This window comes from Barbus barbus, assembly GCF_936440315.1.
Source record: "Barbus barbus genome assembly, chromosome: 6".
Taxonomy (NCBI): domain Eukaryota; kingdom Metazoa; phylum Chordata; class Actinopteri; order Cypriniformes; family Cyprinidae; genus Barbus; species Barbus barbus.
In genome coordinates, this window is record NC_136734.1 from 22,486,971 (window position 1) to 22,619,203 (window position 132,233).

Genomic DNA, 132,233 nt, shown 5'->3' on the forward strand with positions numbered 1-132,233 from the left:
TGTGGGTCAGTGTATTATGAGGCCTGACACATTGAAACTGTCATTCAAACTGTAATTGAAATCTGGAAATAAATAACATTTATGGATTTAAAAAAAAAGTAAAGTTAAAATAAAATAAATATATTTGAATAGGCCTATGCTCTATTTCTAAGTCACTAATCCAATGTGATGTTTCTATTATTATTATTATTATTATTATTATTTGTAGCTACAAACCGTCTACTAAATAATGGCCTCAGGAGCGTATGTGCTTTGGGTGTCCCGAGTTCGAATCCTTCCTCATGGACCTTTCCCATACCCGTCCCCCTCTCTCTCTCTAAATATAAGGGGGGGGGGCATCGATGTTAACATTTGTTTGTTAAGTCTTGACTCCATCGGGTATTTTTGCAGTTTTGCCATTGTAGGTGCATGTCAAAAGAACAATACAACAAACGCTTCCGCGTCCCTGTTACCACGGAAACATTCTACCAATCACAGAAGCGAAGAAAACGTGGAAATTTTTAAACCAATCAAAACTGCTTTTACTGCAGCGTCTAGGCAGTTTGAAACAGTGCTTTTTAACAGTAGAGTGGGTAACTTAGTTGCAGATTGAAGGATTACGTTGTGTAATAGAGGAACAAAAATACCTTTAAAACACTCTCTGAGAAGGTAACGATCGTACTGTTTTATCTCTCTGCCGCACCTCACATGATGCTTTGCTTTAGCTTAGCAGATTTAGCCTAGGAACTCAGTAAGAGGCTAACACGGCGCTGTGAAGCTACATCAGGAACTTATTAAGTTTGCACTTTCGCTTCGGTTCTGGGACTGTTTATGTCTACCTGCATGACAACTGAGTATTTGACTTTATTATATGAACATTAGCAAACAAAAACTTTGCTAAGTTTCCTTACTTCGAGAAAATCACTGTGGAGAGAAATCACTGCTTCTGCTGCTCAAATGAACAAAAACGTTGTACTCTTCGTTAGATTTTCAACTAATGGTTCTATAAATACATTATTGGTAGTTTAGTAGTAGCATTTTGTATGTAAAAATTTTAGCTGATAAATAGAGTTGTCTTAATCAGTTTCTTTTTAAGTGTGTGTTTTAACAATGATAGCTTGGAGTTATATAAGATTAAACTGGGTTTGAAGTAGACTGGAAATAGCTGTCAAGCAATACAATTCTTGCAAGAATTGGTTCTTTTGGTCTATTTGAAATTAAATGAGTCATTGAAACATTGTTATATGTAACACATCCTGATTCATTCAGTATTTCAGATGTCATCAGATGAAGGGGAGCAAAACAGTCCAGTTTTACCAAGAGATTCAGACAGAGGCAGCTCAGTTTCCTCTGCGCTTCAGGTGAGCGGTCATATCCACCAGCACAAAAATCACTAAGGTATATGACTCTGATTTTCTGTCATTTCTGTCCTTTTCTTTCAAATTTTCAGGATGAGTATGAAGAACTTCTTCGATATGCTGTCGTGACTCCTAAATATGAACCGAGTTTCCCATCATCACAGCCGTTGAGCACAACTCAACTCTCCAAGAGTTTACAACGTACGACTAATAGAGAAACACCTGCGCAACGCACTGCAGGTAGACCCCTTGCTAACATTTAATGTAAATTTAGGAGATAATAATGCTATATAATTGCAAATTGCAAACACTAATGTTATAAGCAATTATATGGTTGAGAGGTCTGTAGAGGTAAAGCAGTGATTCTTGACTTGAGCAGTGATCTCAGCACACATCCAAAGGGGCTGTAAGAACAGCTAAAAATCAAGATTGAAGCTGTAAAAATTGCAGAAGTAATTTCTTAATTTCTTCCAATAAACAATTGCCATTTTTATTTAGTGACCAGAGCTCTATACTGAATTAGGGAATTGCAATTTGTAGACATGGAGAAGTTGTGGAAATGAATATAATCTTAAGTAAATTAAATGTTTTATAAAGCTCTAAAATGTTTTATCAGGTGGGAACTGATATTTGTGAGTTAAAAAAAACCTTGTTAATCGCATGTAAATGAGTCATGTAAATTTTCTGGTAATAAGTGTAAACCTTTTTTTGGAATTTAATTATTTTGATTACAAAACATAGTTATTTTACTACACTGCCACATAAAAATAAGCAGCTTTTTCATAATAGCAGAAGTATCAGAAATATTTTGTGAGGCTTTCAAATTTGCCTTTGACAATGGAAAGGGCCTTGTAGTCAAAAAGACTGAGAACCACTCTGTTTTATTTCAGATAATGAAGGACACTCAAACAATGGAGCTACGCCAACTCCGTCATTAGAAGAATCCAGACCACAAAGTCGCGCATCTGAGGGTAACGTCATGAAGCCATTTAAATTAGAATCTCTCAACCCTCTTGCTTTCAAATGCGTCGCATCCAATCTGAATCTAGAATTATGTGTTTTATAATATTGTTCTACTTCAGCTGAGAGCATGGCAGACAGGTCTGTGTCATCTGAGGAAAGATCAGCGAGGTCGCAGACTGGATCAGACAGATCAGGACAAAGCAGCCCTGATGCTCTGACCACCGTCACGACTGAGATGTTCATCTCAGAGGAGAACCTGAACAAGATGGAGAACATTTTGGACACCTGGAGCACAAACCTTAAGGTTTGCTTTGCAGTTATGTATTGTAAGTAGCAGAGTTATAATTAACTAAAACTAAAACCATAAAAAACAAACGGTAATTGAAATACAAAAAAATCATCCATTTGTAAAGGCAGCATTTTCATTTAGTTTAACTTGATGTACTAAAATGACTAAACTAAACTAAAATTAAAAGAAATATATAGGCATATTTAAAAAAGAAATTCTAAAAACAACAATATTACTAAAAATTAAAATAAAAAACTTCAAATATTAATAAACATTGTGTGATATTAAAATCACACTGATAAATAATGTTTTTCTTCATACTGTAATGCATTATAGGAACTGTTTCTTGGTCTGTGTACAGAGTAATGTGATGATGGAGCTGAGGAAATGGAAACTGGCCTTTGTGGAGCAGCACAGACTGGAGCTTAAGAAGGAGAGGGAGAAACATGCAGCCCATATGGCTGCTGTAAATGCTGAGATGGATAGTTTCAAAGACCTGCTCAACACATACAAGATCTCTAACCAGAGAAAAGATGAGGTGCACACAGATATTGATCCTGTAGTATGATGCTAGTAAACATTTGCTAAATTTACAGCGATATTAGTATTGAATATAAAGCTTTGAAATTCGGTGTATGGGGTGCAAAATGCGGCTCTGTGTCAGTTTTTAACAGGCTGCAAGTCTCTGTTTTCCAGTCTGTCATCACCTCCTTGGTCTTTGCCATCTGCAGGTGATCGTGAATCTGATCAGGGCGGTTGACAGGCAGAGGGAGAAGCTGGAGCTGATGAGGAGCTTCACCCAGTGGAGAATACAGCAGTGTGCTGCCAGAGAGGAGGTGAGACGGGGCAGCTCAGACTGACAGCACACACACACGGCAGATGTTTTTCAGACAGTGTTGTTTACTCATGTCAGATTGATACTTCAGACAGCCTTGTGTTTTGTATTCATTTTCTTTCCTTGGAGAAAATGCAGTTTCACAGGCTATCTGCGTTTAAAAGGATAGTTCTGAAATGTTACTAACAATATATTTCTGCCTCATCATTTGACCAAAATCCACATTGGATCGCAGTCAGAAGTTACTACAAACACTCAGTGGTGATTGATAGTGACTTTTAAGTGTAGTATTAACCTCATTAATTGTCATGTGTGAAGCTATAATTTTTCTGTTACCCATATATTTCATGATGTATTTTATCAAAAGAAATGGCATAAGTTCATAAGAATATGTTTTGTTTTCTAAAAAGATTTGTAATTATAGCAATACAATTTATAGAGGGATGTGGGTGAGTAAGCCAGAGTAAAATGCCACAACTTCCATAATGTCACAATGCGACACATTGGTGTTGTGATAAACTTTTCTTCTCACAAAATCAATGTAATGACAATATTTCCATTTGTTGAATGGAAGCTTTTCCATATTCCAAGCTTACCCGCTGCTCTGGTGACTACAAAATTATAGAAATAAATCTAGGAATTATTGGATTGTTGGACTTCAGTAGAGGTTGAGGCATCAAAATTAACCAGGTAACTAGCTGTTTATGGATGGTAACTGAAATATTATTACTGAAATCGTATTAGTAATTAGTTGCACTACTAGTTACTGCACAAAAAATCTATTTGTGTTTTGGTTTATCTTCAAAGTTGAAAGTTTTGTGTTTTTCTTTTTATACATGCACACTACATTTTAAAATATATAAAATAGAAAACATATTTCACAATATTACTGTTTTATTGCATTTTTATCAAATAATTAAGCCTAAGACTTCTTTTAAAACATTTACTTTTTTAATAAAATCTAAATAATGGATTTGTGTGTTTCAGGCTCAGGGGGGCAGACTGGCGGAGCAGCACTATCATTTGCAGCTCAAGAGGAAGGTGTGGGTAGGCTGGCACTCGCTCATCCAGAACAGGTGGCGGGAGCGTGTGGAGAGAGCATGTTGTGCCAGAGCAGAGGATGTCTGCATGCAGCTCTCTACAGACTACGAGGCCAAGATGGCACAGGTGATTGGAGCCCATACCGCAATTTTACTGAAAGTGTGAGTGATTCCATGTTTAATAAGTTACTGGGTTTAGACATAACATGAACGTTTTGTGATTGCGTTTGTCAGCATGTAGAGGATCTGCAGAAAGCTCAAGCTGAAATCCACAGACTGTACACAGAGCGAGATCGGTATGAGGACTCTATGAAGAAAGCTTTCATGCGTGGGGTCTGTGCGCTCAACATCGAGGCCCTTAGCATGTTCAACACTGGAGAAGTTGGTAGACTGGACTGTGGTAAGATGATAGATGGGTTCAGCTCAATTACAGTGGAAAACAAATGTTAAAGGTTGAAGTGTCAATTTATATTTTTCTGTGTTAAAATACTTACTCCAGGGTGTGCAGACAATAAGCCAGCCATTCATAGGTTTTGGCTAAACAAACAGCAGAAGGACAGAGTTTAGGAAACTTGTTTGTTTAAAAAAAATGCCGTGACTTCTGTGTGAGCTGTGCCTTTTTGCTCATTGCTGCACTGTTGATATCAGATAATGGACCTTTTTTGCCTGTGAAAATTGTGACTATTCTTTTATTTATTTTTGAGGCAATGAGAATCAGAGAGAGAGTGTGAGAGAATTTGATATTAGTAGAATGAAATCGTATCTGAAACAATCATTCAAATTAAGGCAGGGCTGTTAATATCTTCATGTACATGGTACCATATTCTTTTTTTATTTTGCTAAATAATTTCCAAAGATCAAATCTTATGCAGTATCATGACTCTAGCCTTCATTTATTATTATTATTTTTTCTTTGTAAATGCTCCACCTTCAGGGGATGAGCCAAGCACCAGCTCAATGGCCAATCACCCTCCATGGACTGTCTCATCATCACGCCTCAGTCCAATTGTGATGGAGAGTCCAGTACATCTGGGCCCCTCCCACAGCATTACAGAGGATGTAGAGGCGGTAAGACATGCTAGACACAATGCTTTGAACCCAGCAGTCATATTTAGATCTATTGTTTTCATATTGATATACACTGTGTATGCAATGCTCTTCATTTCAGTATCAAGCTTTATGGAACATCATTACGAGATTGTATTGTTTTCTTTTTAGTGTATTTACTGATGCCCTTTAGTTGTCAAGTTAACCTCAATTACTTCATTTAGGATAAATGCTTGTTTAGCATTTTTTGTTTTTATTTCCTAGAAAATGTTACATGACAGTCTAATCAGTCAGAAGAAATGTTTTTAAATTCTTGTTTTTATTTATCTCTCTCTTCAGGAACATTTTGTCTCTCAGCCTGGCACAAGTACAGGCCCAAGAGCAGAAACTTTTTTCTCAACCACGGTGGTGAATTCTTCTGGACCACCAGGGGGCAGTACGAGCTCTTTCAGACAGGTACCCAGTTCACTGCAAGTATATTTATAACATCAACCCTCTGAATCGGTTTCTAACCTGCCTTTTCAAAATGTTTGTGATTACATTTATATATTTGCGTAACGAATGTTCTGAAAACTGCATGCTTTTAATGGCACTACTGTTCTCTTCTTTAGGCGAGCACACGGATAGTAACAGCTGGCAAGCAAAAAGCCTCCAAGACAGTGACCGCTCGTTTGACGGGACGGCCAGAGCATAACCGGACGGGCCGCCCCCCTGCAGCTCTGCATGTCATGGGTGTGGCTCCTCCCATGAGTTCAGTTGTTGTAGAAAGACACCACCCTGTCACTCAGGTATCAAGAAACATCCCTACAAATGTCGAAGTACATGAGATGATATCAAAACACACAAATTGCTCATTCAATTTCCTTTTTTTTCACCATTTACAGCTGACTGTTGGTCAGGCAACAGCAGCTAAATTCCCTCGCTCTGCTCTTCAGAGTCAGACTGTCTCCAGTAGCAAGAGCTCCTCCAGCCAACCCAGAGGCCCCTCCTCCTCCACCTTTCACATCCACTCCATCAAAGTTGTGGACTAACGCACACACGCACGCACTCACTCACTCGTTCATTTATCTGTCAGGTCTTAGAGTCTGGATATTGTAACTCAATAGTATTTGATTTGTTAAGAGTCTTTGAATTAGATTAATACATTTTTAGTACTAAATGTAATTTATTTTTTCATAACAATAAATGAAGGTAAGTTGTTTTATACTGAAATTGCCAAGATTTTAATTCAAGAATCATTATTTATTACATGATGTGGTTTCTTTAATTTATTAAAGTTGTTTGTCACCATTTACTTTATAATGTTTTACAAAGTCAATCAAAATCTGCAACACTTTTCTGATTCACTGTTTCAGATCAGTTAGCTACTGTATTAGTTTGTACTGTACCTTAATCCACAGGTGGTACTAAAGTTAATTGTTGGATCAATTAGAAATTAAAGTGCTATTTTTAGTTCATAGCAGTCTTTGTAGCATCTTGAATTCATGAAACTGTTCATTTCCGTGTATCAGTGTTTGTTCTTTCCATTCTTATTTTTTCTGGGAATGAGAAAAACTGTATAGAATGAGATTATTTTGTTCCTTGCTAATTTTATTGTGAGGGACATTATAAAAGACTGTGAAAGCATAAATGTATAGTTCATAAGAAGTTGCAAAGCCATATTGCTTTTTGTATTAGCAACCCAATAGTTCGCCCAAAAATTAAAATTCTGCCATTAATTACCCTCATGTCGTTCCAAACCAGTAAGACCTTTCATCTTTAGAACACAAATTAAGATATTTTTGATGAAATCCGAGAGCTCTCTGACCCTCCATAGAGAGCAATGCAGCTGAAATGTTCCCAGAAAATGAATTTGTGTTCTGGAGATTAACAAAGATCTTACGGGGATGAGTAATTATGACAGAATTAATAAGGGCCTTAATCAGCGTCACTGATTCAAATTTATCTGTAACATATTTTATAGATTTGTGTGATTTTCTTATATGTAATTTTGAAATAATTTTACCATAATTTTAAGCAGTGAAGAAATAAATGTGCATGATAGTAAAACAGATTTTAGTCTGAATAAAAATAACATTTTTATTAATAAATACATTACTGTTCAAAAGTTTGGGGTTGGTATAATTTTTGAATGCTTTTAAAATAACTTTTCTATTTTAAAAGTACTATTTAAAAAAAATAATAATCTTATTGACCCAAACTTTTAACACGGCTATGTACATTTTAGAATGAAATTAGTCTTAACTTTTAGTTTTTGGTTTATTTTGAAGTCTTCCTAAATGCAAACATCTGATCCTAAAGCATCTTGTGTGACCTGTCCACTGCTCCTCGATGGCAGCCACCTGATCATCAGTGAACTCCCAGAACTCCGTCAACTTCTTCCAGTCACTTGAGGTGTTTGTATGCGAGGTCCCATATTATATCACACACCGGCTTCGTGTCAGGAGAGTGATCTAATTGAAACGTCAGCGGTGATTCGCTGTGAAGGCTCTCAATAGCATCTGTATTAGTCTGAAAGGTAAACAAATAACATCCAGCTCTGAGAAAGGCCAGATTTGCCAGAAGCCAGGTGCTGAAATTAGCACATGTATATTTACAGCACAATGAATATCATGTTCGCTGTTATTCAGAATGATCATTTTTGACATATGCAACCCTTGTGCAAATAAATGTGCTGTGGTGACCTTTCTGAATTGAATTATACATGTTTTAATACTGTATTACACCCCCTGCACCGGGTTTAATAGAAAATGACAGAGGTTATAGCAGGCCGTGATGTTTGGTGGGAGGAAAATGTGCTACCCACTCTTTTACAAAACATTTATTTCATGGTCTGCTTTGACCCACATCGGAAATCTGTATGCCTACCATTAGAAAATCGTGCTTCCATCTGAAATCTCTCTCAGCTTTGATGATCATGTCCACAATAATCACCATATTTCCCCTCACCGCCACTCCAAGAGCTGTTTTATTTTGCTGTGAAAGAAAATAAAAAGTACCAAAATAAATTCTTCCAAATGGCCTATTTCTCTACGGTCTTTTACAAGCGTTATCAGGCAGTGTAAAATGTCACACCCTGTCCTGAATCTCCAGATCCACCCCAGCTTTCAGAATCATCTCCACCACATCCACCTTCCCCATCTCACCCCTACAGAAAGGAAGTGTTATCAATTTCTGGAGAAGTTACAATCAGAAATATGACGTTCACAATCATATAAAATCACTGATAAATTCTTCTGTTAAAATGTATAAAATATTATTTTAAGTATTAACAGTAACTTTGAAAAAAGTTTGGCGTTTTTTTTTTTTTTTTACACTATCATACTAACATACTTCTTATGTATTGTTAAATGTGTCTTATGCTTATGCTTGTCTTATTGATATTAATGTATCATTTACAGATTGGCCTCATTCACTTCCATTGTAAGTACCTTCATGTAAGTGACATGGAAATCCTGGTACACATGCTGTTGATTGTGATTAACTTTTAGTGGACAGTCAATATACCTCTAAATTGGTTGAAAAATGAATGGTAGACGGGCATCAATCTTTACAAGTCTTATATGAACTCATTCAAAATATAGAGGCTATTTTACAGTAACTACAATTTGCTTGACAATTATTAACACATGAACAGTACTGAGGAATCATCATAACCATAAGATGTATGAAATATCATTAGCAGAATCAAGGATGAAAATCTATACTCACACATTTCCTTACTGTCATAACCACCATCTTCTGCAATGTCCTTTGGCAGTATAAATTCAGTGAAACCTTTGACATGGTCTGATTTTAACCATGTTTTGGGATGAAGGTTCTCCTTTTTCCAAACAGGCTGCTTCAGTATGCAGTCTTTTATAGCTTGAGCTTTCGTCTCCATAGTGTACTGGTCGCATAGCTCTTTGAGTTGGAGACTTGTATTCTGTAAAATGCACCAGGTGGATGGTTTTGTTTGCACTCAGAGCTCACACCCAGAGTACATACAATTAAAAGGCTTCAAGCTCGGATTGTGTTCTGTGCAGATATAAGGAACGAGTTTTAAGGTTATTATGCATGTATACACTACCATTCAAAAGTTTGGGTCAACATGATTTTTCTTCCCTAATTTGAATACATTTATTTAGCAAGGATTCAATTAATTGAATAAATTAATCTATATACATTTACAGATTATTTTTATTTCAAAATAAATGCTGCCATTTCAAGTTTCTGTTCATCAAAGAATCCTGGGGGGAAAAAATGTATGTCACAGCGCAACTGTTCTTAACATTGATAATAATAAATCCTTCTTGAGTACCAAATTAGCATATTAGAATGATTTCTGAAAGTTCATGCGATACTGAAGACTTAAAGTTAATTTTTCTAAACTAACTGTATTTTTAATGAAGTCTTGGTGAACATTAGAGACTTCTGTCAAAAACATTTAATAATTCCTACTGAACATTTGAATGGAAGTGTACTTTAATGATATAAATAACATCCTAGCATTTAAATAACAACAAGAGTAAAGATGTTTAAATTGTTTCCAAAAGATTAAGAACCTGATATATTTCCATACAGAAATGAGATTAATATAGCAATGTTTTTGTTCACATTTATTTTTGGTGAAAATGATATATATACTGTACATGCAGCATTATAAAAATGTATCAGTTATGATACTTGTATACATTTATTACTTGGATGGTAAGCCTTATGTCATGGTTTATAAAGTGCTTTACAATATCCATACAAAATTAAATGCTAATTTCTATTTATGCATAGAATAAAATAATTTAAAAATATTTTAGCTTCATCTTCACTTATATATAAATATACACGTCACATTAATCTGTAAATAGCGTCTATCGCTATTTACACTTAGTGTAAATAGCCGCTGCCTATATTTTATAGATATTATATAAAGATTTTATTTTTTAAAAGTTAATGTAACATTGACAAATAAACTTAACATTTATTTTGAAATGGCACATTAAATTGATTAAAAGTGACAGTAAAGACTTTTATAGGTCTAATGTTACAAAAAATAAATTATATTTCATATAAACGCAATTCATTTGAACTTTCTGTTCATCAAAAAATCCCTGAAAAAAATGTATCACAGTTTCCACAAAAGTATTAAGCAGTTTTGTTTTCAAGATTGATAAGAAAATTGGATGAGCAAATAAGCATATCAGATATTTCAAAATATGATCAAATAGAAAACAGTTATTTTAAATTTATTGTAACTACAGTTTTTGCTGTATTTTTTTAATTAATGCATCCTTGGTGATATACACATCTATATGTATACACACTAATATTTCAAAGAAATAATGGATAACAACTTCGAGAATAACATGGTGTAATATATACCCATGAGTCTCAGCTTTAGTGGCTGAGGGCTGACACTGTCAATCTCAACTTTGAGAAGATCCTTAGCAGCAGCAAAGATCTCCTCCTCAGTGCAGACAGTGTACTGCAGTGTAAACGCCCTGGCCTTTACTTCAAATTTGACATTCTTCAGCTTCAAAGTAACAGTTTTGCCCTATAGTACAAATGCATTCCATCTTATCAATGAGAGACCCAATTTTCTACATGTTTACATATATACTAATTGTGTATGGAGATCATTTGACATGTTTCTGCACATAATAAACTACGTGGAAATCATTCAGGGTGTTATACAGTTATGTTTAAATCATCCAATAAGTAGGGAAGCGAAACAATTGAGGAGATGTCCCTATACAACACAAATATATAATATACTTCATACATATAATATAACTCCCAAACAACATCTGCAAAAGCAACTCTAGTGCATGATAATGATGTTGATTTATCAATCAAAAGATACATAGTTCAGAGTGATATGCAAGTTTCTAACACTCGATTTAAAAATGAGAGAAGCTACTTTTGCTCTGAAGCCCAGGTACCTTGAGGCCCTCCCGCTGAAGGTCCTGTGCTAAGTCATGACAGAGATCCCTGCACAGGGAATACTGCTCCTCTGCATCACTCATCTCCCCAAACGTCCTAAAAGAAAGAGTGAATAGAAATAGCACAAATAAATTGAGAGAATGAGGAAACAGAATGTTGATTTCAAGCTTGCAGGAATGTTTGGATCTGAAACAATTGGTGAAGACTGGAGAAAACTTTGAGCAGATTGCCTCTCAGTGCTCATGCTTTTTCTTTCTGAGTCCCTGAAACAAATTATAATTTTTTTCCTGTGAATTTCTTACTCTGAATCCAAAAAACTACTACGCAAAAATGTGATACTGTAACACTGAAAAAAACCCCACACCTCTCCATACATGTAGAGCCCAAACCCAAAGATATATGAAGGAAATTATGCCAGGAAGTTCCCGAAAAATATAGATAGTAGCGCCATCTGCTGGCCCAGTTGGTCACAGTTGACAATACCCAAAGCAGCCAGCATCTTCTCAGTAACCTTTCCAACACCTGGAAGAAATATACTACAATAATATCAGGCCACATTAATGAGCTATAAGACTGTTATAGATAAACAGTTAAGACGGACCTTTCTGACAGGAAGGTCTTTTATAAACTCCATCACAACTTGTCTCTCAGGAGGAATTCGGTATTGTCCATTAGGCTTGTTCTTATCACTGCATACTTTTGCTAGCATCATGTTTGGGGCAATGCCTATAAGAGAGATAAAACAAGGAAAAACATACTCTATATTTCTTACATAATGAGTAAAGACTGTATGTGCTTATATTTGCAATTTAAGTGTAAATAACTAAACCATCCAGTCTCTCACCTGCACTGGCAGTGAGAGATGTTTTCTGCTGAATACGGAAGCGCATCTCCCTCACAGCCTACTCTGCACTCGTCCCAAACACCTCTGCTTTCCTATCAGCCCAGTGAGAGAGGGTGAGGAGCTGGGACTGTCCTCGAACAGCACAGGAGACAGTTCATCTCTCTCTGATTCAGCTGCAGATCTGTCTGCATCATTTCCTTTAAAAGAACAGAACAAAGAACATTAATCAAATTATTATAATCACTCATAAAACAAACAAACAAAAAAAAAACAGACTTTCATTCTTTCACAAAGGAGAAATAAGTCAAAATCTGACCTCTTTTTAAACCTAGCCCAGAGATTTTTAATCTTTTAGATGTTATGGACCCCCAAATATTATCATCCTTGTGCGAGGGACCTCGTTATAAAATTTAAAAGGCAGCTATATATTTATAGATAAATGTGAGTCAAATATTATTTGGAAAATAATTAGTTTATAAATCTCTACTTTCTATAGTACTGTAAAATATATTTTATTTATTTAAATACAATATTCGCATCTGACGTATGTACTGAAGATTAAAAACAACTTTGAGAAGATTATCTCTCAATGCTCAAGCTTTGTACGATTTATGTATTATTTTTTTATTAATTTAAATACATTTTCTATTTTTTTTCACCTTTTTTAATTGATTGTAGTATATTTATTCATATTAATATATTATTTTAATATTTATTTATATTACTACATATTTATATTTATTTATTTTTCTACACAGTTCATCTCTAAACTTTTCCTCAGCACAGACCCCTTTACCTTGATCCTGCCAAAGGCCAGGAGGCTGAAAAACACCTCACACTGGAGTGCGCTTCGCTGATGCGTTCAAACTCATCAACTCATGGTGAGCACTTTCAATCTTCATCTAATTTTATGGAGTTATATAATCTGTATAATTATGTAACTTCATATATGACATGAGTTTAGACTTTGTAACTAATTGCTATTTTCTCTTGTTCAATCAGAGTCACAATGGCCAGCATCAGGTCCATCATCATCATCAACAACACCACCAGCTGAAAGCCAGGACTGTTTATGGGAACTTTTTGATAATCGTGTACGTGAATCCCACACGACATGCAGTGCTACAGCTGATGCCACAGTGGAAGTAAAAAAGTACCTCACAGATGCATTTCTGCCCAGAATGGAAGATCCCCTAAAGTACTGGAAGGAGAGAGCAGTTATTTTTCCTACTCTGTACGTTCTAGCTAAAAAGTATCTGTGCATGCCAGCGACAAGTGTCCCTTGTGAGAGGATTTTTTCAAAGGCTGGACAAATTCTATGTAAAAAAAGAAGTAGGCTAAGTTCATCAACAGCAGAACAATTAATATTTTTAAATAAAAATCTCAATATTTAAAAAAAAGGAACACATTGTGGCTTGATGTATTTTATTGTCTATTTGTCATTACCAAAGTAACACTTATTCACAAAGTGTTCATTCAGATGTCAATCCGATGTTTCAAAACTTTACAAGATAAGAACAACAAAAACACACATTTTAATTGTTTATTATAATTTTGTAAAAATGACTGCTTCACCCAGAATTTGAACCCACAATGACATCATTACAATCGAGCACACTAACCACTCCCCCATATCTCCTAGTGGCTCTATAGACACAACATACATCATTACAATTCATCAATTCGCTCAATTGTTTCTTTATCGACGCTGTTTCAGAGCAATACTTGAAAATGCCCACTAGGTGTCACTGTAGAGACAGGTATCGAAACGATAAACGGTAAACTTAAGTTAAGTCAAGTCAAGTTAACTTAATACCAAAATCACAGACACCTCACTTGGTTTTTAAAGCACGGAGAAGTTGTCACAAGTCTATATCTTACTAGCCTGCTTTCTGACAAGAATCATGGTTGTCTTACATAATGATCGTTGTCATTATATTAAATGTTATAAATGTACAAAACCTATTAATTACAATGGTTTTATAGTTTTATCTGTTTCATGAGTTGTTGTAGCCTGTTTCAATAAAAATAAAAAAAGCCCCATAGACTCTAGTGCGACAAAACTGGGTCATGTAGGCCTATGCTATAATTATTCATTTATTTATTTTGTGGTCGACTTTATGATATGTTATGTCTATACAAAAATAAATAAAAAATAACACCTTTTTTAAAAAAATAACCCATATTCTTCAGTGACAAGTAGTTCCTATATAAATAAGGTTATTTTTAACGCTGTTACAGAGGTCAGAAAACTCAACTAAAATTTTTGTAACACGTGATCTTAGTTTCGTTTTTGGCTGGTGGCCAATGTCGAGAAATGACCTCAAGTTTGGTCTCGCGAGAGTTCATTATGACATTTTATTTATAGAGAGTAATTTACAAACTGTGTTTTGCGCCCTTGCCTTGAATGGCATGTCGGGAAGAGGACACAATTTGTTGTGTTTGTCTGAAGCGGTTTGAAGTCCAAAATTGTGATCTTAACTCCATCCGTAGGACTCTCGCGATATTTTGAGACGGCCATCACTTCCTTTTCAGTAAACGAGTGGGGTAAAGTGAGAGGCGAAAGAGGATCTGTATCGGCGACTGACTGTTATATAACTCTTACAAATGAGATTCATGCGTAAAAAAATAGTAAGAACAGTGCTGTGACATATTTATTGGGTTTAACAAATATGTTTGTGTTTTAATTTTATGGCGCGAGTCTCTTATAACGTTAACTGGATATATTACGCAACATTTAGGTTACTGTTTATCGTAAGAGGAACTGACGTGTTTCCTCAAGAAAGCCAGGTAATTTAGATGGTGAAAGATATGGATTAAAAATCGACGAAATGATCCGCCACATTTGCGTAGGGGTGGTTTTGACGCTGTTAATCAACACAGGTAAGAACACAAAAGGCATGAAGCGTGGAACTGCATTAACTGTACTATTTAAATCATTACTTTCATATCCATAACACAGAATACCGCCTGTCTGTTTATTTCAGAGGGGACGTTCTGCTTAAATCCGCCTCAGGATGTCAAAATAGTCCGATCAAATCTGCAGTGGAAGAAGCCTCCAGACAATGATGACAGTTTGCTGTATTCACTGCAGTATAAACCTGGCTCGTAAGCATGCTGTGTTAAAGGGATAGTTCCACTAAAATAATATTAATTCTGTCATTATTTACTCACCCTCATGTTTTTAGCATACCCTTATGATGTTCTTTCTGACACTATGGCACTTTTTTCACACAGTGCAAATGAATGGTGACTGAGGCCATCATAAAACATAATCTCATCATAACCTAACAAAACATCCTCTCTACTGTTACTTTGATTTTAGCAAAACAGACGATGAATGGTACAATGTGACGAGCCATAACAGAACCGAATTAAGATTTCAAATCACTCCTGCGTTTTATGGAGCAGTGTTTCGAGTGCGTTCAGAGAAAGGAAACAGTGTGTCGGAATGGCAGTATTCAAAACCAGTCCAGTGTGTAAATGGTAAGGAGTGCTTTATGTGGATATATATACCATCCATTTTAAGTTTAAAATGTTTGTTTATCAATTCTAATATGTAGCATAACTTATGTGCACGTTCACACATTCATATATTTCTTTGTTCATCCTATTTCACAGCTAACTCCTGTGCTCCTGTGTTGAAACTGTCTGTGAAACCCAACATGGTTTATGCGACTATGGCACATATGGACGAGAGCTTAGAGAAAGAAGATGGAGAAAATGTTGAATTTAATGTATCATTCTGGAAAGTGAATAATGGAGGATACTCAAAGGTCTTTTGCATCCTTCACACACAAAAAGTCATGTAAACTTATCAATTCACTATATTTCTGTTAGAGGACTATTGTAAAGCTGACTAAGAGTTTTCGATCCTTCAGGTAGATTTTATGATTACAAAAAACAAGTATGAAGCCATTTTTACTCTGGAATCAGGGCAAAACTACTGTTTCCAGGCTCAGTATTTGCTCTACGAAAAGCCTTATGGGAATGTTAGCAACCAAATTTGTGCAATCATCCCAGAAACATGTAAGTCATATTCACTTATTTATTTACAAACTTTAACAGTATGATACACTTTGTTTGTGATTAAACCCACCAGATAATAGTCAACTTTTAATCAGATGCTGAAATGAATTGCATGCTGCAATAAATTACAAATTTTGCTGACATGCTTTAATTGGTTTAACTAATAGTTAATAATGCCTTCTGTTCTTTCATTTTTTTCCTGTGTAGCTGAAACGATAAAGAGACGTGCTTTACTCTATAGTATAATAACTTCATTTCTTGTTACGGCCATGTGTGGAGTCTGCATTTTTCTGCTTTTTAAACACCGCAAAAAGGTCAAACAGTTGTTAGAACCATTTCATTGGAACATTCCTCACCATTATCTAGAGGTACACATCCATATTTTCGAATGATCATTTCACTGAGATGAAGTATAATAAGATAAAGTAATTAAAACAGTGTACTACTTTGATGTGCAAGTTGTCAGATTTGTTTGAGTACTTTAAAGTCCTGCTACCATGCATCATCTAGAGCCAGATGTGAAAGAAGATATTATTATTATTATTATTAAGAGTTATATTTTATCTCCCTGTATGTAGTTTTTTAGGTGTGGGGAGTTGCCTCTTCAAGGAATTCCAAGTCCCAGCAGTCAAAGTTTGCAGTCATATGACATGATCACAGTAATAGAGAACAGCCATGTGGAGCAGAAAGGCCAAGAAGAGGAACAAGAAAAAATCATTTTAACTTAACGATTGCGTGCATATTTATGCATATTCTTAGTTTATTTACTTTTTTTGGCAAATAATATACTTTGCACTTCACTAACAAACTGCTTACAAATTCAGATCTGTCCTGTGTAAACATAGATTTTTGTTTAATAGTGGTTCAGCATCATCATTCAGGAAGACATTGATATGAGCAATAGGGTTTATATATTGTTTGGGTATGTAAGGTATATTATTACTTGGTGTCGTTTTTTACACTTATTTCAGCCATTTGTGTTAGATTAGATAGCAGATTTCGACATTTCTAGCTCTATTAACACTAAATATGAAAATCATTGTTTTTTGCACCAGTTTTAGGACAATGTAATCACCATCTACATCTCATCTGCATAATTATGGGGAAAGCATTTCCAAACAGGGATTGGCCACTCCATTCTATCTTCTGATATTCCTTCCCTGTTAAACCTCAACTCTTGTTACAACACGAGCTCAGTTTTTGGTATTAAGTATTGAATTGCCTTAATATTTTTTAAAATTGCTTCTTATAGCAGTATACGGTTGGTCTTGTCTTCCCCACTTCTTGTATATTTATATATTTTCTATTTCCTTGTTTTGTGTGTGAAAATTATTTGGTTGCCATAATTTCAAAAATATAACAGCATAGCATTTCATGTAACAAATACAGTTTTCTTCGCTGTATGAATTCTTTATGGAGGAAAGGAAGATCTTTGAAAAGTGGCATTATCTTAAGAAGTAGAGTCTGTGTCAGAGCTTATTTTAATTACATGTTTTTGGGTTGCTTTTTGTAAAATGTTCAGCTTGTTTGTATGTTTATGTTCTTGTAGAAAAAATATGAAAGCCTTAAATTGTCATAGTGTCCAAAATTATTAGTTGTGGTCAATATTTGTTTACACTGTAAGATGCACTTGTCAAATAATTGTGGCGTTGAATGTAGGCCTATGTGGTTTGATCACTGAAATCAATGAAAAAAGTATTTGAGATTTGAAACTACTGCTAATTGAGAAAAAGTACTTGCTTTGTTTTTGTTTTAATCCAGAGATCAGGCATTTGTCTTTGCACAACTGTGAATGACTAAATGTTTGTTTGCTTTTCATGTTTTAATGAATACAGGTTTTGTATAAACTTGTATAAACGATGTGCAAGTTTCATAATTGTGAAAAACGGTGATGGAAATTAAAAAAAAAAGAAAAGAAGAAAAAACGGTTTTCTTTCCTTTGATTATTTAGATAAGGGTATACATTATCCTCATTACACGATTTGTATCGTGCAGATTTTACCTGGAATTAAACTTTTTTGGCCACAAGAGGGCACAATCCTACTTGACAAGTACAAAATGGTGTTGCTCTCATCCTCCCTTCATGAACCCTTCTGCTTTCTGAAAAAAACTAATCCTATATTGCAGCATTGCACACCTGGTGAAAAGACTCATCTGTTTATTCATAAAAGCTGGGAGCGAAAAGCCATTTTAGTCTGAACTGTGAACTTTTGCACCCTGTTTTCTTCACAGAACATCCTATCATTGCATGAAGCAAAGAATGTGCCAGCGGCATACAATGTGTTGGATGGCTTTAGAGATGATAAGGAGTAGTCTTAAACCCCTTAACTGTTCCTCCTGAAGCCTTTGTTTCAATATCTCCATCAAAGGAATGTTATTAAAAAGCCTCCATGCAGACCCACAGCGAGGAACGAAGGGCTTCATGGCAGACAGGTGTTTGCGTCCTGAGAAAGACAGACACATTTGTCTAAGAGGCTGTTATTTTCATGGACAAATATCCCTTCTAAAAAAGCTCCTTAAGCCTGCATGAGAAGTTTTGCTGGTCTTGGATGGTTTAGCTGGTTTGGTCCAACTTGGCTGCCATGATAGCCAAGCTGCTGGATGGTATTGTGTGAAAATTATTGGTTGAGACTAAAAGGAAGATATTGAGTCAACTTTCGTCTTTGTCTTTTATTGTTTGAAAAGTGAGTCAACAAACATACAGCACATATGCAGTATGCAGCTGTGACTGAGAGAGAAATACCCCGCTAGCTATTGTATTCTATGCTCAGACAGAAGATGTCTAGAAAAAGAGATGTGAGAGTGTCAGCAATAACCAGCTAAAACCAGTTCTTTCTACCTCAGAGGTTAAGAGGCCCAGGACGTCATCTTGTATGCAAGAAAAATAGATTCACTTCATAAACTCTCATTGTGGGCAGTCTAATGGTTAGAGAGTCGGACTCGTAACCCAAAGGTTGTGAGTTTGAGTCTCAGGTCCGGCAGGAGTTAGGTGGGGGGAGTGAATGTACATTGCTCTCTTCCACCTTCAATACCACGACTGAGGTGCCCTTGAGCGAGGCCTTGAACCCCCAACTGCTCCCCGGGCACCGCAGCATAAATGGCTGCCCACTGCCTTGGGTGTGTGTTCATGCTGTGTGTGATGTGTGCACTTAGGATGGGTTAAATGCAGAGCACAAATTCAGAGTATGGGTAACTACTTGGCCACATGTCACGTCACTTTCACTTTCTAAACATTTAATATGCAGTCAAGTAAGAAATGAAGAAAACAAAGTACATTTCTATCACAATGGCCAGTTGGTCTCCCAGACTGATCATCTTAGAACCAGTCAGGAAGACCAGCTAAGATGGGCAAACCAGTTCTAAGGTGTTTGTTTTTCTTTAGCGATGTTTGGAGTTCTTTTATGCAAATGGAATCAAAAGCTGTGCAGAACAACTCTGATATAGTTAGTTAACTTTGGACTATGTGTCTTATAAAACCATTCTAAAAAATCCCATGGCACTTCTCGTAAAGAGTAGGGGTGTAACCCCGGTGTCCTGGCCAAATTTCCCTCTACTGGCCTGGTGGATGCTGCACACTGGTGGTGGTTGAGGAGAGACCCCCCCCACATGATTGTAAAGCGCTTTGCGTGTACAGCAATACACAATAAAGCGCTATATAAATGCTTCATTCATTCATTCATTCATTCATTCATTCTTGTATGCAAAGGTCGATCTCTCAAGAAATTATTTAAAGCATGGAAAGAAGTTATTTTAAAAATGTTTGATTTAAAAGGATGGTTTAAAAGTTGAAGGTGATCATCGGCTTGGAGTCACAAAAAAAAAAATGAACCTGTAAGAATGAATCCTCTTGTTACATATTATGATAGATAGATAGATAGATAGATAGATAGATAGATAGATAGATAGATAGATAGATAGATAGATAGATAGATAGACAGACAGCAAAAACAATAATATTGTGAAATACTTTTACTATTTAAAATATTTGCTTTCTATTTGAATATATTTTAAAATGAAATTTATTCCTGTGGTCAAAGCTACATTTTTAGCATCATTACTCCAGTCTTCAGTATCACACGATCCTTCAGAAATCATTTTAATATGCTGATTTGCTCTTCAAGAAGCATTTATTATTATTATTATTATTATTATCATCATCATCATCAATATTTAAAGCATTTGAGTATATTTTTGTTTCAGGATTCTTTGATGAATAGAAAGATCCAAAGATCCGCATTTATCTGAAATAAAACGCTTTTATAACAACACTATACCATTCAAATGCTTGGAGTCAGTATATGGGTAGTTGACAAATCAAAATTGGACTGTGTCCTATGGCGTGACAGCAAAAATGTAGAAAAAAACATAACATAATTAACATGAGAAAAATGTATCTTCATTCTTAGTTACAAATAGCATGAGAGAGTTTTTCTTCTTCAATTTTCAATTTTGTTTAAACATTTTTCTGTCACACCATAGGACACATTAATATGTCAACTATCCATATATATATATATTAGGAAAGAAATGATAGAAATTAATATTTTTATTTAGGAAGGATGCTTTGAATCGATAAAAAGTGTTGTTAAAGACATTTATAATGTAACAAAAGATTTATATTTCAAATGTTCTTCTGAACTTTTCATCAAACAAACCTGAAAAATTCTACTCAGCTGTTTTCAACATAATAATAACAATAATAATAATTGTTTTTGAGCAGCAAATCAGAATATTAGAATGATTTCTGAAGGATCATGTGACTGGAGTAATGATGCTAAAAGTTTAGCTTTGAAATCACAGGAATAAATTACATTTTAAAATATATTCAAATAGAAAACAGTTATTTTAAACAGTAAAAAATATTTCAAAATTGTACTGTTTTTGCAGTACTTTGGATCAAATAAATGCAGGCTTAGTGAGCAGAAGATCATTCTTTAAAAAACTTTTAAAATCTTACTGTTAAAAATGTTTGACTGCTAGTGTAGATAGATAGCTAACACTTATTATATTTGAGCAAGGATGTCTTAATTTTTTTAAAAGTAAATGTAAAGGCATTTATTTTACAGATGTCTAAAACAAATGCTGCTGTTTTAAATTTTCTATTAATCAAACAATCATTTAAACGGGGGAAAAGCTTCCACAAAAATATTAAGCAGCAAAACTTTACGAATTAAGATTAAGAAATGTCAATTAAGAAATGTTTCTTGAGCAGCAAATGAGCATATCAGAGTATGATTTCTGAAGGATCATGTGACCCTGAAGGCTGGAGTAATGACTGCTGAAAATTCAGCTTGGCCATCACAGGAATAAATGACATCTTAAAACATGTTTAATAGAAGTTATTGAAATTGCTATAATATTTCATAATATTACTGTTTTTACTGTGTTTTTGATCAAAAAATCTTACACGTGCATGCATATCTTTAGCCAAAGTGGAACCCATGGTTAAATATTTGATAATCAAAACATATTCTTAAGCTGAAAAGCACATTATAACTTACTAAGTATAAATGCTTATCTATTTATGACAAGCTTAGATATATTTGTTATCGGAATGGACTTTCAAACTGACACGAACAAGATGATGGCAACCAGTAATTTATGTAGAGTAAATGAGCAGACTCAAACAGCTTTCAAATTTGAAGCCTTTAAACAAATCAAGTTGAGTGCTTTCATTATAGATTTTGTGATGAAGGTGATGGTTTTTGAGTTCATGATTTGTCATGAAGTGTTTGGTTAGTGGTATGCTGGTGGTCATAACAATTGGACGTAGTATTTTGAGAGCTCAGCGCTCGGGCAGTTATATAACTCTAAGGCAAAACACAGCAGTGTTTAGGTGACACAAGCTCCCTGGAGTCAAAGACAAGAGCCCTCTCACTCTGTCTGTGTATTTCTTTCTTGCCTCAAGGTAAGAAGATGAGTGCACTTGTCTTATATGTCTGGGTATCTATGAGAAGGAAAACATGAAAGAGAGACAGAAAATAGACACACTGCATAGATTCCACTCCACATGAAACATCACAATAAGATGGTCTGGATCAAAAATTCCTCACCAGATACTCCACGGTCAAAGAGCCAGTTGAAACTTCAAAACTCTATCACGCCATCATAAATGAAATACTTTAGCTAGCTCTTAGAGAGATTTTTTAAAGACAAGAATGGATTGGGAATTTGGTAAAAGATCTTGCCAAGAAAAAAAAAAAAAATGCCAGGACACCTGAGGCCTTCAAAATCACTTAGTTCAATGGTTTATTTTGCTGGCAGATAGACCTATTGAAGTTTTGACAGCATGATAATAAATAATAAATATACCAATAATAAATATATGAAGAGTTTATTTGCAAAAGCAGATAACTCCATTTTTTTTAAAATGTTCAAAAATCATGTTTTTTTTTTATTATGTTATCATGTTTTTATTGTGTTTTATTGTGTTAGCTGTTTTTTTTAACCTAGTCAGAAAAAAAAAAAAAAACAATAATCAAAAACAAAATAGAAATTTATCAAAACCATTATGCCTATTATATTATGGAGAGTCCCCATAAAGCATGCTAAATGTGATTCAGACACAGTCCATAAAAATTAAATGTGTGGAAAGAAAAAAAAAAAAACAAAAAAAAAAAACAAAGCATGTGCATAGAATAAAATATGAATATTGTAAATAAATAATTTCCACTATTATGTCTACATAATCTAGCATACGAACAGCTGATGTTACAGTAAAGTCCGCTCTCTTTACACATATGGCTTTTGTCCCTACAGGGAAGGGGAAAGGAATGGCTGACCTTCAGAAAGACCACGCTCTCCAACTGAGCATTTAATAATGTATCATTTACTACAGCGCGTGCGTGTCTGTGTAGCATAAACATGGTGTTCTATGGGTTCTTTTTAATCTATCTGAAATGCTTACGGATGAAACATAACATAATAACATGATGTTATTATCAGACATGATGAAAAGAGTAACAATTTGACAGAATCACATCTCTATTTTCCTTTTTAAAAAGGCGTATTCTGTTTTGTTTATTTTATATTCTATGAAATTTAACATAAAACATTTCACTTTATCTATTTACAATTTCTTCACTTATCTAACGTGTGTATTTCGACTTCCCTGAGTAAACATGCCGTCGATGTGAGATTTCTACGGAAGGTGAAGCAAGCACAAGGTGCGCGCAGAGGTGTTCTCATCCCACAGCCAAACTTTGGATCCGTTGATCACATGAGCGCATATTGAAGTAGTTACGTGGGTTACTTGTGTTTACACTTTGAGGCGTGTATTTCTAAGTTAATAAATTGCAGTTTCAAAGAGAAACCGGTGTCAGTGTCATCTTACTCAAGGTAAACGCGCAACTTTTTGACCTCCCACTCGTGCTGTGCCTTGCCTAGCAGCGGCTAGTAATAAATGAAAGGCACAATTTGAAGCGTCCAGTTGTTCTGCTGCTTCAGCAGACGCGCGATATCTCTGTCACATGCGGCGGAGCACATTCACACAGGACGGGAGGTATTTTAGATTTGCTTTCTGTCACTTTTTGATTTTTCTTATTAGAAAAAGTAACGTAGCTTACTTATTTTATTCATAAGGAGTTGTTAAAATCAGTGTTGTCTGTGTTTTGGGAGCGCGCTGTAACTGAACAGCTGAAGCGTTTGGCGTTGCAGTGCTTCCATTGATCGCTCTGGACTGAAGCAGCAAACCACTGGAATACATTATCAGCGATTCAACTTCACAAAATGAGCGGCGGTAAGAGGTAAGAGCCCAAAACCTGTTCCTGTATTTATCGGTTCTGTGGTCAGGATTATAGTCCAGTTAACAAGTCTCATCCAGTTCATAGTAGAATAGCATCTGAAACCCCCTACAACTACAGACACTGAAATGACATTAAATATAAACACTGAGTGCTGGGTCTTCAAACATGGGACAAAACACATTCCTTACAGTAGTTTACGTCTCTGCATTTTGGCAGCATTGCCAGATTTATGCAAACTTTTATAAAATGAGATAATATCGAAGCATGGTCCTCTTTCCATATTTCACCTGCTGTGAGTTCAACAACATCACAGGCTCTGGTGAATTATTATTATTTTTAAAATTTTAATTAATTGATGATTTCTACCATAGCAGGATATCTCCATCATATAAATTATAAAGACATACTGTTGGATATTTGGATAATCTCGTTATTAGTAACTAGAAACACCATATACAAAACTTTTTTTATCAACACCTAATTTATCAAGACCTTGAAGATTTTCAAACTGGTGACAGTTCTGAACAGAAGCTAAGAATCTATTTCATTCATGTCAATATTTATATTCACATGCAATATATTCTGCACCTAAACATAGGTAAATGCCTCTCATGGTTTTTAGGAGATTCACCCAAAACAATTTGATAATATGTGAACTTGTTTACATTTATATGTGACCCTGGACCACCAAACTAATTAAGTGTCAATTTTTTGAAATTGAGATTTATACATAATCTGAAACCTGAATAAATAAGATTTCCATTGATGTATAGTTTGTTAGGATAGGACAATATTTGGCCGAGATACAACTATCTGAGAATCTGGAATCTGAGGGTGCAAAAAAATCCTATAGTTGTAGAAAATAGCCTTTAAAGTAGTCAAAATGAAGTTCTTAGCAATGCATATTACTAATCAAAAATTAAGTTTTAATATATTTACGGTAGGACATTTACCAAATATCTTTATGGAACATTACTTAATATCCTAATGATTTTTGGCATAAAAGAAACATTTATCATTTTGACCCATACAATGTTTTTTTGGCTATTGCTACAAATATTTACAAGTGACTTGTTTTGTGGTCCAGGATCACATATGTTTTCTACTTTTTAGCCTGCTATATCCCAGTACTCAATAAATCAGTGGTACAAAATCTAAATTTTTTATTTTTAAAGAAGAATGATTCTCTTACACGTGAGAGATTCCATACAGTCAGGAGTTGAGGTCAGATATGCCATCCAAATTGTTATGCGTAAAACACTAAAGAAATCTGAAAAGAGGAGAGCTAATTCCTTAATGGGTATATTGCCACTTTAGATTTGTTTTTATTTTGCTGCAGGTAAATGGTTGAAAATGGTTGTTTTGCTTGTATGAGTAAGTCTGGGTGTAGTTTATTATGCTAGTTTGTCATATTTTATGTTTGCTTAAACAACAGTTCACTACTATTTACAAGAAAACGTGAAACCATCTGATGTGAAGGAGCACTGCTGGTGCCTGCTGTGTCAATGTCTGTTCTATAGGTGGCAATGAAGATTGGGGGAGGAAGAGGGATAGTTTAGGGAAGTAACAGTCAGAGTCCGATGTAAAAAAAAAAACTGTTTAAGTACAGATTTATTTTTTTAGTTTTGCCTTACTTTATTATGGTCGACAAAAGTATTTTCCAAGAGATTTTTTATCCTTTAACAAACCCTGTATAAGCTGAGAACTTTCCATTGCCTCCAAGATAATTGTTTTATTTACAATTTGTACGTTCTGTACACATGAGATTACTATAAACAGGATTGTTTTGTCTGTGGTTATCATACGGGTTATGAATTTTGACATTGCCCTTAAACTGGGTATTGTTGATGGTTGCTATTACCATCCTAAGCTATGTATAGGTGTTAGAAATATGGTCATGTCCAACCCCTCTGTTAAACCTATTCACTGACCAATTAACCAGTCATCTAGTATTATATCATGTCACAGATAACCAAACACCTCTGTCTGTGTCACAGTTAACCTGCCGTATGTAGTTATTGTTTAACAACATGTATAAGTGTAAAAACCCTGCAGGCCTCAGTAATATGGCTTTTTAAATGGTGGTTAGTGTAATACTAACTTAACTTTCAACTTTCATAAAAGTTGAATAGTCCGTTGAATGACATGCTGTAGACAGAGCATCACTTTGCTAGAATTGCAACATAGACTCAAAACTCACGCTGGAAAAGCGTGCCTACTAACAATTTTTGCAAAGATCCAAAATGTAGGCTATCTATACATGCACTTCACTGCAGATTCCAGTGGAAATGAACACTAGAGGCAGTAAAAAAAAAATCTATTTAGAAACTTACAATATTACGTTATGACCTCATAACACTTTTACCATAGTGCATGGTCTCTGAATTAATACATATTGCGTTTGTATCACATAACCAGCTCCAGGTGTATGGCTTTTCTGACATGGTAAACTTGATCAGTAGCTCACCCGGTGCAACATTGTATACTGAGTGCTCAGGCAAAAATCCCATGAAACACATGTCATGATAAAAGAGACTTGTTGAAGCAATATAGAATGGCATGGTTGATTCAGCATTTCAGCACCACTCACCAGACTTTTGGTTTCCGAACTTCTGCGATAAAATATAACAGCCGATGTTGACAGATTCATGTTCAAATTTCAGTTAAAACGGAACTTTTAGTGCCACTCACTGGACATTTCACTTTAAAAGTGTTACTTTCAACGTATTATGAAATGTGCAAGAAGCAATGTAATATAATTTTGTTGAAATGTCACCACAGGCACATTTGTTCAATGAGCCTGGGTTCCAGAATTGAGTGTTTAAACTTGGCATCTTTTCAGCATGCTTGATTGCATCTAGTTGAGATATACAGTAACACTGGGCACTCAGGGAGCTCTGCGCTCTTATCAGAGAAACAAGCTCTATCCTTCCTGTTTGTGTTTACATCTTGGTTTGCATTTATGGTTTTGTAAAAATGTAATGAGCCCATAGAGGAAATCATTATCTAAAGTGTGTTCTCTGGGCATTAAATGTTTTTAATGGGTTTTAGAAGTGGAAAGCACTCTATTATCAAACCTCTAAAGATGATTGTGATCTGAACAAATAACTTCATATCCATTTACTGTACACTTTTTATCACACCTCGGTTCCTGAAAGAGAATGTCAGTGACTGAATTGTTTCGGTCTGGTCTTTGGACTTCTTTCTAAAGTGACAAAGAGCAGTCACACCTTGCTTGGAGCAATAATCTTTATCCCTAGTGGGCAAATGGTTACATGCTCCCACAGATGAAAATGTAATGTATACAGTTTACAGCGTACCTTTTATATGAAGAGTGTGGTGAAGTCTCAATGAAGAATGTGAGATATTTAAACTTCCATGTATTAATAGACATGGAAACACTGTGTTCTAACAACATACTCAAGATTCAAGATTCAAGATTCAAGATTTTTATTCGTCACATACACAATTATACAGAGTATAACCAGCAGTGACATTTAAGTCAGGTCCGCTCCAAGGACAGTGCAATTGTATAGAATACAAATATTAAGAAAAAGAAAAGTAGAAAAAAAAATAAAAAGAATAAAATAAAAGATAAAAAATATAAATATAAATGTGCATTTTATATTTATAATACTCTTTGGAAACGTAAAGGCCAAAATCACTCTTAAATCATTGTGATACTCACAGTGCTGCTGTTGCTTAAGTTGAATAGGTAGTCTTAGTCAGGCATAGCATGTCAGATAAAGGTTTAACTGCTTCATGTCGTACATAAGTCCACTCAGAGTTGACTAACAATCATCTTATAGAAAATGCAAATGTTAGCTCTGGGTTTTGATGGTTCAAGTAAGAAATTGATTTGGCTCAAGGTATTGAAATTAACAATAATTTCTCCAGTAATATAACTGTCTTTAAAAAAATCTGAAAGGAATAACATATACCACCTCTACTCTTATTATTGAAAAATGCCAAACAGGAAATGAGTTCATTTCAGCCCTGCTATGGATCTTTATCCCCCTCATTCCAGACATCCAGTACATTGGAACAAATTTGTTTGTGTTTCTTGCTGTATGTTTTTGCTTCACTTAGAATTTTTTCCTATTTTTATTTTGTTTTATTTTATTTTATTTTTTCACAGCCTTTTACACAGTGCACTCTTTAAATGTATAAAACAATGATGTAAAGATATATAGATATTTATCTACTGGTAAAAAATACAGGCCTATTATATATAAGAATATTGAAATAAGTTTCAGGCTGGTTATACATTTTTGTCCTCCTCATTTCAAACATTCTAAATGTTGGACACATTTGCCTTAATTCCAGAATATTATTTTTATAACTACAGTATTTTCTGGAATGTATTTAATTAATTTATTTTTTTATCTGAAACATCGTTTACTGGGATTTTCTTAATGTATTAATATATTATTAAGATATTTCTTAATGTAATAATAAACCAGTGCAATATTACCTGTGTTTTTTATTCTCTCAACAATGCAATTTTGACCTGGTGTGACTACAGTTAGGTGCAAACTATTTTTAGTAAAATACAGTAAGCATTGTTTGTTTGTAAAGTTTCATATATCAGGACAGATTAGGTTATGTTTCATTATTGATCTAATCGCTTGAGTATAATAGACCAGCTGGAGAAATTCAATTGTCATAAATAGTGTTTGAGACCATGCTCGTGTTTATTCCACCCACATGTAACATGTTGTATTAGCATTAGTAACGCTCATTAGCTGATCTGAAATCTGTGTGTGGCAGCCTGGCTCTCACCTCCTGGACATCAGACTCAATTAGCATCTTACTAGGCTGCCCAGTCCATCCCATCCCCCAGAGACCGGATAAGCCTCCCAATGTCTACCTGACCACTCCTGCGTCCCCTCAAGGGCAGCACTCAGAACAGGACGTGTCCCATAAGTTACACCGCACATCTACTAACCAGGGCTGGATCCAGAACCAAAGACTCACCCCTTGTTAGCTTTAATTGCTAACCTGGGAACATGGCTAGTACTAGCAGAAACACACTGCAAGTGAATGAGCCTCGCCGCTATGGCTCCACGTTGTCTTTAGAAGAGAAATGTGAGCAGTCATTTTTCCTCTTTTACTACTACAGGATGGAGGATGAGGCCGTGCTGGACAGAGGGGCCTCGTTACTCAAACACTTATGTGATCAGGAAGAAGTTGAAGGTAAGTAGCTCATTTTTAGTCTAAAGTCAGTTTTTGATATACTATTTTAAAGTTTGAAGCCTAGGAAATGTTTCTTATTGTGAAGTCATTTGGGTTTTGCTTTGATAGTTAGATTTGAGTAGTACGTTTTGTATGTTTACTTCAGAGTGATGAAGATATAGGGCACAAATACCTGGTGACTTCACGTTTACCTTGCCAGCTTCCTTCCGGTCCAAAGATAGCTTTAAATGAGTGTTAGTGTGTTGTTAATGCCATTTAAGAGCATGTTTAGGAAAGTACTTTAAAGGGTTTTTTTAATACCTTTGTGAATCTAAGTTAGACAGCTATCAGAATAAGTTGTTTAAGCTTCTACAAAACTAAATAAAAAATTAAACAAGACAATCAATAAAATGAGTGAATCAATTATCAAATATATATTTAATTATTTATTGTGACATAATAGCTACCTCAGTATAATCTATGAATGTGAACTAATTCAAGGCTTAATAAAAAGCGCAGTGATCAATAGGTCCTCAACAGGTGTCTGAGCTACATACAGCAGATATCTTTAGCTTTTGAAGGATTGCAGGGAGGAGAGATGGACCTTTGTTTCATCTTCTTTCTTTCTTCAATTTGCATGACTTTAAATGTTCCTTATCCTTTCAGCCCTGATTGAACACCGTTCCTCCTCTTCCTGTTGTCAGAGTGTGGCAGAGGCAGTTTACAATGAATAATAGCTTAGCTTACTGAATACTACACAGTTTAAACTCTATACAGCCTGCTATTCTTTAAAACAGGAAGGAAATCAGTATTATGCAACGATAAACCTTTAAAAGAGTAGTAAGTTACTGTTGCATGTGCATTGCATGTGCAGTTATGATCCTGGGGAAAAAATGGCATGTTAATGTAAGTTTGTGCAAAAAAATGTGGGAAGAAAAAAAGAAACAAACAAACAAAAAACTTTGATTCATCACAGTGGTCAAGGTCAAGTTTTACACTATTAATTTTAAATTGTAGTCAGTCATCTGTGCATACTGAACATTTGCATAGTATACATACCATATATTGCAGAGATGGTAAGACTAGTATATCAGAATTATTTAAATGGGATTACTATTACTGCTATTTAAATGGAAATTGTAGAGCCATATGTAAATTGAATTTTGGTTTAGTTTTGCTGTTGGTGGTTTGCCTAATTAAGTAACTTCTGTTTAAATGTCCAAAGCGTCACAACCATTCAAAAGTTTGGTGCAGGTAAGATTTTTTTTAATTATTTTTGAAAAAAGTCTCGGTAACACTTTATTTTAGGGTCTCTTAACTAGTTGCTTATTAGCATGCATATTACTACAATATTAGCCATTTATTAGTACTAATTAAGCACATACTAATGCCTTATTCTACATGACCTTATTCTACATCCCTAATCCTACCCAATACCTAAACTTAACAACTACCTTACTAACTATTAATAAGCAACAAATTAGGAATTTATTTAGGGAAAAGTTGTAGTTAGTAGTGAATAAGTTTTCCCAATTCTAAAGTGTTACCGAAGTCTCTTATGTTCACAAGGGAGGATCAAAAATACAGTAAAACAGTAATATTGTAAAATATTATTAGATTGTAAACAAAGAGTTATATATATATATATATATATAATGTCTTCCTGTGACACAAAGCTGAATTGTCAGCAGCCTTTACTCCAGTCTTCAGTGTCACATGATCCTTCAGAAATCAGATCCACAGGTCCTAATATGCTTATTTGCTGCTTATATTATTATTATTATCAATGTTGAAAACAGTTTTTGGTGCTTAATATTCTTGTGGAAACCATGAAATATTTTGTTCAAGATTCTGTGATGAATAGAAAGTTCAAAAGAACAGCATTTATTTAAAATAGAAATCTTTTGTAACATTATATTATATGTCTTTAATGTTATTTTTTTTTATCAATTTAATGCATCTTTATTGAATGAAAGTATTAATTTCATAAAAAAAAAAATAAAAAATCTTGCTCACCCCATACATTTTGAATGGTAGTACAATGAAAAGAACATTAGTCTTAGAAATCCAAAAAATAGCATTGGCTTGCCCTCAAAGTAACTATAACAGAGCAACATGTGCCTGCTAGACAAAGAGCCCATATGTGGCAGTTCTTTTAGGTAGAGATTTATTAGCAGATATATTAGCATGCACAGTGGTGTGTTGCTATCTTCTGTACTTGTACCCTCCATCTCAACAGCTCTGTTACTGCGGTAACACAAGTTGTTCAGATGTTGAAGCCCATAGGGCCCAGCCAGATTCAGGGAATACGCTTTATCCAGTGACGAATTGTGTGCCACTCCAATTCAGTCCTCTTTCTATGGTCGCATATAAAAGGGTCCCTCCGAAAGAACAGGAAGCTTGGCACAAAGCTGGCTTGACAATCTGTGGTTCCTCCCTCCCTCTTACCTCTCCCTTTCCTTCTCTTAGTCTTTGCTCTTACTCCCTTTTCCTTATTTTGCTCTCGCCCATTCCAGCATAGGTAGGATCCCTATCCATAAGCGATTATTGATGATCTTTCTGCACCATTTGTTTGTTTGTTAAAAAGCAAAGAAAATGGCAAAATGTCAACAGTCTGCAAAAAATTTCTAAGACAAAATTTTTAAAACTAAGAATGTTTGCAGAAAACATACTGGATGTGCCCTGGAGCGGACCGATTTGACCGATTCTTGACTTTAGGCAAACAGGCAGATAACTGAGTCACTTCCTCAGCCTACATGATTTATATCCATAATGTCTTTTTTTTTCCAAATCAATTTGAGTCTAAGTAACATTTAGTATTTAAAGGCTTTTTTGTAACTAAGTTTTTGTTTTGGTCAAAATAAATATAACGTAATTCATATTATGACAAATTACACTGTAACAAAGTATGATCTGTTGTAGATGTTGAAATGTAAAGTACATAAAATAAAGTTATAATAAGATAAGATAAAGAGATGAAAAGATGAGATAACACTCAATGCAAACAAACATGTCATCTTTGTTAAGAAAATTTGGACAGCATTCAAATGCAATGATCTTTCGCTGGCAGTGAAAGCAAATCATAAGAAAAGAGACAGCAGGGCTGTGAATCCAGTTTAAACACACTCTGCATAATTTATAATAATAGATGATGTATCTTATGACTTTGCACAAAATAAATAGATTATTGTGTTAAGGTTCAGTGGATAATCATCTGGTCAGACTCTGGTCAGTTTTAAAAGGTTTTAGCAGGGTTAATGTAAGACTGTCTCTGTTTGAGAAGAAACACATTAAAACAATCATAAAAACAGGAGTACAGTCATACAGTATATTATCAATATAATAATATGAAACACATAGATCAACTTTTTTTTTTGAAGAGATCTCCACAAAAAAAAAAAAAAAAAAAAAATCCAGCCCTTGGTTTTCAATCCAGTACATCCTGAATCTGTTTTGCATAAAATATGTTAATTTGCACGTATTGGAAAGTAATTAATTTTAGACCAAATAGAAATTAGAATAGACCAAAATACCATAGAAAATAAAGATAGAACAAAAGCAATATAGAATGGTCTTGCATGAACTAATTTGTCTTATCTATAGTAATCTGGACTATCTTTCCATTTAAGACATGATGTTGCTACTGCTTCTAATGGCTTCATCTGTTGACTAATGGTGGGGATTGTCAGGCATTTAACCTTGTTACACTTGGTTATGTTGTGAGGCTCATGAATCACTGTGCAAAGATGGTGTTGTAAGTGAAAAACAAGATGCACCTGAATAAATCCAAATACAATTTATTTGTTTGTTTTGCTGTACTTTTTTTTTTTACATTTAACTGGTGTATAAAACCTTCATTTGAGATGCGCTCTTTAACCCTATCATTGCTTTTCATGAACATCTTATTAATTATTAAAATTCAGTGCATCAAATGAGAATAATGTATTGGCTCCATAATAAATGGCAGGTGTTGGTTGAAAACTGACTCTTTACATTAAATTTAGGCTTAACTGTATAAGCATAGCACACTGTGCTAATGTAAATTTATTATTTGACAATTTATGCCATGTTATAAATGTTAGATTATTGCCTGGTTAATTAAACATCTCAGTTCAGTTGTTGCATTAGCCTGGGGAAGCTTAGAATTCTCAAAATGAAACATGAAGTTCCAACAAAGTTTCACAGTAACTAAATTGCGTTGAGCAAATCACAAAGTTTATTTATGTCTTTACTCGGGTTACATTATAAGTTGTAACCAATAGGCCACAAGCAAACAGTCGACGTCCAGCTCCTGACCTTAGTGGCACTACACATTATTTATCTTACAGATGTTGAACTGCGTTGCTGCAGGATGGTCACATGGCTTGTTAGTAGGGAGCCGTTTATCTCATGACAACAATGTTAGGACTGACATTATTGTATTTACTTGGCTTGGATTGAGTCGGTTAGTTCTGTATATGTTTATCTACGTCATCAAGAGCCTTTTAGATATACTGAGGGGAATGCTACGGTGGCCGAGAGAGCTTATCGCGCTGCATCTTCTGAAAACACATGCAAATAGAAAAAGCACCAGCAAATCAAGAAAACATCCTCATCAATTTGACAGCAGGTGCTGCAAATGCTCACAACACAACCAAATAAAGAATTTTATTTGCAGCGTGTTTCTTTATTTGGTTTTGTTGTGAGTATTTGCGGTGCGTTCTTTATTTAGTTGTGAGCATTTGTAGCATGTGTTGTCAAATTGAAGAGGTTGTTTTCTTAGTTTGCAGATGTTTTTTCTGTTTGTCGTGCATTTCTTTATTTTGTTGTGTTGTGAGCATTTGTAGCATGTGTTGTCAAATTGATGAAGTTGTTTTCTTAATATGCGGTGTTTTTTTATTTGCAGTGCATTGAGCTCTCGGTGTAATGATGGGTCTGAGGCACGGGGATCCATTTGCAGCTTTATTAATAAGACAGGGTCAAACAGGCAGGGATCATTCAACAGCGACAGGGGTGTCAGAGATAGATCAAAGTCCATAAACGAAAACCAGGCTAGAGTCGAGGCAGGCGGCAGACAGTGGAAGTAAACAACAGTTCAGAGATCGGGTCACAAAGGCAGGTAGCAGAGACTCACAATATCAGGTAACAGTCCAAGGTCGAAAACGGGAGCTCAATAAACATGGAATAACCACTCAGCAGCATAAGCCAGGGCAATACAAGACTTCGCAAAGTGTTACTGGCGACTGCAGCTTATATGGGGTAATAGTGATGGGAAACACCTGTGCCGCAATCAGTCTCAGGTACAGGGCATTGTGGGAAATGCAGTTCATTTAATATTCCGGTGATGGTGCCCTCCAGTGGCGTTCAGGGAGGGCCACAGAGGCCGAGTTTGTGACACTCGGCCACCGTAGAATTCACTCAGAAATGAGTTGCTGTCACTGGTAGTGTTGCTATTGCACATGCTGCCTGTGATGTGTTCGCTCCTTCATTAAAGGAATAATGCAAATTCTACATCCTTCCACCATCCTGTCACCTGATTTGTCTCTAAAATTTTAAATGCCAAAAGTGCATTAAATTGCACTGTCTGGATAGGCCTATATCACAAGTTCCAACACCGCTCTTCATTGTTTAATTATTATTTGATAAATAACAATTGACTAAAATTTCAAATGTAAAGACTTGTTTTTAAAAATAGAATAGTAATTAATAAATAGATTTAAATGATTTCTTTTAACACAGTGATTTTTTTCTTGTTGACCATAATAATAATAATAATAATAATGTACAATTTTATAGTTGACGACATATCAATGTGTCATATGGTATGACGGAAAAATGTAAAAAAATAAAAATAAAATAAAAAGCAACCTCTAACATTGAACACTGAAACCTCTCTCATGCTATTTTTAACTCTAAGAATGAAGATAGATTTTTCTCATGTTATTTGAATGTTAAGTTTTTTTTTCCCCCTACATTTTTGCTATGTTACACCATAGGACAAAGACCAATTTTCATTTGTAAACTACCCATATATATGTATTTATATATTTTCTCTTTTCTCCTAAACTTTCTATTCCTCAAACTATCCTGGAAAAAAATATCATGGTTTCCACAAAGATACTGAGCAACACAACTTTTTTCGACATTGATAGTAATAGGACATGTTTGTTGAGCACCAAATCAGCATATCCGAATGATTTCTAAAGGATCATAATTAAAATAATAAAATAAATAAAATAATATTTTAAAATGAAAGGCAGTTATTTTCAATCTATAATAATAGTTCACAAGATTACTGTTTTTCCTGTAGTTTCAAATGAATGCATATGAAACGTCTTAAAATATATAAAAATATATTACCAACCCCAATCTTTTGAATAGTAGAGTATATTTTTTGAAAATAATTATAGTCAGGAAAACAAATCTTGTTATATGGCTATTTCAATATTAATACTGAAAAACTAGACAAGAATTTTTTTGTGTTACTTATGCTTTGTGTGGTGTCATGTGAACTTAATAGCATGACCTGTCTTCTCAATTTTACCTTCTCAGGTCACCACACCATATACATCGGTGTGCATGTGCCTAAGAGCTACCGGCGACGGAGACGTCATCGCCGACGTACCAGTCACAAGGACAGAAAGGAGAAAGTGACTGAGAACGCTTCGGACAGGTTGGATGCAGAGAACAATGAGGAGGCCAGCAACAGCATCCTCAAACCACTCAGTAAGCGTTTGCCAAAGAGCCGTCAGTTCACGTTAATGCTGAGGGCTCCTTCATAGAGCCAGTCACAAATACACACACACACATACACACACACACACACACACAAACACACACACACACACACACACACACACATACACATGTACACACAGCTACAAGCCAAGGCTGCTGCTGACTCTACTTAGTCAGAACAGATATCCAGAGCTGCCTAGCCAGCGGATGAGTGTGTTTGGACAGACAGGGACTAAGGCCCCTGCGTGTAAGTAATAACCATCCAAATGGGTCACGATTGCCTGATGTGAGCCGCTGGAGGAGGGAAGTATGTGTGTCTCTGAGATTTCTAATGGTGAAGGATTATATGCCCAAGGGAGGATCACTTAGGAGGCGTTTCTGTTGATTTGGATGCCAGGACTTTGAATGCTCTCTAATGATGTGATAGCTGAAAGGGAGAATGAGGAGGAAGAGAGGAGGTGAAAGGGATCGTATAAGCGAGGCAGAGGCAGACACGGAGAAAGAACATGATGATTCCAAGGTCATGTGAGGAAAATGTTGCCCTAAAATCGTACAGTGGTGATGTAGACTTATTTTTAGAAGTCAAAGTCCAAAAATTGTGGGTTTAAATGAATTATTTACCAAACAAAGAAAATATTCATTTACTCTCCATCATGACATTGCTGTTATTTTTTCTTTAAAACTGTCTTTACACAGAATTTTTCCATACTAACACGATTAACCGTGTCCTAACTACACACGATGCGACAAAATGATATTTAAACTGCTATTAGACACGTTTAACTTTGAATAAAGTACATAATCACCTGAGATTATCTACTGTAATATAGTTTGTATGTTGTTGTTCCAGCCGCGATATCGTGGAAATAGAAACCGTTTCTAAAATAGAAATTTTGTGCGTCATCGTCGCGGCTAATTTGGACCAAAACTTGAAAAAAAAGATACCTTTTATTGCATGTCATGGTGTTGCGTCGCCTGTAGTTAGGACCTGGTGTAAGACTTTTTATAGTATAGATTTATAGTCAAGTACAAATAAAAGTAGTACATATGATTTGTATGCTATATTTTAAGTTGAGCTAGTGTATCAGGTTTGATGCCATGATTTCCGTTTAGAAGACACTTGAGAACTAAAGACGTTTGGTGGCGTGTTAGATTTGTGAGACACTTTGTTTTAATTTTTTCCTGTGTGTTACTGCAGAAATAAGAGCATGGGGGTTTGGAACGACATGCGGGTGAGTAAATAATGACACAGTTCTGGCTGATTTATTCTTATAAATTCTTAAATCTGCTGGTTTTAGTACAGTTTTCTGCGCTGACTCTGCACAAACCCGGCTATTGACCTTTAACTTATTCAGCTCCTAATGGAAACTCAAGTGCAGCCAAGCAGAATGCAGAACTTGACAGTGATGTGGAGCCAAAGCTCAGCTGACCTACCATCTCTGGGATTTCAGTTCATCCTCTGAATGTCCTTCATCAAAAAACATGGTTTACAATAAACTTTACAGTAAGGTTCCATCAGCTAACATTAGTTAATTCATTATCTAACATTAAAAAATTAATAAGACCTTGTTGCAATATTTATTAATCTTTAACATTAGTCAAAAATACGTTAGCTCAGCATTAAATAATATTAGCAGATGCAATTTTTATTTTATTTTGATAATGTATTTCTTGATAAATGTTAAAATTAACATTATAACATTATTTATTAATGTTAACATTAATTAACATTAATAAATGCTTTTATTGTTAGTTTGTGTTATATATCATGTAATTGACTTGTCAAATGTAACCTTATCTTTAAGTGTTACCGTTTTATTAGGACCACATTAACACAATTAACCATTTTAAAAGAATTTGTTCTATGAATCAACATTATCCTTAAAGGATAATGAGAATTTAAGGATAATTCTTAAGAATAATTTATCCTTAAAGGATAAATTTGTCATTTTTTTAAAATACTTTCTCCGATCGTTAAGGCACACAACTATAAGTAAGCCATTTGTTGATCGATTTGTAGACTTTTCTGGCTCAATTAATGATGTGAGATTGGGGCGGGATTTCCTGTTTTTTTTGTTTTGTTGGCATTTAAGCAGAGGAGGTTTAAAACGGAGAGTGACCTTTCATACATTTCATTACACATAGTATAATCTGACCATTTTTTTAATGGGTGTATTACTTATATGTTTTGCCCATGGCAGAATTCTCCACATATATTGTTGTATAATGTGTCAGTGTCTGCTTTTCCCATGCAAGGGATTTTCTGATGGAAATTGATATAGTAATGCAGAAGATTAGGGCAGGCACACATGTAACAATGTCCTGGCTCCTTGCCTTTCGACCCTGCGCAGCGTGAGTGTTGACCTTTTGTCTGTAGATGATTACTTCCTGATTGTTATCCCTGATCTGGATGCATGTTTGTTAGTATCAATCTTCCTCTTTATAGGCTGCAGCAAATAACACAGTAAATCTCCTTAAATGTGAACAGTATGGGGTAAAAAATAAATTGCCAGCAGGAAATGTTCTAAATGTGTTTATATCCCTGCTTCTTAAAGGACTAGTTGGGGATTAGTTTTATTATTTATCATTCCTAACCTCTATGATTTTTTTCTGTGTAATACAAATTTTTTTTAATTTTCTATTCAGTATAATAAAAGTAAATGAACACTTGGGCTGTCAATCTCCAAAATTACAAAAAAGCAACATGAAACTTGTCCATATGACTTGAGAGTTCATGAGAGAAATAGCAACATGTGATTTCTATATATATATTTCTTTGGAATCACATCTTCTCAATGAATTGATGATTTACAAAACTGGTCCCGATGAGTTGTTTATGATTTGGACTGGTTTTTGAGTTTGACTCGCTGACTCTGATTAACTGTCAATAAAAATTAGCCTACATTTCAAGTCGTTCATCTCGCAAAGATTTTATATAACTTGAAAGTACCTAAAGGTAGCTGACCAGTCACGTGGACCTCTTTTGTGGTCATTTTTGAAGATGGAAGCTCCAGGCCTCCATTTATTGTAATTGCATGTAAAAGTCATACAGATATAAGATTACATATGAATGAGTGAGTAATGCTATAATTTTCTGTCCTTTTAAACTGGCCTTGTTTTTTTAGAAGAATTCTGCTAATTCCACTTCAGTGCTCTTGAGCTGCCTGTCACGCTCTAGTATATTTAATGCTGAAGAAACCTTGTCTTATTCCTTTCTGCCTCCATCAGAAACATGTGTCCAAATATAGGTGGGAAGCTCTCCTCTATGTTGTGTAAGATCATTGTTACTGATCTGATGTGAGCTTTACAGTTAGAGGCAACTGGTTGTTGTTTTCAGGGTTTTTATTCAAAGCCTTTCTCTTTTCGTCTGTTTAGTTTTTCTCACATGATGTGGAGATTCCTTTCCATTTGCCTTCCAGTGCAGTGGATTTTTAGAAGTCGCAACACATTAGAGGAACACATTATCTGTTGTGACTTCTAAAATTATTTTTAGTTTTTAGAATTGGTGTTCTGTCCCCTCTCTTGATGGTTCCTGCATATGTTTACATTTTATCAGTGGGAGCCAGTCAGACCCTCTGCTTAGTAGGACGTCCCACAGGAGATCTCTTAAACCCAGAAGCAGGAGGGCCGATGCACTGTAATCCTCTCAACTACAGTTATTCTCTCCCTCCACTGCAGGTTATAATTAGTTAATCTTACCTTCTTCCAAGTCCAACCTTCATATGTGATCACCAGCTATAATAAGTCTATATGTTCTTGACTAGTTAATTAATATCGAAGGTGAAAAAAATGGTCTCCATTCCTTTACAATGGTGTAATTGGATTATCCAGGTCTGCACGTGGATGTTGAAACATTTAGTCGATTGTTATTTTGGCAGGATTATCATGTCCTAGTCCATATGTTTGTCATCTTTTTTTTTTTAGTATATTGGGTATCATTTGACCATGTATTGAAGTGTAGAGAGTGTCTGGATATGCTGCTTCCTCAGACTGTGTTTTGGGGATGTTTGGGATTAAAGGTGCTTAAAGCTGACCACATGTCCACCCACACACTATTCCCAATGACCAGGAAGTGACCAGATCATGCTAGGATATGTGTGAATACAAATAGACTAACGCTATGCATCATTAGTACTTTGTTGAACAGTTTTGACAAGTGCAGCCAGTGAAGTAAGCCTGAAAAAAAAAATAGATGTGATTTATATTTCACTGAAAGTCTTAATTATCTTTTGTTAACTCTGCTATAGTTAGGCTTAGTGACCATATTCACAATATATACACTTGAGTGGTTATTAAGCATAGCATAATAAAAAAGGATAAACGTTTAAGAAAACGTTTTTCTTAAAAATGTTATGGATTTTATTGATTTTGTCAATCTCTAGAAGATGCAATTCTTTAAATGTACACTACTAGTTTAGGGTCAATAATCATTTTTGAGAGAAAGAAATGCTAAAAAGATTTCTATTTCATGTAAATTATGTTCTTTTGAACTTGTTATTTATCAAAGAACCCTAAAAAAGTGTCACCGTTTCTTCAAAAATATGAAGCAGCAACACTGAGAATAAAAATAAATATTTCTTGAGCACCAAATCAGCCTATTACAATGATTTCTGAAGGATCAAGCGAGACTGAAGACTGGAGTAATGGCTGCTGAAAATTCAGCTTTGCCATCTCAGGAATAAATTACATTTTTCAAAATGTAGATTGAAAACGGTTGTTTTAAATTGTAGTAATATTTTACAATATTACCTTTTTTTATTTTTGTCACATAAATGCAGGCTTGGTGAACATAAGATAATCTTTTAAAAACAACTGAATGGTAGTGTAATAATAATAAAAAAATTTGGGCAGTTATTTGGCATCGTATCTGTTGCTAGTGTAAATTTTAGCATGCGTAAAAATGAGAACATGTTGACCAATCAGCATACAACATTTTACTTTTAAAACAAGGAAAGAAACACGGGGCATGTTTTAGTGCTCTAGTGACTGACTTCTCAATTCTTATTAGTCTCTCAGGGCTACCATTATGATCAAAACATCAGTTGTTAGTCAGACCCAAATTAATTCCTGGCCCTTTGTTGACTCGGCTCTAATCCTGACATCTGAGGAGGATCGAGACTTGAAATTAATTTTGTGTTGAGTGATTTCACCAAATTTGAATTGTATCTATGGAATTCAACACAAATAGTTTTGTGAATTTTAAGTGTTTTTTTGTTTTGTTTTTGTGCTGAAATATTGAGGCAGACATTGAAAAAATATATGGTAAATTTCTCCAGAGGTATGTGGAGTGACAGGCACGTACAGGAGTCACAGAGTGCTAAGTGGCCCAATCGAATAGCTAATGAAAAAGGGAGAACAGACAAAAGGGTCCTGGTGATGCTGCTAATCTGACTGGGACTCAGGCACTGACAGCTGCATAATCACATACTTAATAACAAAAGGTTTCATTTAACATAACCTGCGACAGAAAATGAAAGTGATAAGGGTAAGAAAAATTAAATCTGAAGAGGAAGATGAAAACTCAAGCAGACAATTTGTCATTTGTGCTTTTATTAAGCTTACTTTTCTCCCCAACAGCTATTCTAAGAATCATTAGGATGTGGACGTTTTCCATGAAGTAGGAAAGTCGGTGTGATAACAGTGGTAGTTGTACTGTGGTGAAGTTGGGTATCAGTTACTGTCAGGAAGTCAGTAGGAGATGGCAGGGGAGGCAGTCAAGTGAAAGAACAATAGTTGTTCTGAATAAAACTCTTTTGTGCCTCAAACAAAAGACAAGAGCCACTCATCACAGGCATGTGATGCCTCAAATGTGTTTAATCACTGTCGTGCTCCTCACTGCTGGACAGATGTGAAACACACAGCATTGGTGACCTACATTTGACTTTGTTCTCACAGGCTAACGGTCTGAGGAAACATCACACCTGACACATCAAGTTGGTCTTAAATCTACTCCAAATTAAATATTTATTGAATGTACAGTAAAGCAGAGCGTTGAAACTATTATAAGAGTTTGTAGTATTAATTAACTTGATAATGAGTAAGAACTTTGATTATAGACCCTATTGCAGATACACCATGTAAACAGTAAAGAAATGTCCAAAATAATTTTGCATTAGATTCAAATTATTATTTAAACTATAATAAACTACATTAATGTTTTTATTTCTAGTTTCTGTTTTACCAAGTGTATCAGATATCTTTTTAACCTAGTTTTTAGTGAGTGTGCATCCCAGTCGGAAGCTGACTTGAAATCCTCTTTGTGTCTTGATATGTGGTGAGTGGTGTGTTTCTGCCAAGCATCTGTTGCTAGGAGTAAATACAAAAGACAGCCTTTGTAATAGACACTCTTATTATGCCTTTTTGTGCTAGTAAACTAGTGAGGTGTACATCCTCTCCTCTGAGGTTTACAGTTGAAATGCTAAATATTTTATAGATAATCATCAACATGTTGCATGCAATTATTCACATTCAGTGCACTCATTAGTCCAAAAACTCTGTGAAAATGTTACATGGTTGCTTGAAAGAATTTCTAAAATGTACAAACCCTTTACCCCAAGTCTTAAACTTTGGTGTGAAACTTGGAGAAATGCAGGAGAAAAACCACAGGCAAAAAGGTCTGTTTGCTATTTTTAATAGCGTAGCAATGTATGAAGCACAACTCATATAGAGTTCAAACCAAACAGCTTTCTATTGGACAATGCATCAAAATTGCATGGCCAACTTGAACCTGTTGTGAAATATGTGTAGGGTAATCGTTCACCCTCCTGTGAAATTCTGCAATTCTAAAAAGCCTTGATTTCGCCTGTGAAAACAGAACTGCACCTAAATTGTGGATTGTTGGTCACTTTTGGGAACTCATAGACTCACATTGTACTATGCAGGACGACTGACTGTATACTTCTTAAAGAAATGCAGCCCTTGATTTGATAATTTTTATTTCAATTAATTATGAAACCATTTATTTTACCATTTATTTTAATGTTACATTCAGTTTAATTCGTTATTAGCTTTTCATCAACTCATGAAACCCATTTAGAAAAGCCTGTACTGCTGCTGACTTTCATACTGGCCTTTCATACTTTGTAAAATTCCTGAAAAGCACAGTTGCCATCAACAAAAGACAAAGAGAGCAAGACTTCTGATGTAAATATTGTGTGTTCAGAAAGATTCTTTTTGAACTGCCAAGCCTGCCAGTTAATTTATGTCTGCAAGCATACAGGACTTATAATGCTGTGAAGGCCATTAATTGTACTACAGACAAGACGTGGGAAGCTTGTATTGCCTCAACACCACAATTCACAAACCCGTGAGCAGTGAGAATTATTGTTTTTCTGGTCTGTGACTGTGCATGGCGCAAGAATGTCATTGAATACTTGCTCTCAGATGCAGTGAGAAGAATGTGGTTTGGGATGCTGCTGTTTGCGTGTGGGATGTTGCACAGTGTTGCTAGTGAGACTGGGACTCTCCAGCATGAAGTGGCAGCTCAGCTAAGTCCCTTTTTGGGCGCTGGGCATACTTCCCACCCTCACTTTTCCCATAAGTCCTTGGTGCATGGACAAAGTCCCCTTTGTGTGGGTCGTAGTTCTTGGCGAGAGAGTGCCCACAGCTTTGAAACTAGTTTGAACGATGCGATTTTCATTTCTATCTGTCCTTTGCGCTCTCTCCCGTATTGAACTCACCCTCTCTCTCTCTCCCTCACTTGTTCCTTCTGTCCCAGCCCTGCTTAGCAACAGCATGAAGCGAGTGCCCACTGAGGTTTAGTTCTTGGTATCCGTAGCAGAGTTGTCTGTATGCATCGCAGGGTCACTTTGTATGTGGACTTTGTAGAACAGAGTTGGGACAACTAGGCACTTCCTGGTCATTTCTGGTCTGATTATTTCTTAAAAATAATCAACAAATTTGTACTTTGAACTTTGAGATTTAATTTTCTAAATATTACTTAAATAATCGTTTAGCATAAACAGTGGACATCATGTATTAAAAGTCTTGATATATCAGTATATTTTGAACACTACCATTCAAAAGTTCAGTGCGGTCTGTAAGATTTTAACTTTTTTCTTTTGGAAGAAGTCTTGTGCTCACAAAGGCTGCATTAATTTGATCAAAGAAAAAAAAAACACTGTGAAAACAGTAATATTATAAAATATTATTACAATTTAAAATGTTTTCTACTTTAATATATTTTAAAATATGCAATAATATAATTGCAATTTATTCCTGTATTGGCAAAGTGGAATTTTTAGCAGCCATTACTCCAGTATCATTCTAATATACTGATTTGGTGCTCAAACAGCTATTGTTATCAGCGTTGAAAAAATTATTTTTGTCGAAATCTTGATGCTTTTTTCAGGTTTATTTGATGGATAGAAAGTTCAAAAGAACAGCATTTTTTTATAGAAATATTTTTTAACATTATTAATGTTTTACTGTTTTAAAGAACTTAAAGGGAGAGTTCGCTCACACCCTCATGTTGTTCCAAACCTGAATGAGTTTCTTCAGAAAAGAAGATATTCTTCAGAAAAGAAGATATTTTGAAGAATGTGGTTAACAAAACAGTTGCTGGTCAGTTGCTGGCCATTGATTTCCATAGTATGGAAAAAATACTGTGGAAGCCAATGGGGACCAGCAACTGTTTGCATGAGTATACACCTTAATTGGTGAGGAAATGCTGAATTTTCATTATTGGGTAAATAATCCATGCATCCTTGCTGAATAAAAATATTAAAATCTTTAAAAACAAATCTTACTGATCCCAAACATTTTGGATGGTAGTGTATATTTGAAAAAAAAAAGAAAGTTATTAACATAAATACAAGAATGAGCATTACATCTTTTATTGTTAAATAAAAGTGTGTATTAAATTCTTTTGAAAGTCTTTTAAAAAGCATTTTTTGAGTTCTTAGAATTCATCAGTTAAGTTAAGGGCTCATGGCAGACTATCAAGGCAAAATCTCTGTATGCTATTTTCTAGATTTTTATAGTCTCAGTTACAATGTTTTGAATTGTAAACATAATGGTGTGCAATATGGTGTCATAGATGATGGTATTATGTATATGTTGGAGTTGCTGATGTTTTACGGCTAGTAGAGTTTCAATTTCTTCTCATTCTGTTATCACTTTTCCAGGTGCTGATAACATCTTTAACCTGACTTTTACCATATCAGCAGCAGTAGTAAAAGTTGAGGATAACACTGGCTTTGGATAGCAAGTGTTATGTGCAGCCCTTTCATCCAATCAGATACTGTAGTTAATTATCTTTTCAAAGAAACACAACTGCTTTATGGATAGTAATTCATTCTAGAGGTTTCGTCAGCAATCAGACTGATTCAGTGCAGAGCTGCACAATTAGATTACTGATTTACTCAAACAGCACTGTATCCATGATTTTAATTTTGATGTTATCAACAATAGAAAATGTCAACTCAAGCCAGTGACATAAGCAAGGGAGGTTGACTCAGAGGACAGCCTGTCTGTCTTTTTTATTACAATATATAAAATACCCATGCGGAAGTTCAATCAAACTGAGTGTCTTTGCTGAACATTTACTGAATAATAATGAACAGTACTGAAAAGTTGTCACCATGACCTTTCACCTTAAACAGTTCTTCTTTGAAAAATTCAAAAATGTTCCAATCTGTTCTGTTTTGGTTGATTTAAATTATGTTTGTTAGCCTGTAGCGAGCTGTTTTACATTGCAATTTTCCATTCCATTGTATGTGTATGTGTGTGTATATATATATATATATATATATACACTTATACTTATACTTATAAAATGAGTGATGTTAAAATGCATTTCATATGGTAACATCTGCTGTAAATTTGTAAACATCTAATTACTTAATGTTTTAAATGTTTTTAATTCAACAGTATTATTTGTTTTTACACAACAAAATTAAAATGACTTGATATAAAATTAAAATGACTTGACTTAATTTGATATAAAATAGCATTTAAATTTTTCCACGGAATTTCACTGCCAGATTTTGCAAGTTTTGATGATGAAACTTTAATGTGGGAGTTAAGTTAATAAGACGAGAGGGGCTTTATTTAGATTAAACATTACAGTTTACTTTGTTCCACAAGAACTAATAAATATTCAAATTTGAAAACAAGCGAGAAGGAAAGCGAGGCCCTCTTGTGAAGAATGAACAGTTTGTGAAACATTTCCTAATTGTTAATGAGGGGCTTGAGGCAGAGTGCCAAAGTTGGAGGGCCAATGGCGAGGGGGTGCAGCCGGAGCAGCCGATGGGCGGGCTGTTGCTCTGGGGTGACAAGTGGGGACCCCTTTTTTAACTACCTTGGTGTCACTGTGTTAGAGTGGGGTGTACAGGATAGCAGACAACACGAAGGGCTCTAATGATGGTCTGAGTGCAGCTGGTTGCGTGAGGTCTCGTGTCTTTGACCTCCCTCCCTCTCTCAGCCATCCTCACCAGCTTTGATCGTGTTCTGGGGAACAGAACGTTTTTTGGGCTTTAGGATGGATGCATCAGATAGCAACTTGGAGAACACAACCGAGAACAATAATGTGGAGAAGAGTGAGGCTGAAGAGGAGAAGAAGATGGAGTCTGACTCCAAGCAGGATCCGAACCCAGATTCAGACCTGTCTGTGGTCAAGATTCCTCCTCCGCCAGAGCTGGAGATCAGGCCTAATGGCATAAGTGATGATGGCAAGCCGGAAATGTGCAGGACTGTACCTTCTCCTCTGACCCGCAGTATTTTTCCTGTTGCAGTCTCACCTGCTGCTGAGCGCATTCGATTCATTCTGGGAGAGGACGATGACAGTCCAGCACCCCCTCAGCTCTTCACAGAGCTGGACGAGCTACTGTCTGTTGATGGCCAGGAGATGGAGTGGAAGGAAACTGCCAGGTAAGTGCGTCATGACTTGGTTGGAACTTTAAATGAGGCTCAAAAACAGACCAGAACTATTACAGTCTGTATTATTAGCAGGAACTAGGTTTTGTCAAAAAAAGCTTGATAACTTGTGTCTAATAGTATTATTTTATCTCTGGTTTTGCTCCAATTGTGTTTTTTTATTTTATTTTATTTGACAGTGTCTTTTTAAAATTGTTCTTTTCTACTTTATATTCATCGAAGAAAAAAACTGCAAAAAAGAATAAGTATTAGCAAATCAGCATATTAGAATGATTTCAGAAGGATCATGTGACATTGAAGACTGGAGTAAAAAATGGACTGGACTGCTAAAAAAATCAGCTTTGCCGTCACAAGAATAAATAGCATTTTAAAAGACATTAAAATAAAAAGCAGTTATATTAAATTGAGTTTCATTATTTAATTCCCTCAAACAGTTCTGTTTTCAATAAAGACCGTTTTAATTACTCTTTCAGACCTGTTACAAAGGCACCATATAATTAATCAAAAGAAGATTCAAGTGTACTGGCTCATTGCCAATGACTGCTTGGTGCCAGTATAAGAAGACATTTTAAACACTTGACAGTCTCTAAAGGGATGAATCCAACCCGATTAATCTTTAGGGAAAGGTGTGAAGAAAGTTGAAAACACGCATATGTTTCCAGTTGACTTGGTCATCCATTAAAAGCACATCCGATCATTTAACAGTAACTGTTGCTTTAAATCCCTGTGATCGTGAGTTCATTTGAGCATACAGCTTGGTCTCTGATAAAAGACTAGTCTTGCATGCAGCACACATCAATTATGGAGCTGTGCTGCTCTTGAAAGGATTTGATCATTCAATGAGAGGGGCAGTTTCATGTAAAGTTGAGTGGCACTCCAGGTGGTCCCCAATCAGCGGCTATTATCACATGCCACAGCGGGCATTTAACAGATTAAATAAATACAAGAATGATTACTGCTGATCTTTTAATTTCCAATCAAGATTTTATTTGAGAGATTGTTTTAGAGATGAGATTACCAGTTGTTTGTGTATTTTAGGATTAAGGATTACATATTAAAGCCTTTCAAGCAGGGTCATCAGTTTTAATAAACAGATTTGTACAGGGGAAAGATCAGAGTTGAATATGAGGGTTGCTTTAGATTCTAGTCTCATGTCTGGGATTGGTAATTGTTTCTGATGGTAGATTTACAAAACACTACCATTAAACGTTTGGGGTCAGTAAGATTTTTCTAGTGCTGTCAAACGATTAATTTTGTTTACAAAATATATGTGTGTATACTGTGTCTATTTATTATGATTTATATATAAATACAAACGGTCCCACTTTATATTAGGTGGCCTTAACTACTATGTACTTACATTTAAATTAATAATTTGGTACAATGCACTTATTGTGTGCATACATGTTCTTACATTGTACTTATATTTTTAAAAATGCCTATATGTAGTTACATCTGTAACTAATTTCTGTAATTACATTTATAATTACACTTTTAACCCATCCCTTACACCTTAACCCACCCTTAAACCTACCCATACCACCAAACCTGTCCCTAACCTTACCCGTATCCCACCTCAATAGCAGCAATAGTGTGTTGCAATACAATATGAACACAATAAGTACATTGTACTTATTTTTTTATTTAAGTACATAGTAGTTAAGGCCACCTAATATAAAGTGTGACCATACAAACACATGCATGTATATATTCATGAAAAATATGTTAGTGAAGTGAAGTGACATTCAGCCAAGTATGGTGACCCATACTCGGAATTCGTGCTCTACATTTAACCCATCCAACGTGCACACACACAGCAGTGAACACACACACACCATGAACACACACCCGGAGCAGTGGGCAGCCATTTATGCTGCAGCGCCCGGGGAGCAGTTGCTCAAGGGCACCTCAGTCGTGGTATTGAGGGTGGAGAGAGCGCTGGACATTCACTCCCCGCACCTACAATTCCTGCCGGCCCGAGACTCGAACCCGCAACCTTTGGATTACAAATCCGACTCTCTAACCATTAGGCCACGACTTCCCCGGTTTGTTGGGAAAGTGGGAAACTTTCCCGGTTTCCCACTTTGTTATGTTTATATGTTAAATGTATTAATATAATATAAAATATAAGAATATAAATATACATGTAAATATATTTTTTAAATATATACTGTATGTGTCTGTAATTATATATATATAGTACACATACATATATGTTAAAAACTTTTATTTTGGATGCGATTAATCGTGATTAATTGTTTGGCAGCACTAGAAACATTAATGTTATTTTTCTGCAAGGACATATGAAAATCATCAAAAGTGAAAATCAAATACATTTTCATTGTTACAAATAACAAGAAATGTTTCTTGAGCACCAAAATTAATAAATCAGTGTTCAAGTGCCACTGCAAGTCAATTTCATTCAGAACTGTTCATATTCCAACTTCAGTACCTTCAGCTGTCTGTTGTTGTTTTTTTCTTCGAAGGTGGATCAAGTTTGAAGAGAAGGTGGAAAAAGGTGGGGAGAGGTGGAGTAAACCACACGTGGCCACTCTGTCCCTACATAGTCTCTTTGAGCTTAGGACATGTATAGAGAAGGGCACCATCATGCTGGACCTAGAGGCCAACACACTGCCAGGGGTCGTTGGTAAGTGTTTCTTCTGCAGTTATTTTGTCTTATCAATGGATGCTCTACTGCCATAAGCAGTTTTGGTTACACACATAAAGGTTTTTTTCACCGAAATAGTGTTGGTGCTCAACAGAGGGATCTATGAACACAGTGGCCCACGTTTACACTGACTTGAGAGACAAACAATTACAAAATTAATCTTTAATATGACGTTGCAGTCTATATCAACCCTATTAAAAAAACAAACCCAGCATAGGCCGGTTAGGTATGTTTTGAAGCATGGCAGCTGTTTTGAGCTGGTCCTTAGTTGGCCCTGAGTTGGTTTAAGCTGGTCCTGAGCAGGGTCTAGTTGCTTAGGACCAGCACATGACCAGTTTAAATTAACTTATGGCTAACTAAGGACTAATTTAAACCATCTCAAACCAGCTGCCATGCTTCAAAACATACCTAACTGGCCTATGCTGTTTTTTTCAAAAGAGAAGGTTACAAGTTTTGAAAACAAATTGTATTGAACTTTTACATAATATTTCATTTAACATTCAGATTGACTTATTGTAATATTTTAATTTCACAGTGCCATATGACAAGAGATGGGTAAAAATAGGGGGATTCTAGATTATTTATTTAATTTTTAACTATTTTTTAAATTAATTATTATTTTGCAATGAGATTTAAAAAAATGTTATTTCAACTTTTAATTACTATTTTTTTGTTGTTAATTTAATAATTTAATATATACCTCTCATCTGACGTGATTTATGCACAAACTGCTTTTGATGCAAAGGTCAGAAAATATTTTAATAAAATTTATAGCAATGAAATGTTATTTGTGAGTATTATCAATTTCGTGTTGCTGTGCAGTTTGACTGTTTATATGGACAGGATGTCTGTCAAATGGATGAAACAATCTAGTTTTATGCATTGTTCATTTTGCATCATTTTGCATGTGTTTTTTTTTATCAGCAGGTTTTAGGAGCCACTTTTTTTCTATCATGGAGCTTCTTTTTATATAATAGAAACATGCAGGATGGTTCCATCAGCTCTCAGCCCTGTCAGAGGACAAAGGGAAAAATAAATATCAGACGTTATCAGAAAGATAATATCAGAAAGATAACATTTTAGAGCAGATCAGACTCCGCTTTTCCAAGTGTACTGTAAGATATGAGAGATAGCACGTGTGACATGCATGCACGGTCTTGGCCAGCACAGCCCATTTTTATTCGGTTTCCAAATGCTCACATGTCAGGATGTATTCATAGCTCTGTTTAATACAGTCCTCTCTCAACCCTCGCTGTAACTCTGGGCTCAGATGCACGGGTGATTGCATCCATTCAGGATGGCCATTTCTTTTATACTGAATTCAAGCAGTGCTTGAGGAAGATCAGAATGAAAATTTTGTGGCCGCTAAATAACTGTAGTGCACTGATAGCAAAGTATGTGTTTCTGGTAATTGTTTTGTAAAAGCTTGCTTTTAGGAAGGAGGATTGGTTGAAAAAAACGACTCATTTACTGGAGCTCTTTGGATTTAAGATGGCTGGTTAGATTGTAACCACTGCCCCCGATCAAATTAGATTTATTAATTAGCATTCTTGAATCCCCTAGCCGTATCTCTTACTCAGAGCATGATGTGTCAAGTGATATTATCAATTTAAAGCAAATGTAAAGTTTGGCTGAGTTAAGCTCGGTCAACCTTATAGAGTGCCTTTTGAGATAAAAATGAATTGAAGGATTGGCCATTAAGGGGCAAACCATTCACAAAAAGGGCCCGAGGGCCCGGGCCTCGTGTCTTTGACCCGCTTTTATAAAAATAGATGCTTACTGAAACCACCAGACAATCTTACGCACAAGCCACTGCCTCATTAGACGTCCACTTCCGATGGCTAAGAATAGAAGGCAATGTGTCGCTTCACTGACACTCACTGCAAGTTCCTTTGGAGAGTTCAATTTCAAGTTCTAGTTAAAAGTTTGATGAACAGTGTTATGTGAAGTTGGTATTTAAATGAAAAGATTGCTTAGTTGTGAAGGGGCTGTAATGAGCTTCTCAAAGTCTATAGAAGCAAAATAACCACAAGGTAGGTCTCTTCTAACGCCAATTTTGCTTTCTCGCTGTCTACCTCTCTTTGTTTGGCATTCACTCTGGTCTCTCTCTTTCAGAAATGATCACTGACAGTCAGATTGAAAACGGTCTCTTGAAAGCTGATCTGAAAGATAAGGTCATGTACACCTTGCTGAGGAAGCATCGCCACCAGACCAAGAAGTCCAATCTTCGCTCCTTAGCTGACATTGGCAAGACGGTCTCCAGCGCAAGTAGGCTGTTTTCCACCCCAGATAATGATAATATAGGTGCCAGTTTGGTGCAGTTTATACCCTCCTTTTTCCTTTTAAGCTAGTAATATATATATATATATTTATATATATTTTTTTAATATTAAGAGTCTTATTTTTTTCTTCAATTTTATGAAGTCTTTTGTGGATTTTTTCTCCACACTTTTCAAAAATATAATTTGTTCACATTCTTTTGTGATTTTGTGTTTTGAATTTTCTTGTGTTATTCTCAAAGATAACTGAAGAATACCAAATATTTTTATTTTACGCCTCACATTTTATCCAGGAGATTTGCATCCTTATCTTCGCATTTTTACATATTTAAATGCATTAGTCACACAGACCACAAGAATAGTTTTACTAATGATTTACCAATTTTCTGATTCACTGTTGACTCAGCATAGAATTAGACTTTTATATTTTTCCTTTTAATCGTCTCTGTTTGTTTAAAGACTCCATGAAATCCCTTCACAAGCACCTTCTTTGGCGTTGACACTACCGTTGAAAAGTTTGGGGTTAGGTCTTGTTTTTTCTTGGTTATTCACCAGGGACACATTTAATTGATCAAAAGTGACAGTTAAAAACATTTATAATGCTGTATCTATTTAAAAAAATTATATTCATTTGAACTTTCTATTCATAAAATAATCCTGAAAAAATGTATCGTTTCTGATATTAAGCAGCACAGCTGTTTTCAAAATTGATGATATATAATAAATGTTTCTTGAGCACCAAATTAGCATATTAGAATGATTTCTGAAGGATCATCTGATGCTGAAGATGAGGCTGTTTTACAGTACTGCTGTATTTTTACTGTATTTTTGATCAAGTAAATGCAGCCTTTGTGAGAAGATACTTCTTTCAAAAACTTAAAAAAATCTTACTGACCCCAAACTTTCGAATAGTAGTGTATTTTCTCTTACAACATGAGGTTTATGTGTGACATATCAATGGGATTGTATGTTTTTAAATAACCAGTACGCGTTAATTACACATTCTCATTCCAGAGAGCATTTGATTGCTCAAAACTCTCTGTAGTCCAGGATGAGTCATCAGTATTTGCTAAAGGTTAATGTAGGCCTTTTTAAGGAGTACACAAGCATATAGGCAGAGCTAGTAGACATGAAAAGAGTTCATGGGGTTTTTAAATAGTAACTTGTTCCTTTTCAGTCCTTGATTTTGTTTACTGTCCTGTATGCATATGTTTTTCAGTAATGCACAGAATAGGCTGTTACATTACATTGTGGAGAATGCAGTGCTTAATTTGTAAATTTCGAGGTCCTGGAACAAAGTGGGGTGATGGATCCGGCATGTGATTAGAGGAGGGAGAGGTAACGGAACATTCAGCCGGTCACATTGGTGGACAAGTTTAAGTGATTAACAGCGTGCATCAGTTGGGGGGGTTTATTTCACAAATCTCTGTAATAGAGTTATACTAAATCCTGTCTAGAATTTTGTGGGGGATTGTGTGTGTATCACAGTTTTACTCATCCCCGCAGATTTCAAGTTTATAATGAGGGAAATTCCTGCAAACATTTATTCAATATAGCAAGTATGGCAGGGCTCTAGACTGCGACCATTTTTTGAGAATGTGCGAGTTAAAATTTGACGTGGTCGCACTTGTACGAGTGCATGGTCTGTGTTGCTCCAAAGCCTCTGCTTCATACATCGCGCATTTATGCACATTATAGGTCAGCGCAAACGTCTTTCATTGGCGCGTGAGGAGGGGGATCCGACAAAATGAGGCCCTGGGAGAATGTAACCTGTTATGAACTTGTGAACTAATAAACTAATCTGAGAACAATGTTTAAAAGACGAGACGAGACAACACTTCAAATAAAGCAATGGTCAAAAGAATCATTCAATTTTTGCCAATAATATTTGCATGCCTTCAGTTAAGATACATAGTGCATTGATAAAACTTTACACAAAGATCATGCCAGCATTTTTCCAGCTCATTAGATTGAATATACCATGAATCCTGTGATTCATTGACCATTTGACTTTTTGAATGTGACATAAATGTTATTCACTTGAACTTTTGTTTCCTGAAAAAACAAAAACAAACTTGCTTTAACTCTGCTTTTCTACCTCTACCTCTAACAAATCCTATCTTTTCCTGAGTGATTTTACACCAATTTTACACAGTCTTTTACAAAACTAACTAAACTTTATGCTTAAAACCACTGACCTCTATCACCTTAATAAACTTTCTTCTCACCCTTCTTACTATCTTTTATCCTTTCTGCTGCACTTGTCACTAAAAGCACGTAATCCACTTGAGACTTCAGTGCCTTGTCTAATGACTCGCACCTCAGAGGAGGTGTTGCGAGCCCCTGGAAGTCCAAGTGTGGGATGGCCTAGTAAGTCCAACTTGCCAGTTGCCAGTACATGTACTGTATATGTGTCCCTTCACCCCACGTATTGTGTAACATACAGTAGCTGTGATAGAATAGCATAGCATTGTAGCTAAAAAGGGAACCAAATCTTCCTAGACCATTTAAAGAGTTCATTGAATAATTAAATAACACCTTACGGACAAATGAAATCATACAGAATGTACATTCTTAAAAATAAGGGTTTCAAAAGGATGCTTTTGCTGCGATGCATAGATCATCCATTTCTGGTTCCCCAAAGAACTTTTCAGTGAAAAGTTTGCATAGTGTAAAGAATGTTTTAATAATCTGAAGAAACCTTTTTCATAAAAAAGAACCTTTCGTGCAATGAAAAGTTTACATGGATGTTAAAGATTCTTCATGGAACCGTTGATGCCAATAAAGAAACTATTTTTAAGATTGTATGATATGACCTTTTTTATTTGTTATTGTGATTATTTTTATTATTGTCATTGTGCTACACTTTGGGCGGCCACAGTACATTATAAAAGTAGCCCATGTTTAGCTAGTCAGTCCTGTAGGCATTGTTATGTAATAAATTTTAATATATAGAATTTCCCGTTATGATGCTCTTCACCCTTAATAGATTTACATTCCAAAGTCTTCTAATAATCACATTGGACTCATTTCTGTGGAACCTTCCACTGGAGATCACCGTGTCATCATGACCATAACCATATTAATAAGCAGCTCTGATCTGATAATGTAGGATTTATGAAGGCGGATGTGAAGTATGTTTTTCTTTTTATTTCTTTTATTTTTAAGTTACTTTTTTTCTCTTTTTAAGTGCTTCATAAATGAAGCTTCTTTTTAAACCTCCCTCATCTCTATTCAGCCTCCTTTTTCTTCTTTTGGCTGCATCAAACTGACATCTTAGTCGATATAAGTGTTCTGTAGCATTGGGAATACTTTGCTTCACTGTGCTGTTCTCCTGCTATGCTGTTCACAGCATGATGACAATGACTTGAACTCTGCAAGGTTAATAGTTAACCTTTCAGTAGGATCCTTTCTTGCCTAGCACACCACCTTTCCTAATTTAAGTTATTTTACTTTTAAAAGCATGGACTCAAGCAATTCAGAGCCTGTGGGGGAAAAAAAAACACATTAATGTTCTGTGCAGTGTTGTCAGTCCCACTGATTCCCCAATGGTTCATCTCACATTCAGCGCCCTTGCTTATTCTGCATTTGGATTTATTTGTAGACTATTTTTTAAAAACTTTGTGTTTAAAATAATGGAACAGTGCTCTTTTCAATTTGATCTGTTATTTTCATAAATTTTTATTAGGTAGCCCAACCACCACACATCGCAACTTGACATCAAGCAGCCTGAACGATATCTCGGACAAACCAGAGAAAGATCAGGTGAGTCCAGTTTCAAGATTGTTCATGTGTTCATGTGTGTGTTTGGAGCCAGGAAGATTTTTTTTTTACTTTTATGCAGCAAGGGTGCATTAAATTGATTAAAAGTGCAAATAACGACTTTTAACGTTACAGAAGATTTAAATTTTAAATAAATGTTGTTATTTTCTATTCATCAAAGAATCCTTAAAAAAAATAGTATGGTTTTCACAGAAATAATAAATAGTAAACTGTAATATTAGATTGTTTTCAAATTAAATGTTTATTAAACACCAAATCAGCATATTAGAGTGATTTCTGAAGGATCATGTAACACTAAAACCTGGAGTAATGATGCTGAAAATTAAGTTGGTATCACAGAAATAAATTACATTTTAACTATGGCTGTTAAAATCAACGTGTTAATAACGCGTAAACGCAAACTAATTTTAACGGCACCAATTTTATTAACACGCGATTAACGCAGCGTGCATTTTCTGTTTGACTTATTGTCTAACCCATAGTTGGAGAAATGGAGATGCTGACAGTGTTGCCAACTTAACGACTTTGTCGCTAGATTCAGAGACTTTTTTCAAAAAAGCGCCTAGCAACAATAGATAACACAATTGGACTGAGAGGAGTTTTTAGTCCAGATTTTATGTTGCTCCTCTAATTTTACATGCAAGTATAGTTGAAATCACAACACAGCTATTGTCTTTATCTTATGTGTATTTGATTTCATCAGACGAAGACTCGATTATAAATCTGGATTTTTGTGCAGATTAACATCTTGGAAGGGAGAGCTGGTGTAGTCTTAATGGGTCACATTTCAGTCACTATTTCATATTAATTCCGTTGTCTAACAACAGAAACGGTAAAATATAACAATGAAAACAGTTTTATTCAGAATTTAGCTGCATCAAATTACAGTATGTGAGCACAGAGAGGCAAACAAATGTAATAATAAATAATAAATGTACATTTTGCATGTTCAGAAGAAGTGAGCTGCCCTGTCGTGCAAATTGTGCAGGCTTGTGTAAGTAAATTGCTCAGTGCAAAGAAAGAGATGTAATGAGAACCTGGTATTTCTATGTTCTTTTTTCATGTGTCTAATAGACATGAACAAGTTATTTGAAAAACATCTACACTCTAAAAAAAAATGGTGCTATAAAGCACTAAAAGTGGTTCTTGGCTCGTACAGCTATACAGCACCTTTGTCAAATGGCGCTATGTAGAATCATAAGAGGTGCCATATTGCACTGTATTTCTTCAACAAAAATGGTGCTAAACAGCACCAACAGTGTTTTGTTGGCGCGTAAATAACAGGTTCTTTGTACGGCAGTGGTGCTATATAGCACCTTAGGGTGCTTTCAGACCTGTAGATCGTTTGCTTTGTTCCGAAACAGGGATTAGTTTGTTACATTGTTGCATTTTCTTCTTGGTTCGGTTCGCTTTCACACGGCAACATTGCAAAGCGTACCAAACTGTGTTTATGCAAGTCACATGTGAGTAAAGCTGTCCTCTTATTGGTCAGAGTTCACTTGTTTACGTTCCTCTGTGTCGTTCATCAAGATGGATTGACAAGTTTGCTCCGCGGGCTTATTGCGGCTTTATAGCTGTCCTGGCAAACGCAAAACGAATGTAGCTGTCATTCCTCTCTAATATATCTATCTATATATAATTATATTTTCACTATATATATATATATATATATATATATATATATATATATATATAGTGAAAATATAATTATACACACACATATATATATATATACACACACACAGCCAGAGGGAATCAAGGCTTCGTCAGGACAGCATTCTTGTAATGCGCGGAGAATTTAATTAATAGTAATTAAATTACACAACATTTTAATATGAAGAGGTGGTCTTTGGTTTTCAACTGCAATAACAAATATTCTCACTAACAAAATCAAAGTTTTTTTTTCTGGGTACTCAAAGCGCTTGACTGCTAGACACAAAAGACATTGACTGCTGCTTTTTATATAACATATTTCCCGTTATGAATTATGATAACGCTTGGTTCGTTGGTCTGTTGGGTCGGATTGCTTTCTCACCACAAACGAACCGTTCCAGGGTTCGTTTGAATGTGTACCGAGACCACCTCGTCAAGGAGGTCTCGGTACGCTTGTTTGGTCCGCTTTTGGTGTGCACCCGAGTGCGATTGCTGCTTTCTCACCTGCCCAAACGAACCGCACCAAGAGGGAAAACGAACTCTAGTGCGATTCAACCGAACTAAATGAGGCAGGTGTGAAAGCACCCTTAATCACCCCAAAGAACCGCTGAAGAACCATACAGGAGTTTAACAGGTTCTGTATTTGGTAGCGGTGCTATATAGTCCCCCAGTCATGCCAAAGAACCGCTGAAGAACCACTGAAGCGCCAAGATTTGGTACTATACAGCACCAAAAGTGGTTCCCCCTATGATTACGAGCCAAAGAACCACTTTTAGTGCTATATAGCACCATTTTTTTAGAGTGTATGACCTTTGAAACATGTCTAGTCTTCTTCACTAATAATAAACATACATTTGCTTAAAGCATCCACATTTGTCCATGCTCATGTTGATTAGAGTTTTAAAAACTTAAAGTATTAATTTAAGGTACATTTAGAACAGATAAAAATGTGTGATTAAGTTGCGATTAATCACGAGTTAACTCATGACAATCATGCGATTAATTGCAATTAAATATTTTAATCAATTGACAGCCCTAATTTTAACATATGAGGAGTTTATTTGCAAAAATGGATAACTCTGTTTTTTTTTTTCAAAAATCATGTTTTTTTTATTATGTTATGATGTTATTTTGTTTGCTGTTTTTTTTTACCTAATCAAAATAACCCAACTGCAGTTTGATTGAGATTAATTGGAATGCACAATGAAAAAACATGATTTTTGAAAATTGTTAAAAATGGAGTTATATGTTTTTGCAAATGAAATCTTCATATATTAAAATGTAAAATATGTATTTAAATTGTAACAATATTTCACTGTATTCCTATTTTTATTATAATTAAATAAATGCAGCTTTGTTGAGTTTGAGACCTCTTTCAGAAACATTTAAAATCTTTCCAACCCCAAACTCTGGAATGCAATATAACGTTTTAATAATCAAATATTAAAAATATGTATACATGTAAAAATCTAAAAACATCTGTAATTGAATGTAATTTGGATTGCCAAAAATCTGTGCACATTACAGTCAATGTCACTATGACAAAACTGATGAAGCCAATGTTTCGGTTACACTTTATTTTGATAGTCCACTTTATACAGTCTACTAACTATAAGTAACTTTGCAACTACATGTCAACTAATTCTCATTAATTTGCAACTTTATGTGTACTAACTCTCAGAATAGACTGTTAGGTTAGGTTTAGGGTTAGTAGAATAATTTGACTATATGTGACCCTGGGCCACAAAATCAATCTTAAGTGTAAATTTTTTTAAATTGTGATGTATACATCATCTGAAAGCTGAATAAATAAGCTTTCCATTGATTTATGGTTTGTCAGGATCAGACAATATTTGGCTGAGATACAACTATTTGAAAATCTGGAGAAAATCGCCTTTAAAGTTGTCCAAAAGAAGTTCTTAGCAATGCATATTACTAATCAAAAATTAAGTTTTGTTATATTTACAAAATATCTTCATGGAACATGATCTTTACTTAATATCCTAATGATTTTTGGCATAAAAGAAAAAGTGATAATTTTAACCCATGCAATGTCTTTTTGGCTATTGCTACAAATATACCCCAGCGACTTAAGACTGGTTTTGTGGTCCAGGGTCACATATATACTCACAACCCATCAAAATAAAGTGTTAGAAGATATTAAGCAGAGAGTCTACTAATACTCTAATGACCACTAGTTGACATGTAGTTGCAAAGTTACTTACTGTTAATAGAATGTATAAAGTGGTCAATCAAAATAAAGTGTTACCAATGTTTTCCTAACGATAAAATAGGACATTGAGGTTAGATGAACAGAACAGAAGCAGTGGAGCGTCTACCACAAGGACACAGCTGGTGTGAAATACAGACTTTCATTCCTAATGGGAAGTTCTTGGGCTCTCATTGACAGAGCACCAAGAGGTCATTAGGGTGGTGTCAATTTGTGACAAACTATAAAAATTAACTCACTTCACAGAAGTTCAACAGGAATTGTAGAATCTTTCTTTTTTTACGTGGGAATGAATCCCTTCTTGCTGAATGCAGCATTAAGTGAAATAGCTGGCAAATGTTTGACAGTGTTTCTGTGTGTGTGCTGCGTGCTGAATAAACCAGTGTGGATGTGATTGCTGGAAGGCCTCAGCTGTTGATAGACTCAGAGGCGATGCCCCTTGCCCCTTTTGGCATAGTGGGGGATTGAGAGGCTGCTTGTGTGAGGTGGCCCAGAGGACATGGACAGATTGTGATTGTAAGCACAAATTGAGGGATGGCTCGGGTTTGTGTCATGCAATGTGAAAGCCTCGTGGCTTTTCACACTTTTTTTTTTTTTTTTTTGATGATGTCATTCCTGCTTTCTGAGATTAGACATTCACAGAATCTGGAAATGAATGGTAACCTAAGTAACATGAATGAGTACTAAGTGATTTGTTATGGTGGAGTAGACCGTTGAGTAATTTTCCCATGTAACGAATACTTCACAACTTCTCTTGTGAATTTAGCTTAATAACTTAATTAAACTTAATATCCATTTCATGATTCTTAGGAGGAAGTCCTGAGGCTTCTTTCTATAGTGTAGGACAATAATACCCTGACTTTTTCTTCTGAAATAGCGCCCACTTAAGGCAGTACCATGTATTTAGTAGTCTTTCAAGCTTTGAAAAAAATGATTTATAAAGAGTTATGGGAACAAGGTAAATACAGTATGAAGAAAACATCAACACTCAGCTGTAAAAGCATTTATATAAAGATATTTACAGAGATTTCTGGTGACAGTGCTCCATTCGCATTAGCTGCAACAGGAAGTCTTCTGTTCCACGGCTTGACTACACAAAATGCACGCTGTCAGACCTTGTTGATGGCCTGAGGTAATAAATCTTTGCTTGCTCTAGCGATGGAAGTAATCCAGCATCAGAGATAAAGCTAAGCCTTTCCACATCACATACTACCTGCTAGAGAGCTGGACAGATAGAGATGTGATATTTGATGTTAATGCAAGTTGCTTGGAGTGTGTGATTGTATTAACAGGTCAAGTTGACTGTAATAAAATTGGAACACGTACATTGTAAAAAAATGCTTTGTATGGTGTTGTACTCAGCATATTATGCTGCTGAAATGAATTAACTGATGGAACATAACCGTCTGATGACCTATTTTTGACTCCTAGATAATGAAGCTCAGAGGTAAACATTCATATAAGTCTGAGAAAAACACTATGGGTTGTTTAAGGTGTGTCCTTCTAATACCTTAATCATCCCTTTACGCTCCTCTTCTAATGCTGTCTACAATCTGGCCTCCAGTCAACATCAGTGACATCACTCAGCTCCATCTATAGCCACCACTTCTTCACTTGCTTTAGTTTCATATAGTCATGATCATTTTTGTCACTCTATGATATCTTTTCTTTTTAAATTCCCAGCACGAGTTGAATTCAGTGTTTATGAAGATTTTTCCCACAAAGTAGGTGTGGTCATATTAGTCTAGGAGTCTTTTAAAATCACTCAGAAGCACCTTGAAATTAGATCATGTGTCTTTAACTGATTATTTTTAACAAAATGTTCACTCCAGTCAATCAACATCAAGAAAAATGTAAGTTTTGACAAAAAAAATAAAACATCACTTACTGGTGAACTCTCACTTTACATCGAACTCATAAGAAAACAAGGGGAAAAGTAATGTACAAATGTACAAAGTCTACATGTACAAATAAAACATTATCTTTCTTAACTAGTGTCTACATATTTCACAAAAGAGGAGTCATCAAGGTTTTTTGAGAAGTCGTAAAAACATTCGGAATTGACAAATCATATCAAGTTTATATAAGTCATCTTTTCTAAAGCAAGACACAAGGTCACCCCATTCATGTGCTTATTTTATCTCACAACAGTAATTCAATGATAATCAGTGTTAGGATGTTTTTGCAACAGTATAATGGAATAAAAGCAAGACTTTCCAAACAAATGATCTATGATGCTCGTGCTGTTGATGAGTGTGAGGTCTGTCCCATCATGTGCTCAGGTGCTCCAGGTTAAATGTTTTCCATTGTGCTTGTGTTTCCAATGTTGTCCGTCAATGGTTAATGAAACCGCTTACTCTCACTATTAAATAAGACTTTCAGGAGAGAATATTATTGTTTATGTGTTGGACGTATACTGGGGAACTGGTTTATTAATGACTGGCATTGTAACCACATTTTGAAGTTATCAGCAGAGCTGTCAAATGTGATTTATAAGCTTTATAATTAACATGTCGATAGACTTCTGTCACGTGAGCTAGTCTTACTGTTAAAGAATAATGAATGTTTACATTATTGCAAGTAATAAAAGTACTTTATATATGCAACACGCTTGAGTAATTGTGACACTTTTAGCTGTTAAAATTCACAATAATGACTTTGGAGGCACAAGTTGGAGTTGCTTAATTTATGGTTATGTGAGCTGGGTGTACTAATTATCTTTGGCTTGTAAATTTCACATTTGGCATGACCTCAAAGTCTGAGCTGGCAAATGCCACTGCCTTTGAAGTTGGCCTTCATTTTATCACTGGTAGGAACAAAAACAACCACCCGTATAAATAAAATTAATTTAACAGTTTTTATACTGGTTACCACTGGTTCCTCTGTTTTGAGAGCAAAAGAATGCAGGAGTCACAGTGGGCCCTTGCTGAACCCTATTGAACAATCCCTCATGCAGCCACCAATCTTTGTAATTTCCATTAGTTGGACAGTTGCAGTTGTTGGATTCATCACATCTTCATGAAAGTCTTGGCAGAGAATGCCAGCTGAGCAGTATGTTTAATGATGTCATGTGCTGGAGCTTGATTTGTGCACTTTGTTTATGTGGTTCTTCCGCTTTATTTCATTAAAATCCCATCCTGCTTGTGTTCAGCTGAATAACAAATTCATGAAGAAGCTGCCCAGAGATGCTGAAGCTTCCAATGTTCTCGTTGGAGAAGTGGACTTCCTGGACAGTCCTTTTGTGGCCTTTGTGAGGCTCCAGCAGGCTGTCATGTTGGGGGCACTGACTGAAGTGCCTGTGCCCACCAGGTATGACCTGCTTTCATCCCACAAAGCCAAGGAGGAAAATATATTAGTGGTGGAGGGGTGTTCAGTTCAAAAAGAGGCTTTTATTAAACCGGTAGAAAAGGGTTGTTTTACTTTGTTTAATAAAATGTGTTATCATCTTCCCCAGATTTCTGTTCATTCTTCTTGGACCCAAAGGCAAAGCCAAGTCATACCATGAAATTGGTAGAGCCATTGCTACTCTGATGTCCGATGAGGTACGTACAGACGAATCTTAGACAATTTAGTGTCCTATTTTGCTTCATAATTTTTTGAAAATGGCTTAAGTGTTAATTTAATGTTATTTGTGTACAATTAAACTGCTAATTTACTAATATTTTGTATTAGATTGTTTTAAATTTAATTTATTGTAATTAAATTTTTGTAGTAATTATGCTTATGCTTTTTGTCATTTTATTAGTCATTTTTTATTTTATTTTGAGTTAGCTTTCATTTTTTTGTTATTATTATTTTATCTATTTTCATTTCTAATCATAATTTGAATAAAATTTTAAATTATCGCCATAATAGAAATGGGGCTTGTCTTCAGTTAAATCCTAAAAGCAGTATTTAGCCACTTAGACCAATTCAAACAGGTCAATTCAATAGTCAGACCTGTTAATCCCAAATATTACATGTTTCAATAACAAACCTTTTTTTTGCTATATATATATATATATATATATATATAGCAAAAAAAAAAAAAAGGTTTGTGCTTGAATTAGTCATGTGTGGGGAGAGTTGGCCTGTAATCAAAGTTCTCTTATCAAGGTCTTCCATGAAATTGCGTACAAAGCCAAGGACAGACAAGATCTCCTTGCTGGCATTGACGAGTTCTTGGATGAGGTTATTGTCCTCCCTCCTGGAGAATGGGACCCTGCCATCAGGATAGAGCCTCCAAAATCCCTGCCATCCTCAGATAAAAGGTAATTGATGTAGGAAGCCCATATCAGCCTCTCACGCTTTCTTTTGCTGAAGCCCACCAATATCCCACATCAAATTCTGTCAATGTTCCTGTTTTGAAATGACTCAATCAGTGGTGAAATAGCATTTCTGAGGCTGTCCCTTTATGAGTCAGATGTATAGTTTGCCAGTTTTTGAAGGGTTAAAGTAATTTTGTTGCTTTATTGCTACAAATGACAAGTAGAAACTCAGTAAAATGGGTGTGTGTCTTTTTAAAAATATAATAGTAGCCAAACCCTTTAAGCCATATACAGTGTGTTACATAATGTATTTCACACACGGTCAGGAAGTAGTTTCAAAGGCCAGTTGGCCCGGCCAATCCATTCATTCATTCAGTTTAGAGGAGCAGAGCAGCGGTTAATTAGATGAATTACGTCACTTCTCTTTGGCTTGAGGTGAAGTGACAGCAGGCTGCCTCCTCATCCTGCCACCTCAATCTGTACCAGCCCTCATTACCCATAAAGCAGAGCTGTGTGTCTGCAACAGTCAGTCATGCCAGCATAATTGTCAGTGTACACAAAACACTGCACACAATAGAACACATACATTCATTCATGGCTTGTTGAATGTAAACAAAAGACTGAACCGGGTACTCTATCTATCTATCTATCTATCTATCTATCTATCTATCTATCTATCTATCTATCTATCTATCTATCTATCTATCTAATCTATCTATCTATCTATCTATCTATCTATCTATCTATCTATCTATCTATCTATCTGTCTATCTGTCTATCTGTCTGTCTGTCTGTCTGTCTGTCATAAATTGTTTTATCCTTGGTTAGTTCTTTTATCTGTTGCTCTGTTCTTGTATTGTTTCTCTATTGTTTTATCATTTTCAGTTGTCAACCGGTAAAGATGATCGTCTCTATCATGGTTACACACTCACATGACGTTGCTGTGCTACGTGGTCAGGAAAGCTTATTGGTTACACATGTTTTTAAGCATTGCAGTTTAAAAACAATTGATTTTAAGCTGTTGAAATGCAATCAGCTGTGAAAGAGAACTCATTTCGCTATGTGTGTGCACTCTCTGAGAGTCTGTTTCTGAGTGATGTCAGAGATGCGCGCGCACGTGAACAAATCATGGAGCGCCAGAGTATTGAACAGAGTTATTTTTTGCTACTTTATAGTTAAATGCACACACTTATATGTGTGTCAAAATGCCTGTCTTAGCAAGTATCCTCATAAACACATTAAATTAGGTCCTAAGTGAAAGCAAACAGCTGAGAAACAAAAAAACACATGTGCAACAGTATATTGGATCCGGGCAGCTCTTAAAGTGACAGCTTAATCACTTTTGTAACTGTAATAAGAAGTAGTATATATTTAATTTACTCAGTAAAGAATATGGACAGTTTTTGTACATTTGATTACTTTTTACAATGTATGTAGCATTCCTAATTTATTTGTTCTACTGTAGTTTTTTTGTCCTGTTGCCTGTAATTACTTTTTTATTCTTATTTAATCGCTGACTGTTTACTTGTCTTCAGTGAGCTTTGAGGTTTTTTTATTTTTTATTTAGGCTAGTATTCATTTTTTTTTTTTTTGTGATACCTACACTGGCAACAAGAATTCAGAAATTATTATGGTATCAAAAAATTTGATATCATAAAGACCATATTTAAATAAAAAATAACTGTGCTGAAATAAAATTTCTCATACACGTGATAAGATTTTGTTCATATTGCCCACCCTAATCATCTGTTTTCTATCTATCTATCTGTCTGTGTGTTTGTCTATCTTATCATTTTATCAGTTAACCATTTTATCTATCGTTAAGTCATTCTGTATATCTGTCTGTCTTTTTATCTGGTATTTTATCATTTTATCTATTGCTTGATACATTTATCAGATTATGCATCATCCTATATTTCTATCTACTGTTCCTTGTTTTTTTAAATGATTATTATGTCATATGGATAATTAAATGAGTAACATATTTAAATATCATGACATTTAGATTATAATTTTAGGAACTAAAGAATAAAATGTCATTACCATGTCTATCTTGTATTTGATTTCATATTGCAGAATACATTTGTGTAAGATACCAGTGTATGAGCTTGCTTTTTTTAAATCAATTTCAGGCTGGGGAATTTAAAATGACTAAAGAACAGTCCACTGAGTGTGTCTTTTGTCATCTTTCTTTCTCTGTTCTCACTTTCCTCCTCTATAACAGTTATTTTTGAGCATTAATAACATTAAGTGTGGTGTTAAACAATCTCTGTGTGTTTGTGCTCTCCAGAAAGAACATGTATGCTGGAGGGGATAGCACACAGATGAATGGAGACATGCCTCACAGCGATGGGCACGCAGTAGGCGAGGAGCTGAAGAGGACGGGGAAGTGAGTTAATGTTTGTAAAGTTCTTCTGAAGGAACAGATTATGCTGAACCTCTGAACACCATGGTTTAGTTCAGATAAAGGTCTGTTTGACTCTTTAAAATTACTAGAATTATCCTAATATTAGAGAAACATTGAAGTCAGCATGCGCTCCATTTACGGAGTACAGTTCCAGTGTTGGTTTTAGAAACATCTTGACCTTTGGCAAAGAACTTCTGTGCACTGTTAGTATTTTGTGCTAAATATATATATATATTTTATCCCAGTTACCATTTAATAATGGCAATAAACGTACATACAACTATTTAAAGTATTTGATATTTTTAAATAACTCGTTAAAGGTAGAATATCTTAAATAATAGTTCATAAAAATTAACATGAATTTCAAATTGTTTTAGTGTTGCCTAGAAAATACTAAAAAGTGTTTCATGTTCAATGTTCATGATAACTTTTATTTTTCAAAGTCTTGCAATTTTTGTAATTGTTGGTTGGTTTATTATTAGTTAAAATGAAATAAAATTAAGATTTTTGAACCCCCACTGTACAGAGAGAAAATATATTTTGTGAATAGAGGAAGATGTTGAAATGTAATGAAATTCATTGAAAACCACTGCAACATATCATATCATGCTTTGTTTTTCAGGTTTTGTGGAGGCCTTATTCTTGATATCAAAAGAAAAGCCCCTTTTTTCTTCAGTGATTTCTACGATGGACTACACATCCAGTCTTTGTCTGCCATTCTTTTCATCTACCTGGGAACAGTAACCAATGCCATCACGTTTGGAGGCTTGCTGGGCGATGCCACAGAGAACATGCAGGTGAAGATACAGTTGCAAACCATGAGAAACTGCATAAGTTTATGGATGTGACGTGCTTTCTGAGCCTGAGTCTTTCATAATAAGAATCGGTCCAGCCTTGGCAGGGATTATAGTGTAATTCAATCTCAGTCAATCTTTAACTGACACAAACTGGGCGCAGCTTCTTCTCTGACCTCCTTTTGAAATGTTACCTCTAGTTCAAAGGTCATGTTAGTAAGTTAAAGTCTCTCAGTTCATATGTTTAGCTGTTTTAAAGATGAATGCTAAGGTCTGCTTCACACGTCATTGGCTTGTCAGTGTTTCAGCTCAGGAAAACCCTTCTGTATTTGTCAGCTAGTAGCAGAGAGTCTTCTGTTGGGATTCTTTATTGAGGATTTATTTATGTATACATTAAAACATTAAATGAGGGAATTAATTAAGGTAGTGACTATAGTGACTGTTCTGAGTAGTACAGAGACACTCCTTATTGATTCCTTTTACATCTAATGGGATGTCAGGACCATGTTATTTTACTCAACAAAAAGACTTAAACCCTTAATGAAGGTGTATCGGGTAGCATAATAAGATATTTAACTTTAGTCACAGTGTTTGATGAAGGTCAAAATACAGATGAAGTGGTAAATAGTATACCACATTCACAGACATTCCCACTTGGACTGAAGTAGATTTCACAGAGGGTGCCTTAGTTAGCCATAAAAAGGTAATTTTAACTAAGATTGTTTGAGAAAAACACGGGATTGATTCAGACAGGAATTAAATTGCAAAGCACAACTGTAACATGAAGTCACTTCTCTTCAATGGTAGGTCAGCAACAGGTCTCATAAGTACTACTTCAGATGGAAATAGTTTTCCAAACAATATTTGTATTTCAGTTATTAACAGAGGACGCCTGTGATTTTATGTATCGATTTGGAAAGGGCTAATTAATAATGAGAGTGGGAGTCTATGGTCTGGATATGGGTATTATGAAAGGCCATGTGCAACACTTAATTAAATTTAAGGGTGAAAAATCAATTTATTGAATTCAGGTAGATGATACAGTGTGCTTCATCAATAATAAATCCATTGAAAGTATGGACTAGCATTATGTACATTATTAGTTATGTACATGAAGTAATTAATTAAGATTAGATTTAGAGGTATTTCTGAGAGTGAGAATTTAGATTATATTTCTCAGAGTACCTTTAAGCTAAAAAAACTTGTGTTGTGTGAGAGAAAGAACGGTTTCGCATGGGATAAAATCACATAGTATGTCTGTGAACATGGAAAACTAGTCCTGTATGTGAACAGGGCTTTAAACACACTTTAACATACTTTCTTTCCACAGAGCGTGGGCCTCAGTTGGGTGTTTTCACAATTCTTTGACTCTTCTTCATGTTGTGTTGTGTGAAGGGTGTGCTGGAGAGCTTTCTGGGTACAGCAGTGACTGGAGCAGTCTTCTGTCTCCTGGCTGGGCAGCCTCTGACAATCCTCAGCAGTACGGGGCCAGTGCTGGTGTTTGAAAGGCTGCTCTTCAACTTCAGCAGGTGCTTCATCATCTCTATTTAGAATTTGACATCAAACCAACTACTGCATATACTCACCATCTAGCAGTAAACCTAATCTTAGGTTAAGCAACACAACTGTTTTCAACATTGATAACAAGAACTGTTTGAGCACCAAACCAACATATCGGAATGATTTCTGAAGGATCGTGTGACAAAGATGACTGCATTAATTCAGGTTTGTCATCACAGGAATAAATTACATGTTAAAATATATTCAAATAGAAAACAGTTATTTTTCACAGTATTACTGTTTTTTGCTTAATTTTTGATCAAATAAATGTAGCCTTGGTGAGCATAGGAGACTTTCAAAAACAAAGGATATCTTACCACCCCCAAACCTTTTAATGGTAGTTTCACGAGTTCACACTTACGTATATTTAGCACGAGTAAGGTAATGGGTATTTGGCGAGTATAGTAATGCGTAGTTGGTGTGCTGTCCTGGGGAAGGGCTCCGGGCTCAGGAATGGCCCGAACCCAGAGTACCCCCCATAGTGTGGTGAGAACTCTAGTGATACCTCTTGAGTGGAGAAGGGGTGGTGGAGGGTTGCTGATTATCCATCAAATGAATAGAGGTATGTCAGCTGTATTTATAGCCGTGCATTGATTAACTTGAGTGCGAACCTCCTGTGTTAATTAGGCTAAGTATCTGACGCGCTCCTCCCGAACTTTGTTAATAAAACATAATTTAGTTTTCATTTTTGGATGATTTGAAAGTTGGAGGGATTTGAGTTCATTTTCTGTCCATACTATCCTCCACAGGGAGCATGACTTTGACTACCTAGAGTTCCGTCTTTGGATCGGCCTATGGTCGGCCTTCTTCTGTCTAGTCCTTGTGGCCACTGACGCCAGTTTCCTGGTGCAGTATTTTACCCGATTTACAGAAGAAGGCTTCTCCTCGCTCATCAGCTTCATATTCATCTATGACGCCTTCAAGAAGATGCTGAAATTGGCTCATTATTACCCCATCAACTCAGACTATAAAATCGATTACGTCACACAGTATGACTGCATGTGTATGGCGCCCACTGATGGTAAGACCTGTTAAATCTCTTTCTCTGAAGTTGTCTTTTTTTTATGTTTAAATGCTAATTGGGCTTAGTAAACCTTCATCCATTTGCAAGTTTGTAAACTTACCTAAAGTTTTTACTTTCATTTTAAATTACGGACTGCCTTCTTAAGTCTCTGACCAGATGCAAGAAACGATGTGTGCTGACCAAACAAGAAAAAAAAGATTACTGATGCATATGGAACATCATTTTGCTCCGTGAAGCAGATATGATGTAGCGCAAAGTGACCTTTTTCCCCCTTGGTTGGGATCCAAAATGTTCTACTTTGAGTTCAAGTGCAGATACCATATTTTCATTCCTCTTCTTGACTAACTGGTATAAATTGTTGATAAAATGAAGTCGCTTGACTCACACTGATACACAAACAGTAGAAGCACAATAGTGTGATAGGAATGGATGTTTATAGAACTGAAGCTTGTATAGCTGCTGTTAGAAGGTGTCCAAGTTGACATCTGGCCAATGGTTTATAAATATGACCAGCATATATATTTAATTGTCCTATGTGTTGTAATATTTCTGGTCTTCAAATGAACGATTGTTCAATTTCGTAAAGATGTGTGACATGATGTCATGTCAGCTGAATTGAAAAAAAAAAAATGGAAACTTTAAATCTGTAGGATTGTGGTGTTGCAGTAAAGTAGAGTAGACTGAATATTTTTTACATGTTATATGATTTTAAAAAAGATGCCGCAGACAGTTGCAGAAATTTTGCTTGCTCAAAGTCTATTATGACAGCAGCTTCAGTCAATTTATTAGCGAATGACGGGTAACTTTTTCCATCTCTGACACTACAAACAGTAGACAGCAAGAACAGGAGTGGATACAGTCTGTAGTCATCTGTTTTGTTTTTTCATGCAGGTTTTATATTCGTGCGAAAGAATGTGTTAGTCAGTTATCACACTACTAAACCATTTCTCCACTGGGGCCGTTTGATATTCAGACCACTGAACAGTTACACAACTTTGTTTTTGAGGTTTTGAAGTAATAATTAAATCCCTTTTTTGTATCTGTGTAATGTATTGTGGCTGAGTTAGCAACAATTTTGACATTCACTTCATCTGTTTATTGTGCTAGTTGCGGTGTGTGTGTGGTGTCCTCAGTAGGAATGAAGGAGCAATCTAGGGGGCGGATGTGGACGTGATGTGGTTTGGGGTTAATCTCCTCCATGTGTGTGGTGAATTAAGTCCAAACGGAGAGGAGCTGGCGGGTGGGGCGCTCATCCACTCACGCTGCTTTCCTTTAAACCGCCGTTTGCTCCTCTTCACCCTCCCTCGTCTCCTCTCCAATTCGATACTGCAGAGGGAAACAACAGCTGTGTGGAAATTAGTTCCAGTTTGAGGAACCCAGCAAAGAGACTCTTTAAAGATTAATGCTGTGGAGAAGTGGTGAACATTTTACTGCGGTTATTGCTGGCTGGTTGGCACATATGTCATGCTTGACTCACCCTCAACCGTGATAAAATGTTTGGGCTTGTGCGAGCATCTGCTTGTGAAATCTATCATGTTTTTGAGAGTTTAAAGGATTTAGGGGTAAAAAAAATCATTCAAGTCTTGAGTCAAGTGTGTTAAAGGGATAGTTCACCCAAAAATTTAAATTCTGTCATTAATTACACACCCTTATGTTGTTCCAAACCCGTAAGAGCTTCGCACAGAAGCACAGAAATGTAGAAAGGACATTATTAAAATTACCTGTGACATCAGGGGTTCAACCATAATTTTATGAAGCTATGAGTATACTTAAATAACTTAAATAAAAAAACAAAAATAACGATTTTATTAAACAATTCTTCATCCGCGAGTAACCGTCTTCCGGTTTTATTTTGGAGAGTGGCAATATTTTTGTGTTGTTTTTTGCTACGAGTATTCTCGAAACGTCATAAAATTATGGTTGAACCGCTGATGTCACATGGACTATTTTAATGATGTCCTTACTACGTTTCTATGCCTTGGCTGTGGTAGGACCCTTGCTGTCTATGGAGGGTCAGAAAGCTCTCAGATTTCATCAATAATATCTTAATTTGTGTTCAGAAGATGGACGAAGGTCTTACAGGTTTGGAACGACATGAGGGTGAGTAATTAATGACATAATTTTTATTTTTGGGTGAACTAACCCTAGTTCAAATCTTACAGTTAAATGTTACAGATAAAATGGGAAAATGGGTCCCAAAAATGAGAAAAATTAGTGAAAACCTTTTTATTTAGCATTTTAACTTTTATTTTTATTTTTATTATTTATTTGACATTATAATGTTTCAGAATTTTTTTAAATACATAAACATTGTTTATTTCCAGGTTTATATAAGATTTACAGGTTTGAACCCCACTGTGTTTTTGGTTCTTTCTAAAGGCCACTTCAGACCTTTAACCTTTGTGTTTTTCAGCCAATTCTTCAGATGTGTACACTGATCCACTTGATTCAACATTGGTCTGGACTGTAAATTACAGTGATACAGTAAGTGTTTCAAAACATCACTGAAATATGTGTAATACTAATAGGCTGTAATACACTACATGAGAAACACACTCCTCATTTATAGGAGAAACAGGACAAATAAAAAAAACAATATATGTAATAAAATCAGCTAAAAATATAAAACATGTTTATATCCTCTGACTGGTAGAATCATAGTCTGAAAAAACAAAAAACTACCCATTATACACTACATGATTTTCTGTGAAATCTGTCAACTGCTCAAAATCTGTATACTGGCACTGACTTTTGGCAACTTTTATCAACTGCTCCAGACTAAAAAGGGTGCAAAAATCTGGACAAAACTTGTGTTGTATATTTCAGCCTTAAGACTTTATACATCTAGCAAGGTCACCAAATACATTAGAGAAAACTTCCTTGTCCTGGTTATGTTCAGAAAATACACGGTGCTTTGTAATCCTTAAATTGTTGGCTGTTTTCATAAAAAGTTTTCTCCAGACCTACCTGATGTTTTGTCCTCTTCTAAAGCCAAACTGAGCTCCCAGTGGCAAATAATAGAGGTCTCTCAATGGTTTCATTCAGATGTACTCCTCAGTTTGAGATCAATGAAACATAATGCCCAAATCCTTGCCAATATCTTTGTGACTGAATGAGCCATAGCTCATGTTTCGCACCTTTTGTGCAAACTTGAACAGTAACAGAATCATTGTAAAACTTCAGAGAGGTTGAGGACAACAAAGCATCTGCCTTCAAACAGAAACTGGAGAGCGTTTAATGTTCTGCTACTGTCTTTGTTCATTACACAAGTGTCACTCAACTTTAAATTTATGTCTTGGGTTCAAGTTACTGTAGATCTGCACTAATAATGCAGATCACCACACAGATCACAACTGGTGATATTAACAGCGTTAAACAACTTGGCTCAAGTTGATTGGTTCATGTTGCAGCCAATAATCTTGCTGCTTTACATTTGAATGGCTGGTTAGCATCCACGTGAGCATTTTTCAGCACGCTTTCAGAGTTCCTCTGAAACCCTCCACCTTCCCCAGCTCCACCTGTATAGATCTGCTATGGGTTATTTTATATGCTATTTGTGCAGCAGCAGTATGTCTTAAATACTCATAGCGTCGTATTGCCATATGCATTGGTAATAGCAAGTTCCTGTACTTGCTTGCAGCAACAGCAGCAGCAATAATCTACAACTACAGCAATAACTAGCAGCAGCAGTGTAGCGGATCTATTCCACCAAGACCAAATACATTAACATTGTCATATCCATTACCATGCTAAAATCTTCTGAAAGTGTCATGATAGAAATGGTTTTGCAAAGACTTACTCCTGCTAGTTTCATGAACGAGACAGTTACAAGGAATGTCATGATTTTCTGTAAACTAACTACTTAAATTTTGTTTTTAAAAGTTTGATCCAGACACCTGTAGATTTGATGTTCTGATCATGTCTTTGTGTCATTTGTGCAGCGCTTGAATGCCAGCTGGTCCTCACTGTCAAAGAAGGAATGCTTGAATTACGGAGGGGAGCTAGTGGGCAAAGCCTGTGGTTTTGTGCCCGACATCACCCTCATGTCCTTCATCCTGTTTTTTGGCACCTACACCTGCTCCATGTGTTTGAAGAAATTCAAGACCAGCCCGTTCTTTCCTACTACTGTAAGTAGAAACATTGTCCACCTGTGGCGTGTTTGTGATAGATTTGTCATTTGTGGCTGTAATCATACTGCATGTGTAGAGGCAATCAATATTTAGCCAAACCCTGTCTCTAATCCATATACTGTGGGCAGGTAGGCAATTGTTTTGCCAATCCAGTCTCTACTCCTAATAAATACTGCAGTTGTTGAGGCCAAATACTACTGACGTCATACTCATTACTTACAATAGTTGCTAAAAATCATATTTTTCTATTTTCTTAGGTGAGAAAACTCATAAGTGACTTTGCCATTATCCTGGCCATTTTGATCTTCTGTGGTGTTGATGCTCTTGTTGGGGTCGATACGCCAAAGCTCATTGTGCCAAGTGAATTTAAGGTAATCTTTCTGTCTGTATTGTGTGTCTTTTTATTGTAAAATGATGTTCACTCTGAGGTGCACTTCTAAAATTGCTCCAGCACAGACCTACAGTATACTGTACAAAAGTTTGGGGTCTGCAAGATTTTTTTTGAAGTAAGTCTCTAATGCAAGGATACATTTATTTGATGAAATACTGTAAAAATGGTGAAATATTGTTACAATTTAAAATAGCTGCTCTTTATTTTATTATAGTTTTATTTTGAAGTGTAATTTATTCCTGTGATGGCAAAGCTGAATTTTCAACAGCCATTTACTCCGGTCTTTAGTGTCACATGACCCTTCAGAAATCATTCTAATATGCTAATTTGGTGCTCAAGAAACATTTCTTCTTATTAATGTTGAAGACAATTGTGATTTATTTTTTTCAGGATTCTTCTGATTCTTTAAAATAATTTATGCATATAATAACATTATAAATGTCACTTAATCAATTTAATGCATCCTTGCTAAATAAAAGTATTCATTCCTTAAAAAAAAAAATCTCAGTAATTCTAATTCACATGACAAGAACCACATCCTAGAAATGTCAAATGAAAAACTGTTTCCAAACATACAGTATGGAAGCCCACAGAGGCCATGCATTCATTTATTTCTATCTAACTTTATTGACATGGCTTATCTTTACATAATGAGTTACATTATAATTTTTCTGTGGTTATCTAAAAAACAAGCAGTTTATTTACAATAAGTTTTATTCAATGTATAAATAGAATAATGTGTCTAATCAAGAGATTAACTTTCATTAGATGTTATTTATTTGTACAGAATGTTTTGGCAGGGTGAACACTGCATGGGTCAGTACATGGAGTGTTTCTACTCTGGTGGCCAGAGGGTCTGCTTAATAGAAATAGATTTTGCTCAGGAAAACAAATATCAGTGGGTACATTGGCTGGCATTCTCTGTTTGTTGCTTCTTAAGTACAGATTCAGTACAGAGTCAGTGCCAATCCACTCAGGACGTTACTATTTGTTTCCTGTAAACATTTGCCAAGTGCCCTGACCGCAAACTTCTGTGATCCTCAAACTGCACTTCCCTCATGTCCTCAGCCAACAAGCCCAAACCGTGGCTGGTTTGTGCCACCGTTCGGAGGGAACCCCTGGTGGGTGTACCTGGCAGCAGCTCTGCCTGCCCTGCTGGTCACCATCCTGCTCTTCATGGATCAGCAGATCACCGCTGTCATTGTCAATCGCAAAGAGCACAAGCTGAAGGTAGGCCTGTCGTGACTCTGCTGTGTGATTCTCTCCTGAGCCAGATGCTTTATCACGCTCACTTTGAGCCGCCCAGGACCACAGGAAACACTCACAGTGCCATTGGCTACTATATCGGGACATTTATAGACAGTCTCTTACAAATAGAGCTTTTTATCTTTTGTCTGGAGGATGTGAATCAGCACTTGGAGTCAAAAAATAGCATTATTTAAACAGATGGTCTGATGCAAACCAAAGGGGAAAAAGCTGCACATCAGTAATGCAGGAATTGATATTTGTTGAATTATTGATATTAAATTGGAAACTAAAGGTAAAGCAGTTTGATTTTCTAATATACGGAGTTTGTAAGATGATAGCTAGACAGGTTTTATTGATAATCACGAAATCTTCAGAAGGCTATATTATATTTAAATCATTTTAAATTCAAACTCAGTGCTTCACCAAGCAGTTTCACCCCAACGTCACACTTTTGGTCCAGATTCTGAGTGGAACAATGAGGAATTGTGAACCAGACAAAGGCAAAGCATTTATTCTCTTTTGGCCTGTAATGTGAGACTGGCCTCAAAACATTGTGTTCTCTCACTATAATGCCTCCCCATGGAAGAATTACACTGCTCTGGTGACATATTGTACTGTACTTTTGTGTGATGCAGAGTAGTTTTATTTGTTAGAATAAAGCACTTGATGGATTATTTAAAGGGACAGTTCACCTAAAAATAAAAATTCAGTCATTGTTAATGTAAAAAAAAAATGTTTTTGATACCTCCAGTAGCATTTTGTAAACAACCTCTTTTCTCTGTCTTGATCAGAAAGGTGCAGGCTATCATCTGGATCTCTTCTTGGTAGCTGTGCTGTTAGCAGTGTGCTCTTTCATGGGTCTGCCGTGGTATGTAGCTGCTACAGTTATTTCCATCGCCCACATTGACAGCTTGAAAATGGAGACAGAGACATCCGCTCCTGGCGAACAGCCTAAATTTTTGGGTGTCAGGTATGTTCTAATGCATATAAAAGATGATTTTTTTGGTGATTCCTATGTATTTGTACAGTGTCGTGGCATAAAACTGAAGTATCTGACTATGCCAGTAGAGCTTTAGAATGACTGGTTGATTACAGAGTTGGGCTCAGTGGGACGCCTGTTAAAATGCTGCATGTTGGGCTGAACTCCAGGGGGGTTTATTGATGCAGCTGTAAGATGAACAAACGTAAACAGGCCTAGTTCTGCTGAAAACACACTGTCCCCGTATTTAGGTTGTATTTTTAATGCTTCTCTGGTTTGGTTAAGCAATCCAATATGATTTAATTCTCCAAAGTATTTCAGATATTAATGATAATTGATATTATAATTAGAAATGATTAGTAGTCATTAAGGAGGTGGGTCTAATGTTAAAGATGCGAGCTGGTAACTGCAAGATTGCAGAAACTGTCACCATTATGCCCCTGATCGGAACTACATTCTACTCCAGGGGGAATAACTTTGGATAAAAGCATCTGCCAGCTGACTTCTCCCTTTAATTAAAACAATGATACACTAAATGTCTGTTGGTCTGTGAAGATTGTATAGCTATATGCTTTATTGCTGTGTGCACCTGTTAGTCATGGGTGCAGCTGAAATAGCCAGCTCTGATAACATTCAACAGTTTGGGGTCAGTAAGAATTTATTGTTTTGTTTTGTTTTTCAAAGAAATTTATACATTTATTCAGCAAGGACATGCAAGATTGATTAAAAGTGACCTTTTTGTTTCAAATAAATGCTGTTTGAACTCTCTAGCCATCAAAGACTCCTAAAGATGAAAAATGTATCACATAAATGTTTCTTGTGAAGCAAATAAGCATATTAGGAGAGTCATGTGACACTGAAGATTGGAGTGATGGCTGCTGAAAATTCAGATTTACATCACAGGAATAAATTACATTTCAAAATGTATGAAAAAAAATAAGTTTTATTTGTAATTGTAATTTATATGTACTTTAAATTTATTTGTACTGTATTTGTTGTTGTTAAAATAAATGCAGCCTTGGTGATCATAAGATACTTCTTTCCAAAGCATTAAAACATCTTACCAACCCCAATATTTTGAACTGTAGTGTACTTAAAAAAAAAAAAAAAAAAAATTGTAATTGTAATTTTTGTAATTGCCTCCTCTTCAGGGAACAGAGAGTCACTGGTGTCTTTGTCTTCATCCTCACTGGTCTGTCTGTCTTCATGTCTCCTATCCTCAAGGTAGCAATACAATGACACAAACACATTGCTGCATGTGTTTGATTTTCTTTTTCTTTTCTAAATGAATAATTATTTTTCCATAGTTTATACCCATGCCAGTGTTGTATGGAGTCTTCCTCTACATGGGAGTGGCTTCACTCAATGGAGTTCAGGTGAGTTACCAACACAATTCTGTGCTATATAAAACTGAATTAAAAAAAGCCTTTTAAATTACATTTTTGGGACATATTTTAAATTGGAATTTAATAAAGTGGAATTAAATTCATACATGTATGTATGTATATATATATATATATTCAAATTGGGGTATTTACAAAAACATTTGATTATTTTAATAATCACCATTTGAAATCCTTTGACAGTAACTTATATGTTTTTAAAAGTATGTTTTTCTTTTTAAATATTGCTCTTTGGTTCTCAGTTTATGGACCGGCTCAAACTGCTCCTCATGCCTGCCAAACACCAACCAGACCTGATCTACTTGCGGCATGTGCCACTCAGGAAGGTCCATTTATTCACTTTCGTCCAGGTGCTTTGCTTGGCACTCCTCTGGATCCTCAAGTCCACTGTGGCTGCCATCATCTTTCCTGTTATGGTTAGCCACCTCTTTCACCTGTTCTCGATTTAATACTGAACATTAATCCTGGAAGCGGCTGTGACTACAAAACTGAGAGCTTCAAGGCTAAATATTACACAACCAGTCAAAAGGTTGGAATACGTAGGTCTGCGCTTTTCTCAAACCAAGTATATAAACAAATGTCGGACTTGCATCCTCAGTACAGACTTCTCGAGTCTCCGAAATTGGCGAAGCACATTTTAAATAGGTGCTGTCTTTATAAATAAAACTCAGATTTGAGTTTTAAACTACCTCGTGAGCAGGGACTTTTCCGAGGGGTAAGTTTTTACCCGGAACTTTATTTAGATCCTGGTTCCTGTGGTGGAAACACTCCGAGTACCAGCCCGTAGTCCCTAGTTCCTGGGGAAAGTTCCTGTGGTGGAAACAGGGGTTAAGACTGCATAAGAGACTTCTTTCAGAAACATTAAAAAACTTGGAATTATTAAAAACTGTTGACTGGTATAGTACTTGTGCCACTTATTGCATCCCACTAGATAAGTGACAAAATACATGTCACACTAGAATGTTGGTAATGTTGATATGTTTGTCAGTCAGCAATAATAAAACAGTATTATTTGCAAAAAGCATCTGTAGTATGTCCTCTAACTGAAAGAGCACTGTGTGCTATTCTCATTGGTCAGATCTTGGCTCTGGTTGCTGTGAGGAAGGCGTTGGACTATGTCTTTTCCCAGCATGACCTCAGTTTTCTGGATGATGTCATACCCGAGAAGGATAAGAAGAAGAAGGAAGATGAGAAGAAAAAGAAAAAGAAGAAACAAGGGAGCCTAGACAGTGACATGGAAGATGTGAGTGTCCTGTATTAGTATTAAGAACACTTAGGGCTTTGGAAATAAGTTCACTTAGTTGCCCTTTAATAATGTCTTAAAACCTATGTATGATACACATTATTTTCTGATGATTTATTGATTTATTGACAATTTTTTATTTTATTTTATTTTTTTACTTTTTCTTCAAATTGTTCCAATGACAAAGCAAAAAGATTATAAAAAGCATCCTCAGTCACACTCTAAAGATACTTGGTTGTCATGATTGTCAGACAGCTACTGTATAAATATTCTGTAACCTTTTTTTGTTTAGTTTAGTAGTATTAAAATTTGGGTGGTTGTGAAAAAGGAAGTGTGAACTACTCTGGTGTATATGTAGATTCAGCTCCTAAAGCACTCTTTGACCATTTCTCCCTGTGCAGTCTGACTATCCTTACAATGAGAATGTCCCCAGCATTAAAATCCCAATGGACATGATGGAGCAGGAGCCTTTTTTAGGAGATAAGGCCTCTGACAGTGAGTAGACTGGACCTGGGGCCTCACCTCAATTTGTACCTCTTGAATGATTCAGCATGAGCATTTTGCTTTCTCTTCCTTTCGTATGCGGTGCATTCTACCACTTGCTCCTCAGTCACATAATGGCTGTGGAGTTTGTCAGTCCTTTATGGCAACTGACGGCTTCATTACCTCTTCTCGCCCTGTCGTAATAATTTTGCTTTACTTTTGCAATTTTAGTTCATTGTTCACTGTCAACTTGAAATAATAGTTCACCCAAAAATGAAACTTTTCTGAGAATTTACTCCCCCCTCAGGCCATCCAATATGAGTTTGTTTCTTCATCAGAACAGATCTGCAGAAAATGTAGCATTACATCACTTGCTCACCAATGGATCTTCTGCAATGAATGGGTGCCGTCAGAATGAGAGTCCAAACAGCTGGATTATTGCAAATGAAAAATATTGCAATAATCCAGAAGTAGTCCACTCCATCAATTAACGTCTTGTGAATAGAAAGGCTGCATGTTTGAACTTGAAGATATTTTGACTTTAATTCATCACTTCTGGCCAAAATACGAGCCCATAACCCATATGCTTCACCCAGTGAAAATGTCCATCCCCTGTTATCCTCTTTCAAGATACAACTGTTTTTATTTGTTAATGGTGCTTGTGCATATTTCTCTCCTTATTCAGATGAGTTGACTTTTTCACTGGATAAAGCAATATCATGAATAGAGGACATGTATTTTATCTAAAAGCAATGGTTGAAGTAAAAAAAAATTCTTATAAATGAATGTTTATTATAATCATGCAGCTTTTCGCTTCCCAAGACATTAAGTAATTACTTATGGAATATTGTGATGTTTTTATCAGCAGTCTCTCATTTTGACGGCACCCATTCACTGCAGAGGATCCATTGGTAAACAAGTGATGTAATGCTAAATTTTTCCTAATCTGTTTTGATGAAGTAACAAACTAAATACATCTTGGATGGGTTGAGGGGGAGTAAATTTTAAGCAATTTTTTATTTTTGCATTAACTATTTAACCATCTTTTGTGTCATGCTAACATGGATTCAGGGATGATGATTGAGATTGAGAATAATACAGAAAATATAACTTTTTGTGTATAATAAACTGTAGCAAAGTCTCTGCTTTCTTTTCTACTAAAACTTTTAACATCTTAATTTGTAGTTGTATTAGGATGTAATTATCTAAAGAAAATGCTAATTAAAAATAATCCCATGGAATCCCAGCATATACTCAATATGAAGTCATTGGAGATCTTTAGTCTTCAGTGATTCTGTTGGCTTTTTTGCATGTGTCTGCTGTATAAAGTGTGCTGGTGCTGTTGATCCTGTATGATGAAACTGCATGAAGGTGGTATTATGTGTATATAGTGCTTGTGTTCAGCAGAACGTCTCTGTTACTTACGTAACCCTCGTTCCCTGATGGAGGGAACGGAGACGTTATGTTGATGACTACATTAGGGGATTCACTTGGGAGTCCCAGTCACCTCTGACTTTAAGAGAAAACGCCAATGAATATTGGCTAGTGGATTTTGCATACCTGAGCCACTCCCCGTGCATATGGGTATAAATAGGTGACAAGTGCATCCACTCTTCAGGTTTTACGCTGAGGAGCCGAGAACTTGTCCCTGACTGCCAGCGATGGTTCGAGGTTGTGGCATGGGGACATAACGTCTCCGTTCCCTCCATCAGGGAATGAGGGTTAAGTACGTAACCGAGACGTTCCCTATCTGTTGGTCACTTTGAGTTATGTCGATGACGACTTTATTGGTCTATGGAAAGCCCCACAACCTGAACCCCGTCACAAACCTATGGCATTGCAAATGTTGACAAGCAGCCGCGTGACAGACAAATTCCATGCAAAGGCTGGAAACTTCCCACCGCCCCAGTGCAAATTCGCTGCCCTTGATACCCGCAGGGACCAGAGAGGAGTATAACTCTGCTGGTGATAGCCAAGCCGCTGTTCCTTTCCCAACAGAAATTTGTTAACAGAAGGGATTTCGACCTTCAGTGAAATATTGCTTCAAGACTTTCCTATTTATTGTTACAGCTTGGCAGTAATGATGGGGAGGCAAATCTACCAGAGAAGGACGCTACGAAGACCACATCCTACCCGTAGGGAGGTATCTTGTGGAAACACAATATGGACTGACCCAGGCCTACATATGTAATGGGTCTCTGAGGCAGGTCCTACCTGAGAGTAGGGATGGAATGACTGCGAGCAGAAACTGACAGAATGACCTGTCAAAGGGAAGACACGGGTTCACAGAGAGGGGAACCTTACCGTGGAAGAATGCACATATGGGATTGCCCGCAGGGAATCAAGCCATATGGACACAGAGCCCAGTACAGGGAATGACCGGAGACCCGGGCAAGCTAACACCAATACTGGGCCTGGCATCAGACTGCTCCGCCCAGTCTGACTGCTAGGGGTGCTGGAGGATACCCCACTAGGGTTCGCCATCTGGGGAACTTACTGGAGGAGGAAAAAGGTGCTCGCATCCCCGGGTGAGGTGGAATGGCGCAGCAAGCATGACACCGGCCAGCTCTTCCCACAAATTACCTGTTACCCAACACACGGGAAGAAACTAGCTCAATGTGGAGACTGTAAAATCTCACGTAGGTGTTCAGTGTCGCCCTGCCCGCATCTCTACAAATATCTGCCAGAGAACACATAGGGGGAGGCAACACTCCGTGTGGATTGAGGCCTCACCTGGGGGCATGGCTCGCCTTGGGATTGGTACGCCATGGCTATGGTATCCACTATCCAGTGGACCAACCTCTGCTTGGAGACAGCCTTCCCTTTCTGCAGACCTCCGTGGCAGACAAAGAGCTGCTCAGAGCTTCTGAAGCTCTGGGTGTGGTCCACGTATATGTGCAGTGCTCTTACGGGACACAGCAACACCAAGACTGGATCTGCCTCCACCGAGGGCAGTGCTAGCAGGTTCACCACCTGATCACGAAAGGGCGTGATGGGAACCTTGGGCATGTGTCCAAGCCGGACACATGCCTTACTGTAATCCTCAGATTTCTCAGAGCGCCAGCCGGCGGTCCTCTGCTCGAGCCAGAGAGACCGGAATGGGTGGTGGCAGAGGGTGCCGCTCTTTTTACCATAAAAGAGGCGTGATCGCAGCGAAGTCATGCTCATACGCCCACAACAGGTGCATGAGTCATCCATGAACGCAGCTTCAGTGTGTTTGATGTCCAGACACTGAAGACAATGATCGTATCCATCATCAGAAGACAGGTAATGACCGCAACCAATAGGACAGAACACGGACAGAACGGCATCTTTAAAACGACGTGAGCCGTCCGTGATTTGCTCTTTTAGGAAATTTGCTCTTTCAGTTGAAGTGCCCAGGGGAATCACTGTTGACTGGGACACCGCTGTTCGCACCGTACCGCCAACTCAAACAATTTTCCTCAGAGATGAAAGGGCTTTGTGGAGATCAGCACCCTTCATTCCACTCAGTTTCGAAGCAAAAATCTGAAGAGTGGATGCACCTGTTGCCTATTTATACCCGTATGCACGGGGGGTGGCTCAGGTATGCAAAATCCACTAACCAATATTCATTGGCATTTTCTTTTAAAATCAGAGGTGATTGGGACTCCCAAGTGAATCCCCTAATGTCGTCATCGACATAACTCGAAGTGACCGACAGATAGGGAATGTGAAGCCATGCTTGTGTTAATAATGGACCATGTATCTATTCCTCTTGCAGGAGAAAAGTCCCCTTCAGTCCTTGACCGATATACATCATGCTGAAAAGCGGCACTACTTTCAGACCAGCCCAATGTCAAGGTATGCATCTCAAGCTGCTGTGTGTTAGTAATATGTATTTATAGTAAGGATAGATTACCACATAAATAAATAAATTGAATACCTATTCCGAAGTTGACTCATTGAATCTGTCTTTTTTTTCAGTTCAGAGAGACTGCCATTAAATGTGCCTCAGATCAAAATAGATTTGGACCCAGATGACAACAATGGCTATTACTGGAGGAGTCGAGGGTCTGAGACATCCATATAACTCCTCCAATCTGCTACATAGATTTTTTTAGCTCTTCCAATTTGCAGAAAGCCATTTGCCAAGGGATGTTTTATAAAGACCGTTCCCCATTACAGATCCTTTTTGTGAAGACTAAAGAACGGTTTGAGGAACGTTTGTCTTCCACTCACTTAATCACTACAGTTTGCAAGTAGTAATCCCTAAATATTATGCAATTTACTTCGTTTGATTTATATGCTGAGCTGTAGAGAAATGCTGTATTTGTTTTCACATGGTTCTACAACCACTCTCTCCATTACTCATCCAATACAATATGAATATTTCTACCAAATTCACTTAACATGACACTATTTTCCTTTTCCTCATTTTTTGCTGCTCTACCTTTGTTTTACATGGTAGCCATTATGTAAAAAAAAAAAAAAAAAAACCATTTCCATTTTTTATTTGCACAGCATGAGATTTTAATGATAATTTTTTTTTTATTGTACATCTTGAGCAAACTATTCAACAAATGACTTCTATTATGATGTAAGAGAACAATATATTATATATTATAATATTTTATTATAATATTTAACTGTTGATTAACTTTTTAATGATAGTTAATGTTATTGATTGGCATTGAGCCTGCTATTTTTCATATTGTTTCCTATAATATAATGTGGTATTAAATTTAATGTTTCCTTTAACAATATTTATGCCTAATTATCCAGATACATTCTGATTAGCTTGATTAATTAAGTAAGCCTAATAATTCATTTAGCATTTTAAATTGTGTTAATTTGCATTTGCTTCATCACCTGGTTATGGAAACCTTAAAAAGTCTACATGTGTAAACCTACATGTACTCCAGGGTCTGTTGTCCTGCAAATGATTTTCCTAAGTGGCTTAAACCTGAATTGCAGTAATACATGAAGTTCCTTTAGTTTTAAGATTGTCTCATGTAATTCAGATCACTTTTTTATTATTATTTGTGCTTTATTTACTTGATGTCTAGTCACTGAATGTCATATTGCAATTTGTGTCATTTGTAAAAATGAGTCAGAAAATGTCAACGATATGGTACATGCATTTGAATGAAGATGACATTATTGCATACAGTGCATGTGCTAAACATGTTCTCTTTGATCCTTGAAGAACTCAATATCTTTTGTTGAATCCTGCTATTTTGTCATTATTATTCCTATGTCTTTCTATCAAAAAACAAACAAAAAAATCAATAGATCTGTACTGTATTTTCAAAATCAACTTCTTTTAACCTTGTAAGTTTTTTTTAACTTATTTTTGGGGGTACCTAAAGATGAAATATATTGTGAAAGCATGTCTGGGGAAATTCTTGAACATTTAAACAATGCTAAATATTAATTGTAGAGTGTGTAACAAAGATACATTTTTAATAATGTTTTACGACTTTTTAGAACAAAACAGCTGAAATGATTTTAGAATTTATATTTTTCAAAGGAAATTAATATTAAAAATGAACAGAATTTATTAAATGGTCTCCTCATTTCTTTTCATGCATTTTTTTTTAAATCCTTTTGTTTTCCCCTTATATTATACAGGTGCTGGTCATAAAATTAGAATATCATGAAAAAGTTTATTTATTTCAGTAATACCATTCAAAAAGTGAAACTTGTATATTAGATTCATTCATTACACACAGACTGATATATTTCAAATGTTTAGTTAATTTAATTTTGATGATTATAACTGACAACTAATGAAAGTCCCAAATTCAGTATCTCAGAAAATTAGAATATTGTGAAAATGTTCAATATTGAAGACACCTGGTGCCACACTCTAATCAGCTAATTAACTCAAAACACCTGCAAAAGCCTTTAAATGGTCTCTCAGTCTAGTTCTGTAGGCTACACAATCACGGGGAAGACTGCTGACTTGACAGTTGTCCAAAAGACGACCATTGACACCTTGCACAAGGAGGGCAAGACACAAAAGGTCATTGCTAAAGAGGCTGGCTGTTCACAGAGCTCTGTGTCCAAGCATATTAATAGAGGGGCGAAGGGAAGGACAAGATGTGGTAGAAAAAAGTGTACAAGCAATAGGGATAACCGCACCCTGGAGAGGATTGTGAAACAAAACCCATTCAAAAATGTGGGGGAGATTCACAAAGAGTGGACTGCAGCTGGAGTCAGTGCTTCAAGAACCACCACGCACAGACGTATGCAAGACATGGGTTTCAGCTGTCGCATTCCTTGTGTCAAGCCACTCTTGAACAAGAGACAGTCTTGACTGGACTGCTGCTGAGTGGTCCAAAGTTATGTTCTCTGATGAAAGTAAATTTTGCATTTCCTTTGGAAATCAAGGTCCCAGAGTCTGGAGGAAGAGAGGAGAGGCACATAATCCACGTTGCTTGAGGTCCAGTGTAAAGTTTCCACAGTCATTGATGGTTTGGGGTGCCATGTCATCTGCTGGTGTTGGTCCATTGTGTTTTCTGAGGTCCAAGGTCAACGCAGCCGTCTACCAGGAAGTTTTAGAGCACTTCATGCTTCCTGCTACTGACCAACTTTATGGAGATGCAGATTTCATTTTCCAACAGGACTTGGCACCTGCACGCACTGCCAAAGCTAGCAGTACCTGGTTTAAGGACCATGGTATCCCTGTTCTTGATTGGCCAGCAAACTCGCCTGACCTTAACCCCATAGAAAACCTATGGGGTATTGTGAAGAGGAAGATGCAATACGCCAGACCCAACAATTCAGAAGAGCTGAAGGCCACTATCAGAGCAACATGGGCTCTCATAACACCTGGCCAAAGGAGCCCCAACTAAATATTGAGTGCTGTACATGCTCATACTTTTCATGTTCATACTTTTCAGTTGGCCAACATTTCTAAAAATCTTTTTTTTTTTGCATTGGTCTTAATTGATATTCTAATTTTCTGAGATACTGAATTTGGGACTTTCATTTGTTGTCAGTTATAATCATCTAAATTAAATAAACATTTGAAATCTATCAGTCTGTGTGTAATGAATGAATCTAATATACAAGTTTCACTTTTTGAATGGTATTACTGAAATAAATCAACTTTTTCATGATATTCTAATTTTATGACCAGCACCTGTATATAATATATGATTTATATAATATATTAAAATATACATATAATTTATCTGATATGCAGGGTAAAGAACCCTAACAAAATTATTTTGCTGCATTAAAAGTATTTTTATACGTGAACAACTCTTTATTACAAACACTATTTCTAAACTAGACTCCACTAAAGCCCTATATATAGAGCTTATATATATTTAATCAAACTTACTTTACCATTTCATGTAAACTATGCTTTTGCATCAGCATCCAATAAAAAGGAAATCTAGTTTTATAATATATGTTTGGGGACATTTTTAAGACATTAAAACTAATTTGAATAATTACATGAACTTTCACTACAACAGTTGTCCTGACTTAGTTTTTTTTTTTTTTTTTTTACTGAAGATGACACAATGTCACCATCTAGTGTTGACATTTAGCACTGCAACAAGTCCTGTGACATAGACTTCAATATCTACAATAATTTAGTAAATGTAGAATTTCAGAAAAGGACATTGCACGCAAAATAAGTGCCAGATAGTATTTGATTGTCCTAGACTAGAGAGGAAAGCTACACTTTTCCAGCTAAAGAGAATTTTGAGGAAGAGGATGGAAGATGTTACTGAGAAGAGAAAATAAGAGAAGAGAAATAATGACTTTGAAATACATGTTTGATGTCAGTTATTCAAATAATACAAAGTTGTGTGTAGTCACGAGATAATCTTTCCATTAAAGCTCATTTTAAAACCTTACTTGCGATGTAAAGGTTTACTGCAATGTAATAAAAACCATATAAAACCCACAGCTTACAGCCAGTAAACTCCAATACTAAATCATATAAAATAATATTTATTTATTTATTTAGTTCTTTTCATGTTAAGCAAAACTAACATAGTCCATTTAGATGTATTTATGAGTTCTGGTGGTTTTGTCCAGCTGAAGGCTTTCAGGAGAAATTCAGCACATCTTCTTGGTCTTTCATCATTCTTTTTTGCTGCATTAGACATGATCCAGACAGCTGAAGCAGAGAGACGTCCCTGGTTCTATAGACCATCTGTTCTGTTCAGATCAATACATCTTGCCACCTTAATACAAGAAGAACATGTTTAGGACCTAAAAACATCATCTATTCTAGATAAATCATGTAGTTCACACTCTTTACCCAGAGTCCCCCGTCCACAGTACATCATCATCAGAAACATTTAATGCATGAACTCAATATGAAAACGATTTTAATTGAATCCAAAAGACCCGACAGCACCTCTAAACCACCAGATTGCAGATAAACAGCTGTGAAAAGAGTTGAAGATGCTTTTTACAGCAGTTTAAATTGGGAACAGGAACCTACAGAAGGTGAAGTCTACTTCTGTGCTGGTGGAGCAGCTCGATAAGGAAAAGTTCCTGGTCCAAAAGTTGGCAATGAGAGATAGAGAGATGTCGTTGCTTCTCTCCCTGCTGAAAAAACCAGCTTAAACCAGCCTAAGATGGTTGGCTGGTTTTAGCTGGTTTAAGCTGGAAATAGCTGGTTTTAGCTGGTTGGTCAGCTGGCCTTCCAGCCTGGTTAGGCTGGTTTTAGCTGGTCTCCCAGCCTGTCTAGGCTGGTCAGGCTGGTTTTAGCTGGTTGGTCAGCTGGCCTTCCAGCCTGGTCAGGCTGGTTTTAACTGGTCTCCCAGCCTGTCTAGGCTGGTCAAGATGGTCTCCCATCCTGGCCAGGCTGGTTTTAGCTGGTCTCCCAGCCTGGTCAGGCTGGCCAGGCTGGTTTCAGCTGGTCTCCCAGGCTGGCCAAGCTGGTGTCTATTTTACCTAATTACAAATTAATTAGATTGTTCCACTTTCTGACAAGGTTAAATTCAAGGGTAGTTTAGTATCATAGTCAAGCATGCTATAGTACAGCTTAAATTATTCTAGTTGCTAATGATATAATATATCTGAGAGGAGTCTAAAACAAAATTATAAAACTGGTTTCACAAATAAATTATAGCATAAAATACAGTATAAATCTGTAGCATGCCCTGCCTTAAATCAGATTAAATATAATTTGATGAAATACAATCACCATAGTTGTATGGCTAAATATAATTTGGTATTTATATAATATATAACAATTTTAGTGTCATCAGTAATTCAAAAATATTAAAATTTAATTTTTACAATATCTTTAACAAGAAATGCATGACGCATATATAACTTCTGGAATGTGTGAGTCATTGAGGACTGATTGAGGACGTTTAATATGTACAGAATATCATTTTCTTAGTTTTCTGTAACACTTTGTACTATTTTAAATATACTTCAGTTATTTCCAAGGATGGAATTCAATTGTGTGATGTTTGTAAAATAATTAAACACTACTTGTTATAGAGAATGTAAACTCACATTTGTTTTTCATTAACAACTTTTCTCTGTTCCGACAATTTTACAGTTAAGGCAAGACATGTTGTTGTCGACTCCTGGCAAATTTCCAGGCTAAAGTAATCACAAGTCAACTACTTCCATTGTTCAAAACTAGGTTTCCCACTTACTGTTACATACAATTCTCAAAAGCATGACTGACAGTAGCAAAGATCTGAAAGTGTAGGTTGTATGTGTTGGAGTGGGGTTTGGGGGTGAGTGAGGGGAGAGAACAGACTGACAGTCACACAGAAACCAACCCAGAAACAGCATCACTATATGAAAAGAGCTGCACTGTGACACACCTACATCTACAATCCCCCCACCCTAGACTGCTATACACACACCCACTCTTCCTCATCGACACCCACTCACCCAAACCTCCCACAGCCATACACCCACATCCCACAAACCCACTCTTGCCACCACACTTTTCTTACCCAACCCACACTCATACACCCTCCTCTACAGCCATCCACACCCCTCACATCAACTACCTCTCACCAAATCCACTTCTTCCACATCGATATACCCACCTGTGCCCTGCACTTATTCCCACACACACACACACACACACACACGCATGTTGGTTTTTGTGGTTTATGGGGACTCTCCATAGGCGTAATGGTTTTTATACTGAACAAACTGTGTGTGCTATTGCCCTACACCAACCCTACACCTAATCTTAGCCCTCACAGGAGACTTTGTGCATTTTTAGATTTTCAAAAAAACACCATTTAGTATGTTTTTTAAGCCTTTTGAATTACGGGGACATAGGCAGTGTCCTCATAAACCACCTTCATATTGTAATACCTCTGTCATACCCATGTCATTATACAAATTTGTGTCCTCATAAACCACATAAACATGCGCACACACACACACACACACACACACACACACACACACACACAGTGAACACAAAATAAAACAAGTCAAAAGAATAGATGATTTAAGCAGTAGCATATACATTTTTTTAATAAAAATTAAATAAGTAGATTGATTGAAAGAGGGAACACTAATGTTAGAGGAAAGGAAAGGAAAGGCAAAGAAAAGAAAAGAAAAGAAAAGAAAAGAAAAGAAAAGAAAAGAAAAGAAAAGGTGGACAAGTATGGTGTCCCATACTCAGAATTTGTGCTCTGCATTTGACCCATCCAAGTACACACACACACACACCGTGAACACAAAATAAAACAAGTCAAAAGAATAGAAAAATAATAGATGATTTAATAATAATAATTCATTATATTTAATCTATTATGTAATGTTCTCATTTTAAATGTTTATGTAAATTCTTCGTGACTGTGACGTGTTTTAATTGGCGCGCGTGCTGAACATTCGAGTCTCATTCAAACACTGTAGTAGAGGGAGTTGCCATGGAAACGACGACTGACTAGCAGGAAGCTCCGTCTTTCGCTGCTGTTTTGACTGTTTTCGGTAAGTTTAGTCCCTAAAATCACACAAATATTACATACAACTGTTCCTGACACTTCTCTTGCTTGTAATTGTCTGTTGAAATTAATTTATAAATGGTTTAATGTCTTCGAACATGTCCGTAAGAATTTTAGCAGTTTTCAGAGGACGTAACATTAGGCTAACTCCATAGACTGAGCTCTTTATGAAAGTTTGGGATTTTAATTACATATTTATGTGTAGATGAGAGCTTTTGACAGTTCTGTAATAGTTTTGCTGGTTTTTTTTTTTCAATGGGTAATTGGAAATAGGCTCATTTATTTAACCTAAACATTTAGCCTACACTGTAACGTTACCTTTAATCCGCGACGTCACTGCGCTACAGTTAAACTGAATCAAGTTCAAGCGTGTTGTGATCTCTCCTGCTAAACAAATACAAAAACTACTGATTGTAGGAGCAACAAACAACAGGGGAAGCTCCAAGATTTCACAATGTCTGAAGGGAGCCCTAGACGGAGAAGGACAGGTGAACTAGGAAAGCTTCTTAATTTTTTTAAGACGGGTTTGACATCCATAAGTAAGCGGTATGATAATATTAAATAAGTACACCTAGAAACAAATTCTGTTATGTTAAGAAATAATTTTTAACTTTTCCACATTTCACCTCTGCTTTAGAGGTGGCATTTACATTTTCCTTGTAATAAACCTGGCATTGTATGCTAAATATGGTTGTCTCTGTGACAGATTGCTTGTTATGTTCCTAGATTCTTCAATGCTGATGGCCTGCTGCACCCCAGAATCTGAGCGAACCTCCTGTCAGACAACATCTCCAAAGCACAGTGAACCTCAAATATACACTATTGTTCAAAATTCAGTAAGATATTTAATATTTTTTGAAAATACATCTCTTATGCTCACCAAGGCTGAATTTATTTTAAAAAATCAGATAAAAAAAAAAAAAAAAAGAAAGTAATATTGTAAAATATTTTGATTTAAAATAGCTGTTTTGTGTGAATATATAGTAAAATGTAATTTATTCCTGTGATCAAAGCTGAATTTCCAGCATCATTACTCCAGTCTTCAGTGTCACACGATCCTTCAGAAATCGTTATTTCCAAGATTTCACAATGTCTGAAGGGAGCCCTAGACGGAGAAGGACAGGTGAACTGGGAAAGCTTCTTAATTTTTTAATTAAATTAAATTAAATTAAATTGCCCAACTCGATCCGAGCAGCCGAATCCTTACCCATCTTCAAGAAACGGCTAAAAACTCATCTGTTCCATCTTTACTTGACCCTCTAACTCTAGCACTATCTATTCTAATTGTATTTTATCTATGTCTTTTATTAAAAAATAACAATAATAATAATAATTATCTGTACTGCGTTAGGCTAACCAAGACTTGTAATAGCACTTGCACGTTGTTGCTCTTTTGTTGGTTTTGATTGATTCTTATGTCCTCATTTGTAAGTCGCTTTGGATAAAAGCGTCTGCTAAATGACTAAATAAATAAATAAATTATAATATGCTGATTTGCTGCTCAAGAAACATTTCTGAAAACAGTTGAGCTGCTGAATATTTATTTTAAATTTTCTTTAGGATTCTTTGATGAATAGAAATTTCAAAAGAACAGCATTTATTTTAAGCAAAATTCTTTACACTCACTTTTGATCAATTTAATGCATCCTTGCTGAATAAAAATATGATTTGTTTCTTTTTTTCCGTCTTTTTTAAACTAAACTTTTAAACTGTGGCGAGGGGGCTTGTTTCATCCCACTGTTTTTGGGAGAAGCACGCACAAGCTCTCAGTCCAGTCTCTCTCCACCTTCCCGTTCTCCGGTGGCTTTTTATCCAGCCAAATGTACCATCATGGATCACAAGTATAACCAAACCATCATATCAGTTATCATAGCAAAACATTACAATCAGAGTTGTTTCAAGGTAAAAAATTTAAAATCAGCATAACCTTATCCACGCTAATTACTGCAATTAGACACAGGTGTTTATCATTTTGCACTTTAATGCTCGTCTCCCAAATCTCTCTCCTGCTGCAGACCTTGCTGAACCACGCCTGCTGAAAATACAGCTTTGGTCACAGAAATAATTTACAGTTTAACAGATATTCACACAAAACACATATCATAATCGTGCACTACAGTTATATGTGAAGAAATGGATCATCTTTTTTGTGAAATAATACGAACAGCAGCTATGCTAATCTTTCTCCTTTTGGTTTCCTGTTTCTGTCTCGGGATGCCCATCCCAAGGTTACTAAAGATTAAGCAAGTTCCAGTTTGGATCCAGCCTCACTTGAGAAGACTTCAGAAGACGCCAAATCTCACGATGACTTCAGATGATGACAACTATAGATGAACATACAAAGCTGCCAAATATTATCCTTATATTGTAATCATTGCCCTAAAAGGTAAGTTAACAGATTTTCAACCAGCTTTGTATTGTTACAGTGTTGGTAATATATGTAAATGAACAGTGTTTACCTGTTCTCTAAATTACATGTACCGAGATATCACCATTTATTTGTAGGCAAAACTGCCAGATGATGCAAAAGGTTGATTGCACGTCTCATTTGTGTGTGGTGGTGTGTATATAACTTTTGAAGAGGAACTAATGCTCCTTTGCAGGGCTTTACAGTGCGACCATTTCAGTCGCATTTGCTACTACTGCGTGCGACTATAAAAACCATTTAGGAGCACCAGTGTGACTGACCCGATCAGCATATTTGTGTTTGCGCTGAGGGAGCTTTAAAGGTTTCTAACGAACTTACGTTTTTGCAGTGTTGAGTAATGTATCACAGACGTATTCTCTCATTATATCTAAGATGAATGACAGCTTTTAATGATTATTAAGGGAGTTTGTAAATGTGATATTGATTTAATGCAACAGTTCATTAAACAAGAAGTTAATATTAAGTGACTTATATTGTCTGACTACAACACTATTGCCTTATTTTGCTCTATTTCATCAATGAAAATAGTTTCAAACAAAGTCCCAGCCAAGCCGCTGTGCATCTCCATTCAAATACAGCGGTGTTTTGTTTAAGAATGAACTGCGTTTTTAAATTAATGAGTCAATGATTCAATTACCCATTCATAAAGACAGTCATGTACTTCATTCCTGAATGAATCAGCCGTTCGAACGAATCAATTAAATTAATGATTCAGTGATAAAATCAGTGACATACGGCCACCTACTGGTGGTTTTAATTTAAATTTTAAAGTATCTTTTCTGTTATTTAAATCATTTGATATTTCTACATTCAAAATTGTATATTTAAAACATTAACCTCAACATGAATTTATCAATTTAATTGCACTTATGCAACCTCTGAGCCTCATTAAACATCTGAAAATACACCTACAAGCCACTTGTGTTCTTCTGTGCCACCTCTGTAGTACACATTTATTCCTTATATACTGATTTAATTTGATTGGTATCTTATTCTACTTCTTGTTCTGCTTGTTTTTATTCTGTTGTTTTAATTAGAAATGATAAAAAGCTTATTAATATATTTTTTGAATTTGACATAAAAGATGACATACTTTTAATAAAGTTAGAAAAATACCATTACAAAAGTAAAAACAAAATTCCCTGTAAATCACTTTGAGTCAAATATCACCTCGTAATTGGAAGGTTAATTTTTGATAAGAATTTTTGATTATTGATTAGAACAGTGGTTCTCACAGTGTGGGGTGCGTATTTATCCATATCAGGTTGTTTGGGGGGGTTTATATTTAGCATCGTTTGGTACTGTGTTGCCTCCAGGCAACATACTTTATTTTAGGGTTTTTTAAGAAAATGAGACACCCATTTAAATGATAAATTAAATCACATTTGGTCACATGACCCACAGTGGTCCATTTTGCTTCCAATAGGTGCGTTCGACTTGAAGCATGGCTACAGACGGTGGTCAACGAGAGTAGCCGCTTGCAGTCAGGGGCGGAGTTGAAAACGGAGTCGTCAAGTCGGACACTTCGGGGCTCTGGTAGTTTGCTGCATCTACCTCAGTCATGGCAGATCACGTGGCGTTTGCTTGCTTTATTGCAGACGAACTGGAAGCTATAGAAATGTATGAAATTGAGCACAATGAGCAACGAAAGTGAGTAAAGGTTCAATGTAATAAGTATTGTTTTTATATATCCAAAGGGACATGGGACCATACCCAACACCAGTGTGACTCGTTATTTCTAATACTAACCAATCAATGCAATTACACTTAACAATTTTCATTAGAAGTGATTCTTTTTTTATTACTATGTTGGTTTATGTTTTAATAAACCTTTAAGATGTATGTATTTAAGATGTTTGAAAGGGTGTCATCACGACTGAAACAAGTTTTAAGTAAATAAACAGAACATATTGAAAATTTGACTTGTGCAGTATGATTCATTATGTGTGTTTTTGCTACTGCAACTTAATAAAAATAATCTATGAAGAAAATAATTGTAAGTACTAAATGTGATTTTCATTACAGATAAAAGAATTAGGATGTTACATATTTGTTTACTTATTTTACTATTTCTCCAGTTAGGTAAGCACATTTTAGTAAGACAAAACACCATGAACATTCATACGTGAACACCATGAACAGGCCTACGGATAAGCCCAATTTATTTGCCTTTCTATTATGATTTATACCAGCTTATGAAAGTGATCTGAATGTTGTATTAAGTTGACATCCAGCCAGAGTTGTTGGCAGTAATCACAAGTGAAGATGGATGAACCCAGCAACTAGACAATTAGTATCAATCAGAATCCATGATGACCACATTATATTAAAAGTCTGTAAGATTGACATTTGATTTATTCCATAAAAAAATGATTATCTAAATAGGTTATGCAGCTTAATACTGTAAAGGGTCTGTATGAAAAAGGTCCAAAATAAACCTATGCACAAAACCTATATAAACGAATTAACAAAAAAATGATTGCAGTAAAAATAATTGTAATCTTTTAATAAACATGATTTACGAGATGAAGATGACATGAAAAGTTAATTTATTTATATTTTTTTGAAAGTCCGTATATGAGCATTAGTGGGACTGAAGTTGTCAGAATAAACCCGAAATACACGTCGTTGTTGTCATGTGGTGAATTTGGCCAATCGTGAAACAGCTGTGTCGTCATCAGCGCTCCCGCAGTCGCTCTGGAGAAATTGCGCCGGCTGAGTCAGCCGGCTGCTCTCGAAACGATATCGCGGTACTTTGATGCCACACGTGACAGTGACGTGTGGTCGGCGCCGGTTCAAGTCGGACTAAATTTCTAACCGGCATGCACTGCTTCAAGTCAGTCGCCGATCGGTCTGCTAAGTGCTGCATGAAGTCGAACGCACCTAATGTCAGGACATGTGCACGTCACATGACTCCCTATTTTCTCCAATGAAAAGTGCATATATCATCAATTTTCATCCATACAATTGCCTACAACAAGTCTGAGTCACCTTCATTATTAAGTAAAGAAGTATTTTCAAAAACTTTTCTTTATATATCATCATATTTATTTTAGGAAATTACAAAAAACTTCATGTTGCCTCAACATTGTACCGTAATGGAATCGGATGAGGCCATGCAGGCCTGCTAAGTTATAATACAAGTATATGATATTAGTAAGGAAAAGAGTTAGAATTATCTAAATGTATTTGCATTTTTGCAAAATTTTGTAATGCATTTGTAAAAATAGTAATTCAGATACTATATCTGCACATTATGATTTTTCTGTTGAGAGGAATTGCTTTCTCAGCTTTCAGAAGCAGTGAGGTGTCATTAGTGAGGAAGGAGATTTTACATGCATGTACGTGTGTGTGTGTGTGTGTGTGCATGCTTGTAAGGATAAAGTGCATATTAGGATAAGGTTATGCTGATTTTAAATTTTTTACCTTAATTTTTTAACTTGAACTCTGATTGTAATGTTTTGATATGATAACTGATATGATGGTTAGATTATACTTGTGATCCACGATAGTACAATGTTGCCTGAGAGCAAGAGCTGGATATGAAATTGCATTTTATTAAATATGAGATATGCAATACTTTAAAAACTTGATAAAACTAACTGTTCAAGTGTTTGGTTATGGAAAATGATGTTAACAATAAATATATTTATTTTTTATGCATAAAAATGTCAAATGTTTAATTTGTCCGTTGTAGTACAATGTTGCCATGAGGCAACACACTTTTAAAATATAAATAAATTAAATTAATGAAAATGTTTATTGAATTTGTTATAGTGTTCAATTTTAAGCAGGAAAAACATCATTTCTCGTTGATATCATATTGCGTACTGTAGAGGGTTAATCTTGTATGAAAATTACATGAAAAAGAAAATGCCAGTATTATGCCACAAATATTTTCTACTTAGCTAATCTTAAATTAAACTTGGATTGATACTTTATAATACCAGAGACCAGATGTGATACTTCATAACGCAGGGGTGTTATTCAGATCTGAATTTAGGAAGGCAGATCTCCAGGAGCAGGATTAGGCAGCCATGTTATATTGGTTATGTATGATGGATTTTGAACTGTACTATATTTATTGCATGTTTTCTTGGTTTCCAGTTGAAGACATCAGTACATCAGATGTTGGCCTGGACAGCTGTATCAGTAACAGTACACCACACTGACCTCTCTGCGTTTGCATGGATGGCTGACTACTACCATGTTCTATGAAGGTATTATTTTAGCAAAACTGAGCCCTGTGACAGTGGAATTTGCAGTTATAAAAAATAGTCACGCATGCGAAGTCACAAAAGTTTTTTTTAGGAGTTGCAAATGTTTTATTTACACTTTCTCTCTCTCTCACAAACACAACACGACAGTAACACAATTTCAAATCCTGAGGTGCACAAATCCTATTCTACAAATCACAAATTAAGAAACTCATATGCTCACAGTTAGGAAAGAGTTGCTGCAGTGAATGTGGGGCAAAACACATTCATACACCCGAATCAAAAATGTGAAGTCATAAACAAATTAGGCACATTTGTATATACAGTCGTGGTCAGAATTACTGGCACCTTTGATAAATATGAAAAAAGAGGCCTGTGAAAATAAACATTTTGATATTTTATTCGAAATCCCTATTTTTTATTTTTATAATGCATGATGAGTTTGGAGATCACCTGACAAGATATCTCCTCCTCAGAAGACATATCCTCTCACCTTGCATTAAGACAATATAGACACACATCCTCTTCCAAGCAGATTTGTGACATTTTCTGTGGACTGGAACTTTTAATTATGGCCCTGATGGTGGAAATGGGCTATGTTAACCGTGACCTTTTCAAGGCAATTGCGTATTACGTGACGTCACGAACGCGCATCACAGAACAGAGCAAGGCGAGCATTTGTGCTTATAAAACTTCAACTTTTTTATTTATTTTTGAAATGACCGATCGTTTCGCTAGATAAGACCCTTATTCATCGTCTGGTATCGTTTAAAGCCCTTTGAAGCTGCACTGAAACTGTCATTTGGACCTTGAACCGTTTGGGCCCCATTGAAGTTCATTATATGGAGAAATGTTTTCATCAAAAACCTTAATTTCTTTTCGACTGAAGAAAGAAAGACATGGACATCTTGGATGACATGGGAGTGAGTAAATTATCAGCAAAAGTTTTTTTTAAAAGTGAACTAATCCTTTAATGTGCGTGAAACCAAGAAAGAAAGAAAAAAAGTTTCTAAAACATTTAAAACTTGGACATATTTCTTTGTTAAATGTGGATTTTCAAATTTAATCTAAGATCCTTGCCCTTGGTCTTCAGCAAGTGTTGCCTGGTGTAATTTCATGACTGGTAGACACTCTTTTTATAATACCAGAAGACTTTTTAATACTATCCTTTCTTCAAGTTCTGACATTGCCGAGGTTATATTGTCCCTCGATGCTGAGAAGGCATTCGACAGAGAGGGGGGAAATGCCTCCCTACTGTTTTTCCAAAATATTCACAAGATAAAGTTGACATAAATTTGTATTGTTTCTATGGACTATTTTGACAAGAGTGATGTAGAAGTTTTCATCATGAAACTTTCACTGTTGAACATCAAATCCTTTGTTTTTCCATCTAATGTGTTCTAACTAATTGGTTGAATAAAGATATTTGGACTTTATATTTAAAAATTATCATCAGTTATCACCAGTTAACATTTTTTTTTAATAGACTATTATAATTTTGTAATTCATAATTATTGATTCTATTCTATTTTTTTTTCTCAAAACTGCCTGTACTCTGATTTTGCTGTAAATGCTTAAAGCAAATTGCTTTGTCAGACTGGTGGGCATTTTACCCAACCCTTGGCATAAATTAAATTTTTGTTAAAAATCTAATGACATGAAAACTCTGGACATTTTTCATACTTGGTTTATAATTTATGTCATTGTCACTAAAACTATGATAACTTTTCTGAACACATTTAACTTTTGTTTCACTGAAGAAAAAAAAAAAAATACACAATTCTTAAGGGTGGCGTTTTCCTCCACTCTACCCTATTTGTTTTTCATTTGAAATAAATTTGGTTTCAGCTCAGATTTTATTGCATGGATTTGATTATTATTCTCCTCCCCTGTTGCATCAGTGCACCAGTGCAACACATTCTAAAACCTTTCCCCTTCGCCAAGGCACTGCCTTTCGCCTCTATTATTTGCATTGGCTATAGAGCCATTGTCCATTGGCCAAGTGAGGAAAAGTTTGTGGGCATTACTCAGTTTGGAACCTCTTATAAACTGTCCCTTTATGCAGATGACCTTATTTTATAAATAACAAGCCCCACATCATTACCGTCAATCCTCAAACTTTTTCAGTTGTTTGACAAATTTTCTGGTTACAAATTGAATCTTCAAAAGAGTGAACTGTTCCCAATCAATCTAGCAACTGAGACAGAGATTTCTCAATATCCCTTTCCCTTTAAGTGGGCTCAGAAAGGATTCAGATATTTAGGTGTATATCAGTCATAGTTATTTTCAGAAAAAATTTAATTCTCTGCTATATGCTTATAAGGAAGATATACCGAGATGGTCCTCTTGTCCAATATCCCTAATTGGCCGTATCTCTTCCAGCATACCCATTTATATCAAGTCTTTTTTTGTTACTTTTACTTGAAAGTACAGTTGTTACTAACTAGCTCTTTTTTGTGGTGTTGCTAATATGTATGGATAAGAAGAAAGTTTCTCGAAGTTCCAAAATCGAAAGGGGGCCTTGCCATACCAAATTTTCAACAGTATTACTGTGCCTTTTGTATTGGGACTAAACCTTCAAGAGTTCCTGAATATCATATCTGGGTCCAAATAGAATTGTCATCCTCAAAATATTCCCTTCATTCAATGATTTGCTTTCAGCTTCCTATAAACAGTAAAAATGTCTCATACAGTTTACTGGTGACCAATACTCTTAAATTATAGCTTCATTTTAGGAAATATCTTGGGTTAATCAGTCTGTCAATCAGTCTCTTGTACCTATAGTAAACAATTAATCTTTTCTACCGTCATGTTCTGATCCAGTTTTTCATGACTGGTCTTCTAGGGGTCTTAGTACCATCAAGGACTTATATGATAAAGGTATATTCAGAAAAGTTTAATCTTCCTAAAACCCATTTTTTGCTTCTTTCAGATCAGACATTTTGTACAAAATCGAATCTTCCTCCTGATTCAAAAATGACAACGCTCTTTTTCTTAGCCCAGATAGAAGAGGGCTAATCTCTGTAATTTCAGAATCAATAGATTCTTTAAATTTTGACCCCTCAGAATCACACAATACCTGGGAACAAGAGCTGGAGATCACTATAAGCGAGATAGAGAGGGATTATATACTTGATTTAGTACACTCTTCTTCTATAATGTATGTGCCCAACAAAATGTTTGATGCAATGCAAGATTCTTCACAAAGCACATCACACTAACGTCAGATTAGCCAAAATATACCCTGACAGAAGTAACACCTGCAATAGGTGCTAACAATCTCCAGCAAATCACACTCACATGATTTGGTCTTCTCCAAGATTGACAGAGTTTTGGTCTAAAATATTTGATACTTTAGAAAAAACAAAACAAAACAAAAAAGCAGCCACTCCAAGCCCTTTTACAGCTCTGTTCGGAATTCCTTTTAGGCCAAATTTGCCTTCAAAAATACAAACCCGATTCCAAAAAAGTTGGGACACTGTACAAATTACAAATAAAAAAGGAATGCAATAATTTACAAATCTCATAAACTTATATTTTATTCACAATAGAATATAGATAACATATCAAATGTTGAAAGTGAGACATTTTGAAATGTCATGCCAAATATTGGCTCATTTTGGATTTCATGAGAGCTACACATTCCAAAAAAGTTGGGACAGGTAGCAATAAGAGGCCGGAAAAGTTAAATGTACATATAAGGAACAGCTGGAGGACCAATTTGCAACTTATTAGGTCAATTGGCAACATGATTGGGTATAAAAAGAGCCTCTCAGAGTGGCAGTGTCTCTCAGAAGTCAAGATGGCAAGAGGATCACCAATTCCCCCAATGCTGCGGCGAAATAGTAAAAATAGTGGAGCAATATCAGAAAGGAGTTTCTCAGAGAAAAATTGCAAAGAGTTTGAAGTTATCATCATCTACAGTGCATGATATCATCCAAAGATTCAGAGAATCTGGAACAATCTCCGTGCGTAAGGGTCAAGGCCGGAAAACCATACTGGATGCCCGTGATCTTCGGGCCCTTAGACGGCACTGCATCACATACAGGAATGCTACTGTAATGGAAATCACAACATGGGCTCAGGAATACTTCCAGAAAACATTGTCGGTGAACACAATCCACCGTGCCATTCGCCGTTGCCGGCTAAAACTCTATAGGTAAAAAAAGAAGCCATATCTAAACATGATCCAGAAGCGCAGGCGTTTTCTCTGGGCCAAGGCTTATTTAAAATGGACTGTGGCAAAGTGGAAAACTGTTCTGTGGTCAGACGAATCAAAATTTGAAGTTCTTTTTGGAAAACTGGGACGCCATGTCATCCGGACTAAAGAGGACAAGGACATCCCAAGTTGTTATCAGCGCTCAGTTCAGAAGCCTGCATCTCTGATGGTATGGGGTTGCATGAGTGCGTGTGGCATGGGCAGCTTACACATCTGGAAAGGCACCATCAATGCTGAAAGGTATATCCAAGTTTTAGAACAACATATGCTCCCATCCAGACGTTGTCTCTTTCAGGGAAGACCTTGCATTTTCCAACATTACAATGCCAGACCACATACTGCATCAATTACAACATCATGGCTGCGTAGAAGGAGGATCCGGGTACTGAAATGGCCAGCCTGCAGTCCAGATCTTTCACCCATAGAAAACATTTGGCGCATCATAAAGAGGAAGATGCGATAAAGAAGACCTAAGACAGTTGAGCAACTAGAAGCCTGTATTAGACAAGAATGGGACAACATTCCTATTCCTAAACTTGAGCAACTTGTCTCCTCAGTCCCCAGACGTTTGCAGACTGTTATAAAAAGAAGAGGGGATGCCACACAGTGGTAAACATGGCCTTGTCCCAACTTTTTTGAGATGTGTTGAAGCCATGAAATTTAAAATAAACTTATTTTTCCCTTAAAATGATACATTTTCTCAGTTTAAACATTTGATATGTCATCTATGTTGTATTCTGAATAAAATATTGAAATTTGAAACTTCCACATCATTGCATTCTGTTTTTATTCACAATTTGTACAGTGTCCCAACTTTTTTGGAATCGGGTTTGTACAAGACGCTGTTGCTTTTACCACTCTATTGGCTAGGAGGCTTATTCACCTTAAGTGGAAACATGCGTCCCCTCCTTCATATGATATATGGATAAAATAAATGATTTTGTGTTTTAAAGCTCGGAGAAATTTGCACTCACAGAGTGCAGCCTGCAGGTTAAAGGGATAGTTCACCAAAAATAAAAATTCTGTCATTAATTCCCTCATGTCATTCCAAACCCATAAGAGCTTCGTTCATCTTTGGAACACAAATTAAGATGGAATTTTTGATGGAATCTGAGAGCTCTCTGGCCCTCCATAAACAGCAAGGATACTACCACGATCAACGCACAGAAACGTAGCAAGGACTTCAGTAAAATAGTGGGCCGGTCTAAGGTATGAAACTCCAGGGCTGAAAATGAGTCCCACTCCGGCCCTGTTGCCAATAAAATGCATAAAGAAGAATCTAAAACCCATCTACACAATGGGATTTTAAAGGAGATTTTAATTTAAGTCGCATATATTATTTTTACCAAACCTGACAAGCAATTAAATTAAATTCCTCAGATAATTCAACAGCACCTACAATAACTTACATTCTATTCACAAGTAATATTGTTGAATACAAAAAATGTATTGAAATCTATGTACGAAAATGAATTTCTTGTCAGTCCATTTGCTAAAAAAGCATCTGTAAAGGTACATGAAAACAAATGTGAAGTTGAAGAGTTTTCCAGTGTGATGAAACGGCATAGCAACAACAGAAATAATCTTATTGTGGACGTTGTTATGTTCCCAGTAAAGGTTATTCATACAGGAGCCTAATACATTCACACTGAAAATGCCACAAGCCTCAAGAGCTCAAAGAGCAAAGAGATCAGATGACAACAAACAAAACTCTTTGAAGCAAGTGGAAAGTTTATTTAAACCGTCTCAGATAGCGAGGGATGACATTTTCTATTAGAGAGGGAATTTAGAAGATCTTGTCATTCTGTATAATTGCTGACACTCAAAAGAATCTCTGAAGAGTGAGTCTTTAAACAGTGTCATCCTCATATTTAATAGCATCCTTTGTCTGAAAAAGAAAACATGGGTTTTAGTTAAACCTGATTTTACTAAAACTGTATTAAAGTCTGTTAATAAATACAAACAGCCTGTAAACTGATCTGACATCTGCTTGTTCTGGTGATGAATTGCTGAGAGAAAGGAATAGTTGACACCCCCCCCCCCCCCCCCCCCCCCAAAAAAAAAAAAAAAAAAAAAAAAAATAATCATAATTTCATCACTCTCAAGTTGTTCCAAACTTGTTTGAGTGTCTTTCTTCTGTTGAACACAAAATAATATATATTTAAAAAAAAAAATATGAGTAATCAAACAGTTGACGGTAGCCATTGACTTCCATGATATGGAAAAAATACTATGGAAGTCAATCGCTACCAGCTACTGTTTGTTCACCAACATTCTTCAGAATATCTTCTTTTGTGTTCAACAGATTTCAGGTTTGAAATGAAATGAGGGTGAGTAACTGAAGGCAACTTTTTCATTTTTGGTTGAACTCTCAAGTTTATCTTCCTTACCCATTAATAAACGGAATTGTTTTAAGTATAAATCTAATTTAGTTGGGTTTATGCCGAAGACAGGGGGGTAAGAAAATTACAATTAATGTTAGGTTCGCTGACAAGTCCAATTATAAAAAAAAAAAAAAAAAAAAACGTTTCCCTTTTTGTTTTCCAGGAAAAAGCCGTGGTAAAACCAGACAAATTTACTTCAAAAGAAATTTACTTCAGGAAAATAATATTATTGCAATAAAGAATCTATAAATAAGTTCTACACATGGGACTACTGCTATGAATAACTGATTTACCTTTGAAAAAATTAATTGATTCTATATTTTAAAAAGCTGTATTTAATTTATTATTGTATTAAATTATATAAATTTTCAGAATCATTACTCTAATCTTTAGTGTCACATGATCCTTCAGAAATCATTCTAATATGCTGATTTGCTGTTCAAGAAACATTTATTATTATTATTATTATCAATATTTAAAACAGTTGAGTACATTGTTTTTCAGGATTCTTTGATGAATAGAAAGATCCAGAGATCAGCATTTATCTGAAATAAAAAGCTTTTGTAACATTATACACTATACCATTCAAATGCTTAAAGTTAGTATATTTTTTATATATATTTTTTATATATACATTTTTATATATATTTTAATAATTTTAGCAAGGATGCTTTAAATTGATCAAAAGTGACGATAAAGACATTTATGATGTTACAAAAGATTTCTATTTCAGATAAAAGCTGTTCTTCTGAACTTTCTATTCATCAAAGAAACCTGAAAAAATCTACTCAGCTGTTTTCAACAATAATAATAATAATAATAATAATGTTTTTTGAGCAGCAAATAAGAATATTAGAATGATTTCTGAAGGATCGTGTGACTGGAGTAATGATGCTAAAAATAAATTGCATTTTAAAATATATTCAAATAGAAAACAGTTATTTTACATAAAACTTTTTTTACTGTTTTTGCTGTACGTTGGATCAAATAATTGCAGGCTTGATGAGCAGAAGAGAATTCTTTAAAAAACATTAAAAATCTTACTGTTCAAAAACTTGACTGCTGATGTATATTTACATTTATATTTTATTTAGTAGTGTGTGTGTGTGTGTGTGTGTGTGTGCGTAATGGAACTTTTATTGAATTTTCTATAGCTGAAACTTTTCAAAGTGCAGTGGTTGGTTATTCAGTGTGCTAACCAGCTTTTGACATAGTTGTGCCGGGGAGCGCTGGGAACAGCAGGATGTGGTCAAGTCCACCCACGCTTGTGTTCGCTTCTCACCTCCCTCCCCCTGCACCTCCTTCTGAATCCTGCAGAAAATAAAGCATTGATGATGAGTCTGATCTGCAACCAGCTCCATCCTTTCAAATCCCCCGATGTTAAATAACATCTACTGATGATGTTCTTTTCTAGTCTAACCATAACTTACAGAGTCTTGAACGAAGGCAGGGCCGGTCTGAAGTACCGCGAACAAGTGTCATCCAACTTGGACAGAAGTGCCTTAGTCTTTTTCAGTTTACTCTCCTGTTTGATAAAAGTTGAGAGAGAGAGAAAAATGAAAGAACAGTTTGACCAGTAATCCAACCCTTAAAATAAAAAATGACTATGTATTTTCCTTGTCAATGTTCAAAGTTAAGCAGCGGGAGAGAAGATGAGAGAGTACCGTTTTGTTGTTACGACAGTTCGGACTTGGTTAGCACCCAGCGAGTACAAAGAGCACCATGTCGCTCTAAATTAATTGAAATCTTGCAACCCTCTCTCAGTTGGCGAGCGAGCTGCGTTTGTGCATGCTAATGATCTACATTCATTTTCTGGGTACAGATACAGTTTAGACCCTTCAATTAGATGTTCTCACCAGCAATTCTTCAAACTTCGCCATTTACTCTATGTGGAAAAACAGCAAGCGAGCAAATAATTGGAGGATCTGCAAGGGAAAACTGAAAGGCTAAATTAACCAAGCGGTGACACGCTTTAGATCAGGTTACCTGTGAGGATTTGATATCATCTTCAAGCATTAAAAGCAGTTCTCCTGCTGCTCCGGTTCCAGCATTAAAATAGGATTTCATCAAGGCTGTTTTTCTCAAGAATCCTTATGCAGTGCCGTCTTACCTCAACTCAATGCGATTTAATCTTGTATTATTGCCAGAAGAACTTTGAAAACCATCAGCATAATGTCTCAGCTCCGATCCCAATCTCAAAACCGAGATGAGGCTTCACAGCAAAATGAAGTCACTCAAGAGAGGCATTGTGCTGCAAATCATCTAGACATGCATCAAAAAGATCGAAGCCTCTCACAACAGCCATCTACCCGGGCTTTGAGCTGTCTTGCAGTCAAATAAGCAAAAAAAAAAAAAAAAACCTTGAAATCTGAATAATGGCTTGGTTGTGTAATTCAAATAACCGAAAATCTGCTGCTAAGCACAGAACATGTGTTTTCAAATCAACCTGTTATGAAACAAAGATCTCCTGTCGTGAACCAGGGACTGGGAGATCATGTCAGTCTCAGGAGGAATAGCATCATCTCACCTTCTCTGTTAAACACGCTGCGACATCATCAGATGAGCAGCAGGCCATTACTGTGTTCTTGATTCGATCGAGAACGGTCGTCAGCACAGGAAGAGAAATGGAGGCATGATTCACTCCAATTAGAAACAAGTATCTGGAAACACACAGACACATACATAAACATGCTTTTGATCACATTCATTGACTTCGGAATACATGCTCATACATCATGAGATTATTTATATTTTGTGGACACTATAAATGCATATATGGGCAGGCCACGAGCAGAAATGTTCAGTCAGCCAGCAGGAGTCTGCAAGACCTCAATGTGTTTTCAAAACATTCTCCATAGGAGGTTCTGGTCTCTTCACCCTAGGTTTCTGCTGTAATACTAAGGCTTTCCAAACTTGGGTCCATGAAGGTTTTGTCCAATTTATATCTCTATGTATTTATTTACATCTATAAATCAACATTTATTGTGAACAACACTAAATTTAAAATATGAATCGAATTGGAAATCTTTCTCTTTAGGTTTACATTTAACATCCATCCCTCTAATAGTATTTAATAGTTTTCTATAGAAAAAGTTCAGTTTAACATAGAGTCAGTATGTTCTGGTTAATATTTGAATTATTTGCTGCTGTGTCTTTAGTCTAATAACTAGTAGAATGCAACCAATGTGCTGTCTTTATCATACTATTTCTGACAAACAACCTTATTCAATTTCTTAATCACTTTTCACCAGACTGAATGTTATACTGGCTTTCAATTGGAATTATCATTAGTATTATATTATCAGTGTTATTTTAGTATTATTATATGTATTTATATATTTTGAATTAGATTTTATTTGTATAAAATGGTGAAGGATTATATATGAACATATACGCTTGAACTAAAATGAATTTGAATTTTTTAGTTTTAGTAATTCTGTATTTTGGTCATTATTATAAATAATATTATACATTTTTCTATTTACCTTTACTTTATTTTTATTTCCATTTTAGTTTTAGTAAATGTACTTTTACCTATTTATTTCAGTTAGTTTCCAAGGCAACAATTCCATTTTTTTATTTTAAGTTTAGGCTTTTCATAAAATATTTATATTTATTTTATTTCTAATTGTATTATTATTAATAATTTTATTTTATTTTATTATTATTCATAATAATTGTATTATTACATTTTTCAGACATTTGCATTTACTTCAGTTAGCAATAACAATTTTATATTATTTAAGTATAAAAAATGGCTAAAAATACATGAAACTCATCTATTGTGGAATTTAATTTTCATAGAAACTCTGAAAATTAAGTATGAAATAACAGCAATCACTTGAATATGAAAAAAAATAAATTAAGAATTAATTAAAATCAGTGACAAAAACATTTATGCAAGAATCTGGTCTCCTACAATAAAAATAACGGTACTGTATTGTAATTTTAGTTTTATAAGTTTGACAAAGCACATGAAAGTACCCCCGGCTGGGAATAGGGATATTAAAGATTTCTAACTCAGCTTGCGTTTTTGTGCCGTCTGAAAACATAACTTTGTTGGGATTAGTTTATTTCAAACATTGTAGATCTTAAAATAATGTATTTATACATTTAAAGGCTGATATTGTATACAGGTCACCCATAAATGAAGATTTGAAAGTTTTATGCTCCACCACTAGAGGGTAGAGTTGGGCAGTGTAATGACTGTATGCTTTATATCTTTTAAATATCCTTTATATTAATATTAATGAAAAAGTATATTCTTCTCAAGTTTTTGTCAGAGCACCCTGTCTCACATTATTTTCACTTGCATACACACTTTTCTACAACAAATGACCTGGTATTAGCCCCCCCCAAACACTGTGAAAATATCACCTGTAATGACACTGGACCCTGAGGTAAACTCAGCAGAACTTGCTAGAACATGTTCGAATTCCATGTTGAGCGGCTCATCTAATTGCAGTTCAAGATAAATTAAATAAGTTTCTTTGCACGGCTGTCTGCCCCTCAGCAAGAGTTCATTCTTTCTTGTCCACCCAGGCACACAAGTGACTATACGGCTCATTCAGCACAGCATGTGCAGTGCATACATTTTCACTAAATGAGAAAGGCATGAGGTTCTGACCATCACGGGAGAGAAATGGTTTCTTTGATGGCAATCTATTCTAACGGTTAGTGTTCAAGGCATTATTTCCAGGAAAATGATCCTGAGCCTGCAAAACAAAAATTGAAATAGGATCTGAAATGTTACACAGAGGACAAATGGGTCTGATCCGTATTAATCTAAACGTAATCTGATCATAGTTGCAGGAATAAATAAGAATAATCTCCACCACATCAACTCCACCTATTGTTAATCTGCTCATTCATGTCCGTGGGGAAAATTTAATGTCCAGCCATGGCCCACATTTTCCAGGTGCAAATCAAAGACGCTTTACCATCATTCTGATAACGGGATAAATTACTTTTAGAATCAGGCGAGAAGGTGATCTCTTTTGATGCACAGTTAAGATGAGTTTTCAAAAGTGCTTCTTGCAGCCCAAATAGATATTTGGTTTAATCTTTCTATGAAAAATTGATCACAAGAGGCATTCTGAGCTTTGGCATAATGCAATAACGCAAATTAAGCAAAAATCAAAAGCTTTTTTCTCATATTTGAGAATTTTGATAATGTGCTCATTTTCAGAGCAGAGCCAATCTATGAATAATTCATGACTATTTGCACTCTTGCCCTTTAAGCGACTAGCTAAAGATCAAAATCAAGGGGAACACTCTCCACTGTGTTTGGGAAAAGGGGACCAGGTGACGCAATATGTTAATTATATTACTCAGCATCACATTAGCATGTATATCACATTAAGTCAGATCAAAATATAGTGCACTGATTGCAAGGTCTTCTTTTAACAAAACATTTGATCTCGGCAGAATGAAATAAGCAGGCTATCAGAAATATCTTTGCCGGTTGACCTTCGCTTTAAAACATGCTTGGATTCCCTGCCTTTGAGTATTTGATGAATATTAAATTAGCACCTGTCAATCCCATGAGGCTGAGCTTCCTCACAGAGCTGGGATGAAAGAGGCTTGGCTACATCTGGAGACTGACGAGGTTGCCTTTTCAAGTCATCCATGCAGGGAAGAGTATCCAGGGCAGGTTTACTGCAGCACTTCCGGAAATCCTCAGACATGGCATCCAGTTTGGTTTCACCGCACAGAACTTTCTGAAAGCTTGTTAGCTATTATGAAAGAAAAAGAACAATGAATCTGGCTCTTTACTCAGATTCACACTAAAATTGAATGGCATAAATGATAATGATACAAATGAATTGAATAGGAACAGCATCTTTGATAAAAGCATTATGTGACTGTGTGAAGGTACAAATGAGGTTGTTCTTTCAACAGCATTCACTAAAGGAACTTTGTAAAATTAACCAATAAATAGCCATAAAAGTAAGTTCTGAGCCACTGAGTAAAATAAAAAAATGCCAGATTAGAAAGTAGTGAGTATTATGTCTTCCAGTAGTTGATTTTTTGAAAGCACATTCTTTTTGTTTGTCATATCATCAGATATCTTGTAAATCGGAACAGGAGAAATGCACTGCCAGAAGGATCACTGGTCAAAAGAATTGTCCCAAAAGAGACATTTGAACCTTTGTGCTGCTCATTGTGGTTTGTTGAACACAGCATCGAGCGGTCCACCCCCTCCTCTGACCCTTCTCCTCACCTCTTCAATTATACATTCAGGTTGTGGCTGTAAACAGCATTTTTCAAGCCCAGCCTGAAAACGTCCAGACATGACTGATGCCTCTTCAAAGGACAGTCCTAGTAGATTTCCATAATATGTAGACAACCTATAAATATGACATAATTTACATATGTAAGGAAATGTATGTCCATGGCATGTAATGAGCATGACACATTTCATTCACACGGGCCATAGGAAACTAAACAGTTAACATATTTGTATATGCTGCTCTTAATCTGGATCACATGTCCTTGTGCTATTTTAATCATCATTATGATTAAATCAAAAAGCAGAGAGAACAAAAAACTTAAGTATAGGAGGAAAGAAGCATGTGTAATATTTTCAGAAATGTTACTTTCCTTTCCTCATGTCATTCTAAACCCATACGCTGTTGTTTCTTCCATAACAAAAGGGGGAAAAAAACTCTTATAGTTGCTATTTTCCGTTCAATGACATGTCATGGTGGCCACAATAAACACCATAAAAGTAATCCATGTTACTCATTCAGCATAGAGCTGTTCTGCAATGACTTCACATTTTTAGGCCAACTCTGTTTTTTAGAAAAGGTTTTCTTTAGGTTTTTTTTTCTTTCTGAAAATAAGGTCTGCGGTAAACATTACTTGAAGAAACATTTACATTTATTTTTAGCCAGTAACAAGAGTCATAACTTGATTCTTAAAAGTTTCTATTAACTATTGTTGTAAGGAAATTATCTAGGTTTGCCAGATCTACGCAAGAAAACAAGCCCACTGGCTAATTTAAAATAGTCCAAAACTATATCCCAAATACCAAAGCTCAAAATATCCCACTTCCTTACATATTTTACTGTCACTGGTATGCATTAAACACAGTTTTAATGGTATAACTTTAAGCTTGAGAGCGCATAAACAAATTACTTTAGTGAGAGTGGTAAAATTCTTTATTTTTTAAATATTTGCTAAAATAACTAAATACAGTTATATACAGCTCTTGTTCTTATTTTACTCTTTTCCTTCTTGCTCCTTGTAAGTCATGTCTGCACACCCCTCCCAAAAATCTCTTGTTCATCTAACACAGTTTTATAATTGGCAGATTATAAATTGTCTGGAATAAAATATTTGGTAACACTTCATTTTAACAGTGCCCTTGTTACATATGTTCAATGTACTTACTGTAATATTTACAGTAAATTATACATAGTTACATGCAACAAACCCAAAGCTTACCCCACAGAAAGTGCATAGAAAATAGAACATAGAAAGTACACAGAAAGTAGCTTCAATCAAATATCATTTATGCAATATGTCAAACCATTAACCCACAGAGGGGGGGATCAACCTGCAGAAACAGTAAACAAATGGACATCTACAGAATTGTCAACCCTGCTCTAAGAGAATTAAAATAAATAAATAAATACAACAACAACAGCATACTATTTAGAAACACTATGAGAATGGTGGATAATAACAGAATTTTTGCGGAACTGTTCCTGCAATAGTATGAGGCAGCTGTGTGAGCCATGGCATATTTACCCAAACTTGAAGGATTTCAAATTCACTTGGTTGTTGCAAACATTAGAGAGAAACCTCAGAAAAATATTGGAGCTTTGCATTTGGAGTCTCTGTAAACAGACATGATTTGTAATAAGATATTTTATTAATAAATCCCCATCAACCACCACCATCCATTATCATCATCATCATCATCATATTTAATTTTTTTCATTTTCACAATCATTATTGGGGTTTTGACCTACATAAATTAAACTGATTCAAACTGAATGATATCATTATACTGTAATCAATCAATCTTATCCTCATAATCACTTTATTCAATCCCATATTTCTGCTTCCTTAGACAAACTGCTAAACAAGACTAGACAAAGAGCACTCTTCCCCCTACACAGCAACTAAAATAAGCACATGTAATTAGTAGCTGTTTAAAGCAGCATGGCAGCAGAATGCAGATTTTAGCTCAATGAACAGCACATGTGAATCTGCCATCACAGGTTTTGTTTTGACAGTAATATCTTGGAATCCTGTTTGTTCCTCACAATAGATCATGCAAGAGCCTTCAGGCAATTTGATACCAAAAGCAGACACACAATACACAATGATGATTATTAGTCCCATTACAAGCTGGCAAAGCACCCTTTAGCTTCTATATGGCGTCATATGGTACTTATGTTTGATTGTCTTCAGACAATACATACAGTATAACAATAGCAACAAAGATGGAACAATTATGCTTCTATAGGAAGTGTGTGTGTGTGGTATCCCATCATCCAAATACAAGCCACACTGTCTAGCTCTTGATAATTGTCTCATTTTGGCTCGGAACTGGACATCATTAAAAAAAAAAAAACCTCTTATAAATTACTTTTTTCAGCTATGCAGAAAATTAATAAAGTTGATTCTAAGCCAAAAGAGCAATACGAGCCTATTGTTTGTGCTATTCTTGGAGGTAAATTATTTTAAAATGTTTAATTAGCTTCTAATTAGACAGCTTATTATGTAAAATGCATTATGAGTTAATGAATGCACCCCTTCGGAAAACAAAAATAATAATAATACTAAGTCTTCATGCTGGTGCCAGTCCAGCATGTGGAAAAGAATAACCATTTTGTTATAAAACATAACACATGCACAGCTTTAGAAACATAAATATTTTTTTACAAATCCTTTATGTTATGAATTTATTTATATAGTTACATTTTACTGTTACTGTGTTTATTTGGACATGAACCTAAGGATTCTAAAACATGTATACATCACTAAATTTGTCAGTAATTAAATGCTGTCAGTTTACATCAAAAATATATTACTAATGACAGCATTTCACTGGACATAAAGGGTTAGTTCACCCCAAAATTAAAATTAGTTCATGTTCTACTCACCCTCAAGGCATCCTAGGTGTATATGCATGGGCGTAGCTTGTAGGGGGCCACTGGGCATAAATGGGGATTTTATTTACAACATAAATGAACTGCAGAGAACTCTGGAGATAACAAAAAAGTCAGATAAAGACTCCAATGTCATGTTTGATGACTCCGGACCCGGACAATCAGATAAAGTTGATCCACAGGATGCAGCTGGTTTAGCAGCTCAGTATTCTACATGTATGTAGACAATTTACATCCAAATGTTGTTTAGTTTACAAAGAACAAAACCTAAAAACAGATTTTAGAATATAAACTCTTATTAAATGGAAAGTGTTTGTGCACCTGCCATTGTGCGTTAACTTGAATCAAGCCCAACAAATGTCTTTAATTCACACTTTGATTAGCTTAATAAAAGCCTCCTTTGAGATTGTGTTGACAAACATGTTTATTCAGCATTATTTTCAATGTGTTTATTGCTAAGTTTAGTGTGGCAAAATAGAAGCGCCTTGTAATGTATCTGGTTGCCGTGACAACCTCACAGCACTTATTGATCTCGTCCTGCGATGAACCTGTCACACGGCTCGATGCATCTCCTGTAGCTCATGTCCGCTAAAGAGGAGTAAACTGCACTTTTTTAAGAAAATAGCCAAGAACATTTACATTTACATTTACATTTAGTCATTTAGCAGACACTTTTATCCAAAGCGACTTACAAACGAGGACAATGGAAGCAATCAAATTCAACAAAAGAGCAATGATATGCAAGTGCTATATAGACCAGGTGATATGAGTAAAATTTGAGGTGATATGTTCACTTTTTCATAAAAGCATGAAACTTGGGCTGCATCTTTACTGTATTTTTCCTGAGCAGTCTTTTGGGTGGCTTGCCAATGTACTAGATTTCTCTAATACTAAAAATTAAGTAGGCTTGACCAAAATATTTGTGGGGAGAAGAATTTATTGAAGGTGGCAGTATAGCAGTTATTCAATAGCGATGTTAGCATGTCTTCCTTCAAATAATCTTAACCCTTATGTAAATCCTAGCTTTTCCCAAAGTTCTGTCTGTGGGATATAATTTTATACCTGAGGACAAAAGGGCTAGAAACAATACTGTTAGGACCTTGCACTGGAGATCCTGCAATCTATAAGATGTTCTTGAGGAATGCTGTTCATTTGTTATTCTAATGTAATCGACCATTTGGTTCACACCTTTATAGACATTGTAAAGACAGCTTGATCATGCAAGTTTGCATTGCACTACATCAGGAGGATCAGGCACTTTCAAACAGAGCATGCTGCACAACTTCTTGCCCAGGTCCTTGTCATTTCTACTTTTCTAGGCTGGACTATTGCAATGCTCTTCTAGCTGGACTTCCTTTATGCAAAATCAAACCTCGACAAATGTTTCAGAGTGCAGCGGCATGACTGGTCTTCCATGAGCCCAAAAGGGCCCACTTCACACCTCTCTTTATCTCCCTGCACTGGCTCCCGATTGCAGCTTGCATCAAGTTTAAGACATTGATGTTTGCATACAGAACAGCCACAGGCTCAGCACCCTCATACTTCCGGCTCACTCTTACAAATCTACATCCCCTCCAGAAGTCTGAGATCTGGAAGTAAGCAATGCCTTGTGGTAACATCACAGAGAGGCATTTTCTTTCACCTTTCCTGGCTGGTGAAATGATCTTCCCACAATCACAGTAATTAACAGAACACCTGATACGTTATCTGACAGCAACACTAATTTCATCCCATACCTGACCCATTTAACATAAAAACTGGAACCCGCTCCTGCATTACATCTCCTACATGAGATAGACAAAACTCATTTATTAAAACTTGTATTTTACTTTTACTTTTATTCAAATCATGGGTTGACACAATGTGCTGCACAATAAAAACAATTCAAATAAGACAATACAAAATAATTACTAAAACAAACAATACAAGTACTCATTGATAAATGAAGTAAAAGTACTCATTGATACAATGCCAAATCAAAAAGGTAGGTTTTCAACATGGATTTAAAAACAGATAGTGAAGGCGCAGATCTAATACAGAGGGGCAGATCATTCCACAATCTAGGGGCAGCAACTGAGAAAGTGCGGTCAGCCCTGCATTTCAACTTCGACTTTGGGATGCATAATAATCTCTGGTTGGATGACCAGAGAGACAAGAGGGACCAATGTTCAATCAATAAATCTGATAGATAGGCAGGGGCCAAACTGTTTACTGTAATGAATTAAAAACTAAGAGAAGAATTTTAAAATTAACTCGATAGCACACAGGCAACCAGTGCAGAGAACGTAAAACTGGTATAATATGATCCCGTTTTTTGGAACTCGTTAAAAGCCTTCCAGCTGCATTTTGAACTAGGCCTATCTGCAGACAGGATAGATCTGACTGACCAATCCCAAATACAGCAAATTGCATTAGTCTAATCTAGATGTAATAAAACCATGAATTACTTTTTCAAAAATTTTAATAGACAGGATAGGTTTTACTTTCTCTAGAAGTCGAAGCTGAAAAAAGCAGGACTTAACTACTGTATTTATCTGTCTGTCAAATTTGAAACCATCATCAAAAATAACACCCAGATTTTTTTACCCAAGGATTCACAGAAGAGGTTAAATCGCCAAGATTTACTTTCAGTGTCCAATGGAATCCAATGGAACAAACAAAATTATTTCAGTTTTATAGATTATTATCAGTTTTATAAATACACTTACCTGAGATTATTTTTTGTAATATCTCTGAAATATATGATAGTATTCTTGAAAACAATCTTTTAATGTATTGAATAAAATATTAGTTAATTAATTTTCTTCTCGCATTGCTAATTTCACCATTAACTCTTCACCTGAACAGTTTATGTTTTTGTATATGGTATCTTTGTATTCCTTGAAATCAAAACATAGGGGTAGAAATCACCTTTTCTGTGTTATCATGTTTGGTTCAGGAGATATGACACAAAATACATAATTTAGTTATTGCGGAAAGTAAAATGGTCGCCATGGCAACCATGAGGTGTTTTTGCAATGACTCCATTTCTGAAAATGTTTAGGGCCGCAAACTATACCAAGTGTACAAAGTTTCATGCTTTTATAAAAAAAGTGAACATTATTTTTACCATTATTTTCATTATATCACATGTACTAATAACAAGTCGCAACATGATGAAAAGAACCCTTTCCTATGGGCAACAGATAATCCACTTCCTCAGGGAAATGAAATCTGTTAAATTCAAGCGTAGCATGCTGATATGAGCATACGTTACATCGGGGCAGTGCTAAGCGCTATTGGCCAGTAAATTGGCATGATGGTATAAAGGCTTCAGACATTCCTCACACCCAAGGTCTTCCCATAGAGACTGATATTGCAGTTGAAGTGAACCTATGAAAGAGAATGTTGGTTTTCGCGAGACTCACACGTCCAACGGCATCCATCAGAAAGGCATTCTCTCATGAACGAGCGTACGACAGTTAGCAGAAGTTACACAAAACTGTTCATATTGTTTTAAATATGGATATCTTTTTTTTTTGGTGATGCGTGTTTTAATATGGATGGATGCGCTTTATTTGACTACTTTTGGACTGTTGAACAGACATACTGTCCATTATAATGCTTGGAAGAGCAAGAAATGTTTTTTTTTACATAACTCCAATTGGATTTGTCTGAAAGAAGAAAGTCATATACACCTAGGATGCCTTGAGGGTGAGTAAAACATGGACTAATTTTCATTTTTGGGTGAAAATTTTAACATACTAATGCCTACATACACAAATACCCACCAATGAGATATTGTACAGCAGTACAGAAAGCCAGCATCTTACACTGCGTATCAAAAACACAATATGCTGGTTGGTTTAGAAGGGATAGCCTAAGTATCCTGATTAACAACTCAGAGTCACAGGTTAAAGTGTTTAATCAAAATTTTTAAACTGAAAGAGCCACATTTGTTTAGTTGAAATTTGCTGCAGTCCAGAGTCTCAACGGAAAAAAAAAGAAGCAGAATAATGTTTTCTTGATTAGACATTAATATTTTACTTTCCCTTGGGCCATTTTATAGTATAGTGTTTTTACTCAGTATTAGCACTAAACTAAAGCTATCAGAAATTATATGAACACAATGTAAGCATTTATATTCTGACATTCATAAGCATGTAACAAAAGAGAACTTGTCTGAACCAATTTCATTTATTGTTAATGCTCTAAGACATATTAAATGTATTCTCTCTGCACCTAGACAGGGGAGGTTGTTAAACTTGTCTTACAGTTGGTAGAAAACTGCAACAGGCATATCTGGCCATATTCATTCAAACTGTTATAAAAATGGTCTGGTTCTACGATTTCAGGCTTCTGATCTGAGCTTGAGTTGATGCGGTGTATTTTCTATTTATTTAGAAGTTTATTTCTTCCCTAGGTATAAGAGGTTGCATGTTTAAACCTTGCTCAACACACAATTTTTGTGAATAAATGAAATTTCATATAATGACATATTTTAGAAATGGTAGCAGTGGTAGAGTTAATCACAGATGTCAGATTTTCTGGGGGTTTGAAGTGAAAGACAGGTGACTGTCTATCTCCCGTACATAACAATGACTATAGTGCTATTCAAGCAGACATTGCATTTTTCATGTCTGAGCCATTTCTAGACCCCACAACAGAATATATGTAATTTGCTTTTCACGTAACCCTTTGACCACCATTCCTTGTCATTTCAGTGCCAGTTACTTCGGTCGTGACATCTAATAATAACATAGTCCTGTGAGATGTCTTACCTGAATAACAACTATTATGGTTTGAATGATATGCAGCGTCTTACTGTGTGTGGGCATGTGATTGCAAACGACAAAGTGCTAAAATATAATCAGCATTAAATACATTCACCCAACATCACCCTCTCACTGGGGTTGTGCCACCTCAGGGTTTCCAAAGAGAGTAATCAGAGATGTATGGTTCACACTACCTCTTGGAGGAAACATGAGATTTTGATAGCAGGGCGGCAACATCTCTCTGCCATTCTCACATGGTTCTGAGTAGCATTAAGAACAAAGCCTGCTGGGATGTTTCTGTGCCTCCGGGCAAACTCATACACATACCTAAGGGGAAAGAAAATAATAATAAATGACGTCAACACAGTAAATTAAAGCCAAGACATGAGTCATAAAGGGCATGGCACATTCTGTTCCCCTAATAGTGACTTCTAATGAGAAATAAAGTGTTGCTTTGTTTTATTTCTATGAAAACAGCACATAATCCTCATGTTTACGCATGGATGGGTGTGTGCTGTCACCAAAAGATTTTATTATAGAATGCTGTTGTCATTATGCTCCCAAGGCTTATTTTCGAACATGGCTACACCAATTTAGCTTCATTATGCAGATCTTTGTTGGGAAGATGTAAGAAAAGAAGCGAGAGATGTATGAACTAAAAGGGATTCAGTCATGAGGTCTGTTTTTCTGTAAGCAAAACACACATAATTACATGTTATATAAAAGCGATTACCATCCATGTGCCAAAGGACTTAAACTTCTAAACATTTAAATTTTATATTTTAAAATGATAAATGATGACTATTACATATACAAAATATATACTATGGCTATTGATAAATCCTTAATCAGCCAGTTACTATAAGGGAAAAAAATAATAATTCTATATGTAAGAAATATATATATATATATATATATATATAAAGCTGTTAATAAAAGCGGATTGTATGTATTACAAGAAAACACTATTTTAGTCTTTGATTAAATCTTTAATTCAAAGTATACTGGCCATTCTTTTGTAATTTACTTGCAATTTCTGAGTAAAGATTCAGTGAATTTTCAGGGTTTATGGATTTATATATTTGTATTTTTTTCTTATGCAGTCAAACAAACCAACAAAAAACTAAAAAATATCAAATAAAATGTATACAGTATATGTCGATAGGAAGCTATTAGGGAGTCTAATTTAAAAGACTATATTGAAGGGGCACTTTAAACTGACTAATGGGGCTTTGGGGGTACATGTTTTGCTCATTTTGTTCAACTCGACAAAGCACGTTTTGATGTATAGAATAATCTGGTATACAGAAATCTGCTTTAGTGCATCAACAAAAGGTACTTATCTCCCCTCACTACTAATGCACACACAATCAGAGGAAACAATGGCCAAAAAAGCAATTAGCACTTTGATAGAGGTGGCAATATCTTATTTATTTATTTATTTTAAGCCCTTCTAAGTGCCATTAAAGTCCAAAATAAAATGCTGTATTATTACTTAAATTGGCTTTAAATAGAAGTTCTGACCAAGAGGCCTCCCCTGAGGCAAACCAGACCAACAAGCAATTATCACTTCCACCACACTATTAAGCTCAAATGTGTTTTATAGGCAAAAAAAGGGGGGGAGGGGGGCGGGGGGTTACCAAAGCATGTACAACAAATAAGGTAATATTGTCTCTAGTTTCAAGGATAAATTACAGTCAAACATGATGGTATTCATTTTAAAATTAACTCCCAGTAGAGCAATGGAGAAAGAGGACACTTGACATTCTGAAATTGTTTTAAATTAGGTTATTACAGCTTACAAACATATTAGAAACTTACTAAAGCATCAAAGAAATGACAGCTTTATGAACTGCTCTTGTGGAATCAGTATTGGGGATTCATGCAGGACATTTGATGCCACTGAATGGAAACTTCATTGTGTAAACTTATAGCTCTCAGTTGTCTATGTTGATCTGTGTCTGTCGGTGCAGTGTAATGGCCTTAAGATAAGCCTATAGATTCTGAAAAGTGTTTAATATCCAAAATGTGGCACTCAATGGTAAAATGGTGAAGAAAACATCTATGAAAGAGATTAAGACTAAAGATTAGAAATGACTGGCAGACAAAAAAGTTGTCAAAAAAATGTATACACATTCATATTTACATGAATATGAATATTTACATATCTACAAGAAAACAGTGGATGAATAAGGAAAGCTTTGGTTTCTTGAAGCAATGTTCTCCAGTCTTCAGAGTCAGTAGCAGTCTTTTTAAAGTCAAGTCAAGTCACCCTTATTTATATAGCGCTTTTAGCAATACAGATTGTGTCAAAGCACTTACAGTATCAAATTGGAGGATAGAGTGTCAGTAATGTATAATAATAAGATTAAACACTCAATTTTCAGCTAAAGGCGTTTCATTATTGAATTCAGAGATGTCATCGTCTAGCTCAGTTTAGTTGAAATAGTATCTGTGAAATCAAATTGATGATAATCGCTAAAAAATCAAGTGTCCCCAACTGAGCAAGCCAGAGGCGACAGTGGCAAGGAACCAAAACTCCCTCTGTGACAGAATGGAGAAAAAACTTTGGGAGAAACCAGGCTCAGTCAGGGGGCCAGTTCTCCTCTGGCCAGAATATTATTGTTTATTTGTTTAATTATTGATTTATTTAAAATTTTAAATGTATAAATGTATTGTATTTCTATTTTTATATCTTTAATAAAATAAAGTCTTTTTTATCAGTGTGACACTGACAAAGGTATGTTATCATAATTCATTAGACTGACATGGAAAATTTCCTTCACTAATTATGCTATACCTGGAAGAACAGTTTTGAAAAAATCATGACTATTCAAAGAAACTAAATAGCCAGTGATTTTTCTGAGGTAATGTAATTGGTATACATCATTCAAATGAATGCGTTCAGAAGGAAATGCTGAATGTGCAGGTCCAAGTTGTGAGAGATGCTTTTCTACCACTGTGACGTATTTTTACTCAGAGAATATATTCTAATACTCTTTTACAGCTGCAAATCGAGAGAAAAAAAAAAGCAAAAAAGTGTTAAAGTTGCAATATGCAATTGTCTTCAGAAACATTTTTTGTTATGCTGGTTGAAAGTCTCTTCACATCCTGATAGCAATTATTAAGTTAAGTGGTCTAAATGTATTTAAATTTTCTGTGGAAGGCGTAGCACCAAGAAATGCTCATCGTCTTTCCAACCTGCCTGTCAACATATGTATTTGCATACCTCTGCGCACCCTGTTCGCGCAGACAGGAAACGTCATCAGCGCTTTACATACACTATGCAGACAGAGCGAGAATGGCAAACAAACATCAACAACTTGACCCTTTATAGTACCGTTAGTAAAAGTACTACAATACAAGGAAGGATCCTGGTATTGTACTAATTTTAGTAATGGTATTATAAAGCTTTCTCACCGGTGAATGACATGATGTATTGTAGTAATGTTGTCTCTGGTCGTCTGATCTGTTCGTGTTAATGTGTTCAGGTGGCTTGGCTTTGGACGGCGATTTGTTGGGAGGGAGAGTCGTTCACTTTCAGTGCTATCAGGCTAAAATTAGCATTTTCCAAGATCTCCTACTGCACCTTTAAGTCGAAACTAGTTAGGAGGAATAATTAGTACTTTTAAACTACATCAAAGTTATTTCAAAAAGGCTAGATAGAGCCTTTCCAAATTAGAGGATTTCTGAAGACTGGGTAGTAGCAATGTATTTATGCTAAAGAAAATGAGAAAGTAACCAGGGGTGAGCGACAATGTTACATTGATTTCTTCTGTTTTTATTTTCACTAATAAGCCTGAAGCATTGTTGCCTTAATAATGACTCCTAATGGGACAAATCTCACCTGACAGCATAATCCTTCTCGTCTTTAGTGAACTCGGTGCAGACCTCTTCATTTGTGGGCTCCAGTAGAGAAGGCAGCTCATCTGCAGAGTACCGTAGTGAGGCCAGACAAAGTTTCCTCTCTTGACCCTGAAGTGTGCAGCACTGCTCAATGCCTGGGTGTTTAGGGAATGGAGAGTCCTTTCCGCACGACTTCTCAGAGATCTCTGTAGCCTTGGAAAGAGATTGCTACATAAATAAAAAGCAAGCGACAACACAAAAGCAAAGAAAAAACAAACACCACACTAAAGAACTGACTATATGAACAATTTTTGTCTATAATTAAATGTGTTTCATTACAAATCCATTTATCATGTTTTCTGACATGATTTTAGTTTTTAATTTATTTAGTAGTTTTGCATGTGCAAAAGCCTTCATGGTCCTTTAATGGCATTGAGACAACCGATTACATCATAATGGCTATCATATGAGCTGTGAAACTTACGTCTGCAGTGTCTGAAGCCTATTGAAACAGTCTTTTGCAAATGCAAATGCAACCAGCAAGTTGAGGCAGATAAGGACATTCTGCTCAAGTAATTATTTTTTAATGACATGAATGTAAGCCATCCCCAGGGAAAGACAATGATACAATGAATGAAGCAGCGAGTGCTGTGTGCTGTGCACCCACACTAACTAACACGCACTGTAATTAATTTGCATTGAAGTGTGCCAAGGATTGGGCCTGGAACTGACAACGGGAACTTTTCCGGAGTTGAGCTGGAGTTGCCTCCAGTCAGGATACATGTTATTATCTCCATGCACAAATTAAAGGAGAGTTTTATTTGTATTTTCAGCGTAAGAGGCTTTCTTTGAAAATAAAGCCTGCATCTAAGCAACAGTATACCACAGAATGTAAATGCATTCTCCAAACCACTTATCCTCTGTAGGATCATGGGTATGAGTAAGGAACATTCCAGTGTATTACTGTTTTTATGAAAACATGTCCTAACATATCTGGCACCAAGACATTAACAGCAGATGTTGTGAAGTGGTGCCTCCATGTATCAGATTTGTTGGTCTAGCACATCCCACGGAGCTCAGCTGGATTGAAATCTGTGGAATTAGGATGCCAAGAGAACACCTTGAACTCTTTGTCATGTTCCTAAAACCATTCATGAACAATTTTAGCAGTGTGGCAGGGTGCATTATCTAGCTGAAAGAGGCCACTGCAATCAGGGAACATTACTGCCATGAAGGGGTGTATGTGGTCTGCAACAATATTTAGGTGATACATAACATCCACATTCAATGCCAGGATCCAAGGTTTCTCAGAAGAATATTGTCCAGAGCAGAACAGTGCCTCCACCGACCTGTCTTTTCCCCATTGTATCCTGCTCCTCAGGTAAATAACATACACAAACCCTGCCATCCATCAGATCTAAAAGAAAACATGACTCATCGTCTGACCAAATTCTTCCATTGATCCTTTTGGTGGTGGACAGGGTTCATCATGGGCACTCTGGCCAGTCTGTGGCTACAAACTGATCATGACCAGCATTTTGAGCTATAGTAGTTCTTCTATCTATCTATCTATCGGATCAGACAGGCTAGCCTTTGCATCCAACATGCATCAGTGAGCCTTGGGCACCCGTGACCCTGATGCCAGTTCACTGGTTGTCCTTCCTTTCGCCACTTTTTGTAGGTACTAAGCACCATAAAATTGTATACATTTTATATTTTGTAGTTTTTTTTGTTATGTGTATTTTATTATTCTTTTTCAAATAATTAATATCTGTTGAGTTTTGTATTTTCTCACCTTTGTTGATGATGGTTTCCAGTTTCACCATTCCAAGTGAGTGGCCTTTTGCCACTTCTTGATTTATAGGATATTGGAGATAAAGGACAAGAATCAAAAGGCACAAGTGGGGGGAATTAGATTGGGAATTGTCACAAGGCAGATTTAAACTCATATAACCCGTACAAGTACCAATCTCAGTATGTCAGAGCATGTGTGCTAAAAACTGTGCAACTGCTCACATTCAAGCATGCTTTTATACCAGCTAGAATTTATTTTTTCTCATAATTTTTTCCTTTAATGAAAACAGAATGGCTAAATCACAAACCCCAAATAATGGCTAAATTGCCTCTCTCTCTCTCCGATTGAGGGTCATATCAGTCTTACATGAATTGACAGCCACTGCAAAGGTCTGGCTAACACACCACTGATGTACTTCTACAGAACGAAAAGAAGTTTGATGACAGGAACATGTGAAAATGTAATGAAATGTGCTTAGCTGTAGTTGATAATGAAGTCTGAGCCTGAGAGATTTAGCAAGATGAGATTTTTACAGTCGGGCATAATAAAAAGCACAACCTGTCTATGAGAAGACCATCAAGGGTGAAAGACTTCTGAAAAGATGGTCTGTGTGAGTTAGGGATGTAATTAAGTTAACTACCTCCAGAACTTCTACAGTATTAGAATGTGAGCATGAGTCTATGAGGTATGTTGTGCTACATCTAGCATATTATTCTGCTCTAGTTCTGCTTAATGTTCATGCCTCAGAAAGCACAGACTGGAAGTAACTGATACAGAGTGTATAAACTTAACATATCCATATACTGTCCACCCTTCAGTTAAAATACTTTTGCATATTCATGAGGTTAGTAAAATTGATTGGGTAATAAAGCTCAACACCTGATTTATTAAGTGCTTGTCCATCCATGCACGTCATCCACTTTGTCTGTTTTAAGTCTCCAGATGCACAGGCAAATAACTGCAGTTAACATGTTTCCTGTCACTTTTTCTTCCAGACGCAGGAACTAAATACAGTGGTATTAAAGTTTTTTGACTGTTCAAAATTAATATTTAATAAAGTCAGCACTGTTAATTTAATTTTTCCTTTTGGGGGACTCCATTCTGAAGACATTTGTCATGTGACCGATCACTCATCAGCAGCAGGCAAAATACAAGGCCAATTTCACGCCTTTCAGACTTTTCAAAAAATAAATCTGTCACTGGTAAACCATTTACTATAATGTAATGAAATATTGTTATTTATGTTGCTTGAAAAAATAATTAGTCAGAATACGTTTTTTTGGTAGTAGTGAAAAATGCTTTTGACCATCATAACTAGTTACAGCATCTACCAGCATAAGGAGGTGATTCTAGTCAAATAATTCCTCAGCCCCTTTGTATTTCCTGCAGGTTTTTATTAAAAGTGGTGCTAACCCTCTTTCCAAATGACAAAGGTTCTGTTTATACACTATTTTGCCAAAAGTATTCGGAAACCCCCTTCTAATGAACAGGTTTGACTACTACAACAGATTTCCATGAAAAAAACTAAACTTGGCTCAAGGTCTGCATTTAAAGTCACACCAGAGGTGTTCAGTTGGGATTAGGACTCGGCTTTCTGCAGACCAGTCAAGTTCTTCCACACTGACTTCCACCTTATACACAGAGGCATTGTCATGTTAGAATAGAAAAGGCTCCTGTCCAAACTGTTGCTATAAAATTAGAAGCACACAATTCCCTAGAAAATCATTATATGCTTAAACGTTAAGATTTGTACTCATAGATATTACTAATGTAGGCACACCTGTTCATTAGAAGGAGGCGTCCCAATACTTTTGGCAATATAGTGTATGTGATCTTAACCCAGGGTTAACAAAATGATGATAACCCATTGTTAAGTTGAGAAGTCTACTCTTGTGTGTTTTTATAGTGAATAGATTTGTATTCGAATAACTGTACCCTGAAACCTGGAATTCAATTATTTAAAAGACTATTGTATAAAGGTATGTATAAAGGCCTAGTGTAGGCCAATTTTTTGTTTTGAATGTCCAAATTGGGGTATAGGATGTGGATATTTCAGATAAATGTTCATATTATATGGTTGCATTTGCAAGTTCATCATAGGGCTGGGCGATATGAGCAAAAATTTATATCTCTGCATTTTTTGCCTGATTTGCGGTACACGGTATATATATCTGTATTTTCTAAGCTTTTGTATTTGGATTAAACAAATAAACAAATAATGTGAATGTAACCATAGGCATATATTATGTTTAAAAGAGCAAAAAGTAACATGCGTGTGGCGGCGCTCGTTCAATAAAGTCTGTGAAGTTTAGCGGAGAATCTCAAGCAGAAGGCTCATGCACTTATGACAGAAAAATGGAAATATTTCCATGGCTTTCTAACATTTACAAATGAAGAATATACCTGTGAAATGTAATTTATGCATTTAGGAAAACAGCACATCTCAAACACATTAAACAGAGTCTCAATCAGCAGCACACGCAACCTTTCTGTCAGAGCCGAAAGGTTTTTAGTTTCTTTAAACTGAAACTATAACTATAGGCTTCTATATCTTACAAGTTTTTTTTTTTTTAAAGCCCTTCATATAAAGTTTGTCACGTGTTTAGAACAAATTGTACTTTCTCCACAGTAGCTCAGTCTGTGTCCTCCACTGTTTTTAGATGCGCTCATTTTCAAACTATTGTACAATATATCGATATAAACAGTATTGCCTCATATCGTATCGCTTAAAGAATATCGATATATTGTACAAACTCGATATACCGCCCAGCCCTAGTTCATCAAAGTGTAAGCGGTTGTGTAACACAGGTACATACTATCAATATCGATTGACACACTCCTGAATCTACTTGTAATTAAATTGCAATTTTTTTTTTTTTTTACAGGTATTGGCAAATATTGTATCACCTGGAATGCCATAGAGATCAACCACTTACTCCTTTATCATAGCAGTCAGGACTGGCATCATCTTTGCAGCATTTTACTGCAAGCTTGGTCATTTCATCCGCCACACAGCTGACCTCCTGGAATGTGCCATTCGGGAACTTTTGACTGTAGAGGACAGTGACCCTGCAGGAGGATCAAAGGTGAAAATAGGTTCCCCGAAAATTGAAATCCGAAATTTGCAATTGAAAATTGCATCCGAAAACGCTTAGGGAACCCCTTCAGCGTGACCGTGCTCTGAATCATCTGTACAATCAGTCCAATGGAAGGGCGAGGCGTCATGGGCGGGTGACGTCACGACCAGGAAGCTTTAAAAGCATGTGAGGTGGAGCCGGCTTCAGCCTTCTGTCATTCAGCAAGCGCTCTGTGTGTCTGTCAGTCCGCTATTTGTTTTGTGAGTCTTATTTGGTGTTGTTTGTCAAAATAAAGCACTATGTCCAAGGCCACAAGTAAATCAAAGCATAAGGGCGATCTCGGATCACGCTTCAAGCTGTTAGGATACACACAGTTTGTGCGTGGTCTGCCTGGGTGCGAGGCATGCGGAGTCGGCTCTCGAGGGAGCACTCATGCACTCATGGGGCTCGCAGGGGAAGCCTGCGGTGCGGTTCTTCCCCCTTTGAGTGAGAGCTCGCTGTTGCAGCGTGCGTTGCCGAGGCGACCGCGTGCATTACGTCATTCTCATTCTTACTATGAATCCTTTTCATAACAGACCGTGTTCACTCGTCTGGTTGTCTTTCTGCATTTAATTTTTGAGGAATTAAATGATGTATTTCATCTCCAAATCCGAGACCATGGTCCTCAGCCGGAAAAGGGTGGAGTGCTCACTCCGGGTCAGGGATGAGATCCTTCCCCAAGTGGAGGAGTTTAAGTATCTCGGGGTCTTGTTCACGAGTGAGGGAAGGATGGAGCGGGAGATTGACAGACGGATTGGTGCGGCGTCAGCAGTGATGCGGGCGCTGCATCGATCTGTCGCGGTGAAGAAAGAGCTGAGCCGAAAGGCTAGGCTCTCGATTTACTGGTCGATCTACGTTCCCACGCTCACCTATGGTCACGAGCTGTGGGTAGTGACCGAAAGAATGAGATCGCAGATACAAGCGGCCGAAATTAGTTTCCTCCTTAGGGTGGCTGGACTCTCCCTTAGAGATGGGGTGAGAAGTTCAGTCATCCGAGAGGAGTTCAGAGTAGAGCCGCTGCTCCTCCGCATCAAGAGGAGCCAGATGAGGTGGCTCGGGCATCTGGCTAGGATGCCTCCTGGACGCCTCCCTGGGGAGGTGTTCCGGGCATGTCCCACCGGGAAGAGACTTCGGGGAAGACCCAGGACACGTTGGAGAGACTATGTCTCTCGGCTGGCCTGGGAACGCCTTGGGAGCCCCCTGGAAGAGCTGGACGAAGTGGTCAGAGAGAGGGAAGTCTGGGTTTCCCTGCTTAGGCTGTTGCCCCCGCGACCCGATTCCGGATAAGCGGGAGATACTGGATGGATGGATGGATTTCATCTAACTAGGAGAAGTTAGATGTGCATACATGTATACACATACATATATGTGTATATAGGAGCCTCTTGGGACTTTTCTAGAGTGAGAGCACGATGCTTTACCTTCTTCCTCTGAGAAGGTTGAGGTGATCAGCAGGGGCTGCTGGGCGGAGCAGCCCCAACCGTGTTCCAGCTCCTCATTTAGGGAGCATCTCTTCTCGTACTCCCGATAATATTGGAGTCAGAGTCGCGCTCCCGGGCCAAAGGCTTCTAGCAGAAGGCGGATCTGCGGATTGTCATTCTCGCTGGATAGTCTTTGGCTAAAACGTCCTGCTGCCTATGACACAGGACTTCTGAGGGCCGGCCCCTCTGGGGAAGAGCGGCGTACATCACATTACATGGTGCCCGTCTCTCCTCAGTGCCCTCGGGAGATCGGTCTGCCAACCCTGCCAGTGTTCCAGGGTGTAGCGGTCTCCAGCGAGAACTTCTCTCAGTTACTTCCGCCCGAAAACGAAGAAGTTCATCTGAAGTTCAAGATGCTCACAATCAAACATGTCGTGTCTCAAATCAGGTCCGAGCACTGGTTTGTCACAATAGATCTAAAAGACACGTACTTCCATTTCTCCATCCTTCCCAGTCACAGGAAGTTCCTGAGGTTTGCTTCCGGGGGCAAAGCTTTCCCTTTGGCCTAGCACTCTCACCCCATACTTTGACGAAGTGTGTGGATGTGGCACTGGCCCCGATGCGGCTTCAGGGCATCCGCATACTGAATTATATCGACGATTGGTTGATCCTAGCTCAATCAGAGCAAACGGCGGCTCGACATCGAGATGTCGTTCTCGCCCACATGAAAAACCTGGGGTTAAGACTAAACGCCAAGAAAAGTGTGCTTTCTCCATTACAGAGGACCACTTATCTGGGCGTGGTGTGGGATTCGACCACGATGCAGGCACGTCTGTCCCCTGCTCGTATCGATTCGATCCTCACAGTCAAGAGAGTGAAAGAAGGCCAGTCACTCACTGTCAAGCAGTTTTAGAGACTGCTGGGTCTGAGGGTAGCTGCATCCAATGTGATACCTTTTGGCCTGCTGTACATGAGACCCCTACAGTGGTGGCTCAAGACCAAGGGGTTCTCCCCGAGGGGAAAACTATTCCGCATTTTCAAGGTCACGAGACGATGCATACGTGCCTAAGACATGTGGAGGAAACCTTGGTTCTTGTCCCAGGGCCCGGTGTTGGGAGCTCCTTGTCACTGTGTAACACTAGCGACGGACGCGTCCCTCACCGGTTGGGGTGCGGTCATGAGTGGCCATCCTACCCGCTGTCTGTGGAGTGGCCGCCATCTGACATGGCATATCAATTGGCTGGAGATGCTGGCCTTGTTTCGAGCACTCAAACACTTCCTCCCAGACCTAAGAGATCACCACGTGTTGGTGCGCACCGACAGCATGTCGGTGGTCTCGTACATAAACCGCCAAGGAGGTCTGCGGTCGCGACCCTTGTACAAGCTGGTGCACCAGATCCTTGTGTGTTCCCAGGGCAAACTCCTCTCATTAAGAGTAGTGCACATTCCTGGGCATCTCAGTGTGGGAGCAGACGTTCTGTCGAGACAGGGGCCGAGGCCCGGGGAATGGATGCTTCACCCTGAGGTGGTGAAGCAGATACGGAGAGTTTTTGGCCAGGCTCAGGTGGATCTGTTTGCGACTATAGAGTCAGCTCAATGTCCCCTCTGGTTCTCTCTGACTCCTCCAGCTCCTCTGGGACTGGATGCTATGGTGCAGACTTGGCCAAGGCTTCGTCTGTACGCTTTTCCCCCTATCGCTCTGCTCCCGGGAGTTCTGGCAAGAGTGTGCCGGGACGAGGTCAGTCTACTACTGGTAGCGCCGTTCTGGCCGGGCCGAGTATGGTTCTCGAACCTGATTTCTCTTCTCGACGGCACTCCATGGGAGATTCCCGTCAGGAGAGATCTCCTCTCACAGGCGGGGGGCACTATCGTGCACCCTCGCCCGGAGCTGTGGAAGCTGTGGGTGTGGCCACTGAGGGGGCACAGCTTATAGCTTCCGGTCTCTCAACCGAGGTTGTCGAGACCATCCTCCAACCCAGAGCTCCCTCTACGAGGAAACTGTACGCCCTGAAGTGGACACTCTTCACTTCATGGTGCGGAGACCGCCAGCTCAACCCAGTTAACTGCCCGATTGGTACAGTTCTGGAGTTTCTGCAGGCCCGTCTCTTCGCAGGGTTAACCCACTCCACCATTAAGGTGTATGTGGCGGCCATTGTGGCCTGCCATGTTCCTGTCAGTGGTCAGTCAGTGGGTAGACACCCCCTAGTTACAAGTTTCCTCCGTGGTGCGCTGAGGCTGAGGCCGCCGGTATGTTCTATGGTACTAGAGGCTCTTTGCGAGGCTCCCTTTGAGCCCATTGAGGAGATATCTGTCAGACTCCTCACCATTAAGACTGCCTTCCTTCTGGCTATTTCCTCTCTAAAGAGAGTTGGTGATCTACAGGCCCTTTCAGTGGCCCCTGTCTATCTTGACTTTGCGCCCGGTATGGCCAAAGTTTTTCTCTACCTCCAAGCGGGGTATGTACCTAAAGTTCCCTCTGTGATGCCACAGCCCGTCGTACTTCAGGCCTTCTGTCCTCCTCCCTTCAGGGAGCCTGACCAGCAGAAGCTTAATTGTATGTGTCCAGTGCGAGTACATCCACAGAGCTGCCCTGTGGGGAAAGGCGGACCAACTGCTAGTGTGCTATGGTCCTCCTAAGAGGGGTCTTCCTGCTACTAAGCAGACCCTCAGTAGGTGGATAGTGGATGCTATTAATATTGCCTATGAGTCCTCTCAGCTCCCCTCGCCGATGGGACTCAGAGCTCACTCAACCCGAGGTGTGGCGGTCTCCAAGGCCTTCCTAGCAGGTGTGTCTATGCAGGACATCTGCAACGCTGCTGGGTGGTCCACGCCCCTCACTTTTGTAAGGTTCTATGACCTCGACATGCGAGCCGCTCCGGGCTCTTCTATTCTCTCGTCCTAGTACACATTGGGCAGGGACTTGTCAGTCTGGCGGTGTGGGTATCTCGTTCCCTAAGCGTTTTCGGACACAGCTCGAGTTCCTGAAGGGGAACGTCTCAGGTCACGCATGTAACCATGGTTCCCCGAAGGGAACGTGACACTGCGTCTCGAGGCCATACCTCCGGCATCCCTGTCAGCACTTGCTTCATTCCTAGAAGCTGAAGCCGGCTCCACCTCACGTGCTTTTAAAGCTTCCTGGTCGTGACATCACCCGCCCGTGACGCCTCACCCTTCCATTGGACTGATTGTACAGATGATTCAGAGCACGGTCACGCTGAAGGCGTTCCCTAAGCGTCTTTGGATGCAGCGTCTCGTTCCCTTCGGGGAACCATGGTTAAACTGAGACCTTATGCAAGCATGTTCAGAGAATCTCTTCTAATTACATCAGAAATTCAGGGCTATTGTGTGGACAAAAAGTGAAAACAGTGAAAAATGCAATGCAAAATGAACAGGAATTTACATATTTTAAAAACTTTTAACATAAAACTTGAGACCCAAATATTTATAATTTATATCCATGAACTATGGTTGAGACTTAGAACCATGTAAATCCTCAGGGAAAAGAAACTAAACTTTATACTTGCATTTCTTTGAACTTCTCGATTCCAGTAGCTTTGAGCTCTTGGCAAACATTTTCCTTGGCATAGTTCTTGCCTGTAGAGATACAAAAAATATTATAAAGAATAATTGCATAAGCATAAGCACAAAATAAATACATTAGTCAACATAGCTGTAATTTCTGATAGATTTTCTTTCATAGTGCATTTATTTATCACCTCTCCGCCTGTTTCACAACAGATATTACATTATTTCAACTGTTATTCTGTTAAACTTTAATCTAACATTAATAACAAATCATCTATATTAAAGAAACAATACTGAATCTGGCTGAATCCTTCCTTTTACCACAGTGGAAACACAGCCTGTATAATACCATGAAATTCAATAAAGTCTGTTTTTCCTACCTTTGTCAGCCAGCAAAGCTGGGACTAGTAAAGCAGAAATGAAAATGAGAGCTGTGTTCCTCATATTTTACCCCAGGTTATAATGCGATTACAAGATGAGTTCAAATTAGGAACTGCTTCTGTATTGCAGTTTTACAAGAGACAAAAGTGTGCATGGTCAAAAATTAACCAGCAAAAACAGACAGTTATGTAAATGTTTAAATGTAAACAAGACTCCGGCTTTAGACCCCATGACACGGCTTGACAGCTGGTCACTAAAACTAAAACTTTCTGAGCATTGATTCAAGCTTACAATGACTTACAAGAACAGCTTAGTGAACATTTTAAAGGTTATACTCCGAACCTCACATGAGAATATTAAAGTTTATCTAGAAATAGGTTAGATCTGACTTTAGATTTGAGCCTGGCATTAAGGAGTGGGCTAAAAGGCTCTTGGAAAAAAGATGCATTAGCTTTTTACTTTGATATTCAAGAAAGCTTTTCATTCTTATCACAGGAAAGGTTAGCAGTTATCAAAGGATGCTTTGATATCTTGTTCCAGCTGAAAGTGCACTTCAAAGTTTTAGGGAAAAGGAAACAAGGGGACTCAATGTATTATAGACCTATGGGTTAGCTGGTGTACTTTAATAATACCACAATGCCAAATTCAAGAAATTCAAGAAATTCAAAATTTAGGTGTAGTACATAACCATGCACAATAATGAAAAACTTTGACATTAAATTAAAGAAAACCTGTAGTGGGTCAGTATATATACAAGCCT

The 132,233-nt window shown here is 36.4% G+C and overlaps 4 protein-coding genes and 1 pseudogene across 7 annotated transcripts; 3 read left to right on the forward strand and 2 right to left on the reverse strand.

The window, feature by feature from the left end:
- The first annotated feature begins 492 nt into the window (after positions 1-492).
- On the forward strand, positions 493-6,968 carry LOC306871080 (centrosomal protein POC5-like). 2 transcript variants are annotated; one of them, XM_079418770.1, is made up of 13 exons: positions 493-648; positions 1,249-1,340; positions 1,430-1,577; positions 2,228-2,308; positions 2,420-2,604; positions 2,951-3,127; positions 3,321-3,425; positions 4,412-4,591; positions 4,699-4,864; positions 5,399-5,532; positions 5,851-5,967; positions 6,123-6,299; positions 6,396-6,968. In XM_079418770.1, the coding sequence occupies exons 2-13, from the start codon at positions 1,257-1,259 to the stop codon at positions 6,540-6,542; spliced, it is 1,701 nt and encodes a 566-aa protein (XP_079274896.1). In that variant the 5' UTR covers positions 493-648; positions 1,249-1,256; the 3' UTR covers positions 6,543-6,968. The 2 variants fall into 2 exon arrangements, with proteins under 2 accessions (XP_079274896.1, XP_079274897.1); XM_079418771.1 differs by having other exon boundaries at positions 566-648; positions 1,257-1,340.
- Positions 6,969-8,580: 1,612 nt separating this feature from the next.
- LOC306870742 (DNA polymerase kappa-like) lies at positions 8,581-13,390 on the reverse strand (annotated as a pseudogene). The gene is made up of 9 exons: positions 13,249-13,390; positions 12,275-12,471; positions 12,028-12,156; positions 11,795-11,952; positions 11,661-11,693; positions 11,430-11,526; positions 10,870-11,041; positions 9,225-9,414; positions 8,581-8,659 (listed from the first exon to the last, which is right to left on the reverse strand). The product of its transcript is annotated as a DNA polymerase kappa-like (transcript).
- Positions 13,391-14,624: 1,234 nt separating this feature from the next.
- LOC306871745 (interferon gamma receptor 2-like) lies at positions 14,625-17,374 on the forward strand. The gene is made up of 8 exons (XM_079419876.1): positions 14,625-14,905; positions 15,016-15,157; positions 15,262-15,382; positions 15,600-15,760; positions 15,896-16,050; positions 16,156-16,303; positions 16,511-16,671; positions 16,882-17,374. The coding sequence occupies exons 2-8, from the start codon at positions 15,106-15,108 to the stop codon at positions 17,029-17,031; spliced, it is 948 nt and encodes a 315-aa protein (XP_079276002.1). The 5' UTR covers positions 14,625-14,905; positions 15,016-15,105; the 3' UTR covers positions 17,032-17,374.
- Positions 17,375-28,942: 11,568 nt separating this feature from the next.
- LOC306871778 (electrogenic sodium bicarbonate cotransporter 1-like) lies at positions 28,943-83,775 on the forward strand. Its single transcript, XM_079419926.1, has 24 exons — positions 28,943-29,244; positions 35,755-35,928; positions 46,674-46,809; positions 49,302-49,462; positions 51,599-51,751; positions 55,451-55,527; positions 62,580-62,737; positions 62,883-62,970; positions 63,524-63,678; positions 65,966-66,064; positions 66,705-66,879; positions 68,272-68,405; positions 69,186-69,457; positions 71,874-71,944; positions 73,402-73,587; positions 73,848-73,961; positions 75,050-75,211; positions 76,021-76,199; positions 77,360-77,432; positions 77,516-77,584; positions 77,854-78,027; positions 78,690-78,854; positions 83,080-83,159; positions 83,283-83,775. The coding sequence occupies exons 1-24, from the start codon at positions 29,058-29,060 to the stop codon at positions 83,386-83,388; spliced, it is 3,348 nt and encodes a 1,115-aa protein (XP_079276052.1). The 5' UTR covers positions 28,943-29,057; the 3' UTR covers positions 83,389-83,775.
- Positions 83,776-102,823: 19,048 nt separating this feature from the next.
- Positions 102,824-131,609, reverse strand: LOC306871941 (vitamin D-binding protein-like). Of its 2 annotated transcripts, none has more exons than XR_013784385.1 (12): positions 131,473-131,609; positions 131,092-131,161; positions 125,967-126,099; positions 121,237-121,448; positions 117,584-117,716; positions 111,266-111,354; positions 109,734-109,860; positions 109,043-109,245; positions 106,038-106,170; positions 104,941-105,831; positions 104,710-104,821; positions 102,824-103,014 (listed from the first exon to the last, which is right to left on the reverse strand). XR_013784385.1 is itself a non-coding variant. In XM_079420214.1 (12 exons), exons 1-12 carry the CDS (start codon positions 131,534-131,536, stop codon positions 102,976-102,978), a joined length of 1,410 nt encoding a protein of 469 aa, XP_079276340.1. In that variant the 5' UTR covers positions 131,537-131,609; the 3' UTR covers positions 102,824-102,975. The 2 variants fall into 2 exon arrangements, 1 of the variants encoding a protein (XP_079276340.1); XM_079420214.1 differs by having other exon boundaries at positions 104,941-105,035.
- Between the last annotated feature and the right edge of the window lie 624 nt (positions 131,610-132,233).

Coding starts and splice junctions, on each gene's coding strand:
- LOC306871080 (XM_079418770.1), top strand. CDS start 1,257: ATGTCATCAGATGAAGGGGAGCAAAACAGTCCAGTTTTACCAAGAGAT. Junction 3,426..4,411: donor AGTGTGCTGCCAGAGAGGAG/GTGAGACGGGGC, acceptor TGTGTGTTTCAG/GCTCAGGGGGGCAGACTGGC. Junction 6,300..6,395: donor GACACCACCCTGTCACTCAG/GTATCAAGAAAC, acceptor CACCATTTACAG/CTGACTGTTGGTCAGGCAAC.
- LOC306871745 (XM_079419876.1), top strand. CDS start 15,106: ATGATCCGCCACATTTGCGTAGGGGTGGTTTTGACGCTGTTAATCAAC. Junction 15,158..15,261: donor GACGCTGTTAATCAACACAG/GTAAGAACACAA, acceptor TGTTTATTTCAG/AGGGGACGTTCTGCTTAAAT. Junction 15,761..15,895: donor ACCAGTCCAGTGTGTAAATG/GTAAGGAGTGCT, acceptor CCTATTTCACAG/CTAACTCCTGTGCTCCTGTG.
- LOC306871778 (XM_079419926.1), top strand. CDS start 29,058: ATGGCTAGTACTAGCAGAAACACACTGCAAGTGAATGAGCCTCGCCGC. Junction 51,752..55,450: donor CAAGACGGTCTCCAGCGCAA/GTAGGCTGTTTT, acceptor AATTTTTATTAG/GTAGCCCAACCACCACACAT. Junction 73,962..75,049: donor TTGTGCCAAGTGAATTTAAG/GTAATCTTTCTG, acceptor TCATGTCCTCAG/CCAACAAGCCCAAACCGTGG.
- LOC306871941 (XM_079420214.1), bottom strand. CDS start 131,536: ATGAGGAACACAGCTCTCATTTTCATTTCTGCTTTACTAGTCCCAGCT. Junction 126,100..131,091: donor ATCGAGAAGTTCAAAGAAAT/GCAAGTATAAAG, acceptor ATCCTCCTGCAG/GGTCACTGTCCTCTACAGTC. Junction 104,822..104,940: donor CTGCCTTCGTTCAAGACTCT/GTAAGTTATGGT, acceptor TATTTTCTGCAG/GATTCAGAAGGAGGTGCAGG.